Source organism: Epinephelus moara, chromosome 22 (assembly GCF_006386435.1).
Source record: "Epinephelus moara isolate mb chromosome 22, YSFRI_EMoa_1.0, whole genome shotgun sequence".
Classification (NCBI taxonomy): domain Eukaryota; kingdom Metazoa; phylum Chordata; class Actinopteri; order Perciformes; family Serranidae; genus Epinephelus; species Epinephelus moara.
Window position 1 is genome coordinate 12,627,764 of NC_065527.1, and position 144,179 is coordinate 12,771,942.

The window sequence follows — 144,179 nt, forward strand, 5'->3', positions numbered from 1 at the left end:
ATGGGATTTGTGGGGAGACTTGTTCAGATTGTTTTGAAAGAAAAACAAGTCCTCCTTTAAAGTAAAAATGTAAAGTTAGACCCTTGGGGCAAGACGCCCCCTTCGAAGGGGTCACAAGCCCCTGGGCGTGCTGCCTCCAAATATTATTTAGTTAGATTATCTGGTCATATGTGACTCTATATATCACAAAACGTCAATTAAAAGCCCAGTCCCCATTAAACACTTAGTTCCTTTTACTAGCCTGGTGTGGCTACACATTTTGACAAATAAAGGCCTGTCTCAGTTAGAGGCCTGGTCTGTTTGCCAAGCGTTCATTTTTATAGAAGTTATTCTAATGTATAAAACCAGTTTGTTGGTTACGTTTCCATTCCTTGATTACCCTGTACGTTATTCATATTCCTTTAGTCCGTAAGGGTCCTCAGATCAAGAGAATGAAAAGGGTTTTAATCCAAGTTGTGAGAATTGTTTTAACAGGATGAAGTGGTGTTGTGTTGGTATACTGGGTTCCATAGTACTCGAGTACGGAAACTCTCTCTCTTATGCTGAGCTGGATCAAATAAATGATTCATATTTTATACATTATCTGAAAGCCTTATTTTTAAACAAGTAATATTCATATTGGTTTAAACAAACAATTTATTTGTATTTCCAATATTTGCTGAGCAACAGTTTTGTGTAAAAAGAATTAAAGGCCTGTCCCAAATAAGCCTGTTGATTTCAATGATTTAAGCAAATAATAGCCTGGGATATTAACTGAAGTTTTACAGTAGTTCATATCTACATATAGTAATAGAGCAGTATTGTAGCTTCGTCAGCTTGCTAGCGTTTTTAGCTATAAAACAATACGCCTGATGGAAAGGATGAAAGGCTTCTTGATAATCCATTGATGGTTTGGGATTTGAGTTGGTTTTATTTGGTATGATAGCTTGTTTTGATTTTCATTTTCTGTGCTTTAACAAAAAAAATAATAATAATAATTGGCCACTCCACCTATTGATTCCTCCCAACAGTGTGTTGGTTTATGCATCATCGCCCTGCACTTACTAAAATCATATCCAAATGTTAAATTGACTATGCTCTTGAGGGGGGCATCTTAATCTTATTTTCCAGTCACACAGCCTTCATTATTTTGACTTGTCACAGCAGTAAAAGCACATTAGTAATAGTGATGATGGTTTAGTTATATTTACCCACTAAGCTGTGATAGTGGGCCAGCATGCAGAACACCAGGACCCTGACGCTGTCGCAGCTAAATGAAATGCAGCCGTCATTATTGCTATTAATTACGCTTCTGTGTTTCTTACTGACATGTCAAAATGTCTGCAGTGGGAAAAAAAGCTGCTGTCACCGTTTTAAATTAAATGTCATGTAACAAATAAGTGTACCATACGCCTTTGCATGGCAATTATACAAAACAGATTATGCGGTGTATTAATTCACCTTTATTGTATTGCATTATGTTATGTGATGATATTGACAGTGATGGTTGGCAGTGTTGCGTTTGTGCCCCCCGTGTCTTTGTGTGTGTCCCTCAGTCCAAGCTGCGAGCATCAAAGAGATGTGACCTGCTTCAAATCGGAGAAACATGATATTGTGCACAGCTGTGTTGGTTATGGTGCTTTATGGTATCCATAGCAACCATTACCAATCAGCCATGCAATTTCAGTGTTGGAAAATGTGACAGCATGGTTCCTGTAACTAATCTTTATACTTATATCTGCAAAATCAATCTAACTGAGAGTATTTTATCTAAGAAACTAAGACAGGAATTACTCTCAGCCTCCAGAATGAGGTTATACCCAGTCCAGTAGCCAAGTATTTGACAATCTGGGGAGACAATAATAGGGTGACAGTCTTCTTAACCTGTTCAGGGAAGAGACGCAGCTGCTTACAACCCATTGCACAACAGGTTTATGGCTTTGATCAGCGTCTAACCCAGCGATGATAACACACTGAGTCATCCATCTCCTGGGCTGGCATCGGTTACAGAACCACAAACATCCTGTTAGCTCTTGGTGACACCTGTTGGTGGGAAGCAAGGCACACAGTGACAGTCTACATCTACATCTCCTTGATTACCCAAAGACATGTTCGTGTCTCAGACTTAACTACCTCTATTCTGTAACATATCGTCGCTAGTTATGCAATCTGTTTCTCAGGAAGTCAAAAGATTGCAATCATAAACCAAAAGAAGTCAAGTGGAAAATTTAAGGTCAGTTGTATTCATTGTGGTTCGCTAGACTGCATAATATTGTAAGGTGGTGTCAGTACAAGGAAAACAGCCTCTCAAGTGGAACAATGAATACAAAGTTAGATTTAAATGAGGCTTTGCTTGTCAAACATTTCACTGTCGATGACATTCATATTATTCAACGCAGGCTATGCAGCGCTTAAGTGGTAAAACACAAGCTCATTTGTTTGTGGTTCTGCTGCATTATTGTCAGCAATGATAACAATTCAGCCAAAAGGCCAGACTGTGTCATGTCACATCATGAATTTAGTTAATCAGACAGTCCAAATGGGTGGATTGGTGACGTCATAAATTAGCTAAATAGCAGAACTCATTAGGTTTGACAGTGTGTTGTAAATGCACTTGCTATCTGGGGCCATGACAGGATGTGAGCAGCAGAGGGGGCCCTTTGTATTGGTTCAGGTATTGGCTGGTGTCGTGATTACCAGTTGTGGTTGTGAGTCATTTCTCAGTACCACGGTGTCCTGTGCCTTCCACGTGGTGCTGACTCACTCTGCTGGGGAAAGGACATGTCGGGGAGGCTTTGACTGACGTGCCTCATGAGCACACACTGTCTGGGACACACCAGGAGTGTTAATCACCACGTGCAAGGTGGCAGCTAGTTTTCAAAACAGGACAAAAAAAGAAAGAGGGCTGGTACAGACACTTCTTGCAATTTGAAATGTATGAAATTGGAACATTGATTTCTGAATAGGGAGACTGATATAAATATTGCTACTGGAATACAACAGAGCAGCTGGTGGCGTAGACAGAAGGTTTACAGCCATACATCCAGCAACTAATGATGTTTTGTCAATGCAGACTCATGACGAAGAGACTCCATCCACACCCACCACCCACCTCTTCATAAACTACAGAACTTAAAGGGACAGTTCGGCTATTTTTCTTCTTATCTGTAGTGCCATTTATCTAGCTTGTTTTGGTGTGAGTTGCAGAGTGTTGGAGATTCGTCCATAGAGATGTTTGCCTTCTCTTAAATATAATGGAACTAGATGGCACTTGGCTCGTAAAGTATACAATCACATATTATTTAAAAAAAGAGAGAGAAAGAAATACAACGGGGTGCAGAAATGAGACGTTTACTGACACGTTGTCTAGATTTAAGAAAAAGAAAATGCTTTTAATATACAGTAACATTTACAATCTACAAAACTCTTACGACAAACTAAGGTCCTGGTTATACGACAACGATTTCATCCGAAAACATAAAACTTAAGATGCGTTTTGGCTGATGGTTTACACGACAGCAGCATTTTGGGTGCCTGAAAATGCAACGTTTGTGCAAGTTTTTGGAAACAGCACCGTCTCCGTTGTCATGTAAACTTGCAATATGCATTACCTCGGAAAATGGAGACTTTTCACACATGCGCATTACGATTCCAGTCACTAGACATGCACGAAAAAGTCGACCATCACAACAATAATGGTGGACTCCCGAGCTCTGTTTGTGCTATCTCCCTACGCAGCAAAGTGTAGATTTACTGTAGCAACTCCACCTCGTCGTCCGTCCAGACAAACGTTCGTGCGGTCGACATTTTGTTTGTTTACACGTCACCGTTCTATAGAAGGAGGCGCATGTTGCTTCATTACAAAGTCACACCGCCAACTACTGGCCTGGCATGTGTACTACAGTGTTTTTGATAATTTTTGCAGATACATGTGCACGGCGATTGTTCTCAAAAGGTTGTCGTCTGAACGTGGAACTTTTTTCAAAGCGAAAATAAGGAACAATTTCGTTTTCAGCGGATCATTTTCGTGTAAACATCGCCTAAAAACCCTAAAAACTATACTGCCCTGATGCTAACTAGTAAATTGCCCTAAGATACTTGTTCCAACGGTCTAAACATTGGTTTCATAGGTAAGATACCATAAATAGAAGCATATGGCAAGTGCACATTTTAAAAACTCAACAGCGATGTCTCTTTCCAGAAACCATGACCTGGTTCCTCAAGATAATCCACAGACCTTGTGGTGAGCAGTTTCCTGTAGGAACTATTTTCTTCATACCAAACTAAACCTGCCAACCATATCATAGTGCAGAAGGAAACGTGCATCTACTCATGCTCATGACACACTTTGAGCACCACAAGCTGAGTGCCATCTTGTTCCACTGTATTCGAGAGAAGGCAGACATCTCTACGGCCAATATCTCCAACACTCAGCAACTCACACCAAAACAATCTAGACTGATAAATGGCGCTACAGGTAAAAGGGAAAATATGTATTTTTGATTTGGGGTGAACTGTCACTTTAAAAGCCAACATTCAAAGGTAGAAAAAATGACACATATATGCTTTTTATTTCAATTTATTTATCTTTAAAGAACCAATACGAATTGGGGATGTTTTCAAAATGGGTACAATGATAAAAAAACTGACCATTTCATTCTTCTCCACCTTGTCTTTCAGATTGAATCTTAGGCTCTGTGTGTGTGTTTAAATATACATATTTAGGGAAAGTCCTATTGCAGCCCCGTTAAGGAGAATGAATGAAAGCAGGAGAAGTACCTGTTGTAGCAGTTGTTGAGTTTATTTTCCTGTTAAACTGTCTAGACGAGGTGGTTTGAAGTGTAAGTGTGCGTGTGTGTCTGATGCTCAGCAGGGTTTGGTGGGCTTATTTGAGGTGGACTGATTATTGCACTCCAACGAGATTTAAAAAAAAGAAAAGAAAAAAAGACATGGCTCTCAAAGGATAAAAAAAAAACATCAACAAAACTATTGGATAACAAAGTGTCCTTGCCCCTGCCAAACTCATAACTGCCACACATATCATATCTTGTGAATAAATATTGCAGACATATTCAAACTGAGTGAACCCCTAAACTGAAAGTGACTTTAAGAAAGTGAAGGGAAAACATTACTGCATTTTCAGGTGAACCTTTTGAGTTTTTGTGCAAAAAAAAAAAAAAACAAGGGGAAAAAAAACACCCCAATACCAAAATGGACAGTCACAATATGTGTTCAAAGTTTAAAAATGTTTTTTAAAAAGGTACATTATTCTGGCCTAATCTTAATATCAATAGGTAGTGGAAATAAAAATCAGAATATCATTTTAACTTTTCATCACCATTGTTTGTGTAAAAATAAAAATTCACAAAATGGAAAATGTTATCCCATGATTACAACTGAAATGAAACAAAAAAAAAAAAAAAAAAAGAGAAAAGGAACAGGATGGACTCAAGTTGAAAAAATTCTGGCCCGTGGTTGAACAGTATAACCGGGAGGCGGGCCTATCTGTGTGCTTTGACCTTCCATTCATTGGTTCGGCTGGTGGATCCCCAGATCTGGTTTCATTCATTCGATTCACTCGCTAGCTCTCTGATCAATTAACCATGACTCAGTGTTAACAAATCATCACAATATTTACTGATAGCACTCTCTTCATTATTTTTTTTTTTTTTTAAATCTCCCCTTGTTGGAAGATTCCCCGCTAGATGCACGTAAGAAAGATGCACTGACAGGCAGCCTACTGCACACAGCAGTTGTGGCTGTTGGTATCCTTGAACCGCAGACGCATTTTGGGTCTGTATTTCTCGAGGTAAAGAAGCTGTTTGGAGTTGAAGGCTCCACGTCTCTTCCTGTGAAAAGTAGTGGAAAAAAGGAGATTAAAACACTGCGATCATTACTGTAGTGATCACAGAAACAGTTCCACATTTTGGCAAACACTTTGTGGCAGATTATCAGATGAGCAGATCAATCCCACTCTTATATCTGCCTTTTCAAAACAAGGCTACAGTGGGCAGCCTGTTAGCCTAGCTTAAAATAAAGAGGGAAGCAGCTAGCCAGGCTCTGCATAAAGGCGACAAAATCCACCTGCCAGCAACACTAAAGAGCAATAATTAACGCGTTATATCTTGTTTGTGTCAATCTGCTATTTTCAGAGAGTTTATGTGCCAGGCTGTTTCTTGGCTTGGAGCAGGAACTTCTTGGAGTCTAAAGCCCCGATCACACATGCACTGCAAACCTGACATTATCAAGACATTACCTGGAGGAGCTCTATGTGAGAACACAAATGTCTGAATCAGTTGGATCGGACATTAAATGGATTTTACCCTGCTAGCTCCCTAGTGCAATGTCTGTGTAATGTCCGATTGAGCACGTGTGAATAAAGCAGGTCATTTTCTGGAGATTTCATGGCAAGCAAGTCAACGTGTTGATGACGTTTCTGTCATGCAGAAAAAAACATCTGACGGTGAAGAAGAAGGGTCATTTACACTAAGACCGCAGCAAAAACGTCGAAGGCAGAATTTATACTTCTACGTCAAATCGACACCATAACCTACGATGTAGCCTGACATGCACCTCCCCAGAAATCTAACTACGCATTGTGATGACGCAGACCTCCTGTCTATTTTTGTAAGCTGACACCATTTCCCTCAGGACAAATTTACACATTATCTGGACACATTTCCCCCACAAATACAACATGCTAATGTTTTTAGCACAAGCCTATGGCATTTTACATTGTATAAATTAGCCTAGCAGCTAGCGATCTTTTTCTCTTCTCATATGAAACCAGGGACAAAGGTAACAGCACATAATTTGGCTCCATTACAACTCACAAGGTTCACTGCCAAAACAACTGTCTTATAATAAATTTCCAAACAAATACAACATGCTAACATTATTAGCACAAGCCTATGGCATTTTACATTGCATAAATTAGCCTAGCAACAAGCGGAGATTTCCTCTGCTTATATGAAGGCGGGATAATTCACACACAAGACTTAAAGTGCTATTTTTGTGGAGGCTTTATTGTCTTTATAATGTATTGTTTCTTGTCTGTGAAATTAAAGTAAATAAAAGTTTTGAGGTCTGCGTCCCCGCCATGTGTAGCCACTTATCTGTGGAGGTGCACGTCAAGCTACGGCGTAGGAACGGCATCCATTCAACGCAGAAGTATTAATTACGCCAAAGTCTCTTTCCCAAAAATGTTGAACTATTCCTTTAACACCAGACATCTTGCGGGTCCAGATTTGTTTTTAATGGTAATATCAGACACTAGCATTGTGGTTACCAATTTGCATTTGTACATTAAGTTTTTAACATCAACAAATAAAAGAAACAAACAAAAAAATATATTATTAATTTACCTCATTGACATCAGTCTTTATTTAAATGTTAATGTACAAAAATATGGAGGGTACTTACTGCCTTATGAACTGCACAGCATCCTCATACTTCATCCCACACTCAATGAGGGCTAAGGCCACCAAGACTGGAGCTCTGAGAGGTAAAGAAATCCAGTGGCGCAGTTCAAGGAGACAGTGAGAGAAGCAGAGGAGGAGAGAAGGAGAACAGGAGATTAAATGCCATGGTTCACATGGTTCCATAGTAATATGGTGGAGGGGAGGGGAGGGGGGGTTAAACCTGGGAAACAGGCCTGGGAAATCAACAGGGGTGCACAAGTTCACTGCTGCCCTGCTGGGGCACGGTGCTCACACCCTGAGCCACACACACACGCACACACACACACACACACACACACACGACTGTGATAAGTTACAGTAAGACAACGTTCTCCTTTCTCACCAGATGAGACAAAAATAAATAAATACAAAAACTTGGTCGGCCACTTGGCTGGTCAGATCTCAGTGCTGACAGAGCATTTCGTCGAGTGGCCTTTCTCTCACACAAAATTCACAAGGGGCAGTGTGTGAGCGAGGGATTGAAAGAAAATGAGAGGGAATTCAACAATGTGTGGAATGGATAGTGTGGAAGGAGGGATGCAAATATTGTTAAAGAAAGGACAAACAACAACAAGGCACAAAGCTGCAGCCTCCCACACTAAGGACCTTAAGAGAATTTTGGCTGGCGTGAAGCGGCTCAGACTGTAAGGCTGTGGAAAACCCAGATGACTGCAGTAAACACAGGTCAGAGAAGAAGAGGAGATGAATTCAGAAAATGCCAGTCTGACCAAAACTGGTAATTATACAACCTCTGGAATGCCGAGGCAATGAAAAATGCTGGAAGCCATTGAGAACTGATTGGCTTGTTGTGAGTTTGTGGTCAGGAAAGACATTTTCACACTCGCTCGCCCACGTCATGCGCTTCTGCCTTCTTTGTTTTCACACTTGTGTTGTTACTCGGCAGAAATTGTCTGTAATTCACTGTCACATTAGCGTGTGACTAAGATATCTGCACATCGCCCGTGCAACCTCATGACCAAGACAGATCACATGCAAATGTAATTGCCTTTTCTTTTTCAGGTCCGCAGAGGCAACAGGCTGTTGATGTTAATGACAGATAACTTAACCAGCTGATTGTCTATTTACAGAGCACTACCAGGAGCAGGAAGAGAGCACAACCACCATTCAGGAAACTGAATAATCTCCAGTGTATTTTCAATATGAGACACACAAGTAAATGCAGACACACAGGTCTCGTGCAGCACATTCAGTTTCACACCCAGCCAAGCCAGCCTAGGGCTTTGTGAACAGTACTGAAGACGCAACAAGTGTTAAAGGCAAGAGGGGGGTTGAAAAACAGACTTATTTGAACACGTTACATCTAAATAAATAATGCTTTCTGTGGTGCTGTGCATGTGCGGACTCTTACAGGTGGCCAAAATCAATCTGGAGCCCCTCTGATGCAGGGAAAATGAACTGATCTAAGCACAGCCTGTAGAAAGAAGTGGGTGTAGCTACTGTGATGTCACCCATTTCTTTGTGGACGACCATTCTGAAGCCTTGAATTTGGCATTGCGGCCATCGCCATCTTGGTTTACTGGAGCCAGAGGTAACCATATTTGGCAAGAGGATGCAGCTGACTGGCACACAGTCAATAACACATTGCTTGACCTCCTCTATCCAGCTTGACGGGTCACTGTGTAGGCAGCCACGCCCTAAAGCATACCCCGCTTTATCATGTATTTTACTCTAACTGGGACCATAATGTAATAAATGAACGTCATGCTGTGTTGAAGAAGGTTGGAAACTAATGACTGAGACAATAAACTCAGAACAAAAGTGTTTACTGAGGCAATAAATCAAGTGGGAAGTGGAGCCACTTTATCTTCTATACAATCAGTTTTTACAATAGCCATTACAAAGAATACAGGTTTAACACACTTCCTCACTGGCTTCACTTTTCAGACCAACAGGCTACATCCACTTATATATACAGTCAACACCCAAACAGTAGCATAACACTAAACTGAAAATATTAACAGGAAGGGGAAACACATTAGGTCAAATGGGTGGCGTTACACCAGGGATTTGTTTAAAACCAACACACCAACTCCCGTTACCCTCACAGCTCTGATCTTTGCTCCAGTGTATCCCGACTGTTTACATGTTTTCAGCCATTTTAACATTTACAGAGAGGGAAGCAATTCACTGCTGCGACCCGAAGTGGGGCTGCCCCCTAATAGTCGACCAATCGTTAGTCGACCAGAAAGATAATTAGTCGCCAAGATTTCATGAACATGAAACTCTATTAGGAGCTGCGCCTTGTCAAAATAAATCAAAACCTATATGACTGGACCATGTGGGAATTTAATTTGACAGGACAGACACAGGAAGTGGCCACGCTCAGCAGTCAGACAGGAGTCACAGCCGACAGATATCTTTCCCTTCTTCTGTAAATATTCAGTCTGATAAATACAGAAAAGTTGATCATGTTAGTGCAGGGCTACCCAGAGCTTTACATCTGTCCCATGGACGATAGGCCTACACACTTATAAACAGCTCCTGGAAGAAGATCAGCCCTGCACTCAGGACTTCAGGTTAATAGGCTGCAAGATGCTTGTTAAGGTTGCTTAGCAACCTCAGACGTAATATGCCCCAACCCTCTTGAAAGCTGGCACCAAAAAGACACAAAAGTAGCGCCCAGCACCCGATCTGGTGTTTTCCAGGCGGTTAAAGAAACGGCATATGTACGTCCCCTAATTTCCAGGGCTGGTACCTGCGGTTATTCCACAGGCTAGTTAATAACATGTCGGGCAGGAAATCCAAAGTGTGGGATCATTTTGAGAAGGTGAAGGACAAACCCAAGGTGATATGTAAACTCATCTTCATTGGTCGACTACAAACATGACGTATCATCTGAAACATGGAAGTAGCTACATGCCCATTAGCCCACAGCGTCATTAACAGGCGGCTCGCTCAGTGTGTGACGTGCACTTGTAGATAAAATATAGGCCTATATTAATGAAGGTTCATTAGTACGGTTTTGTATTTCTCTGTAATGTAGCACAGTGTTAACAATGTTACTGATACTATTCTTTCTCACACCTTAGACTCAAACCATTGTGTTGCCCCGCCCAAAATATATTATTTAATAATTATATTAATATCATAAACATGCAGATGGCTAGTGTAAATAGGTTCATTTTGTCTACTCAAATTAGATTCAGTGTAGCAAGTTTCTTTTTTTCAGACAATGAGTTTTTAAGGAGATGTAGTTTACTTTGACATGTTTCGACTGTCACTTCAGTCTTGACTGAATGCAGATGGCTAGTCGACTAATGGCCCTAAATGACGACTACTTGTCTACTTGGAAATCTTTTAGTCTGGGGCCGCCCGAACCTGAAGCAAAGTGATTTTTACTAACCTACATGGAAAGTAGCAACACAGACATGTCACGCTGCCCCATAGTTTGGGGGAAGGGTGTATCATCACAGTGTGATATTATCAGTACTTTTACTGCGGTAAAGGATCTAAATACTTCCTCCACCACTGTCCCCTTATCCAAGAAGCCTCACTCCTCAGTACATGTACTTCTAACTGAACTTTTACTGCACTGATCTAATTCAGCAATGTGCCACCTCAGACCGTCTTTGCAGCAAGCGTGAAATTTTCCTCTGTGGTACCGTACCAGTGCCACTAATAATCGAGCCGAGCCGCAAGCTAGAAAGAGCAAGCATAACCCTAGCAACAGTGGACAGCAAGAATTGCAATACAATTATTGTCTGTCATACATTGCACACTGCCATAAAGCACGCAGTTGATGCAAAACAAAATTTGATTAATATATTTATGTGTTGTAGTAAAGAGAGATAGGCTTATTTCGGCAGCCTGACCTGACCGACCTCATTCTCCCCATGATTTTGTCCTGGCAGACCCCTACCCCTCTCCATTTCAGAAATGATTACATCTACACAAATCACACAAATTACCTATTTGGATTCATAATGGTGGTTTTCGCTGACAAGTTTGCACCTCTGTATAGTCACATCGACCACACAACACAAACAGCCACTCACCGGCCAAGTCCTGCCACACAGTGCACAGCGATGCAGCAGCCAGGTTGCTCTCGAAACTTGGTGTTGAGCAGCTTGAGCCAGTCGTCCACAATCTGGGTGGGGGGAGGGGCACCATCATCGAAGGGCCAGTCCTAGAGGAGACGAAAGAGGAGAATGTGTGTGGGTTAAAAAGGATTAACGTATAACAAGACAGGGTGCAACATGTCTGTGTGTGTGTGTGTGTGTGTGTGTGTGTGTGTGTGTGTGTGTGTGTGTGTGTGTGTGTGTGTGTGTCAACTCTTACCAGGACCTGTATCCCCTCCTTTTCTACTGGAGTTTTATCGTAGGTGGCATCACAAACTCTCACCAGTGTGTTCACATCACACTTTTTCAGGTCCTGGCAGACATCAAGGATAAGAGGATTTTAGACACAGAATTCTCAAACAAATGGACACAGATACAAATAGAGAGAGAAGCAGACGTACCTCTGTGAACTTGTTGAGCGTGGCATTGGTGGGGTTGTGGGTGATGAGGAACCTCATGCAGTCGTAGGCAATCTCTACTGCAGCGGGGCGGTTCATGTTGGCGAGACGGCTTAAAAAACAATTACAATACAATACTCTTACAAAACAAAAGCGACTTTTGGCTCAGAAGTCAGCAAAAACTGCTAGGAGACTTATGTATTCAAAGGAGGGTAGAATAAATAAAAATGACAACACGTGGTGAAGGATGGGTCAGGAGGACAACAGGTGTTCAACTATGGGATGATGTACACAGAAAAGGGGAACGAAAAAGGATAAACTAGTCCACAGTACTCCGGGATGTAAAAAATGAATTAATACAAAACAAAAAAAATTAAAAAGAATTTAAAAAAGAAAAAAAAAAAAAAAAAAGAAAAAGATGGAGAAACTATCCGGGAGTCATCCAATCAGTTTACCCCATTCAGGAGAGCTGTTTGTGATTGGCTGTTCGAGGAGAAAGTGGCGAGCAAAGATTTGTCGTATCGGTTGGCGCAGGGCAGTCGGGCCAAGGACTACGCAGTATCCCAGGGGGCCTTTAGATGACACAGCAGTTCCTAGTGTGCTGACAGTCAGGGGGGTTTCTGGGTAGCGTAGTCCCTCGGGGGGCGGCCGATTCACTTCTTCACAGAGGTGAGGTGCTGTGCCTGGCAAAATTCTCCGCTCACACACGCCATATAGGTACGGCCCAAGTCAACACAGAAACCCTGTCAAGAGAGGACAAAGACAGGAGTGAGGTTACATGATAATAATGACAGCACACACTCCTATGGGGGGACTGAGCTGTGTCTTTTTGAATATAAGTGGAAACACTCTTGGTGATTGTTTCGTAAGAGTTTCAATAGGTGGCTTCGAGGCTGAGTTAATGACAGCTGGTTAGCAGAGCTGTATATCTTTCTGTTAAAAACATTTAAAGCCATCATTAGTGTCAGCTTAAGCAGTACAGTCTGGAGCATTCAACAGTAGTGTTTAGGTTCATCGGTCTAGTACCAGTGATGTTACTTGGTACATATCCTGTGTCCCGGAGCCATTAAAATCTGGGGGGTTAAACTATCTCCTCCTGTAATGCTACATTGAAAACTGTGGCACCAGGTATCTCTTATTTTTAAAGTATTTCTTATGTCACAGAAACCACTGAGAGTAAAACTTGTTTTGGCTGTTATATCACACTGTCAGTGATGTGTCTGTGTTTTTGGTCCAGTGCTCTGCACAGATTGGACACCTGCACAATGGCCCGCTCGTCCCTGGCTCTCTGAAGCTCAGTGCCCCACCGTTTCCTTGCAATGTCAGCGGGGCAGCACAGAAATCCTCAGGGATCACTGATGGACAATAACCTTACATTTTTAGGCACATAAAATGTACCAGAATTTACATATATGTATGATATTACTACAGACATTCCTGTAATCTTACAATGATGACCTGATGAAGTTTTACTGTCCTGCTAATGCACTCAGGGATGTATAAAGAGACCTGGATACAGAATTAAAGGTTGCTCAGTGGCGCATGAAACCAAAACAACTCTTTTTCCGTTATATAAAATTACCCAGATCTTCCGCATTATGGGGCCCATAGATCAAACGTGCTAGAGACTTGCAGCGGCCAAGCGCAGCCTAGCAACTAGCTTCTACCGGCTGAACAGCTAACTTATGGTTTAGCGCTCTGCTAACTCCACTGGGGATGAAATAATTTTATCTTGTAGCTCCTCCAGACTTTCAAAATGTTACTGTCAAATCCTGACAGTAAAACGAGTCATGACACTGAAAATAATTTCTCCACTGATTTACAGATGTCTCTTTCACAATGTAAGTCTATGGGGAAAGTCTTTCTGGGCCCCATGTTTGGGCCTGTTGGCATCATGTGACGGCCCCAGACAGTGTAATTCCCCTATTGGTCACTATTTAAAATTGGCCTCTAAGCGCAGCACTGTTCCTGGGGGCTTGGATGTGACATGTTAAAAAAATATTTTCACCGATGGCTGCCATTTTCATACCGTATATATCATATATATCGTGCAAAGACAAGATCCTGTTTTGCTCATAGCCTCAAAAAGTGAAAGTAAAACATTGAAACGCTTCTCAGAAGGAGTATAAGCACCTTAAGCACCCTAAGCACATTCCTGGGAACAGCACAGATGAGGTCGGGACTGTGTACAAAGGTAGCGAACAGGTGCCAAACCACGAGTAGCTCGCATCCATCCACATGTAACCAACAATTCCCGCATAGCACACCTTTAATTAGACCATCTCCTTCTGTATTTCTAAAATATCAGTTTTCTGCTCGTGTTATTTTTAAGTCCAAAAAGTCACAGAAGGTGACACCATGACCTTATTTACCTTCCAGCCTCAGTTTATGCATCTCCTGTGAACTGACTACACCTTTGGATTACATCGCCTTGTCGATTCGCCACCTGTCACTGAAATGGAAACTAATAATGTGCTCAGTATGTAACGAACACACACAGACACAGACACAGACACAGACACAGACACACACACGGTGTCTTCCAGAACAGGTAATGTCTGGTTTGTAACTAGCCTGGGAGCAGTAAGTCAAACTGTGCCAAGTCCTTGACAGTCTAAACCCAGCCGCCACAAACTGGCTGGAACCGTCTCAGAGCAACATACGAGGGAGGTAGGAAAGGAAGGGGGGGGGGGGGGGGGCAGGGGGAAAGTGGATGACGAGAGTTGGCTATCACTACGTGGCTACGTACACACACAAGTGGTGGGCGGGAAGCAGAGAGAAAGGGCTTGGACTTCAGCACCGTGTCACAGGCGGTAGTCACAAGGTGAGGATTGCAGGGTGGGCAAAGCTTCAAACAGCTCCGGCATTTCAGTCTCACGCTCCCTCTTTTCACCTCCTCAAGACTGACACAAGACTCCCTGTGCTCTTTCTGACTCTCTCTCCATTCTTATTACACTCAGTCACAAGTCATTCAGGTATTACACTAAGCCATAAGACACTACGTACCGTTTAATATTGCATCTCTTAACACCACCAGTTTTTAAAAAAATCCTGTTAGACATCAGTTTTTGCAACCCAAGGCCACTCTTCAGAACCACACTCCTCTTTTTCTCTTGCTCCCACCCACCACCCCAGTGTCACTTATCCTCTCCGTTAACTGCCAACCACAGAGCCACTGTCAAGGGGACGCATCATCCCACTCTCCTCCATAAATGTCTTTCCTCCCCACCGTCTTTTATACTTGGCAACAGCCACAAGGGCACTCAAAAACAGCCTTGATTTTTTATTTTTTTTGCATGATGGCCGAGAGCCTTCGTGACGCCTTTAATTACCGCCTCTGAGCAGTACTGAACACAATGTGGCACGGCTGCATGCAGACGCCTGAATGTTGGAAAAAAAAGGTAACCGGACTTTAAAGGCTTTCTGGCTTCTAATCCTCCAGGAATGAAAAAGATGGACAAGGAGAGAGAGGACAGTGTAAACATGTGTGTGCTTTTCACCTGTGAAACCCGACTGTGGAAAGGAGAGCAGGCAGTTGAGTGAGACTGAAACAAGGAGGAATCACTGAAGTACAAAAGAGCCAGCAGACACACCAAGTACACCACAATGACAGCTTATGCTAAAAGATGAAAAGCAGCTGGTTTGTGGACGGCTGCCCAGATGCACAAAGTGACTTCATACAGTCTGCATTTTAAATGCAGTCAATAGTAGGGTCACTAAGAGCAAAAAGACAGACCAGAAGACCATCTGAAAGTTCACACTGGTATACATGAAGCTAGATAGGAAGCAGGCGTCAAGAAACTATCATAACACTGCAGGCGATGCGGATAGAACCAACAACGCTATCTGCACAAGTTGCCATTTCCTCACCATGATTATCATGATTAAGTCCAACATACTTATCCTGCACTGATCTGATGAGACAGTGGAAACAATGCTGCCGAAAGGCATGTCTACCTTACTGAAAGTACGCAAGTTGCCCCCTCCTCTTCTCCTACTGTTGCATCGTGAATCTCACTTGAAAGATTACGTCTCAATGCAGGCACCCAGTTCTTGAAATTATGACCCCCTGCAACAATTTTCTGAGCTCCTTACAGTGACTGGATGGTGAAACGAAACAGGTGTGAACTTGTGCATTGTGTTTATGTTCTGAGCCAGGGCTACATCTGAGTTTTGGTGAGGACGGTGAGTGTGAGCACCCGCAGATGGATAAAATCCAACCAGCACCACCTGACTTAAAAGCTACATAATAAGAGATAATGGGAGTAATTTCCATGTTTCTTTTAACAATATATCTTACAAATATGCTCTGTTTAAACAGTTGGAAGTTGTCACAATGAGAAAAAATAAATCATGTATAGAAATCAAAAAGTCTGATGCATCAATGATCATTTTACAACCGCATCGTAGCCGTCTAAATGGGAATCCAATGGAATCGTGAGGTCCCTAAATAGTCCCACCCTGGGCCAAAGTCGCACACACGTAACAAACACCAGTGCGAGGGTAACTGGTCTCCCCACACCCAACCTCGCAGAGACTAAACACTCAGGCCACTGCACGCATTGCAACCTAAACAGGACAGGACATCACTCACCCACTCAGTCACCACCTTACCCCAGGGGCAGGTGCTGAACACTGAGGTGCAGAAGGGCTTGCTTTACGAAAAGCCTAACTCCCACAGCCACAGCTGCCTTAAACAAGACGCCTCATCGAACAGACCTGAGTGTGAACTTATTGTCTGTCACTGTATGTTGCTACTGAGTGCTGTTGTCTTATGTGTGCAGTGCAGAATAAAGGAATTCCCCCTGGGGAAAATACAGTTTAAAGTCTAAAGATTTTCAGTATTGTAATTTAGAAATGCACTGTAGAGAAATGGACCCCGGGCCTCAGTCTTGAATGAGCTTGTCAATAGAGAAGTGAGTAAACTGTGGTAATATTTGGCCCACGCTGCCGGGAACACATGCAAATCACTCTGAAATATGCAAACTGGTTCTGCAGTTACACACTGCACAGATGCAGGAAGAACAAAACAAACACACACACACATAGACACTCTATCTGTTTGTAGAAGCAAAGACATGATAAACCACACAGGAAACAAGACGCAGTGTTAACAGAAAAAAACTTAAACTGGAGACTAAACTACATTCAGCTGGGTCAAAGGATGGATGGGTGATATGCCATTATTGCACTGTTTTAACCTAACACCATCAATATCTATGTGAAATACTGTCATTAGCAGATGCAGATGCGGATTATTTTCTTAACAGATTAATCTGACAGTTATTTTAACGCCTGATCAGCTGGTGTTAAATGACTAAAACAGTGAGAATGCTGCACGGTTTCCCATTCTAACTTGCTTGTTTTGTACAAACCACCTGTCCATTACCTGGTTTATTACAACAAAATACTCAGAAACCCAAGAGATTCACATTTGAGAAGCAGTAACCACAAAATGTGTCACCAAAACTGTCATTAATCAACAAATCATTTCAGCTCTTCAGCCAATGTATTGATTATCTTGGCAAAGCTGCAGAGCATCTCAAAATTCAATGACCAATGCCACTCCCAGAAATCTCATACAGTGACTAAGGAGAAAGAGCAGAAGGAGAGAGGGAAAGATGGGAGGTGTGAGAGAGCAGGGAGTTGCAGTACTTGCTGATAAGGCCCGCAGTATCTCAGAACAGAAAAGGACACACAAACCTAAACTGGTGATAAAGTCGCAGAAGAATGGGAATCAGGGCATGGGTATCCTGCAACTGCTCACTCATCATTTCAGGATGACTCATCAGTGTGTCGGGAAAAGTAGAAAGCCCTGTCAGATTTATTAGCGAACTGAATAATAAATGTTAAGAACGAGGCAGCTATTTGTTATCGTGGTTATACAGTAGCAGGTTAGATGATAGAACATTTTCCATTGACGAAGCTCATAATATCAGCACAGATTGGAACATTGCCTGCGGAAGTTGTAAAGTTATCACAGCTAAAGTGCACGGAGACAACTGCTACAGTGGGAGTCCTAATTGAAAGCCTTCCACATTGTTAAGGCTTTTATTGCCATGAGACTCCATAATTGTAGAGCTAAAGCCGTGGGCAGCTCTTGCTGACACCTGATAGCTGTCAGGTGGCCAACCCTCATCACTCACACACCAGCACAGCTACATACATACTCTGTGTACACCATGTACACAGTGTAGATAGTCACAAGCTCGCTGAGGAAATACATTTACCACAAGTGCGAGAGGGATGATCTAAAATTAGCAGGAAAAACACACGCATGAATGTCTGGACATGGAATATACAGACTGGACAGACACGGTGGCACGACGTCAGATTTTTACACAAAATGTGGAATGTCTGAGTCCATCTTCTTCCCCCCTTGTGAAAGGTGTTAGCATTACATGCAACCCTGTCTGGTGGTCTGAGGTTGTGCCTGAGTCTCGCTGCTGTTTTGTCTGGAGCCAGACTGGGCACGACCAGACTGTACTGCCTTGAAGCAGCTGGAGGGCTACTTTGCTGTGTGGAAGCAGAGTCAAGAGGCAGGGGGGAGCGCCTGTCATCCATGGCAGGACGGACAGTGAGGGGAGGAGGGGGAAAGCCCCGCTCTCCTTGGGGTGACAGCGGCACGGATGGCACGAGATAGATAAAAGCACTGGCACCCTCGCCTCACATACCCACCTGCTTGCTCCTCTCAATGCACCCACTCCTCCTTTGTGTCTTACTGATATCATTTATACACAGTACACTCTTTCATAAACACAACACTGCATTCTCAGTTCAACTGTCCGATTTAGCTGAACTGAAACGCCGAAATGATAGTCGCTTAAACTCACACAAACTATCAATCAGTGGGAATAGAAATGGGGCCGAATGTCACAAGGGGCATGTCTTCATTCCTGTGGCATCTGCGAGTGCCAAATAAAAGATAACAGATATGCCTGGAAATGTCAAGGAGGATGGGGACAAAGGACTAGGAACATGAAAAAAGCTTATAAGATGTGAAGAAAAATCATCAGGAGGACACAACAATGGATAAGCTATATTAAACAAATGAGAAAGAAAGCCAAAAAAGTCAAGTCAGGAGCTTGGCAGTGACTACTGAGAGATAAAACAGAGGATCACACCTGCCCAATGGTCCAGCTGGTTCCTCGCAGTGACGACAACACTCATGATAGGCTGGGTGGGCGGATCTCACCTCAAATTGGAGCTGTTCTCAACCGAACTGTGCACTCACACCAACCCCGCCAAACAGAGATGGAGAAACCACTATTCATTCATTTCAAATGAGCAATGGGACACGAGGAGAAAAAGCAACAGCTGGCTGGGAGATCTCTGTGACTTGGCGACAGGGAAAAGTTGGGCAGGGGCCAGCTTAATAAAAACAGCCCCACTGACAGACATATGCCCACTTTAAGGGCCTTTTTCACACTTGGAGAGGAATTTCTGGACCCGAGGGCATTTTCACAGACCTTGGTACATTTGGTTAAGTGTGAAAGTTGGTGTCAAACTTGGGTGTGAGCCAGACAAGCAGTCTCTGATCCATCTTAAACCAGTAGTGGTGGTGGTGGGTGGTGGGGGCACCATCTTTAAACATCAAGGACAACCACTGCACACTGAAAGCTAATTAACATGACTGGTTGAGAGTGTCATACTACAGTCATCTGTCCTACAGTATAGATACAGCATCAAACTATAAGGGAAACCAATATTCTGAATTTGATACGGGTCATATAAACAGCATAGTTTAGGTCTATTTCCAATTGTAGCATTTTCTGATAAAGGGATGCCTGCCTGCATAAGGTCAGCTCTGTGCATTGTAAATAAACCAACAAGCCAACAGTTTGCAAGGCTGTAGGGTAGAGATGCAGCCCAAAATAAAAGCCCACATTTCTGATCAGAAGTAGAAACTCATCTACTTTTTGACATTATCAAAGACTTGGATATCAATAGGTTTTTGGATATGCAACAATACTACAACTAGGGATGTTCCTGGCGACTAATTCCCCTGTCCACTAAACGAAAATTTCAATTAAGACTAGTTAACTAGTCTAAAAAAGGAAGGTTATCATTTTGCGTCACGGTGTATTGAGGTTCAACATATTCCATGAACTTGCTGAAGCCTTTACCTTCAACAAAGTTAAGTGGAAGCATATCTTGCAAGGTCATTGCCGTGATGAGCTGCGTCATCTTCTCAGACCGGGCGGGATCACAGCGTCTCCGGGTGAACGATGTCAAATTGGTTTGAGTGTGACTAGCACCGCTAGCTGCAGCAGCCGTCGTTCCATGCATGTTAACATCCAAATGCTTGACTTGAGTGTGGTTGCGCATTGCTCCAGTCTACTTGAGCATTACCGCACTGCTGTCTGATGGCTCTGTGGCACCCACTAGTGGCGGGCGGCTGCATGACACTTAAGGGGCCTTGTACATGAATAAAACACTAACTGTTTAACCAACTAATGTTTCTGGTGCCGACAAACGAGGGGGCAGACGTTTGATCGTTTAGACGGCTAATCGCACTCATCCCTAATTACAATGCTGACCTTTTCAAGATGGCAGTTGAAGGAATGAAACAGGTAGGCTGTGTTCACAAGGTCGATTAAGTCCGCAACTGGTGAAAAAACTGCCGTTACTTGGAGTATGCATGGCTGCATGTAAACAGTTTAATATTGTCTCTTTCGAAGTAAAAGCAAAACCGGAATATTTACTGCATGTAAACGTAGTCCATGAGATTACGGTCAGTTTGATACAATGCCTCAAGACCAAAGCAAAAACAGCTTGAAATTAGTCTAGTGTGAAGGTGCAGCTGCATCATGACATGCTGCACACACGCAAGCATGATTGGTTTTCATCTCTTTTTTTGTAAGGAGGAACCAAGTAGAAGTATTAAAAGGAAAACCATCTTAAGTTTGGTTGGCACACTTTTTGCGATGAAAGATTGCTGCACAATCGATCCACAGGCCAGGACTCTCATGGATGAAAGCAAACAGTCAGTAACATCTCCCAAACAAATTTTGGTATAACCTCAATTATTTGGGTCTGAGAAGTCTGGAAACACTATTAATGTAAAATCAAAGCTGTTAGTGGGTCACAAGATAAGAGAATTCACTTCATGCTCAATAAAGACAAAAGCACGCCATGGACTCTCAGGACACAGTCCAAGAGTGAGGGGGCCTGTCAGTGTGGGGTATGGTGACAGGTCACCACACCATTGAGCAAACAGTACACACATAAAGGAAGTAGTGTGCGCTACCACCCCTTGCCATCAGTCATGCTCGAAAACACAGAAAGACAAACAGACAGGCAAGCAAAAAAGCAAACACACACACACACCACGACAATAAACTACACTAGTTAGGGTTCTAATCTGACTTTTTGAGCCTCACCAGTTTATCTAGTGTAACAAGCGAGACTGAAATCTCCAGGCATGCCGGGACAAGACGGCATTGAGAGATGGACTCCAACAGAGATCCTAAACTGTTGCTGTGCACACCCCTTGGGTTTGCAAACAGGAGTCTCAGGCTGAGAGTGATACTCCAAGTCTGTAGATTTGGTGTGGCCTCATGCTTTGTTGACTGAATTCTGATAACGTGCCTGCCCGTCGGTTTCCGAGAATGTAGTCGAGGAACTGGTACAAGTCCATTCAAAACTTTTCTGAGAACAGCACCTTTACTTTACCTGCCATGAGCTTAGGGAAGGGAAGGGTTGGCGTGACGAAGGTTAATAATAGCTGTATGAAAAGCACTGTCACCACTACCAGCATGGTAACCACACCAGGCTACCGTTTGTCTAGTGACAAACAGCTGGACTTTACAACACATAGCTTTTTTGTTTGTTTTTTGGCACTTCTTAAAGCTGCAACCTAGAGCTACAAATATGAATCACTTAGTTGTCAACTATTAAATTAATCACCAACTAATGTGATAATCGATTAATCAGTTTGAATGACTTTTTCTGGCTTCTTTCCTGCACTGACAGTAAACTGAATATCTTTGGGTTGTGGACGAAACAAGACATTTGAGGACATCATGCCAATATTTCACTATCTGTTGAGATTTTATAGACCAAACAACTTATAGGTCAATGGATTAAATCATGGGCAGATTGTTCGACATTGAAAACAATCATTAGTTGCAGCCCTGTTGCGACCCTGATGTAATGGACATTTATCTGTATCCCATCGCAAATTTGTTTTTACTACAAACGTCCTACAGTGCATTCTCATTATTTTACAAAACAAAATTGCTGTATTATAAGTTTTATAGTACTTTCTTTTTATAGTACTTTTTTGTTTATAATCACATGAAAATAAGAAGTGTGTACTATGTTTTTGTTACCTTAGAATGAACCGTTAATATCTATTTATGTAGTGGGTCCTCTTCCACTGAGTCAGCCATGTTTTTCTACAGTAGCCCAGAACGGACAACCCAAACTGGACGCTACAGCAAGTGGGCCACTTCAAAAAATGACTGAACCCAAATGAAAGGAGGCTGGAGCACTTGATAAAATTGCAGAGCTTTTAATAAGGTGCAAACAGACTGACATTTCGAAGAAGACGCAGTAGCGTCAGTCATTTTTTGAAGTGGCCCACTTGATGTAGCGTCTACTATTTTGTCCTGTGCTGTGAGCACCAATCCAGTTTTTTTAACACTGGCTCTACATAGGGCCATTTGTGTTTTCACATCGGCCTCTGTGGTTCTCCTACACGCCTGGCACATGGGAAAAGGTTCAATTCTGCAACCTTACAGCAAGATGCCACTTAGGGCACATTCACACCAGGACAGTCCGGGGGACTCGGTTTGATTTGGTGTTTGGGGGCAGTACTGCCCGAAACGACCACTGACCAGGAAGAATAAAAGCATGAGGAAGAAGAAAACTCGGCTGATTGATTGGCCAGAACCGAAAACGGAAATCCATCCCCTTCAGCCGGCTTGGTCACCACAAAAACAATGGAGCAACACCAAATTTGTATCAATAAGCACCTGCACCTCCTCACTACTCCACATCTGCCCATGAGATATTTTCCAATTTTTTCTTTTTTTACCTCTCTCAGGTCGTGCTGTTGGCTTTGTTTTTTTCTTCCCAAAATGCACTGTCACTTCCTTTCTTTGGTTCACTTCTTCTCTTTGGTTCGCTGGATAGTCTGTTTGCATTTACCACTGTAAGCGAACCGCACCAGGGTTCCTTTGCAAGTGAACCAAGACCCCAGTTTTCAAGCGGACCAGGGTTTGCTCATTTGGTCCGCACCAGAGTTCGAATGAGCGTTCACACCACTCCAAACGAACCGAACTATCCATGAAAGTGGAACAGGGTTCGTTTAAAGCAGACCAAATAGCGCCGGTGTGAATGCGTGCTAAATCCTACACAGTGGACCTTTAAAATTTAGACAGCTATTTGGGCTGTGATTGGACCATGAGTAAAATCTAAAGCTTTTTAAATAAAGACTAATTAAAAATAAAAGGATGACATTTACTATGTCATGTCTAGAAAAGGTCCTCTGTCTCTTACATTAAGTAATTTCTACCTTAAATGCTTAGTGGAGCAGTTACACGGAGCCTTTTTGTATATATGGTTGTGGATTAATTAATAAACTACAGAGCCAAATTCAGCAACTTCTTGTCAAGGTATAAACATGATGTGCAACACACAACTGTAAATGTGTGTATTATCATGGGAAAGTTTTAGTATGTTTGTACATGTATAAATGGATGGACAGGCAAAAAGCAGCACAGCAAAAAACAATCAGTGGATATGTGCAAAAAAAATAGGCTACCTGCCTTCGGACCCCTGTCACCTAATCAGAGCCTTATAATTGGGACATGAGTCATAGTTGGTCACGTCTGTGTTTACCTGTGTCAACGCGGAACCATGCACAGACGGTCTGACTCAGGCTTGCGGTCGTCTCGGTTAGAATTATAATAAACCCGTGTTTTTCACAGGGCGATTACCACAGACCCCGAAGATATACAGGCCTTCCACTCTGGGTAGCAGTACTTGAAAATGGACTCAAAAGAAAACCACAGGGTAAGAAGTCTCTGCGGTGTAAGACAGGATAGTACTCTCAGTCCAACATTCAGATGTGGTAACAGAGTCACACAAACATTTGACAGTGCGCTTGGGAAATATCTTTAAGCCAAAAGGTTTGATGTCACATTACCACAATTAATAACACAGATGCCTTGCATTGTTGACTAAATAAAAACGATGCCAACACTAAGAGTATATATAAAAACTCCATTTAGACTTTCCTTTTGCACTTGCCTGTATAGAAAAAAACACCCCTCCTGTTATAGCCTGTCTGTGGGTGGACTGTGTTTAATCAAGCCTAGAAATAGGTTTGGGACACAGAATGACTTTTCATGAATGCAACACTTCAACCCAACAGATGCACAAAAAACCTCTAGGCTGCCTCCAAGTTAGATTAATCCAGCCTGGGTTTATAGATTCACCACACCGTCTCACCTACCCTTGCTAACGCACCTTTAATCTGTTCAAAACAATAGTGAAAGTCTGAGGAGCAGACGTGCAATTAAGGAAACAGGAATCAAAGGTAGCTGTACTGACAAACTGCTTAGGACCAGTGAGCCCACTCACACAACAGGAGTGATTTACTGCAGTGTGAATGAATCTTAAATAAGAATACTGTTGTGGGGCAAAACTGATGGTTTATTTTCCACGTTTGTTAGCGCTCCCGTATCAATTTTTAAGTATTTCTTTTAACAGACAAAACTCCAAGGTAAGCAGAAGAAAATTAAAAAGCTAAATTAAAGCCAACTTAAAATGAAAGGTTAAAAGTAAACAAATGGCTGTAAATAAAGATAGCACAAGTTTTGATATAAAAGAACACCCTGACGAGAATAACTCTGAGGTCCTGATGCAGAGCTTTTACCCTGACAAGCTTAAAATATTGATAGGCTTTAAAGTTTACCGGCAGTTTAAATGCCAGATTGCTTTCCCAACAATGACACGACTTTTTTGGTCTGTGTGAACAATAAAAGACTGTCTACCACAGATGATGGGGGGTTCTTTCTCTAGAAACCATTTGGTCAAGCATAGATCAGTACAGACATGCTTTACAGACAGCACAGTCACTAGACACAAGTCAAGACTTCCTTCTGTCAATTTATGGAATTAATTTTCAATATCCTGCAGCAGATTACATTTGCAAGCAACTCCTTTAATCTCAATCAGAGAGACAATTGCCCATTAAAAATGACAACCCTGCATCTCTTTAACAACTTTAAGTTTTTGGGATATAACAGACAAAAGCGCACTGGTCACACAGTTTACGTTGAGCTCCATCACTGTTGGTATTATGTTGGTAACATCTTTGCAGCATTTCTTCTATGTCTAAAAACCTGGCATCTGCATGTTATACAAAGTCTTGTTCTGTGGTTTGTTAGAACAGAGACGGCAAAAACTATCAAGATGCACCCTGTGAAACATGGCTATGATGTACACTTGTTCTTGATTAGATCCACTTATCGCTGACGGCATTCTTCATCTACAGTAGCTCAGTACGTTATGTTTTTATAGATGGGTGTGCAACCTAACACCGCATATTATGTTTGCTCTGTTATTAAATTTAAATGCTACTGATGCTGTGCCAAGCCTCGAGAAAAACAAACTGAAAATGTCACAAATTTAGATTGATTAAAAAAATCATGATGAGTTGTTTTGCTGCCTGTCTAGCCTAAATGTTGGTAAATGGACTTTCTCATTCTGTCCCTTATTCAGCACAACAGGTTACCTCTCTGTGTTCCCAAAGGACAGGAGCTAATCTTCCCGCAAGAGTACTTGCTGTTCTGGCTTCTTGTGTCCGTGTAAACGGGGCTGGAGATGGGAGGTGAGAGGATATGTTACCCCCCTATTTCCATGAACAGACGAACGCACCATACGCACGTACTCGCACATGGCAAAGCCCACTTATCACACTGCTTTGCAGCCTCTGAGTGAGCACAGATAAACAGTGTGACGATCAAAGGCCTCTGATAGCGCTTAGGGGGAGGGCGAGGGGGGGCAAGGACTGATCCGTCTCTGGAAAGGACTGAAAGAGACCAGGGCTCAGTACCTTAGAAATGGGAATGAAAAGAGGAAAACATATCCAAACAAAGGCCCGTTCTGTCCTCGCTGTGGCCTAGCTGCACTTTTAATCACACTTTTCACAATATTAAACACCTGCATGATAGACGCTCATGACAATAAGCCAACAACTTCAAGAGATGGAGGAGAACAGAGCAAAACATTTGCACTGTGACATGGGCAACGCCATCTACTTTAATTTTCTGCCTACAGAGTTAATCTAGTGTGAAACTATTTGCTTCCGTTCAGGACTACATATTTAAAAGCACTCATCATTGGGAGATCCCTAGTTAGGGCCCAAAATGATTGAAACATTAACCAGTTTGAGGCTCAGTCGTCTGAACATTTTCCTAATGTTTTAATGGATCACTAAATGACTGTTAAAACTCATCCGTTCAGAACAACCATGGATATTATGTCGCAATGAAGTGTACAGTAAGTCAGAAGACGGGGGGAAGGTACTGCTCGTAAAGTATCACTAAAAGTACAACTTGTGCAAAAGTATAACTGTCTGTACTTTTACCAATGTGTTTTAATGTGCTACTAACACATAAATATGTATCACAATAATTCACTATTCTGCACTATGGAAGTTTTCATCTGGAATATGGGTCGAGGGACTATATCCAGCCACGTCTGAGCTCCTTTGATAAATCATAATCTCATGTCACAATCCTCAAATCGGCTCCAGGATGACATCTCCCAGCCAAGACAGACATTCATCATAGCAGTGAGCCACACCTCTACCTGTTTGCCAAGACATCAACGCATGGACCGTTAACCTTAACTGACATATCAAGAAATTAGCAGGTAGAGAAAAGACCTGCACAGCTAAAGGGCAGATCAGAATACAAGGTGCTTTTCCATCCCAGTTCACATCTTGACAAATAACTGACAGCCACTTCCTGTGGAGCTAAACTAGTTTCACAGAGACAAAAGGTTCTTCTGTGTGTGCGTTTCTGGATTGTGGGTTCATCTAAGCATTTGGATGTCAGAAATATAGACTCGAGTCAATGTAGGGCACAATTACTATGACTGAAATCATAGTAATTAGTAATTACTTTGACCGAAATGACAGTAATTTTCTAATCTGAAATAGAAATACGTTTCAGGACAGGACGACACTCAGCAACAGACGGACCCAGACAGGAGAATGCCTGCTCACATTTTTGCCGAGAGGTGCAGAGTCCCACTGAGACATCAATTCTTCTGACATTTGGAAACTAAGTTGGCCTTCTGACAGCAGCATCGGGGGATGCCTGTTGCCATACCAACGATTATCTCAGCAGTAGCAACAAGTGCCCCTGTAGGGAATTTTGGTGTCCCTTGTGAAGAGATCAGAGAAGAGCAATGGTGCTCCCTTTAAACATTCACAGAGCAAAGCAAAGGACGCAGTAGGGGGTGCAGCATTGAAGAGGGTTGGGGGGGCTCAGAGTAGATACATGTCTACATACACTAATCTAGGAACTTTTTAATCTATGGTATCCAACTTCCTTACCAGAGGCATCAAACACGCACTGTAATCGGCTCCAAGAAGCAAATCCATCTTTTTAAGATTATGGCCACAATGAACACATTAGTTTGAGCCACGTTGAGAGAGGTAGTCCCACTTTTCATGCGTGTAATAAGCTGCTTAAGGAAATGAAGAAAAAGCCAAGCTCCAGTGAGGAGCAAAACAGCACCCAGGCAAGAGGAAAACACAGCAAGCTTGTTTATGTGCAATAACCCAGCATTTTCTAGACTACAGTTGCTTCAAAACTCTTTGTGGATCAGTAAAGGTGAGCAGCTACATATGCCTACAAACAACAGCTCTAATAACAATAACAACACCCTTTACTATAGCATGTTTGGCAAAGGATAGTGTTTTCACCCTGCTAACAGCAGCTCTGGCAGCTGTAGCTAGACAAGGTAGCTGTAAACACAAATAACAAAGAAAGATCCTATTCCTACCTGTTGCTATAGTTTCAGTAGGCAGCCTTGCAGCAGCAGCATCTACAAGAGGTGTCAATCTGTCAGACACTGCCAGTGCTACAGAGCCAGTGCCTTCGCTTTATCCCAGCGCTGTGGCAACAACAGTAAACGAACGCCGTACCGAGGAGGGCATGATTCATTAACCAACATCACAGCGCAAAAAACACACAAGGTGCCCATGGCTACTATTGCATAATTATATATGGCGTTTCTCTAAACAACTGGAAATGAGGAGAAAAAAGTATGGGCATCTAATCCTAGCTTTCCACTCTGGGCTGATTTCAACACAATAAAACTGCTCTGGAGCCAAGGATCTTAGAGGGCTAACACATAGTAAAACCAAAGCTTGTGTTGCATTCTCACAACAATCCCGACACCCAGGGGCATAACTAGATTTTAAATTGTCCAAATCTGTTAAGCCAGTGACTGGAACAGACCTCTTCAACCGTACCTCTCAACACTCACAGCCACCCTTTGGCTCGATGGGCTGCATGCCAGCGGGCTACAACATAGGTGTTCTTCTCCCCGAGTAACCTCCTTGCTAAGTCGGTGTCGTGTTACTGTACACTGGGCTCGCCTTTCCCGGTTACGGTAACCAAGGCTGAGAACTTCCCTTCTTGTCACATTGCCTTTTTTAATGCCGCCTGACACAGGAACCACCCTACTGTTGGTGTGAAATGTCATGCATGCAACAAGCTAGATTTAGGCCTCCTACAACACACTTCAGTCTTAACATATCTGACATTTGTGAGCACTACAAGGCAATGCAAAATAAAGATTTTCACCCAAGCAGAACGAAGGCTTGCAGTTTCAGTTTACATATATGCGCAAAAACAAGGTTGTTTGACTTGAAGTGTGGTGTCTCATGAATGAGGACTTCCCACTGTTAAGGCCTGCCTTTAGCTGCAGGCTGTGCTCTAAGTGGACTGAGAGGAGCTAAGCTATTTCAAGACTGGGCTGTGCATTATGTGTCAATTAGCTATAACATAAAGCAGGTCACCAGTACAAGTGGCCTACTTCTGTGGAAAAAATGTGAATAGGGCAGAGGCTCATAACACAAAGAGTTGTGAAATCCCAGTCTTTTTATGAAACAAGTGTGTCGTTGTTGCTGATATAACCCATGGGGGTGCAATTATGAGATTTGCAAACAAAGTTAAGAATAATAACAGGAACATCTGGTTACTTCTACTATACATTACCATGCCCTCAGTTTGTTTTGATAAGGGATGGCACTGAACACATCTCATCTTCTACGCTCTCTGCAGACAAATTAGGTCACCTTGCAGTGACTCATAAGCAGGAATGTAATTAGCTTACCTGTTACACCAGTTACTCATTGACTCATCCACCCATGTTTGCAGGAGCATTCAGAGCTATTCGTTTGTATTAGCCACCCACTAGAATTTATTACAGAGAGGAGACTGAAACCATAGGAAGGTCATAAATTGAAAACTGAGAGGCATGGGAATGTGCTGCGGCCTTTAGTGTCACAGCTGCTCTAGTCAACTTCCTCCCCAAGAGCATTTCCTCATTTCACTTCATCCAACATGGCTTAATGGCTGGGTGCTTTCTGCTTTAAGAAACCAGACAAGACTAAATTATAGACCCGTGTAACCTCAGCGCAAGCTACATTTTTTACATGAAAGGCTGACGATATGAGTCAAACCGGCTGGTTAACAATAAAGTGAGCAGTTTGACGATACACACGAGCAGCCGAGACAACACGGTAACAACAGGCAGGAAATATCGGGTTTGCAGCCACTTGGTTTTGTTATTACAACGTTAGCTTCGCATGTGGCTTCAAATAAATGGGTCAACCATACTTTGGGTCAAGATTTGCCACAAAGGGCGGAAGGCAGCTAGCTCAGTCGCCATGTATACCTCTAGCCAAGCTCCTACCTTCTACAACTACCGACGTACAATAGAAAAAAGAAGCTGGGAACACTGGAAATCACAACCACTGGTTATATTTTAAACATTTAAATGGTGCTGCTGACGTGAACACCAAGACAACAGCTAAAACATTAACAATAGCATCGTTAACGTTGGGCTAACGTTAGATGTTGTCCAACAGAAATGCTACCTTTACTGACACACTGTACAGCTAACATTAGCCCTTATTTTATGAAATTGCGGACGACGTCCTGTTTGGGTAGTAACATGGCATTTACAATATTTAATGTGCTGTATTTCATAATAAAAAATAAAACCCAGCGACAGCATACTGATACGTTCAAGGTTTTTCATTACTATACAAGGAAATAGGCTTAGCCCCAATAGCAAGCTAACGTAGCTACATTAGCTAGCAAGCTAGCTCAGCTCCGTCACTTTGCCTTTCCCAGCAATGGTTGGCAACCGCTCCAGAGATACGCCAAGACTAGCTGTATCAGAGTTAGCTTGACTAACTTGAGGGCGGGTAATTCACAAAACTATGACGGTTGATATTAATACACGTTAGCATAATTTGGAGCAAATACGTAACCTATTTTGTAGCCGTCCAAGCTAACGTTAACGTGGCTACACACTGCTTCGCCTGCCTCTCATGTTAACTTACTTTAGCTGCCTTGTGTTGTGCTAATCATCTAACAATATGTAGCCCAACTTTTAATCAGGCTCTTGCGGATCCGCGTCGCTGCAATCGCGAGCGATCATGTCAGAGACCAGTTCAAAGGGGTCGGCTGCGATTAGTTGGGTTTTTAGGTACTTACAAAGAGCAGGCTGAACATTGAAATCCCGTGACTACCCCGGAGAAAGTGGAGGGAGTGTAGAAACCGCTGCCAGGTCGCCTTTTTGTTCCTCTTCAATGTGGCAGCTTGAATTCTCGTCGGAGGTCGGCAACTGTTGTTGGGGAGGAGCCTCCTCGGTCTGTGCGCACCTTCAAGGACCGTCGGAAATATGAGCTCAGCCCAGGCAGCACAAGTTGATCACAAGCTAACGCAGAGGGGTAAAATGGGCAACATGTCAATTTCTATGGAAGTCCACTGTAAATGTGCTTTGTAATTTTGATATGAGAGGTGCAGATTAGTAAACTGAAAATAAATGTAAAGATAAATATGTTTGATGCAATGCTATATAGTAGTTACGACTGGAAATAACGTATCTAGATAGATGACATGAGAATATAGAAATATAAAATATAGACAAAATTGAAATATACAAGAGAAATATACAGGAATAGAATAAAAATATAAAAATTGCAGCAATAATATATATGTATTTTTTATTTTGTTGGAAAATTCTATATCTATAAGAAAAAGTGGTCAATAACCAAATGAGTATAATATGATGCATATCTCTGGCACTGTAATATGTAAATGCAATTTATTTATTTTTATTTTTTGTAAGCTTTTGTCTGCTTATTTTGTGTTTTATTTTCTATTATCTATGCATTTGTATTTCTGTAAATTAATTTCTGCACAATGTGCGCATATCAAAATTGCAGGAATAAAATAAAAATAAAAATAAAAGATATACATCTCTTTAGTATTTTTTGGAAATGTCCACACCCATAATAAGAAGTGGTCAAAAACCAAACCGATTTTCCTGCATTTAATCAATGACTTTCAACAGTATAGCCCCATGTTATTTAATGTTAAGAACGATATAGCTAGTAAGACATTTAAGTTATTAAATTAGTATGATATGATGCATATCCCTGGCACTGTAAAATGTAAATGCAATTATTATTATTAGTATTTTTTATTTATTTATTTATTTTTGTTAGCTTTTGTCTTCTTATTTTGTGTTTTATTTTCTGTTATCAATGCATTTGTATTTCTGTAAATTAATTTGTGCACAATAATAAGATAATAATAGAACTTGTGTGATCTTTCATTCGTCTGAACTGGAATCATTTTTAAGTGACACACCCGGAAACATTTGCACCAAATTTGTTGTTGTGATTGTCCATTGCTTCCCTGCTGCATCACGTGCCACTTCATATATTCACCAAAACATCCAGTAAATCAAACCAGCGGCTTTCACTTATATCTACAGCAGCACGTGTGTAGGTCGGCTCGTAGTGCGAAGTACTCCGGCTGGATGTACGCGTTTACCGGTATCACATGAATGCAGCATGGCGGTCTGGCGTCAGTGCTACGTAAGAAGAATCCGGGTGCACGATGACAGCTCACCATGGTGACGACAGTTCCAGAAAATAACCGCACAATATGATATGCCAGGGCTTACGAGTTGTTTAGTAACATACATTTTATTTAATGCCTTTAACCAATCACATCTTGAGTGACTGTAACTGCCACTTGAGTCATGCTGTGGTTTATAGAGCCCACAGCAGGGTGGGTCCACCGTGGGCTACTTGTATTGATCATATTTGTATATATATTTACAGAAATATATGTGTTTAGATCATATTTCAGATGGATATCATAGCACAATATTGATTTGCCACTTCAAGTGTCTCTCTCAGGCATCTAAACACAAGGCAAACTCACGCAAAGATTGATATTGTTCATATATTTTCATTTTAATCAGACTTTCTTGTGTGTTATCTGCAGTAAATGGGCATTTCAAGGTACTGACCAGCATGCACTTGTTATCTAAGTGATCCTAACTGACAAGCAAAAGCCAATCGATGCAGCTCTGAGCTTACTGGCAGCTCAGACAAGGATCTTTCACATGTCGAGGCCTGGAATGCTGCTTTTAGTATAATTTTATATCTCCCTCTAGTGTTCATTCCTTTACCTTCAGCTGATTCCTATATACACCAAATGAGCCAACATGAAAATAACTTCTGTTACCTTCAGATAAGAGATTATGTTTGGAAGTTCATACCATCTTATAAGACAATAACTGACTCACTTTGATCCAGTGTCAAGCTCCTACCGTATACTTCCCACTTAATGTCTGCCCTTTATGCAGCCCTGCAGGATGAAAAGGTGGACACTTCTCATATAAGAGAGAATAAGTATCCATTGCAGAGGAACAATGGAAACATAGCTTAAAACAGATTAATGGATGTTCTATTAATGTCAGACATTGTCTTGTGCAATCTAAAACAGCACATAGGTTGCATATTTCTAAGATAAATAAAAGGTTCCCCTCTGTTTCTTCTCTGTCTATCTAACGAAGCCACTCTAATACACTATTATATAATGTGTCATAAGATTCAGAAGTCCTGGTGCAATATTTTCCATACTATTTCAGATTGACTCAAGAATTGAGCCTGAACCACAAACTATCTACTAACTATCCCTGATGTGAACATGTGGCTTGATGATGTTGTCAGTGCTCTTGAGTTGGAGTGGATCAGCTATGTAAGAAATGAGCAGGTGTATATATCAGAATGTTTTCACTTCATTGTCTTGTATAACTGAACATAATTATAAATGTATGCATATGACGATATATCCTAACTCGTCCTCTAAATGTCACAGATGTACAACACGTACAGGATCAGTCATTCATGTTTTCTAGGAGCGCAGAAAACTAGAACACTACTAGAACTAGAACTCTTTGGAAAGAGGTTTTCACGATCTGACTCTGAAGGTCTCAAGGATTCCATCTGACGTTTTGCCAGTACGGTACCTTTTTGGTTTGGAACTGAACAGAACGCTCGACCCCATGTCTGCAAAGAGGATTGGAATTATATCATATATAGCAAAGAAGTTGCTCAACTGGAACCAGGAAAGCCTCCCAACATTTAACTCGTTCAAACAGATATTGAATGATTCACTACAACTGGAACAACGCACTTACATATTTAAAAGTAAGGGGGAAGTCTTCCTGAGAACATGGAAACCTCTTATGGATCTCTGACCATCGACCTAGCTAGGAATTAACCATTTCTGCTTACCATTATCCTTTATATTTCTTGATATTATTATTTTTTTCTTAAATTTAACGTACGATCCTTCGACTTTGTTTTGGGTGTCTAGGTTGGTTGCTTTATCTTTTTCTTTTTTATCATTTTTTCTATTGTTTTTTCCTTATTTTTACATATTCTAAAAGAGGGCGGTGCCCGAATCAGTTTTGTAAATGCACTAATCATCTTTATAGTGCATGTGTATATTTACCACTAATTTCTTTATTTGTATATATTTACTTATGATCGTTGCAAACTGACACCACTCTTACTAAACTGCTTTAACTAAAGAAAATAACTCTGCAAATTCCACACAGAGTAATGCGGAGCTTGCATGTTCTCCCTAAGTCAGCGTTGGTTTACTCCGGTTACTCCGGTTTCCTCCCACAGTCCAAAGACATGCAGGTTAACTGTTGACTCTAAATTGTCCGTAGGTGTGAACCCCACCTCTTGCCTTATGTCAGCTGGCATAGGCGACCCCTAACAGGATAAGCAGTTACGGAAAATGAATGAATGAATAAAGAAAAAAACGTACTACACCCAGTCCAGGGCTGCTAATACTACAATTAATGATCCTGTGTGTTGCTGTGACTTAACATCATCTCCATAACGCCCACATACAGACACAGAACACAGAAGAAAGGACCTGACACCGATATACAAGAAGGTTTTTATTGATGTGGTATCAATACAATCAAGTACTGTAGATTTTGTATAAGCAGACAAACATTTTCAATCAAAAAGAGTGCATTTTATACCCAAATTCTATTGCATAGAGTGCACGCAATAGCCTTGTATGACAAAAATCCTATAGGTTGATACATTGTACATTACGCAAATAGAAAATAAAAGTCCACAAATAATCCTTCACAAACAACTCTAGAATGCTAACTACATGTTGTAAATGCTCTTAACTCATCAATGCTGTTAAATACCATTTATACGTTCTAGGCTTCGGTGGTCGGTTTTGGCATCCCTATTAAATTATCATAAATGTATAAATACATCTTCATTAATTCCATGTGCAAATGGGAATGGCCGTTTGTATTTATTGAAACTAAAACAAACAAATATCCCTTAAGAACCGAAGCGAGGCTTTTTTAAAAACAAAAAAATCTTTTTGTTATTTTTTTTTTTTTCCTTTAAAAGAAAACAGTTGAAAGCGATTTGTGATCGAGACGGTACATGGATCTTACTTGTTAAATGATTTGCACGCAGGGCAAACATAACAACATAAGGACAGAGAGTTATAGCCACGTGTAACTCTCACATCACCATTTCATATGTCCAAAAATAGAAGGCGACAAAACAAAACAAAAAAAGGCAACATACAGTACATAACGAGCCTCGGACTGCCTTGTAGACTCACATCACAATATTGATACGTAGCAGTTGTAGTTGTGTTCGTGTTATGAGGCGGCGAGGGCAGGAGCAAGTGCATTGTTTGCATTACATAGACGTAAAATACTGATTAGGCACTGCTTTTCCAGAAGAGTTACTGTAGATTATATATAGAAACTAGTGAAAATCAGTCAGATGGTTTACATTCATTCTGATTGCAAAGCTCAATATTTGGCACAATCTTCCTGTACATTGACAGTCCTATATCACGGTGTAAGGTAGTCCTCAATTCAGTGTAATGAAAGCATTTTGGCGGCATATTTTGGATCCTGTCTGAGCTGACTGAGGCGTGTAGAGGCACAGCGTTGGTAAGATAAGATTGCCCAAACCTCTGCAACCACTGATAAAAGATCTTCACCAGAATGTCTTCTGTTCATGACTTCTCAAAGGTTATTGCACACCATTATGCCACTCGTTGGACCAATATGCAACATATCAAAAGTTTTCAGTGTTAACCAGTAATTTATGTGTACTAAATGTTGTCCTCTTATCTCGTTATTCAATTTCTCTGTTTCCCATCTGTTCATCACAATCACCTATTCATAACTCATTCCCTTACTTTGCAAAGGCACTATCACGGCGTGGTCTTTAAAACCCCAAAGCAGGCCAAAGCCAAACTTTCGTGGAACATTAACACGACTGTAAGCCATTCCTAAAGTTTTGTAACTTCGTTCAAGTTTGTTATTATCCTCGCTGAAGTGTTCACGACCTGAACGCCAGGGGAACAATGTGACACAACCGCACGCACACATACACACACATACACTCACACACATGTTGACACAGTGACAGACAGAAGGGTACGCCTACCAGAGCACACGAGCACATGCATACACACGCGGCATGTATCTTTAATGCCTCATCCAACAGAAATGAGTAAATACACCCCTCTCACCTCTGGCCCACCACCTCTCCCAGAAATCTGGCAGGGGTTTGTTAAATGTTACACAACCTGTATTTCATAACCGGTGGGTCTCAGTCAGTCCCTTTACTTATTCATGGAGTAAATGCAGATTGATTCTCATTTCCGGCTTTGACATCCTTTGCTTTTGAAACGTCTCGGATGTTCCATTAAGTTAAACAATAAATCAGCTGTTTTAGACACATTGACTCGGGGATTAATAGAAACTATTTTCACTCACAAATGACTCAGAATTGCTCTCATTTGCCCGGCAACAAGTCACACACAAAATGGCACTAAAGGCAGAAATGGATGTACTATCCCTATTTTCCTTAACAGCCACAGCACCTTCACAGATGTTGCAATATGTGGTACGTATGAGGCTTTCACTTGGAATATTGATGTGATACTGATTTATTAATAGGTAGTACACCATTAGAAAGCAGTGATGTCATGGTCAGAGCGTCTGAAGAGGATTCCTGTGACACAGCGATGGGATTTGCAGTGCAAATGGGGGAAAAGAAAATCAGATCGATACAAGGAAACGGGCCATTGATCCAGCTGGAGTTGTGTCCTTACTGTCCATTTCGCAGTAGCTCTCAGTATCTATTCTATGACATGTAAACATTGACTGTATGCATACATAATGTCCTTGTTAATATTGTCCTGAAAATTAAAAGAAAAGAAGGCATTGTCCTTGCATTAGCCTCTTTAAAAGGGCAGTTAAACTTTACAATTCTAATACTGTGAGGTCGTATTTACTATTGGATTGCATTTCTGGACAGTTCAATAAATTATAAGAAAGATAAAGATCATTTTTAAATGGTCGCCTACTAAATTCAGAAAGAAGCAGAGAAATAAGCACCCTACAGATGCCGACTAATTGTCAAAATATATATCTCACTCTAAAAACAAAGATTTAATCCCATTAATAATTTTAACATAGCGACTGTTTAGAGTACCAAAAGGGTCGGACAGAAGAGACTTGAAAGGTAATGGTACTACAACACCAAATGCCTTGTTTTGCTGTTGTTTGTCTATATTTTCTATGTTGTGTCGTTGCTCTTTAGGTCAGTATTGCCATTCACTGTTTAAATAAGAACACAAGGGGGACGTGACTGCAGCCGGAGGAGCCAATCACCCCCCAGGGTCTGGTGAAGTCAGAGCATGTGGGCAGGATGTGCAGTCACACGGGAAGGTCTGTTACTAGCACATTACAAAGTAAGGCACTTAATAGTCTGAATCCGATAAACAACAACAACAATGATGACAAGGACCAAATAATAACAATAAAATTATGACAATATAATAATTAAAATAATATAAGCTAAAAAAAAAAACAAAAAAAAAAACACCAACATAAAATACAACCCAAAACACACATTTGAAGGACATCGAAACAAAGAACACAGTATGAAATCCCTTCCCCTGTCTTTTAAAACTTTCCATATTTCATTCACAAAGTTTTTTTTCTTTCGGTGACGTTGCTGAGGGTGAGACGGATAAAGGTGATGGCAATAATACGGAGGATCCTATGGGTTTTGTTTCTGTTGTGGCTGCAGGTATTTTGGGTTTAGGGCTGCTCTGAGGTGCCAATACAGGAACATGTTTGAGTGAGGGGACAGGGTTATGTGGGACAGAGCAGGAATCCTGAGAAGGAGGAGTGGATGTACTCGGTAGAATAGAGGCCATTTGCTTGATCCGAGGGCATCTGGACCCAGACCTGGTCACCCTCCTTCAGCTCTAGGACAGCACTACCAGACGCCTGGTCCATGTAGCCTTTCTTGTATTCATCATAGGTGTAAGTGGCTGGTACATTGTTCTTGTACAGCGCCACCCACAGGCTAGTTCCCTTTACATGCATGTGGTACGCAAAGTAGTAGACACCAGATAAAGGAGCAGTGAATATGCCGGTAGCAGAGCTGTAGGCATTTTGCCCGTTGTACAGGGTCCTGTCAAATTTGATTGGCATGGCAGAGGGAGGGAAAGGTGTGGTGAGGATGGCTGTGAAGGCTGGGGCCACAGAGGCAGAGAGTGGGACTTGACTGTATGCAGGCCCCTTCCTGTCCCCTGGTACTTCGTCCCCTTCCAACTCTGAATCTGTCGGCCCTGCAACAACTGTTTGGCCATTTCCTGGAGGACCGGGAGGCCCTGGAGGGCCAGGAGGGCCAGTGTTACCATTAAGCCCAGAGGGGCCTGGTTTCCCTGGAGGACCCTGGGGGCCAATAGCTCCCTTATCTCCAAACTTACCCAGTCCTGGAGGCCCTGGAAGTCCAATATCACCCTTTGGGCCAGGAACACCCTGTGGCCCCATGGGACCCATGGGCCCCTGTAGACCAGGAATTCCTGACTGACCCCTGGGGCCTGGAGTCCCTATAAACCCTGATTCACCTTTAGGCCCTGGAGCACCTGTCAGTCCTGGATTGCCAGGCAGACCAATATGCCCTGCCTCACCTTTGGGTCCAGGTTTTCCAATAGGACCATTGGGCCCAGGGATGCCTTTCTCCCCAGGGATGCCAGGTTTTCCAGATGGTCCATTGGGGCCTTGGTCACCTCTGAGGCCAGGCAGTCCTGGAGGGCCCTGGGGCCCCCCCTCTCCCTTTTGTCCTGGCATTCCATGCTTTCCAGGAAGTCCCATTGGGCCTTGAAGTCCTGGTGGTCCTGATTGTCCATCAAGGCCTGGTTCACCAATTGGGCCCACCATTCCTTGCTCTCCTTTGTCCCCTGGGAGACCAGGCAACCCAGCATGGCCCTTATCTCCTTTTGGCCCACTCAGACCAGGTTTTCCATAGCCAGGAGTCCCAGGAAATCCAGGAGAACCCCTAGGCCCTGGCTCACCTTTCGCACCCAATGGACCTGGTCCTCCGGGCAGTCCATCTAGCCCAGGCTTCCCCACCCCAACTGGCCCTGGCAGACCTTGCAGACCTGGAGCCCCAGACTCTCCTGGTTCTCCTCGATCCCCTGTGAGTCCTTGGTCACCTTTAAGACCAGGCAGTCCAGGCAAACCTTTTAAACCTGGTTTGCCGATGCCTGGAAGACCAGGTGGTCCTGGACTGCCTTTCAGCCCAGGAGGACCCCTTATACCTGTAGGCCCTGGCTTCCCATTTCCATTCTCGCCCTTAAGTCCACGTTCACCTGGTGGTCCAGAAAGACCCTTTAATCCTGGTTCACCCCGAGCCCCAGGGGGGCCTCTGATGCCTGGAAGTCCTGGTTTCCCATTCAGAGACAGGCCAGCTGGGCCAGGGAGGCCGGGCTGTCCTGGAGCGCCTCTGGGGCCAGGTTCACCACGTGGGCCAACCTCGCCATTTAGCCCTGGCATCCCCTTTTGCCCAAGCTTTCCTGGGAGACCTGGAAGTCCAGGTTTACCAATTCCTGGAAAACCAGAAGGCCCCTGAGGGCCTGGCTGGCCATTGAGACCTGGCTTGCCCAGTCCAGGTTTTCCTGGAAGTCCTGGTGGCCCAGGGGGGCCTCTTGGTCCAGGTTTCCCTTGGGGGCCTGGTTCCCCCTTCACTTCCATCATGGGTGGCATATCTAGAAAAAGAGAGGATCATGTTGTTAATATTATATTGTATTTAAAAAAGAAACCAAATCAACAAATTATAACATATAAATGTGTTTGTGTGTCGTGTACTGAAAACATTTTGAGCAAAACCAAAACAAATCAACTTCCTCTGGGTCAAACTGATTTAAAAAAAACTGGAGGATGTCGTTCTTACACACTGCAGCCAACTGCACCCCACAGCTGCTGCACCAATAGAGGTATAGTCCTGTAACCATCTGTTTGTCAGAAGGCAGCACTGCTTCTTGATTTCATCATCATGTAAGAATTAAAGAGGGTTGGAACACTGGACTTAACACATCACTGCCACCTAGTGGTGAGGATGTCAATCTGCACTAAATAAAGCTATAATGATCCATACTGTAAAAAAGAATCTGTCTTGGTCAAGCAGTGATGGATGGACTGAAAGATTAGATACTGAATATTACATTTTAGTGTCATTTTTGATGAGTCACAGAAGTTTTGAAATGTCATTGTCAATATAAAGACAGCAAATGTATCAGCCACCAAGGCACTAAAGAGAGAAGATACAAAAATACACCAGGGGGGATTCTGAGTACATGTCCACTGTCAAGGAAAACAACAATGCAGCACAAAAGAAATTAAGGATGAATTAAGCAGCTACATCGAAGAATCATCTAACGTTACAACAACATTACCTGGGAAATGAAAATTAAAGCTTGTTGGAGAGGGTCTTCTGAATTCACTTTTACATTTTTTGCGATCTAATGAACTTTTCCATCCACCTAAGGCACAGAAATTGTTCTGACTACTCTGGTTATTAATCAGTTCTTTTTCTAAAGTTACTTGTTCAGTCTTAAGAAGGTCTAAAGCCAATCCAAACTCAGACTGAGCAGAAGCCAGGGAACATCCTGGACAGGTCTCTAATCCATAGGCTCCTGAATTGTTACGTAATAGTACGCTCGGACAGGAATTCACTTTTATGTCTTCCAGCTGACTGATTTAAGGGTTTAATTGGGTTTGAGAGTGTCTGTAAAATGCTAATTTTTTGATTGTGTAACAAAGAGGAAACTAGACTAAAAAAGTGTGCCACATGTCATAAACTGTCTCGTTATTCTTTCCCAGCAGAGTAAAGCAGAACACAGCCAGGACACGAGGAGCAGAAACACAAGCTCGGTCTACAGAACACAATTACCCTTAGCCAATTTTAGCTGGTTTGCTGCCTCATTTCAGCAGCCCCTTGCCTGTGTGTTACTCGTCTTGGTAGGTCAGGCGGCCAGAGGGCAGTTCACCTGTGTTGTTTTTATAATAAAGCATAAAAAGCATATTTTTAAATGCATAGTGTCTGTCTAGATCCTGCAGTGTCTCAAGGAAACAACATGTGCTTCAGCCAGTGTACCCTCCTGAAAGTTAAGATTCAGTTGTAAAGATAATCCAAGCCAGTTTATTTCTTAAGCTGTATGAATAATTTCTCCTCATTTATGAAGAAAGCCTTATGTGATGCATGGCCTTCCAATCCTGGGATCTGTCAGTACACCTGCAGCTAAACAGCAATGAATGAGGTGGGTAAAAATCATTCATTTGTTCATTTTCTGACACATAGAGACCGACGACCACCCACACTCACATTCACACCTACGGACAATTAAAGTCACCAATTAACCTGCATGTCTTTGGACTGTGGGAGGAAGCTGGAGTACCTGGAGAAAACCACGCTCACATGGGGAGAACATGCAAACGTCACACAAAGGGGCTCCCCCACCCTGGGTTCAAACCAGGAACTCTTTCCAAATTCTTGTAACAAGCACGCAAGTAAATTTAAGTTGGAACGGACCCCCAACAGAGGTCTAGGCTAATCCCTGAACGTCCCCTAATCCTAGAAACGCCCCTGTGTACACCTGACCTGTGTGGGACTGCTGCAAGTGGCTGTGCAGGGCTGCTGTGACTAGATCTGCCTCTTAGCAAATGTGAGAGAGGAAAGCAAATATTGAAAGCAGGTAATTAATTTATTATATTGATAAATATTATTGATAGTATTAAAACTACTGGTGAGAGCACTTTCTGTTTTTATGACTTATCTTTTTAATCTAGCTTTTAATGTAGACATTACAGTCTTGATTTTTAAGTTTGAACCATTGGTTTTTACATTTTTAAAAAAAAAATCTCTCCTGATCAATTGTATTCTATTTTATTTATTTATTTACTCTCTTTTTAGTCTATTGAGTTTTAATTATCTTTTTGTTAGTTTGTTCTGTTTAGGTTGGGTTGCTTTTTTAATATTTTATTGTTTTGTGTCTGTGTCATTCTAATTTTGCCACGTGAAGAACTTTGGGCTGCATGTTTGTATGAAAGGTGCTATATAAATAAAGTTGAGCTGAGTTAATGTTTGTCATTTATTAACTGGCCCATGACCTCCAGTCAATTTTTAAAAGTGGCCCACAGGCAAAACAAGTCGAGTAGCTCTGCCCTAATGTCACCAAAGACCACTACCTCCCCCTGCTGGCAGTAAGTGAGAATGCAGCCATGTTAACCTCTGGATTTAAAAATCAAACACAGTGATGAGAAAAGGCTCAGTTATGCAGGTTACAGTAATGATGATCCCAGTTATGTGTGTATAATAACAGTCAGGTATGTGGTGGATGTGTCTATGTGCAGCATAAATGCAACAGGCCTGCATCATGTTGTTTAAAGCCTGAAAAATAGCACTAAAGTTCAAGAAGACAGACACATTTTATATGAGGTGATCCATGGCCCCCAAAATCATTACATCTGCAGTGGTTTAAATATTAATACATTTAGGACCATTACATTTAGACTGAGGAAGAAATGGCTGCAAAACTGCAATCAATATAAAGCAAAATGCCAGTTTTAACAATGAAGGTGTTTTTTTGTGTGGCTGTGGCCATTTTATCCTGCTGTTTCTGCTGACATTGAAACTTTAAACGGTAGTTAACAATGACTTTTAATGAGTATTACAATTTCTAAAAAATAACACCCAGTCTGTGCATTGTAAATGTGATGATTTTGGCTGCTTCCAGGTTTAACTTTGACCTATTTACCACACTGTGCAGGTTTTGTACATCAGTGAGATTTTGGGTGTGCTCACTTCAGGTTTCACCCCTGAATAAAATGTCTAGCTAATAAATCTCGACTGGAGGTTTGTCAGTATCAGTGAGGGTGCCACGCGGAACATTGTGCTCAGGTGTGTAATGAGCATTACAGCCTCAGCTTTGTTTGTTCAGCTCCGACGTAGACCGCCTTAATACATCACCCAGAGAGAGGAAATAAGGTGCGTCACACTTCAGAGGATATAATGGCTTCTTCATTACTCGTCGCAAAGCTCTCCAGGAGTCAAAGACTTAAATTGTGCTTTCGAATACATTTGAACTGACAGAGTCAAGAGATTTATTGAACTCTGCTCTTGTAAGAGAAAAACTTACAAGAGTACCCAAGCGAGCTTGAGGGCAGCGCTGACTCCTGTCCAGCTGAGACTGATACATCACCCACGGCTCATGAAGGCACCAGAAAATCTAGATACACAACAGACAGCCTTTCTGCATATACATGTCTTGCACTGAAACATTTTAGAAGTTTGTTAATTATATAGTCATTAACCTTTGTTTTTAACTGAACATCTAATCAAATGACCACAGAAAGGAGGTGCCCTGGGTGAATAGGGTACAAATGTTAATATATAGATATCACTATTAAACTTCCCCAGTTGATTACTTACATTTTGCATCACCAGTTTTCTTAAATCTTATGTGTAAATATGCAAATGAGGTATTATCTGATTAAATATCTGCTGTTTTACACACATTTCTAGAACAGAAATCTGAACACTGGATAAAGCCAGGTTCAAAATTTTTGTTTCATTTTGTTGACACATTACCAGAGGGAATCTTGGACATGTATATTCATTTTTTTTTTTTATCTTTGATTTATTTTATTTTTTTAATTTCTATTTCTATTTTTTTATTTTATTATCATTTTTTTTAAATTTACTCAGTAAATCAGAAAATAATGGCAACAGCATAAAAATATATTACTGCCATGTTTTTAGGAATAAAATGTGGCATTGATCAGGTTATATGAACAAACCCCTCTGTAAAAACCTTCAGAATATAGTTAGGAAGAAAACTGGAAATTTTAGTGTATGTGAGCGCTACTGAAGCAGATTTTTTTTGCTCAGTGTATGAGAAAGCACTCTTTAAGAAAAGGGCCTCTAAAGATACATATTGTAAAATGCCATACATATTCAGACAAAAAATAAGGCAATACAGGTGCATGGGGTAGACTAATAGATCACCATGAAACTCTCCCAGTTGCTTACTTTAATTATTTTTTAATTTTATTTTTTGTATTGCAAGTTTTCTGAAATGATTTCTGAAAATTCCAGAACAGAAATCTGAACTAAAATAATCCTAAATGTGTAATTTGGATGTTTTTATTTCCACTAGTCTGAAAGGAGACGTGTTATGGAAGCAAAACAGGCCAAAATCTCAAAATTGACTGGTGCATGAAAAGTTGCTCAGTTGTAAGATTTTGTAGCTGTGGTCTGTTTGTTTGGCATGCTTTACACCTTTGTGTAACAGCATGGAAATTATTCTCTACAGTTGTTGGAAGTTGGCTGTAATTGCAAATTCTAACACAACAAATGTTGCAGTAGATCTAATGATGATTACAATACATGGTTAATTAGGAATAGCTAGAATGTTCTGGTGGTGATGCAATGTTGAGACACGGCCACTAAGTGGCAGTAGAGGCATTGCACTCACGCCAGCCACAGGGCACATTCGTCTCACTCCTCCAAAATCTAAATCTTGTTTCTACCACATTTTGAAATCCCATTTATAGAAAGCATAACTTCTTTGAGCAAATCTTTGATGTTACTGTGAAGGATTTAAACGCAACATTTCAACACTTAATGTTCCCTGAATGCAGCTTCTGGACTCTGTCTTTGTCGAACATCACATTATGGCACTGAAATGAAAATGTGCCCCTCGTTTGCTTTGAAATTTGCTTTGAAGAAGGGGCCTCTGTGAACGCCAGGCACGTCTCACATGATCCAGAACGTGTATTGGTAGTTTGAGTCAAATTTGATAATGAAAGCAATGACAGCATGCGCATTTTTTCAGGATGATTATCACCCCCCTCCCTTTCCCAGTTCCCCTTGCCTGAGCCTTTTATATAATCTATTTTTATTTCCTTCACACTCTCTCCTCATCCCACAGCTGAGGAATATGTGATAAACACTGGGGTAACAGCATCCAGATGGCAGGAGGAACAACTGGCCCACTGGAGCTCAGCAAACAGTGGGCAATCAGGCCTCCATTAGGCCCTAACTGAGGACCTGCCAAATGCTGCAGGACCCACTGGGCAACAACACACACAGTTCAGTGAGCCCTTTAACTGCCTGAAGACAGACACTAAACCAGTGGCTTTGGTGTACAAGCCTGTCCTGAGAGGGGTGGCACCTTACGTCCTGCTTCACACACAGTTTTCAGTGCCTGATGTGCAGTCTCATCAGCTCGTGTTGGGTCATCTTGTCATTTTTTTTATCAACTTCATCTTTGCATAATGTGTGCAGTAATTATGGTTACACCTTCATACTTGACATGCATCAAACAAACTTAGCTAATGTTGTATGTGTATTATTCAGTCTAGTTTGCAGAATTTTCCAAGTTTTAGACATTAGACAAGCCCGTACTTTGCCTCTCAGTCCAACTTTTCATTTTCATCGAATCAAGATAATTCAGGATTTTTGCTCTGCATTCTTACAAAGGTGCAAGCAGGTTATCATATTAATGAACGTGCCCTGAGGGGCTGAGACGGTCACGTAGCTCGCTGAAGCCCATACTCCTGTCCATCCAGGTAAATTACCAACCGGGGCAATACATTCTCGTGTTCAATATGTTCTGTCATGGACCTTCCACGTCCAGATACAACGTGAAAGTACCCTGGGTGCGTTGGTTGTTGACGTTCTGGGACGCTGTGTCAAGTTCTGCCTGTTACATGCATTGTCTTCTTTCAAAATACTCTTCTGTTTTCACAGGAAATTTACCGTTTATATACAGTCTCTTTCAAAATAAAAGCACTACATCAGCACAACAATGCAAATTGACGTTTTTTTCCTCTCTAACAACCAATGCGTGTGGCTGGGTTTAGGCAACAAAAGCATGTAGTTAGGTTTAGGAAAAATTAAATAAAGTTTGGCTTTATGATCTTACGGGACGCAAGCACTGATCTCCCGGGGGGAAGGTTGGTGTTTGTCGGACCTATCTGCCTTACACGGACTTTCGCCACAGAAACTTGTGTTCTTGTCCCGCCGTGTTTCCGCCTGACCAACCGGCCGCAAATCATGCCGATGTTAATGGCCGTTTTTTTCGTCAGTAGGTGACGCTGCAAGTCACTGCCCAAGCACCATATTTCAATGAGTGAGACCAGATTGACCTGGGAGGATCTCCATATCAATCATAACTTTAAATGTGATTTTGGAGACTTCTTTCTTTTGTTCATAGAAAGCTCTGATTTTGGACATTTACATATGATCCCCATCAAGCTTACTTTGGTTTAGATAGGTGGAAAAAGTCCTCATTATGAAGCTTCTGCCAAGAAGACTGACTTCTGTTGCTACTTTGCAGTTTCTCGTATTTTAAATGGACTGACTGAGGAGTGTATTTCTGTAATATGAGGTTGAATCATATTGAATCAGCTCACATTGACCCAGTGGACTGTAAAGTGTGAGTGGACCTGAGGGCTGCAGAGCTGGTAACATTTTATGCAGGGCAGAGTTAGACATAAAAGTAAAGGAGACACACAGAGTATGTACTTCACCTATGGGTATTACTCACCAACATAATGTCCCTTGCCCTCTCTGAATGGGGGTCCAATAGGCCCTTTCATCATGGGCTGCATGTACTTCATGTGGGGCATGGGGGGATAGCCTCCAGCGAGAGCACGCGCCCCCAGCGTCAGTAGCACACAGACAGGAGCCAACAGCATGGTCACCAGCATCCCCGGCTTCAGATGTCACACACAAAGAACTGGAAACAGAAGAAGAGAGAGAACAGAGTTCACAAATATTCCAGGAGAAACAGCAGAGTAATCATTTTTAAAGTCAACGACAAGCATCATCACAACAGTGTGATGGAATACAGCAAGTTGCAGGGTGATAATGAGTTAAGGAACCATACTGGTGTAAGTTTCCATCGTGCTTTCGTGCATCTCTGCTTGATTTGCACAACACCACACATCTGTGGAAAAATACCTCATTTAAAATGCTGGAAAGTTGCAATGCACGCGGTCATTTACCCGTGTGAAACATGCATTTACTGTTAATTGGCTGGAATCTGTGAGTTCATCTACTACGAGCAATTTGAAGTAATGCACCAACATTAAATCTTTTCTGCTGTGAGGATTAGTTTTAAGTTTTATTAGTTTGTCTGTCTACAAGCGTGGTGTGTCCTCGCCAAGCCAGCCACAGACATTTTGGCCCAAGGAAACCAAGGAAACATGTTTCTTGCTTAGAAGTAGGGAAAGCAGATGACATTAATGCCAAAATGTAATGGCTGACATCTACTAAAGCACACATTACTTTATATGCAGCTATATATTAAAGACAGGCACTACCTCCAGCACTGGTAAAAGATTAGTTACACTGGTCCCAAACATTGTATAAGTCCAAACATGAGGCGTAAACACGTACACATATAACCTGTGAGCATATCTCTGATGCACGTCCCTGCTCTCAGCTGCTACACTGTATGTGGTAAGTACTTGGCTGGGTTAATGTTTAGCCTCGATGGTCCTCAGAACCTGTGACAGACAGATCTGTTGACTTTAATTTACTTCAGGAAGAAATGACCACATCGCCCTCTGCCAAATATTTTCACAACCACGGTCAGGTGCGAACAGGAAACCACCAGAGGATGGTTAGTGTGTTTGTGTATCGTAAGTGAGCGACCGGAGGCATCCAGGACTGGATTTAACTGGTGAAACGATGTGTGAAAATGGCATAAATTTCCACTCCAGCTCTCCCCTGAGCTGTTTTCGTCGGCTGTCGGTGGACTGATGACTGTCAGGAGTCATTTCGTGATAATGTGGGATGCGAAATGTGATCTCAGGTTCAGCCTGCTCCTGTTTGGATGCCAAAAATGTCACGCTTATATTAGGCATAGAAATTGTGAGAGGATGACAAATAATGTTGCATAGCTGTGAAGAACAACATACTGCAAGCTTCTCTCCATTAACTAAACCTTACGAATCAGCCTGACATGTCCTCAACCATCTCCTGAACAATGATTACAGACTGTTACCATCAAATCAGAGATCCCACCTTTTAATAAGGTCAGACTGAAGCACTTTTTTGTGCCAGTCAATCCTTAAATTAAATGTACATTGAAGAGTCTTGAATATATTATGTTCAGTTATTGTATATTCATTCATTCATTTTCTGTAACCGCTTATCCTGTTATAGGTCGTGGTCGGGCTGGAGCCTATCCCAGCTGACATTGGGCGAGAGGTGTGGTACACCCTGGACAGGTCACCAGACTATCACAGGGCTGACACATAGAGATCCACACTCACATTCACACCTACGGACAATTTAGAGTCACCAATTAACCTGCATGTCTTTGGACTGTGGGAGGAAGCTGGAGTACTTGGAGAAAACCCTCACTGACACAGGGAGAACATGCAAACTCCGAGTTATATAGCTGAGTTTCTGACTACCTATGCTTCAAGTCGTGACTGAGATCCTCAAGCCCACCCTCACTAGTCGTTCCTAGATCAAGGCAGGTAGCTAAAAGTGACTGGGCTTTTGCCATCAAGGCCCTGAAGCTCTGGATTCTTTGTCTGAGGAGATTAGGCTTTAAAACATTGCTTGAAACATATTTTTATAGGAGATCTTAATGTTACTATCATTTATTATTATATTACATCATTGTCTTTGTTGATCTTGCAAATGGAGCTGCTATGATGCAAGAAAAAAATCAGACTTGATCTGATATAAAAGCATCATCATCATCATCAACTGACATGTATTTCCTGATTTACTGACATACAGTTTAATACACTCACAGGACTGTCCAGCAAAGTCACACCATTAACAGTCAGAGGTGACATTTGGCAAACCAGACGAGGCACAAGAGAGGTACACTTCATCACTCTGGAAAATTCAATTTCTAATTATCACCTTGGACTTATTTCAGGTCATAAATACAATGAAGTTAAAAGTGTCACTCTGCAGTGCCAAAGCAGCAGAGAAGGCTGCTGTAGTATAGTCACCAGCTCCTCATCCCTCTCCTACTTCATTTATATGCTCAGGGGTGCACAGTCAGGAGACAAACCAGGGCTGTATTCAGCAACAAATACGAAATGTAACAAATCTTTTATTTGAAGAGAAATGGTGGTGTGTTGAACAGCTTGCTGTGTTACGAGGTGCACGTCCTTTTAAGATGGCTGGGTTTAATTCAGTTAAAAGGGGCTTTGTTGGGATGGGAAACATGTGTTTACACACTGCTAAAGCAATCCATCCATCCATCCATTTTTATCCGCTTATCCGGGGCCAGGCCGGGGGGCAGCAGACCAAGCAAAGCACCCCAGACGTCCCTCTCCCCAGCCAGCTCCTTCTGGGGTGCCCCAAGGTGTTCCCAGGCCAGATGAGATATGTAATCCCTCCAGTGTGTTCTGGGTCTGCCCCGGGGCCTCCTACCAGTGGGACGTGCCTGAAACACCTCCAGAGGAGGCGCCCAGGAGGCATTCTGATCAGATGCCCGAACCACCTCAACTGACCCCTTTTGATGCGAAGGAGCAGCGGCTCCCTTCGGATGTCCGATCTCCTCACCCTATCTCTAAGGCTGAGCCCAGCCACCCCATGAAGGAAACTCATTTCGGCCACTTGTATCCATGATCTCATTCTTTCGGCCACTACCCAGAGCTCATGACCATAGGTGAGGGTTGGGACGTAGACCAGTAAATCGAAAGCTTCGCCTTCTGACTCAGCTCCATCTTCACGGCGACGGTCCGGTGCAGCGCCAAAATCACTGCAGAAGCCGCACCAAACCGCAGATCCATCTCACACTTCATTCTACCCTCACTCGTGAACAAGATGCCGAGATACTTGAACTCCCTCGCTTGAGGCAGTGACTCTCTCCCAACCCAGACGTATAAAGCAAGTGTGAAGTAAAAACAAAATATGTATGTACAATAAGTAAAGATCTACCAGAATTTAATTTATATACATGGTGCTGCTGATTGGGTCACACCTCTGACACGCCAACCTGATGAGAGAAAATGTGCCTCTGAGCAGCTGAACATTGTTTCACACCAAGGAAACAAGTCATTCAACTTGGAAACTGTAACAAAATGGTGCATAAAATTTTCAGATTGAACATGCCAGAGGCCAATGTTCAAGGGAAAAGGGTCCCTGATGGCCATTCATATTGGCACATTTTGTAATGACAACTATAAACCCCCTTAAACCTCATATAAAGGCAGCATACAACGAACATCCACTGCCCCTAAAAAACCTTCTGTCAGGCGCCTTCTAGCTACAGTATGACAGCTGGATACTGTTAGTGAGGACAATCAGCTGGCTACCTGTAACTGTCATACATACAGTGTTATGTATGACAGGCACAGGTAGCTATAGGGCCCCCAGGCTTCTTTGCTTGGACCCCCCAAGAGTCTCGGATCACCACTGCTCATGCTTCATATAATACGGCAGATATGGACTCAGTCAAATTGCGACAGCCAAGAAAGTTCACTCTCAAAGTTTACAATGAGGCACATCCGTTCCCGAAACATGAGTTGACATTTTCTAATTTGAAAATGATCTGACATTTTCTAATTTGAAAATTACATCAAATTATACACTGCAGTTAATTGGAAGCAGGGACTCAGGAGTAATCTGGGAGTTCACCGCAGACTTCAACTCACACGTACTTAGAAAAAGGTGTGTTCATTGCCACCATGTGTGTGCAGAGATGAGGTCTGTTTTACAGCTTTGCTTTCACCGGCGTCTGTGATTGTTTAGCAACCACATAGCTAGGTAGTCAAATTCCTGTTTTACAGTCATTTACCAAAGTGTTTCTTTGGGTTTTTGAGGGAGTTTTGTGTCATTAGTCACAAGTGTGTGTGTGTGTCTGCGGCGTCTGTTTATGCTTGTTTATGTCTTTGCCGGGAAGAATCAAAGATCACCTCTGAAATGTTCACACCAAAGCTTAATCTATGAGAAATGAAGAAAGCAAAGATGTTAAAAGAAACAAACAGGAGGAAAGGAGAGCAGTATTGGTAGGGCAGTGTTTGGTCGTTGGCCGACTTGCTGGCTGGCTGGCAGGGAAGCGTGTCTGGTATGGGGGTCTGTGGTTTTGGTGCAGATGTAATTTAACAGGCGGCTCTGGATGCCCACCATTCTGCAGGCGTCAAACTCTCTCAAGAACCGGAGGGACACACACTCAAACCCAGGAGCCGTGCATGAGCAGGGATCAGACGCAGACAGGCGGCTCGCAGACCTCCACAATTTGTTTATCAAATGTTTTTGTTCAAAAAGCTCTGTAGACGTTAAAAAATCTCACGCAATCCTCCCTGGCTGGCCACCACCGAGCCACTGCTGGACCGAGACTCGTACATGCTTTCGCACACAAGAACACCCACGTAACAAAACACACTCTCGGTATGCATGGGAACACAATATAGCTCTGGTAAGGTGGTTACGCGGGGTGTCTTGAAAATGCTCGTTAACTTTCCCCCATTTTCACGTAAAATCAGTCCACTCAAAACAAACCATAACAAAACCCCGGGACTGAGAGGAGAGGGTAGCTAATGGCGAATCAAAGCCTCCCTCAGTCATTAAACATGAGCAGTATCCAGAGTTACAGTGAAAAAAGCCTCGTCTGGCAGGCCGAGTGACACTTTATATAAAACAGATTTAGCTGAAAAGAGAAATTGCCACACACATTATGGTATCAGATCCAAAAATACACAAAGAGAGAAGGAAAGAGCAGAACAGAGAAGTAGCATTAACGAGGAAATAAAGGAGAGTCTCACCCTCGGGTGTAAAAGGGCACCGCCAACTCCATCATGACACAATAGTCATCACTCTGCTGTTCCCACGTCCAGACAGCTGTTAAATAACTGCTTTGTCTGACATTTACATCCATGCACAGATCATGAGGAAGTGGAGCCCTGGACAAAGACACGTGAAAGGCCCCACGAGACGGCCAGACTGAAAGAGAGGCTCTTTTTGGTTGTTTTGCATCTCTGTAGTTGTTTTGTAGCTCATCATAAGCATTTTGCATCTCTATGTTGTAGTTTTGCGTCTCTCTGTGGTCATTCTGCATGTTGTTGGAGTTCTTTGCTTCTCTTTATGATCGTTTTGTGCAACTTGTGGCCATTTGATGTCTCTTGTTTTGTGTCTTTTTCAGGCAATTTCGTCTTTTTGAAGTTGTTTTGCATCTTTTTTGATCATCTTCTGTCTCTTTGTAGTTGTTTTGTATTTCTTTTTGGTTGTTTTGCGTCTCTTTTTGCTTGTTTTCCATCTCTTTCTAGTTGTTTTACGTACCCTTTTGGTTGTTTTGCATCTTGTTGTAGTTGTTTGCATCCCTGTAGTCGTTTTGTTTCTCATTGTAATCATTTTGCATCTCGATGTTGTCGTTTTGCGTCTCACTGTGGCCATTTTGCATGTCTTTTTGCTTCTCTTTTTGGTTGTTTTGTGCCACTTGTGGCCATTTGATGTCTCTTGTTTTGTGTCTTTTTTCTGCAATTTCATCTTTTTGAAGTTGTTTTGCATCTTTTGTTTTATCATTTTCTTTCTATTTGTAGTTGTTTTGTATTTGTTTGGATGTTTTCTGTCTCTTTGTAGTTGTTTTACGTCTCTTTTTGGTTATTTTGTGTCTCTTTTTCATTGTTATCCATCTCTTTGTAATTGTTTTGTGTCATTTTTTGCTATTCTTTGTCTTTGTATTTGCTTTAAATCTCTTTGTGGTTGTTTTGTGTCTCTTTTTGGTTGCTTTGTTGTTTTTTGCATCTCACTGTAATCATTTTGAATCTTTTAGTGGTCACTTTGTGTCTCACCGTGGTCATTTTTTTGTGTAGTTGTTTTGCATCTTTTTTGATCATTTTCTGTCTTTTTGTAGTTGTTTTGTATTTCTTTTTTGGTTGTTTTCCATCTCTTTGTAGTTGTTCCGCATCTCTGTATTCGTTTTGTATCTCATTGTGATCATTTTGCATCTCTATGTTGTAGTTTTTTTTGCTCGCTTTTTGGTTGTTTTGTGCCACTTGTAGCCATTTGATGTCTCTTTTTTGTGTCTATTTTAGGCAATTTCATCTCTTTGGAGCTGTTTTGTTTTTCTTTTTGGTTGTTATTTGTCTCTTTGTAGTTGTTTTGTGTGCCTTTTTGAATGTTTTCCATAATTTTGTAGTTTCTTTGCATCTCTTATTGGTTGTTTGTCTCTTTGTGTCTCTTTTTGCTTGTTTTCTTTCTCTTCGTAGTTGTCTTACGACTCTTTTTGGTCATTTGTGTCTCTTTGTAGTTGTTTTGTGTCGGTTTCTCTCTGTAGTTGCTTTCCATCTCTCTGGTTGTTTTGTGTCTCCTCTTGGTCATTTTCTGTCTCTTAGTAGTTGTTTTGCATCTCTATGCTCATTTTGCATGTCACTGTAATCATTTTGAATCTTTTTATAGTTACTTTGTGTCTTACTGAGGTCATTTTGCATTCTTTGTCTCTGTTGTTTTTGGTGTTTCCTTCCTGCAGGTGAACTATACTCTCATGAGCTGTTGGCTCAAAAACTGAACATGAACATCAGTATTTTAATTTTCACACAGACTTCTGTTCAAAGAGTCCTGCCACAGCAGATTCACAATGGCATTTCTCTACACAGATATGATACAAAACTCTCCAGCACTCTAAACAAAATATTATAGGAAACCTATAGAGCTTGAGATTCATTCATTCATTGCATTTTTTCAAGCAGAGCTGTTCATCTGTCAAACTGATTAAAATTACTTTACCAGTGACACTGTATTTAGTGGAATGTTACTGTGGACTCATGAATGCTGTGCAGCTTTAATATAAAGAGAAAAAAAACCAAATATTGGATTGTACGTGGTTTGCAGATACTCTGACTATGATAAAGATCAGGAGCAAAAAGGCCTACTGGGTCTGTTCAGAACTCTGTCCATACCCACATCAAAAACAAAGACACATGTTGGCAAGTGCACATCATGAACATAGACAGACATCCCACATACAGTACACCTCACAGATCTGTCTCCAAACCACCTGGTAATCTGAGTCAGGGACACAAACCATACCCGAAGCTTGCTGTCTTTCTCGAACATGTGTTGGATGGCATTTCAACGGAGCCGAAATGCTAATCTGCAAAGGCTTCAGGGCGCCAAAGCAGACTCAACAGCCTCCAAACCCAAACTCAGCGGCATCTCAAGTGGCCCGCTCAGACAGGCAGAAGAGACACAGACACCGCGGCTGAGTGCAAGCCAAGCACACACTTCCCTAACTGCTCCGTCTACCCGCTAATGAAATCAACAGCGCTGGGGAGGTGAGGTTGAAGGTGCTCTGCCTCCACTTCCCTTGAGCGGTACATGTGTGGACCCAGACTGCCAGGCATTTCCTAAACCACGTGCCACAGAGAGATTATAGGTATACCAAGTTTGAGGATTCAGTGTCATGGAGGGGAAGAGGAGGCGGTTGTTTTTGCGGTGAACATCTGAGCCGCTCCTTGAGTGGAGGAATCATCACCTGAACATCATGTACCAGCTTTTAAAAAAAACACCAAATGGTTCAACAATAACCCAGGCTCATAGTCGTTAGATAGTTTGGTTACAACCACAGGTCTTGCAGAGAACTGCACTTAAAACCCTGACCACACATTTTAGCTGATTCATCCAATTCTGACAAACCTTGGCCACAACCACGACCATAACCATTCCTGATGGTTACCATGAACCCACATGGGTGGCCAGCTGCTCTTAAACCACAGCCATCTTTCTTTACCAAACTCTCTTCTTGTAAATTCAGTGAGTAAATGTTGGAAACTTCCCTTTTACAGCAAGAATGGATTTCCAGAACTAGAGAGGGATACTAAAAATAAACTAAATTTATACATCTGTGGTTTATTATTCAATCTGAAGTCTAGACATTTGAGCATTAACGGATTTCACAGATCTGCAGTAAAAACACGTGCACCTGCAAACATTAGGCAAACTCTTAAAACATACACAAACAGGCCAAAACATTGCTAAGGTATCACTTCCAGACAACACAGAGCTCCATTGACCACTGACCAGTGTGAACGCCTTGTTCTAGACCTACGGAAGAGATGGCGGGAAAGACAGAGGAGGGAGAGAGTGAGCACAGCAGTTATACTGAGGGTGTGTGTGTGTTTGTGTGTGAGGGGCAGAGGAAATTGAGCATGTGGGGTTTTATTTTGAGAATCACCTTCTTTTGAATGAGGTAATCCCCCCTTCAGCCTGAGTGGCACTTGGACCATTACGCCTTTCCGGTGTCAGCTCACTGTGTAATATTTGAGCCGTGGTCACGGTTTAAGGTGGCTTTGAACGCACCCTGTATTACTCAGCACCAGGGAAACAGTATGGCTGTTCATATGTGTGTGTGTAAAAAAAGTGGCCACAAATCTAATGCATATATGATGAGACGTTAACATCTGTTGCCACAAGCTGGAAAGTGTGAGGTGAAGGTTTTGTTTGGTTGCTTCTCAGGAAAATATTGCCACAATAAAAGCTCCTATGTTCCCTCAGTAGTGTTTACACTGAATCATTAGTCAATTACAGTCATTATGAACGCTGTAAATTATTACGCTGAGTGCCGAGACATGATGCACACTGTTTACACTGCTACTGTGCCATGCTGATGCACACATGTTTGTGAAATTCACTCACATACAAATACACTATAGAAGAGTATAATCACACACTATGTTTCCATCCTTTATTCAACCTCAAATGGGCTCTTACACATTACGACCAAAAGTATGTGGACTCCTTTGGGAAATCCCAAGACTAGAGCTTGTGCTGCAACTCATTATTTTCATTATCCATTATAAGACTTAATTGTTGGGTCTATGAAATGACAGAAAATAGTGACAGTGTGTCAGCAGCTTCTAAAGCCGAGAGTGACATGTTAAAAGTGCTTGTTTCATTTGACTAACACACAAAAACCCAAAGATATTTAGTTTATTATTACATAAGACGAAAAAAAAAGCAGCAAATTCTCACAATTCAGAAGCTGAATCTAAGAAATTAACTGCATTTTTTAGATTAATTACTTAAACAATTAATCAATTATCAAAATAAATGCTGATGAATTTTCTGTTGATCAACTACCTGATCAATTGTTTCAGCTCCAACTGCAGCGTAAAATGATATTTCACTCCGTTTGACTGTTATCACTCTATAAACTAGGCATTAGTAGTGGTTATCAGCATTACAGATGTAGGTTAGAAGACTCCTTCTACACGAACTGGGTTTCCATCCAAATGTATCACAAATTTTAAGCGATTTTTGTGAAAATGTGGAAAAGAAAATGCGAATTTATGCACATTTCCATTCATTATTGTTTTGCGAATACTGGGAGTCAACAGGTCGAGCAGTAGGTGGTGCTTCTCGTGAAAAATAAAAATAAAAATGCAAAAGAACACCCGTAGGGCGCCGTGAGACGACGTCATTAAGAGCGTCTCATGTCCACAACTGATGTTAACATCTACCGGCACATCCATGACTACGACAAGATGGAGTGATTCCTTGGGAACTTCTTGGCTATTGCGACAGCTCTCATCACACTCATATCAGCGTTGTCAGCTGATATGTCCTGAAAAAGAAACGAGAAAGACTACACTCACTGACCAGAGTACTACTGTTAGAAATTGGGAGAAGGGGACCACCGCGTCATTGTCTGTGTGTATAGGAACGTAGGCGCATAAAGGACTAGGTAGGTAGCCTACGTCATCGTTTATTCGCTAAATAAAGTCGCACTTTCCTAATATCGATACGCTGACTTTTCCACCCCCTCCAAGCATAAAAACTTTTTTTGCGATATTTCAGGCTTTGTTTTCGAATTTCTGGCGTTTCCATTCAAGTTTTTTTTTTTCGCAATTGTTGAAAATGCGAATAAAAATAGGTGGATGGAAACCTAACTACTGACTAGTATGTTTAGGATGCTGTTATCAGCTATTAAATGGCTTTATCATTGGAAAGTGGAGGGGAAGGTGGATGTTGTGACATCTCGATAAGACAGCTGTCATTAGTGAGACATCAAGGTGTTTCCATTGGACCCTCGAACTTGAGTGTTTTACAGCGACACATTGCCACTTTTCTAGTCGTGTTTGAGCCATCAAATGTGTTTTTAGCTGCACTTCCAGAAGCTTAGATGCGTTTTGCAAATGAATGTTAAATAAGGTGATAACGGCACTCTGAACCTACTAGTCGGTGTGGCAGGAGCCCTCAAACCTGTATCTATGATGCCGCTACAAACACCTATTAAATAGTGATAACATTTGAAATGGGTGGATATTTCAGACAACAGGAAGATCCGTTGTCATCATGACGAAAGCCAGGTCAGTGTTTCAGAGTATGAAAGAACTTGGCTGGCCTTACACGGAGCCCTGACCTCAACTCCATCCACCACGTTTAGGATAAAACGAATCAGCAGACCTTATCACCTTGCATCAGTACCTGACTTCACTAATGTTCTTGTGGCTTTAGAGGTCATTTTAGCAGCGTATGTGACATGTTCATCAATTATAAATTTGTGCAGTGTGTCCACATACTACTGGCCACACAGTTTATTTTACTGTGAGGTGTAGGTCTGTATGTGGCCAGACAGTTAACCAGGGATATCTGTTGAAATTGATCAGACTAGAGACAGAAGATGATCGAGAATCAACGAGTCTTCATCCGGTCCAGCGCACAGACACATAGACTCATCCATCTTTCCCTCTCTGGGTAGCTGTAATGATGATATATATCTGCACTGCAGGTGACACAAAGGGTACTCTTTATTTTACACACGCAATGCTCGCCTGCTCAGGTGCAGGTGCTCGCAATCACGTCCTAGTTTTTTTGTGAATCTGTCAAACCCGCTGATGTCTGTCATCTGTCTTGCTTGTTGTCAACCTGAGGATTCCCTTATAACTGCGTGACTTTTCAAATGTATCTGTCTCAGTGTTTATGGGAGGAAGCAATATGGAAAATTTACCACAGGTGAAGTACAGATAGAACTGAAAAAGGCCTCGCTTCGCTTCAGGAGAGACAAGGAAGCCTCATAAAACACTGAGGAGATGAAGTAAAAGAGTCCCATCAATCCAGGAAATGGCTCCCGTGGAGCAGGGCTGTGTTTTCCTAACATCCCTGACGGTTAAACAGGGCGAGAAAAGGCCCGCGGGACGGTCGGAGAGGGATGAGTTTATGCTGATGGAGTGCCTTAAGAGTGAGAGTACAAAAGGAAATGGAGGGTGTAGGTGGTGTAAAGTGTGTGTTGGGGGAGTGAGACAGGTTGGGAAGAAAACATGGGGAGGGGAAATGAGTGAGGAGGTCAGACGGAGGGTTTCCATTTCTTGATGACTTCATTCAGAAGAACATGTCTAATACCCCAGGGCACTTATCTGAGTGCAGAAGCAGACGTGCTAATCATAAGATGGGGGGTGATGTATAGTGCATATGAACGCATATGTGTGCGTGTGTAGGGACAAAGGGTAAAGCAGCCAAAGTGAGGTTAATTAGTCGCAGGACTATTAACCTGTAGGATCTCACACATGTACAGTTGCGTGCAAGTTTCAAAAGGGGACCCTAACTTGGTCCTGAGCCCCTCGCAGAAACAGTTTCAGGCCAGTGAAAAGGCATTGATTACAATATATTAACCAGTCTGGCTCCCCTGCTGCTTTACAGATTCGTGCTCTATCACCTCATCTCTCTGTGAAGGATATAGTCGAGGGAGATGGATTGAAAATCTGCAAAACATCCAGACTCACTCCCGACCTGCCAAGACGCTAGTTACAGCATGGGGGGGGGGGCGGACAAAGCAGTAGTCTGTAGGCAGACAGACGCAGCTATACCTTTCCAGCTGACCTGTCGGTGCACCTCAACTCAATATGTGTGGCTGATTAGGTAATCGAAAAAAGAAATCTCATAAAGGGCGATCTGCTTCCACATTTCTAAAGCCATAAATGTTCAGGACAGATCATTGAAGGCCACATCACCCCTTTAACAAACTGACGTTACTGGCATCATCATGTAAAAATGGAGAACTTAATATAAAAATGTAGATTAGTGTATTGGAGTATATACCCATAAAGGGAACTGTGTGTTAGAGGGCACTGCGGAGATGACCTCACCTCAGAAGGAAAACTTCGAGGACACCCAGTAATACAATCTCCTGCGAATCAGAACGATCGCTCTGTCTCTCCTCGCCTTGTAGGTCTCAACTGGCAACCTCAGCTCATCTCTCTCCCTCTCCTCTTCCTCTTCTTCTCTCCTCCTTAAGCCTCCCGCTCTCCACGCCGCACCGCTCATTGCTGGTGTGAATACTTTTATTGTGTGCTGCCAAGGCCTGACCAAGCAAGGCGTTTCTTTTTTCCCTTGTAAGTCCACTGGTACTGACATATACTCAAGTCTCTGTTATTCTTAATTAACATAACAGCAAATGTCTAGGGAGGAGAGCAGAGAGGAGAAAATGGGAGAAAGAGGGAGCGAGCGGAGACGGCAAAGGCAACGGGAGGTAGAACTCACGCTTCGGTTTCCACTCTTGCACAGCGCACATGCAGTTTACGGTTATAACGTGATTTACAGTAACATTTATAACAATTAGATTTTGATTTTAAACAGAAATAAGCAAAAGCAGCCTCGTATTTCTAGATGGCGACCGGCGACTCCTCCTCCTGCAACTCCACCTCCCTCCAAAGGCCTACTCCCCCCTCCTCCATTACGTCCTCATTACGTCTATGATAGATGTAGGCGTTGGCAAGGTAACGTTAGATACACGGAAGAGGAGAGCGAGTGTAACGTTACAAACGCAACAGTCAGTGATGACTGATGAGTTTCAGAATAAGGTTACAGTGCTAAGGTTAGTAGGGTTAACGTTACTAGTAAGTGGAAATGCACAAGGAAGATAACGTTAATGTTTCAGAGGCTACGCTACAGTAGGCTAACGTTAGCCATTAGCAACTGGATGCTATGTTGTCATACATAACGTTATATGTTATGTCAGAAGCAAACTAAACATAATGTCACCTGTCCTGCACAGTCAAACTCAACCCCGGAGTTCTGAAACTTATCCAGGGTCAGTGATGACTGATGAGTTTTATAATTTAACGGAAATGCTAACGTTAGATAGTACTGATGACTGGCAACAAACAAGACAGTGGGCTAACCGTTAGCAACTGGACAGACAGGACGCTCGGCCAATCATTGCATTCGGTTGGAGTTTTTATCTCTGGTGGAATTCACTTACATTTAAGTGTGCCATCAGCTTATTAATAGCATTTTAACCTGAACAAAGAAAAGCGTAAAAGTATCGCTTTAAAGTATGAACTGTTGCAGATTTTATCAGTGAGCTGGATAGTTTACTGTAGGCTCATGTTGAGGTGTTTTGAAAAATTATGACTTTTGCAAAAGGAAGAATGACGAATCATAACGTAAATGAAGCATAGCCACATCTTTAACAAGTTTGGCTGGGATTACTTAAGTAGAGTGTTATGCACATTCACACGAGCTCACTCTTCTAGTTCAGTTCACACACATTAATGCTGCATTCATGTGGTATCTGAATAATCAGAAATATTAGTTCCCAACTGGGAAAATCAATGTCAACACCCCATTAAGTCAGAGCAAGAGGTCAGACAGTTGCCAAAATGTTGGAACATGACTTGCTGAGTTGATGTCATATTATGCAGAAAGATAAAGGACAAAACTTTTCATCAATTAACATATTGAATATCAAATTTTTGCCCACATGTAGTTTGTAATATGGTGTTAAGTTGTAATCATTAGTTGCTGTCCATGTAAAGTGACCAAGATTAGTTAGAAAACGTATTCATTAGCATTAACCCTGATGACAAGTCAGGTAAAGCAATGTTTCAGTGGTTTTGGGAAATGCACTGGTGCAGAAACAAGTCTGGGACAAAATCAACAATATAAAGTTTCAAGCTGTTATCAATGTGTTGTTTTTGTTTTAAAACGCCTTGAGCAATAAAATACAACACAGCATCCATGCTGTTTCCGCATTATGACGGACAAGCTCACAAACACACTGGAGTTGGAAGAGCAACATCCTTACTTGGAAAATGGGACCATCCGAGGAATGAAAGCAGCATAACATCAACTAGTTCACATTCATAGTTCATCATCATTCACATGCAGATATTCCCCAAGAATGGTTGGATGCTTCCGCTCGATGTGATTCAGATTCATTGTCAATGTAACTGGACTTGTTTTCTCAGACCCAGTGGGCACAAGTTCCATAAAAATGTGAGATTTTTTTCCTAGGGATCTGAGCTGCTTTGTTCATAAAGCTCCATCAAATACCCATATGAACTGGCTTCAGCAGGAGCGGTACCTGCGTTTTCTAATATGCCAGGTGCACTATAGCCATGCAGGTGTTGTGTTGAAGTCTGTTCGCCCTTCAAATAGTGTTTCCCTAGTGTTAAAATGCATAGCACCAACCTTTGTGGATAGGTAAAGGAATGGGTTTGATTCAGATTTAAGCAGGGGAGATGCATATCGAAGGTAAACAATTTTCAACACAATTCCTCAGGTGCTACAAAACGCACTGAGCGAGCATTGTTCACTGTTGCATGAGTGAATGACACGCACGTTTACAAGCATTAGTTGAAAACGGATATGTTCAGTCCACCAACAACACGCGCATGTTCAATGAATGTGCTCTGTTACTGCTTTCATACACAACACAGCTTAAGTGTATACTTCCGTAAACCAAAGAAGACGTTATACCTAAAACTCTTGTCTTAGATTAGAGTCCATGCATTTCAGCATCTGGACATATCCAAAGCTTGACAGGCCTGATGTGCCTGGATACAGAGTTACGAATGGTCAGTTGTTCAGTAGCTGGACAGGATGGTGTTGTGCCGGATCAGGGATTGGACTCAGGTCTCTGTAGGGCTCTAATGTACTGGGTTGGGCTTGGTCTGTGTAATGTCTTGTGTTTCTGTGCCATGTCTCCAAGTAGCTGTTACCTTTCTCCCTTCACTGGGTGGGTGGCTTTGCTTCTGCCAGAATGGGGCCTCAGAAATGTGCAGTAGCCATACAGGCCAGGGATCACACAGAAAACTGACAAAAAGCGAGACAAAGGAAAAGAGCTCAAAACAAGCCACCGCGCGAATGAATCAGGATTTTCCTCATAACGAGTTTCACAGCGAGCTTTATCGCAACATAGCTTAGTTATTTCCTGAGTGTGTGTCAAAATATTCATGGTGGCAGTTCATCCAAAGGCAAAGCTGGCTGTGGCGAGGAGTCAAGCCCATGTGGAGAGTGTGTGCACGGGTCTATTTACGACTCAGTGCTCTGAAGGTGAGAAATGTTCCAGGGCGCTTAAATAAGGACTAAACCCAGAACAATCGCACACCATCAATTGTTCCATTCTTTTTTGCCAGGACTGGAAAAAATCCCAAGCTGCACGTAGCTGGGGCGAACTTCCAGGAGGGAAAAGCCCAGAAAAGTCCTCTCGTAGTCTGTTTCTATCAAAGGATTCCACAGTTTGACACTCCATGAAAACAGCTAATACAGATCACATTGTCAAAGGCTGCCACTGGTGGAGAAGGAGGGAGATGGAAACTTGTGTCGAGGGACAACGGAGAAGAGGAAGAAAAAGAGGAAAGCGCCTTATTGACCGTAAACGAAATTGAAGCAACAGAAGGGGAAGAGAAAGCAAGAAGCCATGAAGGAGACGTGAAGTCATTACGACAGGCAAAAAAGAAAAGACGGGGAGATGGAGGAGAAAAAATGAAAGGGGAGCAGAAAGTAAAAGCTTTAGCTCTTGATCTCCCTGTTGACCCACTTCAGATGCGTGCCCCGCCAATCATCTCACACACTCCTTCCGCTGGCAGCCGAAACAGCTTCACACGTACATGCACGCGTTGCGCACGCACAAACACACACATCAGCTGGCAGCGAAACAGAGAGGGAGGCCTATTTTTCTGTCCGAAATGGAGAGAAGGGGAGAAAGAAAGAGAGGTAGAAGGGAGATTATAATTTAATAAGGGGCAGGAAATCTTGGTCAAATCCCCCTGAAGGAGCTGAAATGCCTCCGTGCTGCAGGCTACTGAACTATAGACTGACTGGGCTCCATCTGAATGGGCTTCTCTGGCACAGGCAGCAGGGCAGACAACCAAGAAAGCAGACAATAGACCAGGAAGAAAGAAATCCCACGATGCTACAGTGTGGAATCATATTCCTCGATAAAATATTGAACCAACAATGTAAAAATCCATCGTATCAGCTGCGTGAGTTCTGCTGGATCCACACTGATGAGTTTTGTGGTGAGCATGTAAGTGAATAAGATTCAACGGCCAAACAAGATCAAAAATCAAAGAGTACTCCTCCAGATATTTATACATCAGTTTGGTTTCTCTCTATAGCTGATTTATGTTACACAGTTTATTTTATGTCTTGTCTAGGGTTGCGTTTTGTTTAAATATTCTGATACTGGTGTCAAATGTATTTAAGCAGCCAATAAGCTTGCCAACATTATGACTTTAATTGAGAAATATTTGCGTGATGCTAACTCGCAGATTTTAAAAGTGAAGTTCTGAAAGCCCTAACCTTATACATGAAAACTTTCCCCATCAGGAAAGACCTTGAAAGAACAGGAGGTGACACTTTTGAGAGTTTTTTTTTTGTTATATATAAACTGTAGTTATCATTAGAAGCATTTAACATCATAACTAAAGACAGCAGCACACAAAAGAGAAATGACGTCACAACACTGGCCCAATGTTGGCTTGACAGAACTGTAGTAACCACTTAAAGGGGACCGACTATGCTCTTTCATATTTGTGTCTTACATTGAAGGGAAATTTCGGTTTATTTCAACCCGTTTCCTATCGTCCTAAATTTGATTCAAGTGACTAGTGACATACAGATAATAGTTAGCATGTTAGCCGTTAGCCTAGATACAGCCATAGCGTCAGACCTGTTAAAACGTAAGTGAACAGGCATCCCTTCAAGTGCAAAGTTAGTCACTAAACAAGCTTTTTTTCCACAAAGACCGCCTCATATTGTTAGGATAAATGTCAGAGAACATATAGAAAACGACATGTAAATGTGTTGTCTTACCTTACCGGTGTGGTGCCATGTTTGTTTATCCCTCTAGCTCTGCTTTCCAAAGCGCGGCCGAAATATATCTGGCGAGCTCTAGATAAAGCCCAGCTGGATACTACTCCAGGTGGAGGTGTCTCGTCCTCGGTCACATCCAGACCTTGAAAATAAGGCTGCAACCGGTCCCATTCCTTGCAACAGAGGCATTCCTCTTCTGTGGGCACTGGGGCACAGCATTCACAGGTACACCACCAATCTCCAGAGCTACGCAGCCTTGCAGCAGCCATTCCTCCTCTCTCGTCCTCTACCTGTTGCGCCTCTCTCTCTCTCCTCCTCCGTTCTTCAATTTCACGAAGCTCTTCGTCAGTGTATTCTGGCTCAAATAAATAAGGGCGGCCATCAAACTCTGCAAAATCAAATTCCTCCTCCACAAAGTCGAAGTCTGGCAAAAAGTCAGCCATTATTCTATAAATCTTTCATAAAATAAATGAATGAACTTTTCAGGCTACTGTCCGGTTCTGCCTTCCAGCTGTTGCTGCTTGTTCTCGCGAGATTTCAGGCACGGTATGAGATCGCTGCTTGTTCTCGCAATATTTCGGCCGCGCTTTGGAAAGCAGAGCTAAATGGTAAACAAACATGGCAGCACACCGGTAAGGTAAGACAACACGTTTACATGTCGTTTTCTATATGTTCTCTGACATTTATCCTAACGATATGAGGCGGTCTTTGTGTAAAAAAAAGCTTGTTTAGTGGACGAACTTTGCACTTGAAGGGATGCCCGTTCACTTACGTTTTAACAGGTCTGACGCTACGGCTGTATCTAGGCTAGCGGCTAACATGCTAACTATTATCTGTATGTCACTAGTCACTTGAAACAAATTTAGGACGATAGGAGACAGGTTGAAATAAACCGAAATTTCCCTTTAAGTGTTACAGTAAAGGATGTTCATATCAAACATTTCTAGTTTTAAAGGTTTCCCGTATACTGTTCTGAATACTCTGTTTTTCGACTCTGACTACAGTATGATGTCATAGTGTGCTGCATTTCTTTATATGGTAATTTCCTCCAGGGACGTTACTGCAAGTGTTTACATTATGTAGCCTACATTGCTAAATGACATAGACATGCTGACATCCAAAAACTTATAATCTTGGTTGCTGGTGTTGTTCATTTCTCCCTGATTTCGGATCATATTCCTGCTGGAACACGTCCGGTTGTGTTTACAAAATTTTATTGGTGATTTTTCAAGGTAAAATGTGCCACTGTTCTCTGTTGTAGTCATTCCCCTGGCTACAGTGACGGTGCAGAGATGCTGAGATATGGTAGACGTGAAAATGTTGACTGTTGTTAAACATGTTCTTGTATAAACCTTAAATACAAGTGCGAACCTGAAAATGATCATAAAATGCCCTCTTTAACATGAAGGATGGGCCATCCATCCATCCATCCATCCATCCATCCATCCATCTACTTATCCTTGGCCAGGTCACAAGGGCAGCAGGCCGAGCAAAGCACCCCAGACGTCCCACTCCCCAGCAATGCTTTCCAGCTCCTCCTGGGGGACCCCAAGGCGTTCCCAGTCCAGATGAGATGTAATCCCTCCAGCGTGTTCTGGGTCTGCCCCGGGGCCTCCTACCAGTGGGATGTGCCTGGAAGACCTCTGGCGGGATGCGCCCAGGAGGCATCCTGATCAGATGCCCGAACCACCTCAACTGACCCCTTTCGACGCGAAGGAGCAGCGGCTCTACTCTGAGCTCTCTCTGGATGTCCGAACTCCTTACTGTATCTCTAAGGCTGAGCCCAGCCACCCCACTCCTCCGAGAATCACCACCTTATCGTGGTGGAGGGCTATGTCCCTGTGAACCTTAGCTGTGTTGTGTTGCTAATAACGTCTGGTAGGGACTCCTAAGGCAAAGTGGTACCGGTATCGATTCAAGAAGACCTTGACGAAACAGTGTATATTTGAGGACCTTGCCTGGTATGGGGTCAGCGGGGCCTTACAGCCTCTTGAATGTATCCATATGACAAAGCGTGCATCCTCTTATACGTCTGACTTCTCCCTCTCATTTTTAGGAAAATTGTTTTTTTTTTCATCTTTCAAATGTTACATAACACAAGCAGAACAGAAATAAATAAACAAATACACAACAGGGAAATTACTCAGTAAATGACACAAGAAAACCACTAACTGCAATTACACAGACCGATGTGTGGCCCGGAGCTCCCTCTTGACAGTCTACAATAAAAGGGATCGACTGGATGCATCGTGGGCTTAAAAAAAAAGCAACTTTGAGGAAATGAGCTAGCGAGTGAACTGTTGTTGCTCGAGGACTCAGACAGCGTGACGCAGGGCCATCAGAGGATTAAGATGTGGGATGGGATGACATAAAGAGATATGCAGCAAGCTCTGGGGCAACGTCGCAATTATGTTGCTGTCTTTCCAATAGTGTGTGAAGGACGGGGTTAGTGCAGAGTGTGTATGTGCACTTGGGAGTCTTTATATAACACCTAACATAGTTGAGGATATCAGGTCACACAGGCAGTGCACGTTCCTCCATCATTCTTCCACCTCTCTTTTCTCTGCTCTTGAGGGCTGAAGGAAATTTGCAGAATCCCTCTCTGCTCAGAAATCACTTGCCCCCCTCCTCTTCAACCTCACACTATGTCTTAAATGGAAATTCATTGGATGGATTGAATCCCATCGAGGACCATTAACTGCTCACTGGACCTTGTTTGATTGATCACTCACTTAAAATGCCGCTGACCCCAAAAGGGTGTTTCAGTCTCCAGACCCAGCCAGCTGAAAGGAGCCCACAAAGCACCTCAAACACACACACACACACATGCATATTAACCAGACCACCAGCATACAGTGCATAGCCCCCTCTGACTGTGGTCCTCGCTGAAGCCCACCCCACCCATCAGGATCAATGCAAGTCTTTATTAGCTGCTGGTTAAGAGAGCTGGCTGTGTAAGAGGACCCTGCCAGTTCTGGCCTCACACCTCCCAAAATCCACCGCTGGGCTGTATAAACATGGCTCTGTGAGTGAGTGTGTGTGTATGTGTGTGTGTAAAATCTATATAGTTGTAAAGATGGTGTTAAGCTGTATGAGTCAGAGAAACAAGAAAGAGATAAACTTAAAAGTAAAGCGTAAAAATTCAGAGTAACTTCTCGCACGGTTGTTGAAACAACGGTGTGGTGTCAGCGTAGCAAGCATGTGATAAGTGGGACTTTTACGGGTGCTACATCTGCGCAGTCATAATCAGTCTGCTTTTCTTGTATGAAACACATAAAAGAAGCTATTTGGCTGCTGACGCACACCCATGGGGCCGTGTAAAAGCTGTGAGAAAACCAAGTGAATATGTCCCGTTGGAGTAGTGTGCAGTGGGCCCGCGCCAGGCCTTATGAAGGCTATAAGAGCCACCAGAGAGCAGCACCGGTCAGACCAGACAGAAGCTCTGGGAAGTGTCAGATAGTCGGAAGGGGAGGATGACAAATGAAGGGCTGGGATCATGCCCAGTCCTTTTTCACATTACTGCATGTTTTGGGATGTCGGTTTTAGTATGATACAGTCTAAACTAAATGTGCGCCCTGCAAGTCATGCTCACATACTGTACTGTACACTGAACAACACATGAAAGCAGACATTGCTTATATATAAAATCATATGAAGACACATACTGTCAGTAGTAGTGTATACAGTAGTGCTGTAATTGCCATGATGCATTAAAATATTAATTCTACTGCTTTGATCTGCTAAAGTAAAAATCTAATTTTAATCATACTGCCTTACTCATGTATCAAAAGCTTATGCCCTTTTCCCACCCAAATTAGAGGGTGTATGCAGGTTTTTTAGACATGGGAAACCCATCACCAGTTACAGAGCTCTGTAGTAGATGGGTATGCCTTACTGTTTTTTATTTGTATCATTTTTTTCTAGTGTGTCATGTTCAATGTCACAGACAGGCCCGAAAACAGGTTAGTAAAGAGTAGAAAGCAGCATGGAGGCCAGTGAAAATGTTATAGTGGTTATTGCTTTTTATATCCCTTACTTATTCAGTCTCTGTGTAACTCAGCGCTGAATTTCAAACAATATTCCAGCTTGGATGGAGTATTGGATGGTATTTTGTAGCGGGCCGACAAATACCCATGATTACTGCAGAGCCATTTGTCCCTGGAGTGATTGCTGATTGTAACTTTTCCCATTAAATACAAAAGCCAGATGATGGTCGGTGTAATGCCTCATTTACACCGCAAGCGATGCATTTGACGCGTTGTGCAGCGACCGCTGCTGTTCTGTCAATAATATAAACCACACCTGAACAGTTGGTGGTGGTAGCGCACCGTGTTTGCAAATCTCAAATAAACCCCAAATATGAAGAAGTGAGTTTGGACCCAAAGCCCAGGTTGGACAGGTTCACGTGCCAATGAGAAATAATATTTAGCACAACAAATGGGTAAGTAGTCTTTGTCTGCTTTGTATTACTACTTAACACGAGTTTGCATGTGTTGTGACCTCTCTTGGCCACCGTAAGGAATACGTAGATGTTGATTTTTTGTTGAATACAGCGACCATTCGCTCGCGACTTGTGCAAAAAAACTCTTCTATTTTCGAGCTTGCCCGCGAAAGCAGTGCAACTCGAGCAGCGAGTAGAACGGATGCAGTGTAAATGCTCTAACGTGCTCGCCGAAATGAAAACGCGAGTAAACAGCGACCGTTCGCAAGCGCTACACCAACCCATCTCTTGCGGTGTAAATGAGGCCTTAGTGTTATTTTGTCCAGTGGAAAGGGGAACACAGTCTCATTCCGAAGTCATCAAAATCCAACGCTTGGGCAGTGACTTGTGGCGTCAGAAACCAATGAAAAAAAGGCATCCTTTAATTTCAGCATGACACGCGGCTGGCTGCCAATATAGTTTAACGGTGCCTGGCAAGCAAACTTCGACTTTAACCTGAGAGAGCAGTGTTTGACTCTAAAGCCAAACCCTGTTCTTTTTTCCTAACCACTTCCTTTTCTTGCCTAAACCTAACTGTGTTTTTGTTGCCTAAACAAACCATTTGTTGTTGAAGGAAAAAAAACTTAAATTTCCTGTGGAAATGGAAGTGTATCTTGAAAGAAGAGAACTTGACATGGCGTCCCAAAACGTCAACAGATGACTCGCCCAGGGTACCTTGCATGTCATATGTGGATGTGGAAAGTCCATGACTAAATGTTGGCATGTGACGAGGTCGAATTGAGAATGTGTTGGAAAAGGGGCTTCACTGACACTGTGTTAGACTAATTAAACCATATAATGCCATAGATTTACCTTTAACACCCACTTTTAGTTGTTGTTCACTTAAGTATTACAATATGCTTAGTCATTAGGCTCCTGTGATGAATTTGAATGTAAAATTTTCCAGACTTTATGACACTGCTTTGAAGGCAAGGAGACACAATACACTGCAGACTGTATTATTCTTAACAACAGGGTGTTGTGCTTGAAAATGTCCACAATGACCAAAAACATGACGATCTTATCAATCAATACATATATTACATGGTCATATTATTAACTTTACTTTTTCTAGTACTAACAATCCATTAGTATTGGCATTTGTTCCTGAAGAAATCTTTAAAAACAGGTCACAAATATGTACTTTCATTTTTAAAAAGGCTAAAAAATGTAATAAAAAGGTGATCGCTGTAGTTTTCACCAAATGTCACTCAAACTGGAATAAACTGTGCATTTGTGAGGAACTATTTTCTGGTGTGGATTAACACACATTTGGCGCACTAGGGTGGTGTATGTGGTACTGACTCAAAATAAACATGTTACCCAGAGCAACAGTTCAATGATAAGTACAATTAGAAAAATGCAGTCTTAAAAAAAGGATAAATAATAACCACACAAAGGCTCTTGATGTTTTTGGCTTATTCAATAACCCATGAACATTAAAAATGGCACCAGTAGACATTTACTTGTGGAAGTACACTGTGTTCTGCAGGTCAGTCAATTAGAAACAGGCCAACACGTTAACTTGGCAATATTATGACAATAAAAAGAAAAAACGCTAGCAACAGCCAACACATTCATTAAAGTATCTGAAATCATATTTGGATTATTTATAATCATTAGCTGAGATACTCTTGATTTTAGACAGAAGACAAATTGGGCGTGCTGTTTGCTCATTTGCTTGTGATCCAGTGCGGCTCTGCAGGCGCGTTTGTTAAATATCAAGGAAGGAAAGAGGAGACAGAAACATGTTGGTTTGCCAGAAGCGCAGCGTCTTGTTTCAATAATCACACTTTGTACACGGAAGAGGAGGAAACAAAAAAGTGGCTGAATGAGACGCTGCAGATCTGCAGCCGGGCCAAGACGACTGGAAGGCCGTCGCCAATATAATGAACTCACTGTTTTGGAAATAAAGGCAGCGATACAATTCACATCAAACACAGGATGTAATAATAAAAATTGCCTGCTCGTTTTTTACCACAGAATATATGTTATATCAATCGCACAATGGCGTTAAGTAACTAACTGCAGCAACTGTCTTGGCCGTCCCTCTAACCTGTCATGTCTCATGCACTATCTGGTTTGTTAAACCAAACCCAGGTGAATGAGACAGTGAATTGTGGGAGCTGAGACGGAGAAAGAGTGGAGGAATAAATCAGTCGGGGCTTGGAGCAGGACAGGGGAAGCGTGCCTCACAGATACAGCGATTAACTCTATATTTCCTCCCTAAAAACTTATCTCTCTTGCGCTCCCTCTCTGACACCGTATCTCCCTCTGGCCTTCCCTCCCGTCCTGTCAACAATCCCTGCACTCTCTTGACACTAATCGCGTTCGGGGTGACTCCCTGTTCAGTTCCCTTGTGTGTGATTGATTTCATCGGGGCTCCTTTTCATATTAAAACCAGATCTCCTCGTTCCCTGCCTCTTATCTCCATAGCGCAGTCATCAGGAGGTGATCAGAGACACACGATGGAATGTTCCAGTTGCTACGAGACAAGATATAACGGCAATGATAAAAGGCGGCGAGAGTCGATATTGTCAGTCTGGGACAGTTTAGGGGGACCAAAAGCCGGCTGCATGACGATAACAGCACACTTATATAATCTGGATATGACTTTTAAAGTTCTCCGAAATGCCTGCATGCTATACGAGCGACTGTATATCCCACGTATGATTCAATTTAGTAAAAAGGAGTTATTTGCACATCTGCTGCTGCTGTAAACACCAAAAAATCAGGACAAATTTATGGTTAATGGTCTGTAAAAGTGTCTGGTCTGCTCCCCAGAATGTTGGGTTTGAGCGCTGTTCATCAGGAAGGAGGGAAAAAAAGAGAGAGAGCTTTTAATGACAACAAACATTCAGATAATTGTGTAGTGTTGAATGAACTCCATTTCCTTGTTCACCTGCCTCATGGAATTCTTGCAGCGCTGCCAAGAGCCAATAAAACAGCACATTCAGCCTTTGCGAGGCTAGACGCAATAATAACCTCCTCATTATGCATTATGTGGCGAATGGTTGAAATTAAATGGAAATAAAAAAGCTTTTTTTCCTGTTTTTGAATGGTGGGATCTGTGCTCGACGCTTTACCCATATCATATCGGTCTATCTAGCATGACGGAGCGGCAGTTTGGGAGGTTATGATAAGGCTGACGGAGGCTACATCAGTCTGCAAGCATCTAATGGTTCATTAAGGGCTGATTCTCAAGATCTGATATGTGTTTATCTCCAACCTGGCAGCCAGAAGAAGAGGACATTCTTGAGAGTCTGGAGTTAGTTTAGATTGATGGGCCCTCGCTTAGATAATCACCAGACCAAAGGAGGGCTGAAGCAGCTTCTTTGTCTCCGCTTGGCAGCTGCAGGGGACGGGAGGATCGGTGGGAGGAATATGAGAGTTAGAGAGGAATAAAACTTACACCACAGACATGAGAATAAGACACATCCTTGGACAGTGGAGGAGCTGCGGGGGAGGATTGGAGCAGCGCTGAGAGGCGGTGGAGGCCAGGCTTCTTTAACTAGAGACCTATTCAGAGCAAATAAATCAAAACAGACACAGAGACTGGTGCTGTTGTCTTTACTGGCACAAGGTGCACGAGTTCTTCGAAAACAGCGAGGACCTCAGAAACATGTGGATGACGCAGCTGTTGTTCTAACTCAAAAATATTTTTATATCAGTGATAGATCACATCACTTGAAAGGGGTTGTTCATAGTGATGCACCCAAAGACAATCATCACCCAATACTGGAGTTTTTTTTAATGTCTTTCAGCTAATTGTTTGGGTTTTCCAGCCCGTAGCAGGCGGCTAAAAACGCTACCTGTACACTACCTGCTCAGCAGCAAACAGCAGACACACACAGTTGGCAACTTGCTGGTTATCATAGTGGAGCATTTAACAGCTTAAGAGACAGAAATGTCCCTCGGCAGTTGGTGGAGACCAAATACAAAGCTAAAAGGATAACAACATGCCATGTGCAGCATACAATCAGATCACAGTTGCTCACAGAATGACTGGCTAATAGAGTGGTGCCAGAAGTTAGCATCGCCCTGGTTCTCTTGACAAAAAAACAAAAGAGAATTCTCCATTGGATTTTGGAGTACCGCAGAAAATAAGCTCTGTGGCTGAGGTTTCTGAGACTTACAAATTTTGCCCAGCATGATCATCTTTACAAATGAACACCACTTTTATGATTTTTTAAGTGCAAATGAAATAACCAGAAGTAAAAAAAACTAACGTTAGGCTATAAACGAACCACACCACAGTTGGATAACCACAACAATATTTGGCGTAATGAGGCTGTTTAGTCTCATTTAGCCACTTGTTAGCAACCGAATTTTTTTAAGACACTTAAAAGCTTCAGAATTCATGAGTGGGTTATTTACTTGCATATTTTATGTCATTAAACAAAAGCATTTGTTAACCACAGACTTTATTTCAGGCCCCTAAACAAAACCTCATTGAAAAAACCCATTGACTTTGAATCAGGGAACTGGAATTGCAAAAAAAGCCAGCCTTCCTGCACCACTCCATTACTGCCTTACTTCTTTATTAAAACAATAGTTTGTTTTGTTGCCCCCAGTACTCTCTAGATCTTTAGTATTAACCTGCATTCGCTTTTACCACCAGTAACATCAGGTGTCACCAAATCAACCAGAGCAAAAATCTTCAATATTGCCACTTTCAACATAAAGTTATATGTCAGTCTTGTATTAACAGCTTTTTTCCGCTGCCCCCAAGTGGCCAAAAAAATCCGTCACAGGCTCAAGACATTCCTTAAAGCTTAATTACCATACATTCATTCCAGCACAAGAAAACTTCTGTGCAGTGTGACACATAAAGGGTCCAATACGGGACGTTAATAAAGAGTGAAAGGTATACCTCCATGAAGTCATATTCAGTCCTTCCAGTGAACTAAACCTCTCCAGGGGTGGGAGTCTCTGCTGTGTTATTACTCCAAACAAACCTAAATGACCGACACGCCAAAATAAGGAATGACAGGGATGAAGAGGGGATTTGAGGGAGAAGTGGGTGTTGAACGACCTCTTTCATCGAGTTTGTTTACAAGTTGTCAGCTGGCAAATGAGCGCAAAGTGAAGCGAGGGGGCATCAGGCCAAGTGCGGTCAGGACACTGCCGGTCGGGAACGCTGACTCAGATCAGGTTGACCGTGTAATGTTGCCCGGCCCAGGCAGATGCCTCCGATCTAAGTGCAAATGTGCGAGTGAGATCATCGATGAGAAAATGTGTCATTTCCTCTGGGATACACCCTTGTTAATGATCTGTCAAATTTTACACACAGCAGACTTTATGTTCTGTTAAACACCTGATGCTTTAACAGCCACAGAATACGACTCAGTCCTTCAGTGATTTATGTGAAGCCTCCTCCTGGCACTCTATTTATTTTACTCTGAAATATAAGGTACAGACCTACATGGCAGAGAGGTTTAACAGTCTGCCGTTTTAACTGTCACAGCACCAGATATCATCTGCAGACTGATTAAGGGACTTGAACGGTTTCCACTGAACCAAAGTGAAGTCCAGACCGACTTCCATCAACGTATGCAGCGGCTTGACGGCAAGAACAGGAGAGACAGTCGAGAGAAAGAGGCAAACAGAGGCAGACAGAGAGAGGGAAAGCTGTTCGAGTTCCTCGGGTGACACAGAGCAGGCCGCTGCGGGAAACCTCAGCTCCTTCATTCACTGTGGTCTGAGAACATAAAAAGCACCACACTGTTTGATCTCCAGACTTGAATACGTCTCTCAGCTTCATAAAAAAAATAACACAGCTTTGGAAACCATATTCCCCAATTATTCCCCTGTTACCCCACGCCCCCCTCTCTCTACCTCTCTACCCTCCTCCCTTCCATTCCTCCCACATTAGCGATTCTGTCTTTGATATCAAAGTGGGATGAAGATTAAAGTCTGGGTGAGGGGAAGAGTTGCGTGGTATGGGGCAGCTCGGCACTTTGCCACAGCTTTAGACGGGGCTTGATCCACGGAGTTATTCGCCCTCTGTCTGCCCACCGTCAGCTCTGTTCCAGTGACCGAAGATGGCTGGGAAATGAAGGAGGGCTTTTGTTTGCTCTCATCCGAGCTGACATACTCGACACCTACGCGACATACTCCGTTATCCAGTCACACCTCGCGCTCTAACATCTCCAGAAGGATTTAGAAGTCTGTGTCTGAGAGGAATGTGACTTTATAGCACTGTAGAAGGAATGCAAAGGCTAAGCTTCCCTTTGAGCCTCCAGTCTGCTCTCCAGTTTTACATTTATCAACCAGCATCAGCCCAGCAGCTAAGCACCTGTACGTCAAATCCCACCAGATACATCATCACCTTCTCGCCTCCTCCTGAGCACGCACTGTGACCCCCCCATGACCTGGGAAATGTCACCAATTATGAAGCAGTTGGAGAGGTCAGAGGTCAAACTCCATGTCAGTCACTTTTAAGAATCATGTTTGTTATCTTTGTCACTCAACATGCAAAGACAGCAGTATGCATTAAGATCTGTCGGCTACTACATACTTAGTTTTGTGTGACTATGAGGGAGACTGTGGTGCTTTCATGTCTTAGTTTTTAAGTGTATTTCAAAATACAAGTGAAGTAACAATAAATAAATCATCATCATCCTTGTTGAGTCTCTTCAGGTCACAAGATTGCCAGATTGAAACATCACGCTTTTGTTTTTTGGACTGAAGGTTGCATGTTTGGTAAGTGATGCAGCTTTTTCTTTGCCATGTGGTTTTAAGGATTTCTGTCACGAAAAACTGACACAGCATTCCCATTTCCATGTATGGTATGTTTTCAGTGGTCTTACCCTAATTGGGGACAAGAATTTGGAGGCATTTTAACTAACATACCATCACTCCTTAAAGCTGACAACTAGAAAGTACACTGACAAACCCTCAGGGTTGGTCATTATGGTAGGCAATCTGTTAATGTTTTATTTCTTCACACAGTAAGCAAATTCTTCCCTTTCCAGGAACAGGATGCAAAAGAAGTTCCAGAAGATCCATTTAAACTGAGAAAAGCTCCAGAACTGCAACAAAGTTTCAGCCTTTATATTCTCATGCACAACTATAGAGACTAATTTTCCACATGTAACAAAAATCACAAGTTGGTGTGATGATTCTACTGAATGCAGCTTCATGATTTGGTGAGAAAAGCATGAAATGTTCATACATATAACCACGAAAAGTAATGCATCAGAATTCATATATGACCCGAGTAATTGTGTCAGTAATATGTGAATAACCCATGTATTCGGGAGGGCTGCAATCACGTGACCAATACGCTGACAGGATTAAAGATGGAAGTAGTATAAAGAGCAAAAGTCTGCATAAAGCCGTGTTTCCACCAAGCAGTACGGTACAGTTCATTTCGGTACGCTTTTTTTTCAGTTTCCACTATGAAAAGTTGTGGATGGTACCAATGGAAACGTTCTATACTGTCCCCATTTTAGGTCCCCCCCCTCTGTTGGGGTACCTAGCACACAGATCTGGTACTAGAAGGTGGAGCTGTGAACACTGTAGTCTGTTGATTGGTCAATAGAGGACGGTCACTCTGCTCAGGGCTGAGTTGTAACTGGTTTTGAGGCTCATGTAACCACTGTTCATACCGTGGAGAGTTTTAGTAGTAAACTATAACTATAAAATGAAAGGATGTTTTTCTGCCTCTTGTCAGAGAAAAGATAACTTAATTCACTGGACCGACTGCCCATTCTGTGGACAATAAACGAGGTGCAGACTTCCATCTGTGTCACCAGTAATGAGGAAATACAGTGAGTGCTGGACGGAGCAGTGAGTGACCCCGCCCACATGAAAGAGTACTGTTTGCGGTGGAAACGCTAGGGTCTAGGTACCATGTCTGAAGGGTTACTTTTGGCTCCAAAGGTACCATACCGAAAGTGTTTGGTGGAAACAAGGCTTAAGAAAGCAGATTAAGGGTGATGGATGGGTCAAATAACACAGGACTTTCCCCAAGGAGACGGTGTTCAGAAACGTGTGAAACCAAGTGAACTTTGAGTTATTTTAAGGTACGTCACAATGTTTCTTTACCTAAACCTGACCAAAGTAACTTTACATGCCAAAACTTAACCTACGTTCAGTATGTAACTTTACGTTCAATAAGTAACATTGCTTGTGAGGCGCTAATTCGTTAGATATCATACAAACCGTTGTCTGAGGATACGTTGGAAAAAAGACAGAATTTCTAACACCACTGGCTTCACTTGAAAAAGACTATAAACGTCTACAGCCAGATGAGGGTTGACAGATCCCTACAATTTATCCTGAGGGGGACATGAATGTGTGTCAAGACATTTCACAAATGTCACAACCCCCATACTGAATCTCATTATGGTGCTAGAGGAAAAGGTCAGCAGAGCACCAAAGTCATTAAGATACATCGTCTAGATAACGTGGATATCTGTATCCAACAGTTGATGATTTATTACAGTCTGGACCAAAGTGGTGGACTGACGCACCACCAGACACTGTCGTCCTCGAGCCAGTGTCACCAGCATGGCTTAAAAAGCAGATTATCCAACTCCACTGGCTTCAATAAAATGACATGTGATCAAAGAATTTTCTTCAAAACAAGAGGAACTGCACATGAAACAATATCTCATCCCTTTGGCAGATACTTGGAAAAAATCAATAATAGAACACATACTTTGCACTGTGAAAGACCCAGCCCCGGGGTAACCACTAAAACTCGTTCCCCACTTGCAAAAGAGACTTGGGAACATCATCACTTGTGATAACTACTGCCATCGCCGACTTCAAAGAAAGAACAAGGCAGCAACAGAGGGAGTGTATGCATCAGTGGAAACCCTCAACCAATCCTCTAATGCTACCAGGACCATTTCCATACCGCATTCTGGCTTCCTATCCTCACTGACCTCATAAAACCTTTGCAAGCACATCACAGTTGTCGGGTGAAAACAAAAAGAAAAAAAAAAAGTGTTTTTAGCTTGAGAGGCATGCATTTTTATAAGAAATTTAACTGGCTATAAAAAGTGTCCACACAGCCTGGGGTCAAATGTTGCTCAATCAAGTGCTTTGAACTTCAAATATGCAAATGTTCATTGGAGTATTGACAATATTGTCCAACAGTGGCATCTAAACGACTAGTGGCATGGTTTCCACAAACACGCATATATTGTAGCAGAACAATATCCGAAGATTTTGCATTTTCAGAACATCAACAGCATGCATACACACTGTGTTTTTCTTTAAGATATTCTGCAGCACATGGGCTAGAGAGTGTCTATGAGAAACAGGGATAGAGGAGGCGATGGAGTTCAGGCTGGAGACTCTGCTAGAGCAATTATCTTGTTCCTCAAACCTGCCGTTTAATGGAAATCCTAGGCGAAAGCCAAACTACACGCCTGCCTTTAGGTATGAGCCTTCCAACTGATCCACGCCCCCTTCTCCCCCTTCTCTCATTCCACCAAATATTTTCATAGGACATCTGACTTCAGTGGCTCGCTATTAGTTCCACAGGTGTGGAGAGACAAACTCCATTAAAACACCCCAGGACATTCCACCACTGCACTTGCCATGGGCCCGATACATGTCATACTTTCTCCCCCTCCGTCTCATCATACACTTCATAATTTTAACGTCTTTCCAGTACCTGTCCATTCTGACATTCCCCTGAATGTAATCAGTCACCGCATTTCAGAATTATATCAATTTAATAGTTACTCACTTGGGTTTCTCTGTGTATGAACGTGTGTGAGTGTGTTTATTGCTACAGTAGCTGGAAATATGCAACCAGCCTTCTCGACTGCGAGCTGTTGTTGTTTTAAGCCCCTTGGAGGTCTCTGTGTAACTCCCAATCAAACTGGCACGGGATACAAACTGCAACCAGATGGAGGACTTCTGCCATTGTTTTCCAGTTGAGCAACACCATGCTAGCGGGCAACACAAAGGAGGAGGGAGGTGGGTGAGGGCATCATCGACCAAATCTGAAATCTGTGCTCAGAGGGCATGAAGTGCATCATGGAAAAGGATTGTTCGTCTAGCCTTTCCATCTCTCTTTGAATCTCCTTTTCTCTCCCACTGGAAATGCAACCACCTTTCTCTCATTCACCCTCTTGAAGTGTGAAACTATGCTAGAAAATTACCAAAAGAACATGTGCGAACGAAGGTCATCAAACAGAGATATGATGGTCAGTCTAGAGCAGAAGGCACGGCTGCCCACAGCCCACAAACGACCCCAAAACGACACAAAGTCCAGCGTACGTAAATTGCCCACAAAACCTCTCCTTCCTTTCAAATCACTCATCTGCTGCTGAGAAAGCATAACCCCTGGCCCCGTCTGACGCGTCTCTTCAGCGCGACGCTGTATGGTTTGGAAGCCGTCGTGTTGACTTAGGTTTTGAGAGGTAGGAGTGAAAACCCCAACACTTCTTTTTTTCTATGCAAAACAAAACGAGATGGGGACAGGAGACATCAACTCATGCTCAAACCATGGGTTTATAAAAACTTCACGTGTGCTGGAGGTGGAGGTGGAGGTGGTGCGTGTTGAGAGTGGGGTTTGTGGTAGGCGGGTATAAAGGAGAACAAGCTAAACGTGTCCTGTAAATCAGAGGTAATGGCTTTTGAATGGTCTGTAAAAATGTTCTGAGGTCTGAGCTGCGGTGGGAGGGTGAGGGTGGGTGTGCATACGGGCATGTAGGCATATGTCTATGCACATGTGTGTGTGGGTGGGTATGTGTTTCCGCAAACCACAAATATGCTACATTTGTACATTTCATACATATCATATAATTTTTAAAGTAACGTAGCTCTGCTTACATGTGCATAAGCTGAATTTGTCATCTGAAGGTGGAGGGGATGGTGGATGTTGTGACACCTAGACGAGACAGCTGCCAAACTGCGGTCCACTTTTCAAGCCCAACAAAAAACAAAACAGGTTTTTTCTCAATACATTGGCAGCATTTCCAGCAGCAAATGGTATTTTGAGCCAAAATAGTATCTTTCACCGATCATAACAAAGAGTTTTTGGTGCCTTAACATAACCACACATTGACCACAGCATTGTTAAATTGTAAAGAAACCTAATGTCTCAACATATGTGTGACATAATAATGTACAAATGTTACATATCTATGGTTTGCATAAACGTACAGTCCAACAGTTATTCTGGCGATTGGTCTGTGAGATGCGCAGATATCTATGAGAATAAATCTAGGTAATGTGCACAATTGTTGCTCCAGGGTGCATAGAGCAAAGGGAAGTCCAACACATTCTCACTCCCAACTCGTCAAATACTGAAGCTTGCTCTGGTCCTATAAATATATGGAGCTCTAGCTACCACTCCTGTGAAAGTTTTGGACGCTCAGGGACAGCATGTCAATTTAGGCTCATTACATGCACTGTGTCTTTTCAAAATAAACTTCCATTTTCACGGGAAATGTAAAGTGTCTGCTTGTTAAATGCATAGTCTGTTTTTAAGATATACCAAGAACATGGGTTCTTCAGGTTTAGGCAACAAAAGTACGTGGCTAGGGTTAGAAGAAAACATCATGGTTTGGTCAAAAATAAGTATCTCTCCCACCCAGCCCTGTGTGGACTATCTTGCTTCTTATACCAAGGCAGTTGCCCTGCCCCTGTCTGTTGCGTCTCATACTGCAGCTAAAGGGTGTCAGTATCTGACGGTTAGGGCCACTGGCCAAGTGTCGGTATTTGCTGGGTTGAGAGTGAGACATGGTTGGTTGGGTAGTCCATTGTAAAAAAGTACAGTATCAATAGGGAATGGTTGTTTGAAGGGTAAGTTCACCAGCGGATTTTAGCTATGTAGATACTTCTGTGCGGTGGATTGTTGCTGTGAACACCACAAATAAAATTCGACTCACCAGCACTGTAATAGAGAGGAGGCAAAAATGTCAGAGATGGACGTCTCAAAACTTGGACAAGTAAAACCAAAACTCTCTGCAGGGTTTGATACCACCAGAGGTAAGTAAGAAAATGTAATTTGGGTGAAGAGGAATGAGGATTTGCGTGCTTCAGAGGCTGACTAAGACACAGAAAGAAGAGGAACACACGCCATGGAGTGAAGGAGCAGCGATTATCCGACATCTCCATCGTCCTGCTCCATATTTGCACTCGCTCGGCTTTGCTAACACTGGCTAGGATTGCGTGGTATGAGAGAGCTGTGTTTAGACGGCTTTTCACAGCCCTTCAGTTGAGAACAGAGCAAATAGACATAATGCCGAAATAACAGTCGTCGGAATGCAACGCTGCATATGTGGTTGTTGGCCTTGGATGGAGATTTAAGGTCGCGAGGCAGACAGATAAACTCTACCCCCCCTTTCTTGTTAGATGTCGGTCTGGGCTGTCACGTTTTCAGAGGAGGTTGTTGTCTGAGGGTCTGGTGGGAAGGGTCGCTGAGTGAGTGAGTCAAACAACAGTGGCATATAGATGATGGGTGACACATGAGGTCAGTACCAGTGCTAGGAAAAGGTGGCATGGTGCATCACAGGGGTCAAACATATGAAATGTGTCATGGCGACAAGCTGCCAACATGTGGTCAGTATCAGTCACAATCACTGCCCTCAAGCCTGCAGAGGGAGGGTGGGAAATATCACACGTTCAGCTGCAGGGATGAGCTGATTATTGATCAGACTGGCAGGATTGTAAACCCTTTGCACCCTTCTGCTGTCATTAAACCATTTTCCCAGACTGGAGAGCTGGCCTCCCTCTCACAGAGAAAAGCAAAGAGGGAGAATGACATGAAAAAGATTGCAGACTTAAAAACAAACATTGTCTGCTTTACTTTCCCTTCACTTTCTTTCTGCTACCCCTTACCCCGAGATTACCCATGCCATAACTTTCTTTCCCCTCCGTCTACCCCTGGACAGCGTATTATAACGGCTGCAGTTTTTATTGGAATGACTTAAATGGCTCTTAAAATGCCGTTTGAATGATGGTTGCTGGTGTCTGTCCTCTGCGTGTGTGTATGTATGTGTTTATGCGCAAAGTGTGTGCCGGCTCCAGACCCCGTTTCCATCAGCGATGCCAAATTTCTTTCACCCACCCAACCAACCCCTCCTTTCCCAGCCCTCCATCTCCACCCCCACTTCTTGATGTTCACCACATCTCCCACAGTGGTCACACTCATTTTTGCTTGTGTGCGTCCCCCCCACCTCCCCCTCCCTGCCTCCTTCCTCCACACTGTGGGGAAAAAAACACAATTGCCCTCTCACACTCATAAGGTAATAGCTACAATTTGCTTATCGCAGAAGCACAGATGTGAAAATAAATGGAGTCTAGACTGACAGTGGAGACAAAACCCTTCCATCTGGGTTTAAATGTGGCTTTCCCAAAGCATCATACGTCAACAGAACAAAGATGTTTTTTGTTCTAAGACACTTTTGAGAAAGCGGGCCAGTCCTGGCCAGTCTTGATTTCTCTATCTGTAGATCAGATGATTTTCTCAGCCAACAAACATCACCATCCATTACTTTGTCTGCCTGTCTGCATCTCTGCATATACTCCCTCCCACTGTAGACACTCTGCGTTACTGTCTGAGCTCCGCTCTTGTTGCAGAAAAATGCAGTGAAAGTGATTACAGACACATTCCAGACGCCCTCTATGGAGCGAATGATGGACCACTGGTGAAACGTAGAGAGGAGATGTAGGGAGGACATAGGATGAAGTGCATCTGAGGTTACAGATGAGGCATTACAACACTCCTTGCTCCCTGGAGCTTGGGATATGCAGAGGAGAGAGGAGACGCAACATTTCAGCTCCTGCACACAGAAAGCAGCGCTTCTATGTGTTTTGCAGATGACGGACGAGGACAACAGCGCTGTCATGCCGTCACTATATCGACAATAGACAGAAAAGACATGTAGGCAGTATCTTAGCAAAATGCCAGAGCTGCTAAAGGACACAACAGAAGACGGGATCAAAATGAATTGAATCCACAGACAGGCTGAGACTGTGAATGTGCTGTTGTGTCTGGCAGGGCTGAGAACTATTTGGACAATTTTGGACCCTGGCAGCATTACAACTAATGCTTTTCTTTTCCCCCGTCGTCTCTGTATAATCGTATTGAGAGCAGTGTAATGGGCAGGGAGGAGGCAGGAGGAGCGTCACATGGAGGAGATTTGCAGATTAATCGATGCACACTCCATGCAGGGCCTTCTTAATGTTGCTCTACCATTTGTTTGAATTTGTATCACTGATCAAGATGGAAAACAGCAGAGAGAAACCCCACAGCTCACAGTTTAGGTCCCCATAATTCTTTAACACGTGTACACATTTGTATGTGTGTGTGTGTGTGTTCTAACAAATCTGCCACTCAGATTTTTTCAATATAATTCCCATTGTCTTTCCAACCCTATCACCACACAAGATCGTTGATATTCAGGCTGTTTCTGTTCACTGCTTGTACTCATACCAATGAATAGTAGTGTTTTATAATTCATATATGACCCATGTGATCACGAGCCACAAGGCTGTGATCATGTGACCTATGTGCTGCAGGCATAATTATGGATCCCCAGCCTATTCTCGTTCCCAAGTCGTCAAATAACATGGTTTTGTCAGTGATTCTGGCGTCAGACACCAATGCAAAAAGGCATCTACGCCAACAGGGGGTGTCAGTGTATAATGCCACCGGACAGCACCAGTTAGAAATGCTGACGGTAACAACGTCAGTGTGACATCCGCCGGGCCACGTCAGCTTGTAACGCTGCCGGAATCAAGGTAATATAAGGGGCTGAGGGGTCCCTGAGGGGTGGATGGATCCAACAAACCCTGGACTTTCACCATGGAGCCCACTGTTTGCTTCCTGTATGAATGTTGAGCCAAACCATAATGTTTTTTTTCTAAAACTAACCACATGCTTTTGTTGCAGAAGTAAATAAACATAAATACAATTTGTTTTACTAATGTTATAAGTTTATTTTAAGAAAGACTGTATACATCTAATGAGCAGCAACTGCCCATGTCCTTTATTTTGAAAAGACACAATGCATGAAACAAGTGTAAATTAACATGGTGTCCTGGAACGTCAAAAACAGATGCAGGAGGGTACCTTGCAAGTCATATACAGATGTGAAAGTCCACTGAGAAAACAGCGATATTTGACGAGTTGGGATGAGAACGCATTTGGATACTACTTCTTTTCATGGCAAATTCTGCCCATCTGTCCTGTGATTGGCCAATACTAGCCCTAACCATGATCTCTCTCCCTAGCCCGAACTGTCTTTAACCTTGACACATGGACGTGAAGACTACCAGCCAATCACAGCACATTAGAGGGGGATTTGCCAGGAAAAGCAGTGGATCCATTATAGCACGCTGCAGGGCGTTGTCTGTCACATGATGGGTCACGTTAGAGCGACAAAGTCCGCTAATGGAGGAGGTCAGGGTGTCTTCCATGTGAAACCAAAAGACAATGCAAAAAAAGTTATTTCAAGGCATGTCACTATGATTCTTTCCTAAGCCTAACCCAACCAATATGTGGCGCTAATTCATAAGGTATCATACGAACCATTGTATGAAGATACCTCCCGATATTGGATGATTCAGCAAAAACCATGCACCCTCGACCTCACTACATAAAGAGCACACTGCCTCCTACTTCGGCAATATATGTTGGCAATGGATGTAAATTGTGAGGTATGGCATTGTCCGATATGGACGTAATTCCTGGGGATATTGGGCCGTTTCTTTCTCAACATTGTTGCTATGATCCTACGAGAACCTTTAAAAAGTATTCTGGCAAATGACAATACCAATCTAAATTGGCAGGTCTGATGTTAGGCAATGAAAAATATAATGCATTTCTCTCATTTTAGACTCTTTACTATGGACCACCTTCTGTTGGGGTTTACAAAATCTCTGCAGGTATTTAGACTTTAGATTGTTTCTGTGGTCCTGATCTTAAGATACTTTAGATGCTACTGCTATTTGAATGGTAAAAATCAGGTCAGTGACTTTTCTGCCTTACTATCAGGAGCATCTGGATCACAGTAGTACCGTGTTGTGCAACAGGAGCATTATCTGTCTTTTGGAAGAGCTCTGCATTGAGGCGATCTGACTATCATCACTCTCAGCTTGCTGGGAGATACCTTTCGACAAGCAAAACTCAAGAGGAAACAGCAAGACATTTGTGATCAACAGAATTATGCATGGGAACAGAAAGAGACATAAGACAGAGAGAAATGTCAGCGAACCTGGTTTTCGGATCACACACGTATACAGCCCACCAGGGATAGGCCCTCAATTCATTAGGGCGCTGTTAGCGTGTACTGTGCTGGCTTGGAGGGGGTCTCCGTACATTCCCCACAAGTGTTGATGGGGTCTGGATTTGTCATTGTCTCCACGTGAGAGTGGATGGCTGCTTGCGTGTTTCCCTGCTGCGTTACGCCTGGCTTGTCTGAGCCGGCCTTCCCCATCATCCTTCAAGACGAAATGTCCTGGCTGATCCACTCCCAGAGAGGGATTAAGTATACAGATCTATGATTCTCCTTATGTTTCTGATATTCTGACCATTTCCATACAGCGCAGATGTCTATTTTTATACTGCAAATGAAGACAAGGCTCAAATTTTCTGCATGGCTGCAGTATTAAAGAGTCTTCAAGTTTGGGGATTTGCAAAAGTCCAACTAAAAAAAGAAAAGTCAAAATCAGTGCAGCAGAATAAAGACAAAGCGGCATCCTCCAGGGCTGAAAAATAAAGCCAATGTGGAAGTGCCAAAAACAGCAGTTACTCAAATGGCCACTTGAGGTTGAGGCTTCAGGTGCGAGCCAATCCCCATGAACATCTATGTTGAAATGCACAACTTAACTGCAGAAATAAATATGTTTACAGCCTGGTACAAAAAAATCAACTGTAAGGGGGGTGAATTTTTAATATAAGTCACCCTTTTACATTTTATCATGGCTTAAAGTTACATATATATAAGGTCGTGGCTGCTTGAGTGACAGGATGTCTGTGAGGTGTCACTATGACCTGTGGGTCAGCTCTAACCTCTTGTCAAAATATGGTCACTTCTGGCTCCAAAAAACCAAGATGGTGACAACTGAAATGCTAAACTAGAGGCTCCAGAGTGGCAGTCTACAAACCAGTGAGTAACATCGTGATAGCTACGTCTATTATCACACAGTCTACGGTAAAAACTGTCTTTTAGTTCCTGACTCAAGCTTTAAAAAAAGGAATGGCTAAAAGCAGGGCTTGGTGATAACTCTATGAATGACCCCTTTCTCATTACTCTGAGTCATTTGACCCATTGTTCATGTTAATATCGATAAGTGGAGCCTTAAAGGGATACTTTGCCAATTTTCATCTAGCTTTGTGTCACAACAATGGGGGTAGTATGGGTAAATGAACTATTGCAAACTTCCCTCCATCCTACCAATGCCAACACATTCTCTCTCGGACCTTGCTACATATTGACGTTTGGTCATGACTTTCAATGTCCATGTACGATGTGAAAGGTACCCTGGATGCATTGGTTGTTGACGTTCTGGGATGCCATGCCAAGTTACGCCTGTGTTATTTTAAAAAAAAGTTCCATTTTCACATGAAATGTACCGTTTACATACAGTCTCTTTCCAAATAAATGCGCTACGTCGGTACAACAACACAAATTGACGTGGTTAGGTTCAGGAAAAAAGAACAGGGTTTGGCTTTAGAATCTTACAGGACGCAAACACCGCTCTCTCGGATGAAAGTCCGTATTTGTTGGACCCATCCACCACCCCTCCTGCTCACCCCAGGTGGATTTTCACCGCCTTAACTTTCGTCCTTGTCCCACCACGTTTCCCCCTGACGCTGCCGATTGCCATTAACCTATAAAGGCAACCAGCTGCACATCATGCCAATGTTAAAGGGCACCTTTTTTCATTGGTTTCTGACGCCTAAAGTCACTGCCCAAGCACTGACTTCTGATCGAGACCGGGCTTCCAATGCTGGCTGAAAGGCTGTTTCTCGAACTACAGCTTGTACTTCCATTTTGGTATGACTGCCACCACAGACACAAAGAGTATAAAGCAGATCAAGAGAAAAACTGCTGATAAAATATGAGCCAAAATTCTGTTACTGTGCCTAATTATTGCCTAAAATTTCTTCAGAAATATGTTTTAGCCATCGTATTGTTTCCTGTGTCAAAACAGACTAGCTTGCATTAAGTCCCCCACCAGCAGGAGTGTTAATTGGACTGGTGTGGCGCAGTGCATTCTGGTAGTTGTAGGTTTCCCACCTCTTGAGCAAACGCAAATGCCACAGCCCTTTTTATCAGTATCTGTGGTCATGTAGCACCAATGTCAAAAGAATTTGCACCTTTCACAGCATAGACAGCCCAATTTTATTAAAAGACCATCTTTCTAGCTGTGAAATACTTATTCAAGATTAACAAGACGTCTTGATGCTACTGAAGCTCTTTTGAGGATGGACGTTATTTCCAGTCTAACCATGAACGAGCCTCTAACTCCACTGTCTTTTTACTGTCTCTCTACTCCCAACATGAGGTTTGAATAAGCAAGCTGTCATATGGCAGGGCCACAGCATTCAGGACACATCCTCTCACTGTAACGATCTGGCGGACATGTCTGCATCCTCGTCTTCCTCCTCCGCCTCCTTGTTATCCCTCCCTCTTCCTTCCAGACTACGAGGGATACAGAACATGCCTCGGCCCTGTGGTGGCAGACAGCGACTGGAGTAGAATGAATGGATTATAGGACTAAATGAGAAATGACTCTGTTACTGAATAAACTGCGGAGTATAAAGGCAGCACTGTTTGACTCAAATGTATCTTTTAAATCTTCAAAACGACCCAGATTTCTGCTTCCCTCTAGAGATTAACGGCATAGAAAGTTTAGCTGATTGCAGGAGTTCTGGGGTATTACTGAGCTTGTTGCTCAACTTGAGGAATGGGCCGGGTGTTCCCGACAGGGTAAACAAACATTGGAGTAGTAAAGAGGTTGCGGCGAACTGAGGCAGAGTAATTCATGGAGGAATGATCTGTGTCTGGGAGCAAACAGACGGCCCCTGCATGTTTCTGTTGACACTGGTTCAAGTCCTCGGCCAGATCAAAGACGCCACATGGTTGCTACAAACTGAGTGCTCCTCAGACCAAGCTTATTTTCTCTTTTCTGCTTCTTCTACCTTCAAATCTTTTCCTGTGCTTTCACCTCTCCTTGCCTCTTTCCCGCAAATACCGCCCCCTCCACTTTCTCCTATCCCCATTTTCATCATGTCCCACTTCGATCTTTCTTTCCCTTCGAAACAGAGCCGTCGCCATCCCTCTTTCCTAACCCTCCCCGATGTTTCCCATATCCCTATCACACTTTCACCACATGTCAGGAAGACTTGGGTTTGTGTGGTTTCTGCCCTGCTTTGGGAGCGGTCCAACTCAGGCTCCATTGGGCTGGTTGTCGGTTCGGCTTGCGGAGCAGGCCGGGGCCCACTGTTAGGAAATGACCACTTCTCTGGTTCAAATTAGCAATGAGGCAACGCAGCAGGCCTTTTTTGCTGGCGGCTCGCAGAAGAAAGAGCAGGAAAAGTGGGGAGAGAGAGAGCGTGTAGCCATCTGCAAACCACATGAAAGTGAGTGGTAATTGATTCAAAGCCCTGCCTAATTAAGTATTTTGTTAGTTGGCCAAAGAACATCCTCCCAGAAATGGTTTGTACTCCTGTAGCTTTCGCTGTCCAAACAATCACAGACTTGCATGGTTAGCGTCAGGTAGAAGATGTTTTATTTCCGTCAGCTCATTCTGCAATCTATCATTTATCCAGGTTTTAACTCAGGTCATGTAAGTCTTCAGACCTCTTAGCAAGACAGTTCACTACTGTGTTGCTTTATGCAGCTACAGCTGTGTTCCTGCAGCCAGCAGCAGCTTCCTAATCTCTCTGATCTTGTTCTCATACATGGGAAAAGGTGACAACATTGCATCCATATATTGTGTTTGAGCTGCAGAAATACACTTCATATCACCACTGTACAGAAAATGTCTCATGATGGGGCACACTAACTGAAATGCCAGATTTTATAATGAAAATCTTTCCGTACTCGCTTGCATGCTTACTTATGTTACCCACTTAAATTCATGTTGACAGACAAAACCGAGTAAATGTGTGATGAAGAGGCAAACAGCGAGGCTGTCATCCAATTAGTCTTGTGTTTGTTTATCTTAGTCTTCACTGTACAGCATCTCAAATGTTCTCCATGAAACTCTACTCCGCTTGTATCCCTCCTAAATAGTTCGGCAAAGCTGCAACCCTTCCTGTCTTGTGAGCATGAAATAATTCTTCTTCAACAGCTTCTTTAAGCACTTAGGAATGCTGCCAAACTGCATTGCCTCTCCTGTCTAACTCCAGGAAGTATTACATATATTGTACGGATAAACAGAAACAAGAGAACTGTAGTTAAGACCGTGTACACACACACACACACACACGCACTGGTAAGGCAATGCTCGCACAGCGTTCACCTCAAACAAGCTGGAATGAGCACAAAGTCGCTTTTTCTTTTATCGTTTCACTGCTTTGCTGCTGATTACGAAAATGAAAAGCTTTGAAGGGCTGGTTGTGTTGTACGCTGCCTAATGCCTCTGAGTGTTGCATTATGAAACACATGTTGCTCAATGGGCTCAAAGTCTGTACAGAAAGGATTAAGTCTGTAAGCCACGGCCATTTAAACATAAAGTGTGAGAGAACCAGCACCCTGCTTCAAACAATCATGGGATACTGTCACAGCTCAAGTAAAATGTGTTTTGTCTGATTAGGTTTATTTATCTGTTGTCTTTACATGGAAACGGAGGCATCAGTGTACACAAACATTGTGTGAACCACTGGAGGCGTAATTTGTGCTCTTGAGATGCACAATATGGTGTGACATAGAAACATTTTGGTCCACTGCAGGGGATAAGTCCTCTTAAATCCATCTCTTTGAGAAACACTGAGAGCTGAGCTAAATTTGAGGTGTTTATCTGGGCAGAAAGAGGCAACCTGTGCCAGTTGGTTTAAGGCTGGAAGAAAGAGGACTCACATTTGTGGCAACATGGTGGGAACCAGTGGTCACCAGCTAAAGACAGACTGCAGAGTGATTTATATATGAAAGGAAAGCAGAAACACTGACAGTGTTGTGAGATAACATTTCATATGATGCTCAGCAACATTTACATTATCATGTCCTTAAATGTCAAAACTCTCTGGTGGTATGAAAATAATTATCATTTTCTGAGCTGTTTCATAACCTTCTGTTGAATCGACGTATCCTCATACAACACCTTGTATCTCACAAAAATGAACATACAAGGATTTGTATGACATCTTACAAATTAGCAACCCTTTGTCATGTTACGTACCTAACGTAAAGTTACGTACTTAGCGTAAAGTAACATAGGTTAGGTTTAAGGGGAAAAAATGGTTGGGCATCGTTACGTTACGTACCTAACATAAAGTTACCTATTTACCATAAAGTCACTAAGATTAGGTTTAAGAATCTAAAGTTAAGTAGGTTAGGTTTAGGGGAAAATTAATGGTTGGGCATCGTCACGTTACATACCTAACAAAGTTACCTACTAACCATAAAGTTACGTAAATTACGTTTAGGGGAAAAAATGGTTAGGCATTGTTACGTTACATACTTAACAAAGTTACCTACTTACCATAAAGTTATAAAGATTAGGTTTAAGAATCTAAAGTTAAGTAGTTTAGGTTTAAGAATCTAAAGTTTCGTAGGTTAGGTTTAGGAGAAAAAATGGTTGGGCATCATAACGTTACCTACCTAACAAAGTTATGTACTAACCATAAAGTTACGCAGGTTAGGTTTTGGAAAAGAAACATGGTTGGGCGTTGTCACATTACGTACTTAACGTAAAGTTATGTACTTAATGTAATGTGAAGAAGTGATGATGTACCTTAAAATAACTCAAAGTTTACTTGGTTTCATACAGGATACAAACACTAGTCTCCTGGGGGAAAGTTGTCTGTTTGCTCAACCCATCCATCACCCCAACCTGCTTCCTTCTGCAGACTTTCGCTCTTTATGACTTCCTCCTCTGCTTTGGTAATTGCATTCAGGGCATGATTGCAGCCTTCATGAGTACATGGGTTAGATCTGAATAACTAGCTTATGATTATGTGTGTTATACATGAAGTTTTATACTTTTTGTAGGTATACAAATACGAACAGTGCACGAGAACAGCCTGGTTGCCTGGTTTGACATTAGGTTCTTGTGACTGCACCGCCACCATTTAGCAGCTAAAGAGCCTCAAATTTCCCCAGGAGTTGGCGGAGACCAAAACAGAGCTAAAAGGAGAATATTGGGCTAACATTCAAAAGGTGGACAGAGATTTGATTTTATATACTTTATTAATCCCCCTGAGGGGAAATTCAATTTTTTCACTTCGTTGTCATTAACACACAGGTCCAAAATACACACACATGCACATACAGGATCTATACATGCACAAAGTGGAGAGATGTCAGAGTGAGGGGTTCAGTGCCTTGCTCAAGAAGGTGAACTGGCACCTCTCCAGCCACCAGTCCACGCTCTGCATTTGGTCCGGACGGGGACTTGAACTGGCGACCCTCCGGTTCCCAACCCAAGTCCCTATGGACTGAGCTACTGCCGCCCGAACAAAGGAAGATACGAACGAATGAATGCACGTGTTGTGCTGTGTTTACTGGATGTGTGAATAAGCAACTGTTGTACATGTGTGCCACATCAACTAAGGTGATAATATGTCAATATTGAGATTGTAGCTTATCTGCTGCCCCCAAGTGGCCAAAAATTTTTTTTTAATACTGCTTTAGAATATGCCATAAATCAAATATGGTTGAAGTTCACTTTTTATAATGACCGACTTTTGTTTCCTGCAATAATATTATTAGCATCAAAAATCATTGACAAGAGGCTTCTGCTTGTGACAGCGCAAGATGTAAACATTAATGGCGTCTTCCTCATCTGAGCTGTGATATTAGCTTGCTCAGTGGTGCTAGTTGAGCTAGCAGTAGATCCACACTTTGTTCTGTGCAGTGGTATGGGATGTAGTTCAGTTGAAAGAAAATAGTTTCTACATGAAACTGCTCACAACAAGGTCTGTGGATTATCTTGAGTAACCAGGTCATGATTCCTGGAAGGAGACATTGCTGTTGACCGATTGCCATCTAGTTCCATTACATTGGAGAGAAGTCAGACATCTCCTCAGCCAATAATTCCAACACTCCACAACTCACACCAAAAGATTCTAGACTGATAAATAACACTACACGTAGGAGGAAAAATATGTATTTGATTCTGGGTTGAAGTGTCCCTTTAACTATGAGGTAACTGGTGGAACAAAACTTGTTGAGATGGAAGATATCAGGCTGCTGTCTGCTACTGAAGACTTGGAGGGGGGGACTGTGTGTGCGAGCATACAGCACAATACATGTGTCACTTAGTAAGCATCCATTTCCTACTCCAGAAAATCTGGCCCCTTGAAATAAAATGCTTTTTATTATCCTGCTCCGAGGGAACCATAACGCCACAATAACCCCAGTCTCTTTTCTCTTTTCACGAACACCTACGCACACGTCTAAATCAAGCTCAGACTGAACAATAACAAAGTCTGGAGCTTTTCAAATGGTCTCAGAAGAGCTGTTTCCAATCTCTTACTCAATATTGACCCATCAGAGAAAGATATATCCATCCTGCATCTGAAGCGAAATAATAAAAAATAAACAGTTGGCTCAGGAAGCATGTCTGTAACTAGATGAAAAGAGGGATAATGTGAGTTTTATACTGAGGAGTTGACCCTTGTTAGGAGTTGGCCCAAACGTCCTGCTTTTGGAAGCCCCAAACAAAAGTCTTGCCAGACGGTGAACTGAGGGGCAATGAGTGAGAGGAAGCAGAGAAAAAACCCAAAAGGCAAATAAACCCACATGTACTGTACACTCACGCTCATTTGTACAGCTACCTGAACCAACCAAACATCAAACAACCTTTATTTGGCTTTGCTCAGTGTTTTGGATTCAACTTTTTTTTCTTCCCAACACTGAGGTCACACACATCCTCAGGAGACAGGGGAAACTCTCGCTTCCTCGTATCCAGGGAAAACTCAGCCTCAGTGGCAGAGAACGAGATGTCACATCCCATTAACTGGGAACAGCACTGTTGCTGGATGAGCACTGAGGCTCTGATTCCTGTTTGTTCCTGTTGGATTCTCCTTGAAAACACGAGCTCCGGCACACCATTGGAAAAATATAGATTTGACTCCAGGAAGCATTGCTCAATACGTGTTTTGTCCGTGGCTTGGTCGCTGGGCCTTGTTCAGGCCTCACTGACTGAAAGACTGAAAGCAATGGCTGACGATGGAGGTTGCTTTACCACAGTGATTGAATGTAACCAAGTACATTTACTCGAGTACTCTATTTTACTTAAGTATTGCCATTTTACACAACCTTATTCTTCGACTCCATTACATCTCAGAGAGAAATATTGTACTTTTTACTCCACCACATTTGTCTGACTGATTTAGTTAGTTACTTTTCAGATTCCTTCTCTTCCTGTCCAGTGAAAACCACGTATCTCATAATTAGGAGATTTGATTTTTTTCTGATAAACTGAGGGATGAAGTGTTTCTTTATGTGCTGGAAAAATTCTCCTACTTTTGTGTAAAAGTGAAAATGTACCCTTGCAAAGTGGAAAAACAGGGCTGTTTTTCTGACACCATGAAAAGTTGACTTTTTTAGAGATTCGTGGTTCTCACAGGCAAGGGCGTAGGTTTTGTTTCAACTTTGTGGGGGGCGGGGTTCAGCGGTCTTCAACTTATTTTAGTGTACTGTTTAGCTGTATAAAGAGAACTTTTGTGATCCACGTTGAAAATAGCGCGACGAAACAAAGCACCACCCACCGACCACAACAAACTTTCTCATTTTACAGCTAAACAGTACACTGATGTTTCTGAAAACATTAAAGGTAAGAAAAATACAATGCAGTAACAAAATCTGTATTCATATTTGATCAGTGCTGCCTGCTTTGACTGCAATTCACAAGCAGTGACTGCCATGATTGACAGCTTTTATTAAGAGCACAGTCTCACTCCAAGGTCGTCGAAATCCTGTGTTTGGGCAGTGACTTGCGGCGTCAGAAACCATCGAAAAAAGGCACCCTTGATGAGTGGCCAGTTGCCGTTATAGTTTAACGGCACCCGGTGGCGTCAAAGGGAAACGCGGTAGGACAAGGACAAAGTGCGAGTAGGGCAGGCAGGACTTTCACCTGAGAGAGCAGTTTTCATGTCTCGTAAGATTCTAAAGCCAACCCCTGTTCTTTTTTCCTAAACCTAATTACATGTGCGTCATGTTGTTGAAGGGAAAGAAACGTCAATTTGCGGTGTTGGACTGACGTAGTACGTTTATTTTGAAAGAGACTGTATGTAAACGTTAAATTTCCTGTGAAAACGGAAGTGTATCCTGAAAGAAGAGAACTTGACTTGAACTTGTCCCAGAACGTCAACAGCTAACATACTCAGGGTACCCTGCACGTCGTATGTAGACGTGGAAAGTCCATGACCAAAACGTCAATATGTGACGAGGTCAGAGTGAGAATGTGTTGGTGATACGGATTCATCAACTCTGATTGGTTCTTCCTGTGATTCTTGCAAATGCCAATACTACAATGCAGATGCCATACTTTAGTCAAGGATCTTAGTAGTTCTTCCACCACTGGTGAGCCCAGTGAAGAGAGTTAGGGTATGGTTCAAAAGGGCTTGTAGTCTGTAACAGTATTAAATAAATGATGGATAGAAGGGGACAAACTGGGACAACTGGAACAAAGTCAAGAAGAAAGTGGCACGTTAAAAGGGGAAAAAGTGGCAATGATGAAAGTGCTCCTGTCTCCAAAGCGTGCCTGTGATAAGTTCCCTCTGATAGCTGAAGAGGGCATGCTGTCAAGCCCCCTGGGCTCAGAGGCCCTGCTAAGACTGAGCCACTGCTGACAGAGTCAATGGGAGGCGGAGGAAAAATAACAAGGGTCGTCTGCCAAGCCTCCCCACTGCCTTCTCCCCCATGTCTCCCTTTCTCTGTCCCCCCTGTCGCTGCCAGCCCAGTGGAAAAACTCCCTCTGGTCCAGACACAGTTTTCAGACAATGGCAAAGCAAGTGGGAGACAGATAAAGGGAGACAGACAAATGATTTAGACAGACAAAGGGAACAAAATAAAAACATTTGGTTGCCAAAATGTGAAAACAGAATTAGAATAATTGACAGCTTTCTACTGTTTGTTGTTTTCCTCCTCCCCCTTCTGTCCTCTGATCTGCTCATACACAGCGGAGAGCCAGAACAATGTCCTTCAATACAAGAGCCTGATTAATAACGTGCTGCTCCATCCACTCTGGAGGGCTGTATGTTTGTGCAGATTCACTATCTGCCATATAGCTGACTGGCCTCCACATATATCAGCTGCATGTCCAGGCCAAGATGGCTACTGGTGATGTGCAGACAAGCTCAGAGAGTATACACACACATGAGACAAAGAGGAAATAAAGGGAGACAAGATGCAAATCTCCATGCATCTGCACACAGCAATATATTCCTGTGTTTTACTGTCTCTGTCTCTTATCCCCCTTTTAGCTGAAAAACAAATCCAGCCTATTCATCTTGAATGTTATAGTCCAGGCTCTGATTAAGACCAGGGCCTGTATTCTGTTTCCACTGCCCTTCACTGCAATTCTTCATTCAGTATATCAGCAGCACCCGTTAGCATGCCTTATAATGCAGGCTGAAGAGTGTGTGCAAGTACAGTATGTGTGTGTGTGTGTGTGTGTGTGTGGCTGGAAATACAGACACAGGCTTCCGGCTGAAATGAAAACACGCTCTTTGTTGGTGAAGTCATTAAAGTGGTGCCCTGTTTTTTACAGGGTTTCCTTTTAATACTAAAGTACCTATGAAACAAAAGGGTAGAGTTTTGTGTGTGTATGTGTGTGTGTGTGTGTGTGTGTGTGTTCTGAAGGTGTTTGGGTTCCAGGGAAGTAAAGGAATAAGTGGGCGTTTACTTTCCTTGAGAATGAGTGGCATTTTCCTTCATTTCCTGCTCGCACGGGCATAAGACTGAGGGTAATAGAAGCACATGTGCACTCTAATACACACACACCACACACATACATGCAAAGGCATATACAAACAAGCATTAAAAGACTATTAGGGAGCACAATTGAGGGAAGTATGACACACATGCAAGTGAGGGATGAATGTTTTGAGAGAAAGTATTTTTGCTTTATTAAAGAAGACTACAGACTCAGATCTTTGGCGAAGTTTACTAAATCTCTAAATCATGATGTTCGAGGAGTAAAAGAGAAATCAGGGACTACCTTGAATATAATCTGTGTTATTAGATAATTTGCCATACAGTTAAGATTTGTGAGATGTAATAACACTCAAAATGATTTACTGAAGCAGTCAGATATACAGGAACAGGTTTTCTCTTCACTACAAGATGCCATGTGTTTGTGTCTGTGTGTGCGACCGTGAACTGCCTGGTATTCTGCCCCCTTGTGGCAGCAAAGTGTCGACTGTTTTACAAGCCAAAGAGAGGTGAGAAACAGAGGAAGCAGCTCCTAAAACTTCAGTTAAATTCCATTCACTTCTTAAAATCTCTCTCCTTAGAAAAAACTCCCCCAAATCTCTGGTGAGATGATGAATCCACTCTACCTGCGCCTCTTTGATGAAGCCAGAGTGAGAGATTTTAAGCAGAGACTGATCTAAGAATCAGATTTCACTCTGTCCCTCTGTTGTGCTGAGGATGAAATCTCACCAAAAAAGCGTCACAGATCCACAAAGAAGACCTTGTTTTTTCCAGCTTACATCAGAACACAAGTCATCCCCGAGGAGTTTCAGAAAAGGAAGGAGCTGATGTTGAGTTTAGAGTCTTAAAAGTTCCAACTTCAACATGTTCTGGCCTATAAAGTAACTGCAGTGGGGCGCGAGAGTCTCAGTGCTACATGAGCAGGCGGTTTGGCACAGGATGATGTGAACGTGTTCATCTGTTCAGAATGTGTGTGTGTGTTAAATCCATGTAGGTGTTTGTCTTGCACAGGGCATAAAGTGTGCTGTGTGTGCCGCTGTGCATTCAGTGTGACAGTTGTTTGTGTACGCTCGGTCGCGCTTCGGCACTTTGCAGCAAAAGCCTGAATGGGCAGCGGGTTGGATGCTGTTAGTTGTGGTTAAATAATGTACCGCACACACGAAAACACACTTGTAACCACCGGTGACAAAGTAAGTGACCAGTTGCCACCCACTGGAGAACAAGAGAGTCCCAGTCAGTGGCATGGGGTTGTTGTGGTTACGGCACAGTGTTGCCATCGTGCATGTGCCAGGCGTGGAAATACATGCCAAAAAAAAGGCAAGTGATGCAGAGAGGGACATAAATCTCCTGACCTATGGGTACCTTAATAGAAACGAGGAGAGGGGAGGAAAGCTGACTGGAAACCACTAAATCTCCATGAGAGGCCCCGAACTTTATGAGCAAATACGACTTTGAACAGTAAAGCAGAAGCTGCTGCTGCTGCTGCTGCTGTGCACCAGCAGCTTTGCAGACCTGTTGTACCTCACTGCCAGGGGGGAGAGTTCACGCTTTAGTGTGTATCCATTCACCCGCTCCTCCTTGAGGGATTGTGTAACACACTTCGATACTCACACACATTCGGTCACCTAGGAGCACGCATATGTGGCTGCACGTGCACCAACACACACGCAGGTACATATCCAGTTGACTTTTCTTGCCGTAAGCCAGCGAAATAGACGGATGCTGCCAAATGTTTTTGGATTTCAGAGCTGTCTTTTCCAGACTTGCTCCCCCCCTCCTCTTTCTCTTACTCTCACTCTCTATACCCTTCTTTCTCTCTCTCTCTCTCTCTCGCTGTGTCTCCCTCCTTCCATTGCTAAGAAAGTCTGCTGTTGGTGCACTGAAACACATGTGATTGAAAAATGTATCTCCTCGGGAAAGCATGCGTTTTGGAACCTTCACTTTATTTCTGCTCATGTTCACCAGTGTGCTCCTCTCTTCTTGGTCTTTTTTTTCCCTCTTCACTTCTCTCCTCTCTTTCTGTCTCTGTTAGTTTGTCATGTGGGATACCTGGGGACTCAGAGTCACAGCTATCTGTCCTCTTTCTGTTTGCAACGGAGGGATGTCGTTACACTGGAATGCAGCGTGGCCTGCCAGAGGCGTCACAGTGGATGGACAGAGTGAAGCAACAGGGGGACGAGGAGAAGGGAGGAGGAAAAATGATAGGACCATGTGTCCATTTGCACCACTCCTTCACCTTAATACATTCCACTCACAATATGAACTTTAATAAACTCTCAGATCAACAAATCTGTCCCAAAACCATCAAACAAGCTGTAGTCCATGCCAACAGAATGTGGGATATGAGTAGCAGTTACGTTCCCATACACAAGATCTGTCCACATGGAGGACACTCCTCTTAAGACGATAATCAGAATGTCTGTTATTGAGCCAAACCCACTGTGCATATCCCACTACCACACTGCCCCACCCCTATACACACTCCGAATACACACCACGCCCACTCCAACATCATCAGCAGAAGATGTATGTAGGTATGGGTGCATCAACAATGTCTTAGCTCTACACTTGAATCAGTCATCACTGTCACTAATCAGGGCAAAAACACACAGTAAATTAACACAGTGACTAAAGAAAAGGTCAGGATATTCAAAGTAGAGTGATTTTAATATCACAATCAGTGCCCTTTCACTTGTATGTCTGCAGCTTGGTGAACAAACTGCACTCTCTTTAATCTGAAAGTTGTTACTCTGCGCACTAGCTTAGGACTGAGAAGAATTATGTAAGTCCCATGACTAAGATATTGCACCGTCTGTTTTTTATTTTTATTTTTTCCCCCTTTCCTGTTCTCTCCTCCTGTTTCTTTTGGCCTCGGCCAGTGCAGCCACATGTAATAAAAGTGAAAAGGCAAAAGACAGCAGGACACCAGGATGCTTACGGAGCCCACACAGAAACGTGAGGGCAGGTAGGGCTTACCTTTCTCTCCTCAGAGCGTTGAGGAGCAGGGGGGGGGAGGGGGAGCACTGGGTAAGGGCAGTGGTAGGTGTCAGCTTCAGGTGGGTCTCTCTTCTACCTCCCTCCTTTGCCTCAGCCACGCGTGTCTCCCATGGGATGCGATGGCATCAGATTTTCAATGAAGCCAAAAAAGAGGAATGGTGTCCTCCTGGGCAAAGAGCTTGCACCCTGAATTGGTCCAGTGCTGCTCACAAGTGCAGGGTAAAAAAAAAACAACCACAAAAAGTTAGAAGTTGGATATTTTCAGCTGCAGGTGGAACAAATTGTTTAACTTTTATTTTTCTGCCTCCGGCATGAAACAAAAAAGTCCATCCATGTGCTTTTTGGCAGCAATGGTGAAATCGAGGATGAAAGAGCAAGTGAGAGAAGAGTGAAAAATCCTCTCTGTGCCGTCTTCAAGCTGTCCAGACGCAGGTCTGAGGAGCACCTTCCCCAATCTGTGCGCTCTCGCTCTCCAGGGTGGAAAGTAGGAGGGAATGAGCGAGGGAGCAGGACAGGAGAGGGAGAGAGAGTGAGTAACAGTGGAGTGAAACTCCAGTCAGTCAGTCAAGTCAGTCAGGCAGGCAGGCCAGGCAGCCAGGCAGGGTATATTGAGCTAAAGGCTGTGGGTCCAAGCAGCACTCCCAGGACTTATAACCAGGGGCAGTGCACCTCGCTGCTCCAATCTCCCTGGCTTATTCTGCGATCCCTCTCCCACTGGCTTATTTTGGGAAAGACAGACAGGATTGTTCATTGGGTTAAACCCCTTCATACAAAAAGCAAGTGTCTGTGGCTGGCTGCACTGAGGAAGGAGGGGAGTGAGCAGGATGGGGTGGGGTGGCGGCCACAGTCGAGAGGGGTGGGGTAGGATGAAGAGGAGGGAAGGGAACGAAAAGGAGACGAGAAGAGGGGGAATTCGGAGGCGTCTCTTGCTCATGTTCTGCCTCCCTCCACTCTCCTCCCAAACTTACCTTCCAAGAAATCACCCTGCCCTTTATCCTTCTGCTATTAAACCAAATCACTCTCAACATGTATATATTGGCATTAAACACCCCAGAGATTTTTATCTTGAATTCCCCCCACAAAAACATCTCTCTTTACATACCTTGTAGCTCCAACGTCCGATTAATAATCTCCATGCAGGACATAACGCTGGATAATACATAAAGGGGCATTGTGCCGTCGCCTAAAACCTGCTGCCGTTCATGTACAATCGTTACATGATAGCACTCTCTTGGGGTTAATCACCAAAGCACAGCAGTAAATGACATCGGTTCACATTTCGGGACTACAGCCCCGGCTATTCATGGCTACAAGAAGTATTACAAGTATCAAATAGACCCTTACATTTAAGACGTGCCAAGCATCTGCAGGCATAAATTCTCATCAACATGGGTAATTGGAAATCGTGCTTTTGGATGTTAGCTAACAACCTGGATGAACTACAGTGGTTCCTTATCGTTCACCAGGTGACTTCCAACAGGGGTTTAGTAAGGCCAGTACAGGCTTAGCATTCAGTGTTTAATTGGCACCGTGTTCCTGGCCCTGTGCTTTGGTAGCGGACCTTGAAGAGAAGGAGCTGCTCCGTGCCTGTGATTGGACGAGCCAGAGGAAAGCTGGCCTAGCCTTTTCCTGAAAGACCTACTGGGACTAAGCCATTGGCTGAGTTAGAGATCAGATAGAGGCCACAATTCCAAGTCGATCTTGAAGCACTGCAGCGAGAGGAGAGAGAGGTAGAGAGGTAGAGAGTTTCCAACATTTGTCCAAGCTTTTTTTTTTTTTTTTTGGTGGTTTTCTTCATCATCATGTTGTGCCAGTTGGGATTGATTTATTAAAAGGCCTGTCATTTCAGCAGCATCCCCTCATTCATTACTTCAATCAGTGTTTAAATTCCATCTATTTACCAAAGGCTGGCAGTCCAGCTGCACTTTTCTCATTCATGTTTTGCTCATGAAGAGTAATAAACGTCCCCAGACTGTGTAATCTCCCAGCCATTAGAACCAGAGGCAGCCTTTCCTTGCATGAGAACTATAGGCAACGTCTCAACAAGGGCATATTTGGATAAAGTCTATTACATTAAATTGGGCCCACCATTTAAAGAGTGTTATTATGGCAAAAATTTACGATGCAGATGGAGTTTTATGTGTTTCTTTCGCCCTCTTTTGGCAAATTCCACCAATATCAAGATAGGAAAGTGATTAAACATGCACTGGAGGAATTGATATAAATTCTTTCTATTCAGAGACGTCTGTGCTGCGCTGATTGAGGGGCATAAACCAGCCAATTGTTGATTGAGCCATCAGAAAAGTATTTTGCTCATGATGGAGCCGGCTAAATTGAATAATCACTAGAAAATAAGCAATAGGCGTCATGTCTGTGAAAGAGCCATGGTGCAGTTGAAGCCGTCTGAATGGCTCTCTGAAACATGGAGAGGGTGGAGTGACCAGATGCCCAGCAATGATGTCATCAATAGGAGCCCTGTGTGGTAGTCAGGGCCTGCCATTCATTCATCACCCAGGTGTGTGTTCAGCGTGAGCATGCCTGTTTGTGTGTGTGTGTGTGTGTGTGTGTGTGTGTGTGTTGTTGTTGATCACACCCTACCACTAAAGCTACAGCTTTCTGTAGCTCAATGAGGCAAAAAATTGCTCGGTGGAGGCTCACACACAAACACGGGAGAGCCCCCGCCTCTTCCAGTCATGGCTATGCTACAGTTCCACTGAAGAATTCTGCCTCCGGCTCCCCAGAAAATCTCAGCTCACCCTCTGATACTCTCACACAACACACATTCATTCTCACTCGTACGCTTTGGTCAGCACACACCCCTTGAAAAATCCCCCAAACCATTCACTTCAGCCGCGGTACACAAGTCCCCTCCCACTCGCTTGCTTTTACAAGGTGAAACATTCCCAAGAAGAGGGAAAAAACACCTGGTCATCATAAGTTTCTCTTTTTTCCGCTCCACTTTTCCCCTTCGCTCCGTTCCATTAGTAAGAGTAAAAACAAACAGTGGCCGTTAAGTGACTGGAAAACCGTTGCATTGCATCACACAGACCCGCTTTGCCCTTGACGTTCGTCAAAAGCCCAAAAATAAGCCACGAAGGGCAGGTTGGCGTCACCGATACACTCCACCCTACACCACACCCAGCATCACCAAACATAAACCCACTATGTGTTAAACGTATGGGGGTCTGTTCTCCTCAAAGGTGGTGTGTTTGGGGTGGGGTGAGTTCATTCAGCATGTGTGTTTCTTGAGTGGGTCGTGTGAATGGTCGGAGTGTGTCGAAAGGGTGGAGTTGTTTGTGTTTGTGAGCTTGATTGGAATTAACTTTTGGGCCGCGATATGACCTTGTTTATTCCAGTCAGTGGTCGCTCTCTGAGTCACGTATTGTATGGAGGTAACTGAGTCGATAGCATGAGCTAATATGGTTTTGACAGTGTTTAATCTCATTACTCTGAGGCACAAAAACCCTTTAAAAGCTCACACTCTTCAGGTTTGCACCAACGCCTAATGCACTTTCCCTCAGCTAAGCCCCTTTTATTCAAACAAGGCATCCCTATCAAGTAACAAAGGTCAGAGTTGAAGGTTCACGCGAGGACAGCGAGGGACAGGTGTTCCTCTCTTCCATCTCCTCCGCTTTTATGCTCCCTCTTTTCTTCGCTATCAGCCTCTCTTTCCCTCGGGCGACGATTCAAAAGGGCCGTTTTCTCTTCAGGTGATGTGGTCCACCTTTGTGTGTTCTAACCTTACAAAGGAATGCCTGGCATTCACCAGGCTGTGCCTACACGAGGCCGTTAAGGAGAGCGAAAAAAAGGTGGTGAGGGAAGAAGGTGAAGGAGAGGGGACGGGGCAAAAAGGAAAGTGAATTTAAAGAGATAAATAATAGAGGGGAAGGTTGTGGAGAGGACAGTCGGAGAGAGGGGAAGAAAGAAGCATTTAAAGAAGAAGAGGAAGGAATGGAAAGTGAACTCTAGAGGGAGAGGGGAGTTTTCACACGCTGCGGATAAAACTTCAGGCCTCTGAAATTGATATAAATTTCAACAGGGAAATTCCTCCGAGATGGTCTTGGGGCTCTGCCACCGCCCTCAGCTGGCACTGAGGTGGAGAGTGTGGGTGGGGTGATGCGAGGGCATGAGAGGGGAGGGGAGCTAGATGGACGGATGGATGGATGGAGCAGGTAGAGGAGGAGATGTTTTTGGCCGGACTCCCCCTGGCTAACCTGACGCATATTGTTGCCGAGCTCAGTTTCCCCTCGGGTAATCATTTGACACTGATAAAAGGGGGAAGGGGGTTGGGGGGGCGACAGTGGAGAGAAAAAGGATGGCAGTGTTTCCACCCTGGGAAAAAAGCTCTCCGGAGAGATTAGAGGACAGCCGGGGTAATTCTTCCGTCTGTTGGACCGGGGCAGGAGAAGATTGGGGAAAAGAGAAAGGAAGAAAATGAAGAAGAGCTGCAGGAAAGAATAACAGGAGGGCGGTTGTACATTTTTAAAAGGTGTTAGCACAGTAATTCCCTCCGCTTTCTTCACACACACATGCACAAATGATTGAAGACAGGAGGAGGGGGGGTGCGCACATTTTTTAAGTGTTTCCACAGTAACTCGTCCACCTTTTCTTGCTCTGGCACATACACACACACCTTCGTGCACGTACACACACCGCAGCATGTGTAAATAGAAGAGTGGCGACTGAATGGTATTTTACTGCTTCTGTATTTGTGGCAGGTTATTTTGACCCTGGGTGGTCCCTGCTGAAAGACTCCGAGGGTCATTAATCATCAGTCGGGAATCAGATGTCAGGTGTGTGTGTGTGTGTGTGTGTGTGAGAGAAAAGAGGGTTGGTCAGTAACCAAAGAGGGAGCGAGGGCACCTACTGTACTGTACGATGTGTATGCACAAGTGTGTTTGAGCGTGTTTGAGGTTAGCCTTGCGTACCAGTGGATATCCTAATCAGCTGAGCTGGTGGTGGGATGAAAGAATGTGAAGATTATTGCCTGGTAATTGTTTCCAGAGTGCTGCTATATCTCAAACACGAGAACTTTCACTGTAGTGTGTGTGTGTACGTGAATACACATCTTTTACTGTACCACAAGTCAGGGTTGAAGGATACGTGCAGGGGTGGGAATCCAAAAGGAGCGTTGAGCTAAAGCCAAGCTTCCAGGTTATGACGCTAATGCGAGTGCTGATTGCCAGAGACAACTTCCTCTTTGTCTTTCATTTATGATCTTCGAGGTGCAAAGACAAACACACTTTGCAACTGTAATTTCCCTGGCCACTAGCTTATAACCGATATCCTGCAATCTTCTGTCCACAAACAGTAAAAACGACTGCACTGCACTGATAAGCTCATCACTCTACCAGTCCGTCCTCGATTCACACTTTGTTTTGTTTCTCCTTCTCGTTGGCAGACTCGTCTCGGTTAGCCGGCCCTGACTGGGCGATGAGAACGCCGATCTTCAGCAAACACAGAGAAACGTTTAGGTTTGTTTTGTTATAGTTTTTAAAAAACATTTTCCGTTTCAGAACCAGCAGGCAAGAGAGCAATTTCCTTCACAGCAGGAGCAACAGAATCCCCAAACCCAAACAATCAGGTTAGAATAAATAAAGCCAACTGCCGGAGTTTAGAGATCTCAGCGGCACATCCAAAAACTCCACCCCAGTTAGATATGAGGGGCTGGCACTGTGGACCAAGGATGGGCAGAGTTCATTCATGGGTGTCTTAACCCTTAAGAATTAAGTACTGAAACTTCTGAACCTTGTCAGCACAACTCAGGAGGTTCAATATTTAACATCCTATGCGTTGACGTCCAGAGGCTCTCAATGGGTTTAGGACCTTTATCTCAAGATCACATCTTAATTATCTCATTCATCCTCAACACTGCAACAGTTTTCTCATGGTCATTGCTCATTTATCTCAATATCTTGATATAAGACATAGCAATGTTGTGGTGCCAACAGTTAAGTCCATACGGGATAAGATTTTAATCATATTGTTAATAATGAGATGTGAAACATGTTGCAATGTTTTCTCATGAAGACTTACATAATTCACTGTGACTTCAGTGTTTTATCACCTTGAAAAAAATTAATTTATTGCATTTTGCATTTTGATATTTGACAGAAAGACACTGTGACATTTCTACTGATCTAAGATCTCAGTTAAGATCTGAAATGAAACATCAGTCATGGCCTCTCCCTGTGAGAGTCTGTCGGTCTGATGGCTTCACTTCATGAAGGCAAGTAAGATCTTGAGAAATATAATTATATAAACAATGTTTAATACATCTGAATGACAATATAAAGTGTTTTCTCAGAATAACTGGCAGCACTATATACATATTTGTTGTCCCTGGATAATGACATAATTAGCTGTTGCCATTTCTATTGAGATCATGAGATAATTCAGTTGTGATTTTTAGATAACGGGCAAAACAAAATATACTGAGCAACTATGGCCGACTGAAAACAAAAGCAGGGTAACTACAGTGTGACAACCCTGTCTTCTAGATATTATGTTTGTATGTTACAAAATTATTTTCATAGTTATGCTGGGCTGAAAACATAATCACTGCCATGATTATTTTCAGAGATAATGTTTCTTTGAGTTAAATTACACACTTAATTTACGTACAGCGCTGGTGGTCACGGTAGATGACGGACTGTGGCACCAGAACTCGAACTCGTTCACATCCAGACTCCTGTCTGTGGTTGGGTTTAGGCAACAAAAGCACTTTGTGAGAGAGAGAGAGTTGATTGCAACATTGCCCGTGTTGGTGGAAAACAAATGAAATTATTCAGTATTAAAATTTTTGTGTTTGATTATTAGCAACATGTCCTCATTACATAAATAGAAAAAACATAATTCACTCAGCATTATAGTTCCCTTAAAACATATTTTCTGTTTCAAGGTGGTTGTGTGTTAACATAATTTCTAAGACTCAGGGTTAAGTTAGAAAATGTTACAACAGACTGAGTTTTAAGTTCATGCAGGGAGAAGGGTTCTCAACCAGCCCAGTCGTCAGGAGAAAATGTTTGTATTGTACATTTCTGCAAACCATGGATATGTTACTCCGGAAATGTCATGTGTATCATATAAACATTTCTAAAGTGACCTAGATCAGATTACATGTATATGAGCTGATTTTGCCATCACGAGGTAGAGGGGATGACATCTAGGCAAGATGGCTGCTAACCTACAGACCAGTGTTCAAGAGCAATAAACAACATTGATTGTTTTTTGGCGATGCTTTGTGGTGTTTCCACTAGCTTTTATGGCACCGAACCTGTTGCCATAAGCAACACATCGCAGCATTTACCAGCTACGTTTGAGCCACCAAACCTGGGTGGTATTTCACTGACCACTGTCTACTTTTTTTAGCAGATTTATATTTGCAGTATTATATTTGGCAGTATGGCTGTTCTAGGGCCTCTCTGCCTTTCCTAGGACTATACAGAAAGCCCAAGGCAGAAAGGGCACACCTGTCTGCCCTTCCACGTGCAAACAAGGAAAGGCTGAGGCAGAGTGGTACACCTCCCTGCCCTTCCATGCACCCACATGGAAAGCCTAAGGCAGGGAGAGCAGCAGGAAAGACCCTCGGGAACAGAGCAGAGCAGCATCAATAACAAACAGAAATGACACTGACAAGTCAGACACAGCATAAAAAGGAGGAGCTGGAGTGGAGGCGGGTTGCAAAGCAGCTTGCAGAGGAAACAGCAACAGTAGGCAGGCCAGAGCAGTTTAAATAGGGCGCCCTGAATGAGATTTGCCAAGTAGTTGCATAGAGAGGAATCATGTGATCTATCAGCTGACTCCCTTCCATCAGTCAGCTGCTCCATCAGTTGATTGGGCTGTTTGAGATCAGTTGATGTAGCTGGAGTGTGAGCTGAGCTTGACATCGTGTCCTGCCTGAACTAACGCTATGCTCAATTTAACTGAATAGAGCAGGAAATTACTTGTGATTTCAGTGTGTTCACTATATTTATTCAGCATTTCTTATCTTATGCTGCTGATCTTATTTAAGTTGTTCAAGTTACAGACCTTGGCGACGTTCTGAAATCAATCAAGTTGCATATTCACATCACGTTATGTTAAATTACGTAACAAACTTATTTATTTTAACCCAAGACATGATCATTTTTCTAAACCTAATCAAGCAGTTTTGTTGCCTAAACATAATCGGACTCGTTTCACAACGTTACCCATGTGTTGCAATGTGTTTCAGTTGTGCATCAATGCTGGGAATGAGAACTGATTGGCTTGTCTCAGCTAAACAAAAAGATTTTAGCTGAATTTATAACTTCTTGTAACTACTGTAGATTAAAAGCTGTTAAAACCTACAAGCTTCCCAGCGATATTATGTTTGCAGGTCTCGCTCTCTGAGGCACTCCAACAACCCGGGTTGTGACCTCTTGAGTGGCAGCAATCCTCTCACTGACCTTTACCCTCTGTGTTCACACTAAGTAGCTTCTGTGTTCCCACTGAAAATGCCTCACTGCGCTCCTCTCAAACCTGCTGTTGTAAGTTTAGTCCCATTATAACAAACTCGTTTACTCACTTGACCCCTTGCTGACCTCAGAGAACCTTCTAGTATTGTTTGTTTTGTGTTACAGCCAAACATCCCCAAGCTTTTCTCTGCGAGTGCTGTCTGTAAAAAAAGACACGTGCACGTACACACACGCATCCTGCTGATGCCGCATGCGCTCACACTCATATACAGTATATTGGTGCCCTGTCCCACCTGGCTTCCTGTCTAGCTTTGTGAATGTGTCCTGACCTTGATGCTCACAGGAACCTCCTCCCTAAACAGCTGTTTCCAAGTGGCCGCTACCCACCCTCCTCCAAAGACAAGGAAACAGAGAAATTAAGCTGTAGTCACCGTCTCAGAGCTCAGCTCACACACAATTTGTGGATATCACATCATGAATTTCAAATTCTGAATGGGTAATGGGTCCCAAAAAATGCATCTGGGAAAAGAGTTTGAATAACACAAAATTGGTTCTCAGCGAGACGTTTAGAAATATTAACTGTCGGAAGGGATCATTTTTCGCCTTTGATCAGTCTGGGAGTATAAATAGGGAACAATATGACCTTGTTCAGAGTGGGGGGAATTAGCCTTAAAGTGCTGGTGACTGAGTGACTGTTTGATCCGCAACACACCCTTTGGGAGAACACTGTTTTTTCATACAAAATTCATTAAGTTGACTTATTCCTGTGAAACTGAGAAGACAGGGCGGCGCGAGGATGGAAATACGTGTGTGTATATTACACAAAACAAGCTGTCAAAATGGAGTATAAATAATGAGGCTGTCAACATGTGTGCCAGGCCTTTGCCAACAAACCACAGTTTATGTCAGAGGAGCTGGGGCTAACACTCACTCTCACACACACCTACGGGGGAGAAAGTGGCAACGTGAAGGCAGAGCGTTCGTGTTTCTTCCTGCTCCTCCACCCTCCTTCTATTTTTCTGCTTTTTGCCCAGTTTTCTCCTCGAAAGCCTGCAGATGTGTAGCTATGCGAAAGAAAACAGGCAGCAGGCCTCCGGCTTTGGTTAGCATGGAGAGACATGCCAGAAAAACAAAGACCTCTGAACTGTACAAACACCACAGCAGAAGAGCTGCAGCGAGGACCACCCATGGAGGTGTGCAAGGGAGCAACCAAGACCGAAACCAGCTTCTTGGATCAGGGTGCTACCAGATAAAGAGCACAACATGCATGGATGGGTAAAGAGTCAGAGACAGATGTGCAGCATAAACAGTTATGTATGAGGAACGAAGAGGACAGAAAAGGGATTGAGCAGAGTTGGGGCCATGTCTTTACGCTGCCCAGGATTCCCTGTGAATCATGTTCACCCACTTCCAATAGTAATGTTGAGAGTGACAGTCGAAGTGTGCTCTTTATGTAGCGAAGTGGGACGTATACGTGCGTGCAGTGCTGGACCTAGCGCATTTGACGCCCTGGTTCCCCCACACCCCCTAAATTATTATCATTATTGTATTTTTTTATGAACAAGAACAAGACAACAACTTAGTTAACAAACAATAATAAAAACAAACAAACATTAAAATAATACAGTCGTGCAAAATTTGCTAATTTTGTTTTCTTTTTTCTCATTTTTACTGAGCGCTATTTTTTTTTCTTTTTTGCCTCTTCTATTTCTCTTACTCAAATGCAGTGGTCCCCAACTGGTCCAACCACAGGGTCCAGATTTCTCCTTAGTCTTTAGATCAAGGTCCACACAGTTTAATATATTTAGTGTAATACTTTCGTCTTGCCATGTCGTTGAATTAGTTTGCTGTCTCTGTCAAGTAGCTGTCTATTATACATTCACTGTATGGCAGGAAACGGCACTTCAAAATAGAAGCTGTGTGCCAGAAATTCACTGTTCTTCAAAATAAAGTGTGTTTTTTACAACTTGACACGTTTGCGAGTCACTTGCGGTCCATTCAGAATCGACACACGACCCACAACCTACTTTTGGACCGCAACCCACCAGTTGGGATCCACTACATACACTCCATTTTAGGATGGACGTGTAGTGCATCCAAGCTTCTTGCCGAAGACCGAACTTTGCGTCCTGTCAGAGACCCGCAATTACTGTTATTGTACCATGACCACGACCTAACCTAACCCTCACCAACTGTTTTAGTTGACTAACCTAAACCAATACCATAATCATAATTTATTGACCATACCCACAACCTCTGCCTAACCTCAGCCATACCGCAGCTGCCATGTGAGGACACTGCAGAAAGAAAGACTTTGGCACTGGACGCTAAAAACCTTGAATGTAATCCCGGGTTTTGCAGAATTGTCCAACCTCAACATTTGTGTCTGGTGATAGGGTTGCATACTGAAGCTGAGACCTGAAAAAAAACCAGTCTTCATCCTTTTCTGTCCACTGCAACTCACCAACACTTAACCAATTAGCACCTTCCTCAATTACATCTCGCTCCTGCTGCAGGCCCGAGGCAACGGCCTGTCCCTCTGCACGTCCGTGTCTGCCTGTTTGCACACCTATGGGTGTTTATGCGCGAGAGATGTAAGCTTGGACATGTGCAGGACATGGACATTTTCTCTCATACATTTCCTGCTTTGACTAGCTGCTGGCGGAAGGCGTGTCTTTTCTTTCCTGAGACAGACGGATAAACATTATTGTTGGAACTACGGCCAGTGGCTTGTATAGGACAAGGTCGTGACTTCTGTCAGTTGTGCATCTGTGTGTGTGTGTGTGTGTGTGCGTGTTCAGGAAAGACACAAGAGGGTAGGCTGTCAAAATGCATGGAATAACAAAAAAGAGAAAATAAGCAGGAGGAAATTTAAGACACAGGTTAAAAACATTAGACATTACCAGTGCCTCTAAAGTTACGCGTGAGGCTGTGCATTTGTTTTTTATAGCAAATAAGTGTTCATTAAAGTTGCCTTATAAATGCTCTTTACAACCGTTTTTCCCCCTGTTGCTAACCGCCGCCTTTCCTCGCACAGCATGCTCCGAAACTACAGCTGATCCAAACAAAAACCACTGTTATCATTTTGTTACACGTGGCCAAAATCACCAGGAGACTCATCCAGTCCAGTTTAAATTCCAGGACAAACAAACGTTCACACTTAGCATCCAACATTGTGCTACTCTTGGGCCATAAAATGCAAATAACAAGCGGAGAGACTGGAGTCGGGGCTTGTGTTCTCGTCCAGGCCAATTTCTCGTGGGAAGAGAGGCAGAATGTGAATTGCAGAGTGCTTTTGAGAAGCATATTAATGATTTGTTAGTGTTGCAATTACAGTCCAATTGTGTAAAATTGTCACAGATGCAGCCGGTGGAATTTATGAAGTCTCAGATTGAAACACAAGGCAGTGTGCTGGGCTTTTTATGATGTAGTTTAATGTCTGAGTATGTTTCAATGTCTAGATGTCGATGTGATAGAGGGCCATAATGATGCATGATCAAACAAAATAACTGCGTTTGCACTGTGTGACCTCTGGATCTGATTTATATAGATGCTGCGGAATATCCGATGATTTCATCAATAAAAAGCCAACACATTTTATATAAATACGCTCTCTTTCTTTGCTTGGGGCTAATCTCCCTTTTTCCTCCGCTTTTTGCCTTATAAAGCTGAAGTCATGCAATCCTGGAAAAGATATTAGCCTGTGTTTTGTATGAAACCTAAAGCCACATCACTAACTTTATTTGAATCCCCACCGCCACTTAATATCGTGTAACTCTACGTTCCACGTTAATTTATGTTCATGGCAGCTGAAGTGGATAGAAGTTTGGGAGAAAAAGCCAGGAACAAATTGGACTGAACTCTGTACATATGTACATGTATGGTATACACTTTTCTGACCTTTTGTTCATCATCTTTGTCCCTCTTGTTCTCCCTCCTCTCCAGGCTCCTGCCCTCCATCCTCATATTTCTCCCTTGGTGTGTGTTTTAAAAGGCTGAGCCCTCAACCCAACCAGCGGGCTGTGGTTCCCTCCTAAACCATTCACATGGAACTGGTTAGGAAGACATTCCTTCCATGGAGGGAATGTCTGGCACCAAGCGGCTGTAATACAGAAATCATAAACGGGAGGTCCAGCCTAATCACATCCCGTGGCACTCTCACCCTCTCTGAGCTCCCTCTTCCTCCTTCCTCTTCCTCTCGTCCTCTGAGGAGCTATTAAGAAGGGGAAGGGGAGACCGAGAGCATTAGCTGATCCTATCTTTTCCTTTCCTGTGTAATATAAGGGTGTAAATCACTTGTGGAAATCGAGCAGATCAGGTTCTGGTGGTTGGCAAATATTCCTGCTTATCTGATCCGCTGAATCCAAACCCTGAGAAGAAGTGTTTTATATTTCCATAAATAAATAAAGACATAAAACATTATGGATTTGGTGCACAGAAGGGCTGTTGTGTTGTTTTGTTTTGCAGTTGCTATAACACACGCCCTAAATTTCTCTCAACAACGCGGTTGCGATGCCATGTTCAACAGGCTATGGTTAAAGTTTGATTAATCAGAGTTGGCCGACTGTCTGCAATGCATTACATATGGCAGAGAAAGCTGTTCCTGCGCTGAAAACGCACTGAACATAAAAATCCACAAGTACTACATAAAATGAAAACACACCATCCTTTAAAACAAGTGCATATGTGATATTTCTAACACGAGTCAGGTGTTGGAAAAATCACTTTTGTCCCTGTAAGTGTTCGTTTTTAATTCAATTAATTTAAAGCTGCACTATTGATTATTTTCATATTACCAATGGATCAAATGATGAAGTGTAACATGAGAGCAGGCACTTGTGGTGATGAACCAGCAGGTAATTATCACCTGACTCTGCAGTTTCTCAGCTTTAGGGAGCATTTTAGCTTCTGTCAGCTCTTTGTTTTGGTTTATAGCCCACAACTTTACTCTTTTGGTTTACTCTCAACCATGTTTCAAGCCACAGCAGACAGCTGATAAACCCACCTGCCCAGCTCTAACCTACAGACAAAGTTAACGACTAGCTGATGAACATCGTGAAGCGTTTAGCAGCCAAAGAGGCGGAGCTGCAATGATGACTATTGGACTTACATTAGTGGGGTGGCCAGAAACACATGCCCATATGAATGATAATGTCGTTACTGCCTATTGGACGTGTAAATGGAAAATTGTCAGCAACATATTAACCATAACGACATTGATGACATGTCAGTGTTCAGTTTACGGCTTGTTTTATTGCCCCCAAGTGGCCAAAAATCAATTAATGCTGCTTTGAAGGGAAGATATTTAGCTAGGAGCCGAGATTGGAGGCGCCTGCTCGACTGTGGCGGCTGTGGCTCAGGAGTTGGGTTGTCCACTAATCAGAAGATTGGCGGTTCAATCCCAGGCTCCTCCAGTTCTCATTCAGTCCCACATATCCTTGGGCAAGATACTAAACCCCAAATTGCAATTGTTTGTGAGTGTATGTGAATGTTTCACTGAGTAGCAGGTGGCATCTTGTACGGTAGCCTCGGTATGACATGGGTGTGACATGTCATGTTTAAGTGCTTTGATTATTCAGAAGATTAGAAAGGTGCTACACAAATGCAAGTCCATTTACCATTTAATGATAAGCAACACTAGGGTATGGTCAGTGACATATGTTGGGTCTCCATCCAAATTAAGATTGAAATCTTAGAAAATTAGCAAAAGAAAACACATCCAGAACTGTTACATAATTGTGAATGTGGACTCTTGGAAGATTAGCCAATGGGTTAAAACAGATCCAAGTAAAAATCAAATCAAATCAATGTGAGTATTTGAAGTTGGTTCATCAAAATGAGCAGCAGGGGGCGCCAATTCTCAAGTGCAGAAAAAGAGGGCATAATGAGACGACAGAATTAAAAGAGTGCCAGTCAAACCTCAAAGGAAGGAAAGGAATGGCCGTGTGTTAACGAAGAGACCACTGGTCAAGGGAAAGAGAAAGTTTTGATACACTAATATTAGGTGTGAATGTGAGTGTGAATGGTTGTCTGTCTCTATGTGTCAGCCCTGTGATAGCCTGGCGACCTGTCCAGGGTGTACCCCGCCTCTTGTCCAATGTCAGCTGGGATAGGCTCCAGCCCCCCCGCGACCCCTAACAGTAAAAATGAATTAATGAATGAATGAATAACGTTACAGCTATGTGCCCTTGGAAGAGTTCTGGTAACTGCCCTGTGTGCATACATTAGCGTATTTAAAAGCCACCCAGAGACGACGAAGAGAGCATGCAGTGGCTAAGGCAATGACAGTGCATCATCTTTTAGTCCAATTGATTATGGCATCTAGGCTAGAGTTTTCCCCCCGCAAAAATATGCGCAGTTTGCAGTATGTGTTGTAGGGAATTTGGTTAGCTTTGTGCATGGCTGTTTGCCGAGGTATTTTTTTGGATGCTACCACTGTAAGTCACCAAAGTGAGACATTTTCCGATTCTACACACAATAGCAACAAAGGAAAAACTATGTGACAGTTATGTAGGGATTTGTCTCTTAATGGGTTGTATTAATAAGGAAACATACATGCACATAATCAGAGGTAACAGCTGCAGCTTTAGATGCTTTTATACAGCTACATTACAAATGAACAACCTCCTAAAAAACAGTTTTAAAAATCTTTCAATACTACTTTCCCAAAGGATGAATGGGTGGTTGGCCCTTGCCATGCTCTCCTCTACACCCTTTCCCCTGTCTCATCTCCATCTTTCTGGCCTCAGTTTGGAGAACCTACAGATGTCCCTGCCTCTGTTTCCTCCTCCTGTTTCTCCACCGCTGCACTTGGCCCCGATTCGTCCTCTTGGATAGAGGCGATGAGAAACGGGGCAGCAGAGGATTGCCTCTGTCCCAGTGCCTCATCCGTGAGGACAAACCAGCGCCAAGTAGAAGCAGTGGGTTTTCCACTTAACGTTCCCTCTCCTGACCTTTGGTAGCTGAAATCCTACAATAGAGAAAAATCTGGCCCGGGCTCATTCTTCTCTGGCTGACATGATGGTAATTAACATTAATTACGTAAGCTTTCGTGACAGTCTTTGGAAGTAGCATATTCGAGATCCCATTATTCTCCATTGATTAATTAGCCCATTGACCTTCTCATCTAATTTGCAGCAAGACAGCAAACAAGGGGATTTCCCAAAATGCTGAAATATTCCCTCTAAGCAGGGCTGTAATTTAGGCTCAAAGTGTTTCTGACATTGGTTTTGCACAGAAGGGGGCAAAAACAGCAATGATTAACTTGTTAACTTGCACAGAAAGACTTGGTACATCCATGCCGTCATATAGAACACACATGCCGTCAAAGCTTGTATGGAGGAGGTATGTCGAAGGCAGCTGATAATTGTTTTAATTTCAAAGTGTTCACCTTTCCTGTCTCACCCTCTCCCTCCTGTCTTTCTGATTCTAGGTCTCTTTCTTCATTTCGCTGAAACACTGTAAGTGGCACCTCTACATCTCTCGTGGTTTGGGTTTCTAAAGGAAACACTCCATCATTGGAACCCCTGAAAAACCGGCCGAGGAGAAACAATGGTGCCCTTGAATTTCTCCTGCTCATTTTGCATGTAATGATATCTAGATTAAACACAATATTATTGTTGGCCCATGCAGGCCAATCACGATTTTCTCTCACCCATGCATCAGAGTATGGTGCATGTGGAAATAGTCCTTATTTCAAAAACACCAGTTTTACTTACAGCTTCCTGATGGTAGTCTTCGGGAGAAGGGTGCGGAGGAGGGAGAGGGTAACCACAGTGTAGGGAGGAATATTGAAGCTGTGAGGGAACAAAAAAAAAAGACATGTCCAAAATCAACTGTTGCTCTGCAGAGGGAAATAAAAAGCCAAGAGTTTTTGATGACAGGGGCACAGTTTGTGGCTAAATAAATAGTTTAGGAAATACAGCGTCTCTTCTAACTGTTGGCAAGAAAGATGATAAGCAAAATATTGAACTGTTCATTTAAGTTCATTTGAATCCAGTCAGACATTGGACGATGTTGATGAGCTGCAGGTAATCAGCACGTGAAGAAACAAATCTCAACCTGAGCTAGTTTTTCTGAAATGTAAGTGTCAAAGACCAAATCAGTAGCTATTAGCATTTGAGCACCCATAACTAGTCACCACTGCCAGCTCATGTCAGCAGTGACATGCAGTATGTGACTGTTTGTGCCTTTTCACATTTCCAAACCAAGGTTTATGTTTTTGTTGCATTTGATCCAGTTGGTTCTGGTTTCACATTGCAGTTATACAAGGGAACTAAAGAACTATACCAACCTGTTCTCATTCCCACTATGTCAATTATAGCAGCTTGGTCGGTGGCCCTCAGCATCGGATATCAATGCACAAGGCACCCTTTAGTGTCTGTATGAGACTCACCGTGCTTTTCTAATCAACTACAACATAAACTTGACTTGATGTTCTATAAAATGCCAGAAACTCTACGTTGGTAGGAGGTTGATGTGGTGGGCAGGTCAAACAAACAGAGGACTTTCACACAAGAGATGGCTATCACATTACATATTGACATTTGGTCGTGGACTTTCCACGTCCACATATGTCGTGCAAGGTACCTTGGGTGCGTTGGTTATTGACATTCTGGGACACCGTGTTCTCTTCTTTCAAGATACACTTCTGTTTTCACAGGAAATTTACTGTTTACATACAGTCTCTTTCAAAATGAACCCACAACGTAGGTACACCACCACTCCCGCCCATCCTACTCGGACTTTCGCTAATTTAACTTTCGTCCTTGTCGCGTTTCCCCCTGACGCCACCGGGTGCCGTTTAACTATAACGGCAACCGGCCGCGTATCATGCGAACATTAAAGGATGCCTTTATGTTGGTTTCTGATGCCGCAAGTCACTGCCCAAGCGTCGGATTTCGACAACTTCGAAGTGAGACCGGGCTCCCCAACCAAAAGTTGACATTGAGATTTTTTCATGATGTTAGTTAACATAATGTGACACACGTGGCGTGACACAGTAGTACAGTAGTTGACTTACGGACATAAATTAAGTTACGCAACGTAGGTTTGTTGCCCAAGCCTAAAGTAGTTGCCAAAAAATGTTAAAAGTTTATTTTGATTAGACAGTATGTATGTAACCAGTGAAAACTGACAAGGAAGCTGACATGTCCAAAACTGATGCTAGAGGGGTACCTAGAATGTCATAGATTGAAGTGTAGGTCCACTGACAAGGTGCCATGTTTGATGGGTTGGAAGTGAGAGTGTTTTGACTACACATAACACCCCTATGTCATCATCACCTACGTGAGCTGTGTCTCCCGATACTTGACTTTGATTGGTCTGTATACAGGCTCTCTCATCCTCTTGTACCCTCTCTCTCATCCTGTCAGAAATCTTTTCTGAGATTTTTCAAACTGACTCTTGATAAAGTCATCAAACATGTGGTCTTCTCTTCTCCCCATGTGCCACTACGGCTGTTTTCACACTGGAAATGAACCGGACCTTGGTTCAATTTGATCTGGACTGAGACCACCTCTTTTCCAGAGACTAAACCAAAATTAAGTGTAATTTTGGTTTGGAAGAAACTAAAAGGTCAGAAAGTCCGGAACAGACGAGGTAGCTGTGAAAGGGCCGTAAAACTTGCAAATAAACAATGAATGCAACAGTTAATGATGCAATAACTGTTGCATTCTGAACAGCTTATATCTCTGTCCTGAACTGAACTGAAATCATTTGAATCAGCCAAGTGATTCATAATTTTATGTCTCAGTTGAGACATGGTCAGACCATGAATCAGCTCCAGTGCAACAGAAATTTTGGAGTCAGCAGAATCACCTGCACTTCTAAGAGAAAAGCACAGCATCATCATCTTCAGACAAACCACTTCAACACAATAAGCATCTGAACTTTCACTCTGTCTCTCTACCACTTCCGAGCTACCAACATTCTTCCCCTTAATTTCTCCCCTCTCATCTATCTCTTCACCTCAGTCCCCTCAATAACAGGAGCACGCAGGAACGTGGGGTAATCTGTCTGGGCCAGTGTGCTGGGCTATGCGTGGGCTCATGTTGAGGCCAGCCTAATCACCTTTCGGATCAGCATGGAGAACAGAGGAGGCTGTACCTTTTATCCCAAACCAAAGTCAACAAGGCAGGATTCCTGGGAAGCATTGCAGACATTCTTGAGAGCAGAAAAGAGGGGTAAAAAAAATTGCCATTGACCCCTCTCTCTCAACTTTAAGAGGAGTAGAAAGTGAAGAAGGAGGGAGTGAAAAGACTTGCTAGGGTGTGTGTTGTTGTCAAATAAGATAAGGTGCTCCAAATGCCCCATTTAAGTTTACAACTTACTTTCTTGTATGAGTAAAATAACTGACCAAGTTCTAGTAATTCCACTTTTCATACATTTTAAAGACAAATCTTTGCAGCTGCTACTTCTTTTCCTCAGCCCTGCTTCTTTCCTCTATCCCTTTGTTATCTAACGTCACCTCTCCCCCTTTCTGGGCTCCTGTGCAGGCCCAGAAGTTTGGCCAATGACCCGGGGTAATTAATAACTCCCTAAACTAGGTGCTGTTTGCACAGATGGACCTCCTCCTTCAGAACTGGCCACCCTTTTTGTCAATGCTATTTCCTCCCTCCCGTTAGCCTGAGCTATCACATGCTGTGTAAACACTGACGCTCGCTGAACATGCCAAGCACAGCAGTGCTCCTGTACAAGTTTAAAAGTGTGAGCCAGTTTGCCTACGTGTTGCCCATGTATGATTCGTGCCCTTATATTCTCCACTGGTGTGTCTCATGCCCTTGTTAATGGAAGAGTATGCATTCTCTGAGTCATAACAACAACTTCAACCACATTTAAGCAGAGGAAAAGAATAAGAAAAATGTAGAGAGAAAGAACAGAAAGAGAAAGATGAGTGGTAGGGAGAAAGTCAAGAGCGGTGGCAGAAGGAGGATGGGATTGGAGACATTTTGGCCGGGGATGTCAGAGAGGAATCAGTGAATAACTTGGCTTGTTTCTTTGTGGTGAGAACAGCATGGGCTGGAGGCTTGAGCCAGAGCCCACAATGTCTAGCCTGGAAGGTTCTCTCATTAGAGAGATTGGAGCGCGCAACCTCCTGGGAACCGCAGCGCCAGAGCGCAGCACTCATCAGAGCCCTGGGAATGCTCACTCTCAAGGCCATCTCAGGTATAAAGCCATGGAGATTGGAGATTTGAGTGTTTTATTTTTCCCCCGTAATGGCTTGCCACTCTCGTCTTTTGTCTCCGGGTTCCATGTGTCTTAAGTTTGTGCCGTTGCTTGGAATTGCCATGCGAATATCCCGCCCCTCTATGTTTGTCGATTGAGAGTGTGTCTGAGAATATCCAATAAGACATGAGCGCAGTCTCTGTACTGTCTCCAGCGCCAGAAAAGTCCCCTTTGAAGGAGCGCAAAGGCATGCCAGTGTTTTTTGTTAAAACACTCGTTTTATGGCTTTCAGGGAGCGAAGCTTTGCTGGTTGGCAGGAGAAATGACAAAATACAGAGAAGGACCGAGAGAGGGAAGAGGGAGAAAAAAGGCAAAGGGTACAAATATTCCAGTGTGGGGTCCTCTGTGTATAGATCATCAGACCATCTGCGGCAAGGCCTCCAAGGCGGCCTTTAATGTTCCCCCTTAAATGAGGAGAAAAAATATTTGAACCTGTGTACTCAGCCGGAAACCATAAACAGTCAGGAGCTTTAACAAGAGCCATGCACATGTAATTATAACAATCAAAAAGTCATAGGGGTACACATGTAGAAGTGTGCTCTCTCCTAAATTACCCCTGGCATGTGGATCCAATAGCAGACCGTAAAATACATGTATATTTGACTTTACAGAATCTCACTGAACGTTTTTTGCAGGGATGCCTGTTTGCTTTAGGGATAATGGGAATACTTTTTAAAGGTCATTATTGAGTTAGCTAGTGAGTTTAACTTAGGGAATACTATGTGTGTGTGTGTACATATGTGTGTACTTGTGATTACTTGAATGAGTGGCTGCCTGACCGCATGATTGCTCTGACACCCTCTGTCTTCTTTTTTTGTGTGCATAAGCATGAGTGTGGCTTGTGAGTGGCTATATTCAAGTACTGTTCAGGATTTATTCATATGACTAGTGTATGACTATGACCTCAGCAAAACAGCTGGTTCAAGCTAAATTATCGTTTTTTCTGCATCAAGACATGATCTTTCAAGAGGGAATCGCAATGCATCGAAGAGTTGATTTTGTCCCTAACTCCTGCTGGGTACTAATGTTGCCAGTACTTTGACAACTATACTATCCATCTATGATCTTGTTTGTGCATCCAAGTAGAACGCACTGTATCTTCATGGTGCTGTTCAACCTGGTCTCACTCCGAAGTTGTCGAAATCTGGTGCTCAGTCAGTGACTTCCAGAGTCAGACACAAACAACAAAAGCTTGCATGATATTTCAAGTGCAGAGAGACACGTAAGTGTTTGGGCTGAATAGGACCAAAGCTGTTTTGTTTGAGGACAACTTCAAGAGAAGTTAATGAATACATATGTTTTTTCTCAAACACAAAGCAATGTTCTCAAATGTGCCAATTTAATCAGCATGACCAAAAAAGGCTCGAGTATGTGAATTGATACATCTTGACATTTCAACACAAGACCTTGCTGTTTTTACATATTTTTTATATATTGAACACATAAATAATAACATTCAAAGCAATACTTTAGTTTTACTTTACAGCCACTTAAAAGTGCAAAAAGCACCACCTGAATGAGCACTAAAAGGCCTCAGAGGAACACTCTCTCCAGAAAGCCGCAGGTGTTTCAGGACTGGCTCCAGTACTCAGCAAAATCAGCAGGCAGCTATACATCTGGGGCTTTTAAAGCAGGTTCACTCTTTATTTTAACAAACTTTTGTGGCTTAGTGTGTGCTTTCAGACATGTGGTTGTGATTGAGTAAAAGTGCTAGGTTTGGGACCTGGGTACCACAGGTGAGTGAGTGATTTTTACAGATTCAGCCACCTTGAAGCCATGACTCAGCACTCCTACTCCTACATGGCTTTCACTCTGGAGGCAGAAAAACAACACCAACCATGATGAAACCGCCGAATAGGGCATGTGCTCAACAAGTCAAAACTGTCATTGACATTAAGAGCAAACACAAGCAAAGTTGGCAGAACACCACTCCTGACTCTGTGCTCCAGCCACTTCTCTCTAATGTTACTGTTTTTCAAAATAACAGCTCGGCAAAGCGCACAGTTGCTACCCTCATCATTTACGTCAATCCTCAAAGGTTAAGAGCTTGCTCTTTCCTAAAATACCCAGCCAGAACCTTTTCGACATTTACCTCATGACGTGTATGAATGAAAAGGCTTCCTGTACGGAAAACTCGGTGATTAATTTTGCCCCCAGCATCATAACTGTGTTGATTGTATTCACCCTGCAGGGACACATATTCAAGCTGGTCCAGGTCTAAATGAATGGTTTGACATTCCCACGGCAAAGACAGCTCTCTGAAAACTGACATGCCCTCCTCAGCAAATTGCCAAGACAATACTGAAAGCGTTTCTTTTCAATTAAATGGTTTTGACTTGGGAGAGGCCTGGCGCTGTACTCGGGACACGTGCTAAATTGGGGGTTCCTGTATCCTTTGGTTGCAATGCTTTTTTAAAGAGCTTCAACTTAAATCTCCAATTCACAACCTCTAAATTCTATCCATGACATCTCTCTCTGTCAGAGCTTAATTTCCCAAACACTCTTTCATGTTTTCAAATGATACATAGTCCTCTGATATAAAACAGAATAACACACGATACCATTTAAACTAATCTTCACATGGTCAGTCTTTCAGTTTGAAACTGCCCCGTGAACAACATCATTAGTTGGGCGATCTTGGCACCAAACGTGCCGCTATTCCCTAACTCTGGATCGAGTCTTTAAATATACATCTCAAAGCAAGCATGCTTCTGGAAGCACTTAACTCAAATTAACTGCATCTGGCAAAACTAATCTAAAGAAATAATCAGCTAAAATCACATTTCATTACCCTGAATATACAGTATGTTTATGAATCGATCTATAGGAGAGGGTAATATGGCCAGTCAAAGGCCTTCAGTCATGGTTATTTTTTATCAGTATTTTCTAACATATTTACCCTCATGCAGATTATAACCAAAATGACTGGCTTATGTACTCTTTTTTCGGGTGGACCAGTGCTTAGGCCTGAACAAGATCCTACTGTAAAGTGTCACATGAATAAAAACACTGCAAGGTTGTCAGGAAACAAGGCAGGAAGACTTCCTATAGGGAGCTGCCTCATTGCAGGAGTGGAGGGATAGACCATGAACTTATGTGTTAAACAGTAGGAGACTACGACAGTTATGAAAGACACTCATGGCAGATTATACCTAATGCACAGATACCTCCAAACACACCTGGTGTTATTTTGCTTTTGATAGCCTGACATCCATTAGTATGCGGAAACATAAGCCCCGTTTCCACCAAACACTTTTGGTAAAATACCTTTAGAACCAAAAGTCAGACATGGTACCTAGACCCTTGGTCCACCTTGTGTCTCCACCGCAACCAGTACCCTTAAATGTTGGTGGGGTTGCTGTCACTCACTGCTTCATCCAGCACTCACTGTATTTCCTCCTTTATCAGTCTGCACCTCATTTATCGTCCACAGAACGAGGCTGCACGCCGTCATTTTTAGAACAAAATAGAACAGGCTGCAGTGAGAGTCTCTCTCCATGGGATATTTAAAAATAAAGGGTTTGTCTATTTAGTCTTTCCAAGGCAAGCACAGCCGGTCGGAGCCCACAGGAACAGCGATCCGCAATGCTTTTACTTTCTCCGAGGGAGGATTGGCATAAACGCAGTTGACATAATCCGGTCGAACTTAGTATATATTTCAAATGCTTGAAGATCCACTCATTACTTCAAGTGTATGTCATCCAAGAGAGACAATAAAAACCAAAGTGATGGTCACAGTGAAATTTAAGGTGTGTTGATGGATTCACATCTTCAGCTCGTGCATTGAGTAACAATACAAGTTAACGTTCCACCTTAAAAATTGCCGGCAGTCAGCCCAGTGAATTAATTTGTTTTTTCTCCGACTCCAGCTGCTGCAAGAGGCAGCAAAACATCATTTAATTTTATGTTACAGTAATAACACTCTCCACAGTATGAACAGTGGTTACATGAGCCTCAAAACCAGCCACAACTCAGCCCTGAGCAGAGTGACCATCTGATATTGACCAATCAACAGACTGCAGTGTTCACAGCTCCACCTTTTAGTACCAGATCTGTGTGCTAGGTACCCCAACAGAGGGGGGACCAAAAATGGGGACGGTACAGAACGGTTCAATTGGTACCATCCACAACTTTTTGCAGTGGAAACAAAGCGTACCGAACTGAACTGAACCGTACTGCACTGCAGGGTGGAAACAGGGCTATAGTGTCCACTGCCCACCCTCTGGTGTCCCCCAGTTGGCCTTGGCTGCTCTGCACTGAGCACCACTCAGTTCGGGTGGGAACTAGCTAGTGGTGCCACTCATTCTCAATTACTGCTGGTATTGCGGCATTGCTGTGAAAATATGGTGCCCACCCTCCGGTCCCCCACAGGTAGCCCTAGTGAGTAAGCTGCTTCATTATGAGCCGCAAAACCCCTTTAGCATTGTTTACTATGTTAGCACCACTACTGTGCTGACAGTGCTAACAGTGTCAAAAGAGCTAACAGTGATAATGTAACCATGCTAGAGGGGTTTTTACAGCTCAAAATTGAGTCACTTACCCACTATGGTGGTCTGGAGGAGGAACAGACGGTGGGTACAACCACCAGACCCAGGTGGTGGTGTGCAGTGCAGTAAACTGAAGAGTAGCAAAGTTAACATATAGAGCGACATGCATAATCGGTCAAAAATACTTGGTTAATTGTTGACTTTCCTACAATATATCACATCTCTCCAACACCATGTAGGAGGTCTGTTTAGGCCTGTGTTAAGAGAATGCAAAGAGCCACAGTACATTTGTGGGAGTGTGTTTTTTTTAGGTAGGATCGAGACATGGATCTAGAAAGTCCAGTTTGACTAATAGATCCATAAGTTAGAAGACTTATTAGATGCCAAAACACTGCACACTGGTTTATAGTCCTCAAAGGAGGAATGTGACATCTCTGTGAAGTTATCAAGGCAGCAATTATTTTACTTAGTAGTAGCAAAACAACTTTTATTACCTAACCCTATGATGCCTTTCATGTCCAGCATCTTAACCACAAAAGCCATGGAGGTGATCTGAGTCTATTGCTTGCTTACAGCAGAGGTCTCTCCTCATTATATCTGTGTACAGCACACTGGAGGTGTGCACATACAAATAGTGACCACAGTGGTGCCAGAAAGCCCTGTTTCTGACACTTCCTGAAATCAGTGACTTTGCTCTATTGATTCACACTTGTGTAAAATAGCTTCACTTGGTTGTGTGTGTGCAGGTGTGTGTGCACTGTTATCTGAGTTTCCCCTACCATGCACACACCTTACAGAGAGAACATCCTGATAAATCAAGGCCTCTGATCTCCTTGCCAGGAATTCCAGACTGCCTGGGCCACACCATTCAGATCCGTGAAATACGGAAACAGCGGCTCCGCGCACCAAGAATTCAAAGAATGCCATTAGACTCCATTTGTTTTCTGCTGAGGTGACAAGGAGAGGGAGGGTCGGAGGATGAAGACATTTTCTGATTTTTTTAAACAATTGAAATAATCCACTTTTAACCACGGCCACATGTTGTGCTTTGGGTAGACCACACAAGAACACCAAGACATGCATAAATTAGTGCTAAGCCACACGCAAAAGAACCCATAGAGTACATAACAGACAGCCAAAAAAGATGAATGAATCACACACGTACGCACAGCCAAAAGTGCACATACATATACTTTATATCATGTGAATCAAAATGGGGAATGCCCCAGTTAAGTTTATGCGGATTCACAAGTGATTTTTCTCCAGCAGCTTCCATCCCATCATGCTGTCTTCAGCCAGCTCATTAGTGGGATTGGTGTATGGTTACATGTGGAAAGACAAGGTGGGTGGAACACGAGGAACTGCGCAGTATCTCAGCAGGAGAAACAGCATGTAGCTGCGGCCTCAACTCTTACCTCCTCCTTCATGTCTTCTGTGTATGCGTGGTTTCTAAAGGCAACTTCCAGGTGGAATCACAAAGAAGATGTCAAGTGTTCCTGATGAAAATCTGATTTGGGTTTGTGCGGATGTGGCCACCAAAGCTGCACGAGCTGTAGGAGTGGAGCATCATTTTACACCAAAGTGGCAAGACTTTCCTCTCTGTGTGATTTATGCATCAGTTCTGATTAGCAGTAAAACGAACAAAAGAAGCACTAAACTGATGAAAATACAAAGCCAAACATGTCCAAATACATGCCGGTGTTTCTTTAATTGCCTGTGTGTGTTCCACAGAAAGTGTGTGTGTGTGTGCATGTATGTGTGGCAATATTAAAGGAGACACCGTGGGCAGAGTCACACAATTGGAATTTGCAATAAGAGGAGCTGAAAGTATAACCTTATGCCCCTGATCAAAAGCCAAAAAGAGGACACTTGACATCATAATTTGAGTTAGAAACCAACAGTTTTGGGTTTGGTTCTTTGCTGTGGCGTGGGCTTTAAGGGATAAAACAACACCATTTACACATGACAAACTGCAAAGCATTCCCACTCTCAGGCTCTGCGACGTGAGAAAAAGCCTTATCATTGATTTGAAATGTAACAGGAAACAGTCTGAGTGCCAAAGACGCACTGGTTAAGGTGTTATGCTGCATGTTGGGCGAGTTCCCATTCTCAGACGAAAATAAAAGTCATATGTGCGACTTCCATGACTGACAGTTGGGCTTGTCGTGATCAGCCAGCAGCCGACTTGAACTTGATAAAATGCACAAGACTCTAAAAGCAGCTTTGTTGATCTTTTGGAAGCCAAGTCCCAATGAAGGAAAATGGGAGTCTTATCATACATCCTCCTTACTATTTCCGAACATGTCTTTCATTACAAAAGTGGAACAACAAAAAATCTTGAAATTGCATTTAAAAATCAGAGTCCCAAAGTAAAACTTCCAATCCTTATCCTCATTTTCATGCTTGTCAGGTCGCTGCAAAAGGCCAGCGTTGAATAAAAACATTCACCATTGCAGTGTATCATTGTCTCAGAACATGAGAAGGAGCTGGAAGCTTATCAAGCTGCAGCTCCTGGGAAAGGGAGAGAAAACATTTCCAAGCATGTCAGATTTTACTGACACACATTTCACCACCTCGACCTCAGAAACAGGTAATCTCTGTAGGAGATAGGAAAATGTTTTGGATCGACCTGATAGCTTTGGGAGTCAAAAGTTAGTAGGTCATTTAGAGGGCTGTTTAAAGTGGACTGCAAGCATAGACTGCATAAAAGAAGTGGGTGTAACCTACAGGTCTGAAAAGTGAAGCCAATGTTGAAGTGCCTTAAACCTGCGCTCCTTCTAATGGCCAGCAGGGGGCGACTCCACCGGTTGAAAAAAGAAGTGCAATTGTATAAAAAACTATGACCCTACTTCCCACTTGATTTATTACCTCAGTAAACATTTTCCTAGTGAGATTATGGGTATCTAGATATGGTTTAAGCTGATTACATTTACGTCTGGTATTTATACGTGTCTCCGGTATCATATTGAGATCCCATCACAACATACCATCTAATCATCATCACTTCTACTTCCACTGAGTGAGTCCAAGCAAATGTTGGCAAAACGGGGGTCAATCACTCAGCACTGTATTTAGGTCATTAAAAAAAGAGACCGTTACCCTGCCCCTGCCTCTTTTATTGTCACTATCCTTAGCTTTTCTGTATGCCAGTTTCATGTGTTTAACTTTTCGTTGACATTGCAGCCAGCACCACTTCTAGCCAATCTCCACCATTTGCTTAGTGATTGCTTCATTAATGGTGTGACTGTGATATTAATTGTCAAGTTTCACAAAACATAAAACTTCCATTAATAGACTGCCTATTATTTGCTTCAATCACTGAACTCAATCGGCATATATTTGGGACAGGCCTTTAATTTCTTTGACACAAAACTCTTGCTCAGCAAAGATGGGAAATAGGCTACTATCAAATGGTTTATTAAACCAATAAGAATATTACTTGTATGAAAGTAAGGGGGTGATCACACAGAAATGAGACGCTAGAGACGCAGACGCTTCAAAGACGCTTGAAACACTGGAAGCGCTTATTCAATGCGTGCTAGCTACTGGCATCTGATGCTCAAAAAAGTTGAAAATATTTTAACTTTTCAGCGTCTAAAAAGAAGCGTCTACAAAAGCGCCCGTCTAAAAAGATGCTTGAACACCAGTCAGACGCGCCGTATCATAGGAAAACAATGGTTTTACTGGCGTCGCGTTTCTAGCGTTTCATCTCGGTGTGATCGCTCCCTTAGGGTATCTAATAACATATCAATTAAGAATAATTAATTTGATCTAACTAAAAAGATTCGGGGCGGCACGGTGGTGTGGTGGTTAGCACTGTCGCCTCACAGCAAGAGGGTTGCCGGTTCGATCCCGGGTGTGGGAGCCCTTCTGTGCGGAGTTTGCATGTTCTCCCCGTGTCAGCGTGGGTTTTCTCCGGGCACTCCGGCTTCCTCCCACAGTCCAAAGACATGCAGATTGGGGACTAGGTTAATTGATAACTCTAAATTGTCCGTAGGTGTGAATGTGAGTGTGAATGGTTGTCTGTCTCTACATATCAGCCCTGCGATAGTCTGGCGACCTGTCCAGGGTGTACCCTGCCTCTCACCCAATGTCAGCTGGGATAGGCTCCAGCCCCCCTGCGACCCTCAAGAGGATAAGCGGTTAGAAGATGAATGAATGAATGAATTAATAAAAAGATTTGTTCAAAAGATTTGTTTACCGAATCATTCAGTGCTTGGCGGGAGGAGCCCTGACTGTGTACTGCATAGTCCGACTCACTTAACTGAAACATGGCTGAGCTGCTGCTGCTGCTGCCTCTGCCCTGCACTGGTGAGTCTCATTACTGGCCAGCCTAACGTTTTAAGTTTGTTTATCTGGAAACTAAATCTGTTAAAACAATGGGGAGGTGTGTGATTGTGTTCATGTGGCTTGACTCCTGGCTACATTAGCCGTTAGCTTGGAGAAAATGGTGCCTATGAAAGTGTATCGCTGAGAAGAAATGGTTTGAATCACTCAGGAATCGGGGTTATGTTGTTCACCGAGTGATTCGTTCACCGAGTGATTCGTCACTGTAGTCCCTCCCTGCCCCCTTGCCGCCTGGCGACTCGCGAGTGATTCATCGTTCGCACAGACCGAATCGGCAGTTCCAATCCCAGCCTGCACGCTCGCTGCTGAGCTCAACTGAACTGAGAAATGAATTAATCAGTTCCGGAAGTGATTCAGTTCAGTACGTTCACTCAACAGATTAGTTCTTTTGAGCAATTCGTTCGCGAACGACACAACACTATAAGACAGAGACGGACGACGGACCTTTTACAGTACCTGAGGATTACAACACAAGGCATACTGACACAACACCTCTAAATCCTGTTAAAACAATATTCACAACTTGGATTTATTTTTAGGAAAAAGCCCTATGATTCTCTTGATCATTGGACCCTGACACAGTAATGGAATATATATGAGTTAATCTAGGAATGGACACATATTCGGAGGTAAGTAGTCGCCATCTTTTTTATGTCTGTTCTTTGGTGCTTACGGTTTCAGTAAAATTAACTGAGTGATTGAATAGTGGAGAATCTAATTGTGCTATCGATGTGTAGCATCTCCATATTGACAAAAGTTTAAGCATTTATATTTGTATGCACAATCAGCCGCTAACCAACATTAGCTCAAGTGGGTATACCAGGTAGGCTTAAATTGCTTAATATCCAGAGAACTTCGACAAAAATGAGTTTAACTGTCAAACATGTAGCCACACCCGGCTAGTTAAAGGAACTTGGTGTTTAATTGGGACTCAGCTGTTAATTGAAGTTTTATGTTATATACTTTCAACAGACCAGATACTTGGTCTCCTCTTGACTCAACCATCTAGGATTGTTTTGAATATCCTTAGGCTTTCTTGCTAGTAGCTTAGCTTGCTAACTGGCCAATGGCTGCTACCTTGGTGGTTTGGAACAGTCATGTGGAATTACATATTTCCACCCACGTAGTAGTAGTGTATGCAGATTTCAAATTAAGTTTCATTTACATTTGTTTTTCATGCATCACAAGCATCCCTAAACACCTGCGGAGGCGGTTTGGCCGATTGGATCACAATTTGCCCTCAGTGTGTTTTGGGTGCATTTACTGTACTGTCATGTGGTCAAGCACTATCTGGTGACAATACAATAACCCAAAATGCATTTTAATGCAAGGTGTGAAGGGGTCTGTGATTACATGGTCAGCATGTTAAACCCCTCGGCCACCAGGCTGCCCCATTTCCCATTTTTTAGATATTGTGTAATGTATCTCTGTCAGTATTGCAGCTGTTTTGTCTATGGCCGTGACAGGAAAAAATAACTTAGAACATTTGGGGTTTTTTTCTTATGTGCAATTGTATGGCTTTAAGTGAAATGTTTGGAAATGTTTGGAAGAGATCTGACATTTTATCCGTTTGAAGCTCATAACATTGCTCAATCGGAAAGGTTGAGTTTAAACTACAGTGTCCTGTGAACTTCAGCTGAGTTTTGACTAGCTATTGCCATAATGCTCTTTTAATGAAGCGTGGCCACGAGCCTGGTCTCAGTAAGAGGTGATTAGTTTTAATGCCAAAATGTCAAACCTGAGACTAAACTGACATCAAATCTTGATTTAGACGTACAACCAGCAGCTCAAACACAACCAAAATGAAGAAATTCAAAAAGTACATTGACTGCGCTATGCAGACATACACACTGGCATGCACACATGCAAATGGTCAGCCAGGTGTATCCACTCAGGAGGTATCATACACCTCAGGCCACATTTTATAGGCCCTTGTAGCTAATATAAGCTGTGAACCTTTCTATGGCAAATACCTGCCTGCTCAGAGGCAGAAAATTACACGCTAGGCATTAGATCATTTTAAAACAATGTCCATATTTTTGTGCTTTTTATTTGAGGTCTGTGGCCTATACGTCTGAGCTCGTGTATCAAGGGTCTCGTATAAGTTGCATTTAAACATGCCAATATGTTGTAATATTCAGACGCCCTGCTCCTGTTGAATATCATGCTGTTCTTCCCGACTTTGGGTGACCGCTCTTTGGCTTTTCCCCTCGCTGTCTGCGTCAAAGGGACAAGTTTCACGAGGTATGCCAATGTGGGCAAAGAATGCTGAAAATGTGGAGGAATTGCTAAGATTGGATCGGAGAGTGCAGGGGGTGAGGCTGGAATTTGTTGCCATTGATAGCATCTTGCTCGAAGCACAGTGGAGGATTACACTTAATGTAACACAGATAGGAAGGACATCTACAGTACGTACAGTATGTCAGCAAAAGGGTGAACTTGGCATCTTTATTTGTTCAACTGTAGAACTGGATTTTTCTTTTTCGCTTTCACAGTTGAGCAGTCTAACTCACCCTCTCCGTCTCCCCCTCTTGTCACCATCTGCGTGTCCTCTGGACTGCCTATGAGTCCCGGATTGATGGCTGCAGGTCAAACATTTTGGCCAAGGATCCAGCGATGAAAGATCACTGAGGGTGCTGTTACACCCTGCTCAAACTTTCTCTTCTTCTCTCACTTTAGTGATAACAGCCTGAGGCTACACAAATACATCTGACCCTTGCCCTGTATTTGACCTGGCAGTTAAAACAAATACAAACATTGCTCCCTGGACAGCTTTCCTTTTCTTCCTCCCCGTCTCCTCTGCCTGAGCTAAATGAATGAGATAGCATACACGAGAATCCTCTTCACCTTTATGTCCTCTCCTGAACTCTTGCCTTGTTTCATTTTCTGCATTTCTAATCCTTGATTTCTTTTTTTAAAGATTACGTTTTTGGGCTCTTTGCCTTTATTGGATAGCACAGTCAAATATAGACAGGGAAGACGGAGAGATAGAGAGGGAACGTCATGCAGCAAAGGATCACGAGTCGTAACTGAACCACGTCGCTGACCAGGACTAAGCCTTAGAACTCTACCAGGTGAGCTACTGGGGTACCCTAATCTTATTCTCTCCTTAACACGGAAACAGATTTTGCCCCTGATGTTTCCAAGCAGTATTTTTATTGGAGCATAACAACAACAACACAGGACACACTGCATTTGTTGTACCGCCCACTACTGGGGATGGTAACTGCAAAGAACTTACATCAGCAGTTTTCTCATATGAATTCCTGACAATGTCCGAAGTTTCTCTTCCACACATGTAGCGCACAACAGGAGAGTGTTGGTGTCACAAGCGTTCTCACCTAATGGAGATTCTGCTTGGTTTAAGTGAGAGGTGGTGCCTGGGTAGAGCATGCAGAAGGCAGGACATGACACGGATTACACCATAGTCACGTTGCCGGTTTGTAATTTGGTCACTAACAACCGAGTCTCTTGTGGTTCCTATAGTTTTTCTGACGATTTCAACTTCGGCCCGTACTGACAGAAGTTCCTGAATCTTGTCATTTCTCAGTTAGACTTTTTTTCCGTCTTCATGTTAATAACCCTTTCTCTTCTCTTCTGGTTTCACACTGGCCCCATGATAGAAACAACATCAACACGCCCACTCGCTTGCTATGAATTGTCTGCCCTATTCAAACATGGGCTCAATCGAACACTACATGGACTTTGTACTTGGGAGCTGGCAGGGTAAAGTCCATTAAATGTCCGATCCAAGTAATTTGCATTTTCACAAACAGCTGTTCCAGATAAGGTTTAGATAATTTCAGGTTTTCAGTGCATGTATGAAGGGGACTTTTGGTCCTCTTTGGTAACTGGGAATAGCTGCCGATAGCTACCGGAGAAAACAGAAGGGCTATCCACTTCCTGGTTAGGTCTAGCAATGGTTGACGCACTTCCTCTGTGCCATAAAGTGAGCCTTCATTTTTCCGGGAGATTGTACCCAGTGGCATACAGAATTGCATTATGAAAGCGAGGCTTATAGGGAACCAATCTAAAGCCCTGTTTCCACCAAACACTTTCGGTATGGTATCTTTGGAACCAAAAGTAACCCTTGGAGGAAACGGGGCTTAAATGTCCATGGTGCCATTATTCTGTAGCCATTAGATTGTGCAATCAACATGTACTTCATAATGATAAGTTAAAGCAAAATAAAAAAAAAAAGTGTCTATTTCCACTTAAAGCAGCTAAGGTCACTGTTTTCCATTGGCTTGATGAGACACAGGGAAAACAAAGAAATCTATCAGACACCATTGTTTAACAAGTCTAGTCATGGGGAATGACAGGTCCAGTTTAGATGACGACATTACGTGCTGGAGAAAAAGCAAACAGATGAATGACTGAGGGATTTATTTTATCGTCCCAGAATCCCATGAGGTCTAGCCATGCTGTCCCAACAATGCCAACAATTCACCCTCTGCCCATTCCTTTCACAACAGAGCAATTCATAGTCAATCAGCAGTGTACCTTTCCACTTCGTCTAGTCCAGTGCATCTCCCCTGGATTTATTTTGACTACTATCTCAAAAGTCTAGACATTCACTGCTGATTCTTTTGTAAATGAACGCCGGTGGAAAAAAAAGAGAGAATGACGGGAGCATTCCTTCCAGTTCCTAAAAAGGGAACACACAGATGCATTTTTGCCATAGCTCAGAATGGAGGAAAGAAACCTGAAAGACTTTGATGGATATTTTTTGTAAAAGATAGGATTATGAGGTGGATGTGCGATGGCTCGTGAACAGACGAGACAGAAGAATGCAGTGTTTGTCTGATGAAATAAACATATTCATCAGCCTTCATTTGGCTGCTGTCAAGTAGTCTATGACCAGAGGGGAGAGGGGTTTTGCTTCAGTGATGTCTCGTTCCATGATGGAGCTGTCCTCAGAGAGCAATACGCAGCTTATCACTGCAGTAATGTCATTCCAGTTTCCTTAATGAAACTACTGCTGCATGCTGGGAGTGAGACAGTAAGACGGAGAATATGTTTCCATGTTTGTGAGAATGAACATACAGTCAATCTCAGTGAGTGTAACAGCTTTAAGAGTATAGCTTATTTATGCTTTAAGCATCAGTTAAAGGGTTACGTCACCCAAATTACAATAAGGCATCTTGTCCTGTTTACCTCTTGTGGTATCCAGTTTATGCAGATACTGTAAAACTTCAGTTAGTAGCTTGGGCTATTATTTGCTTAACTCAATGAACTCAACATGCTTACATACAGTATGGGACAGGCCTTTAATTCCTTTTCCACAAAAACTGTAAATCTGGGAAATACGTTCAAATTGTTTATTTGAACCAGTATGCATATTACTTAACATAACATATCAATTATGTGTTACATTATGACACTTGCTTCATCGCACCCAGCATACCAAACAACACTACTTTATCCTGTTAAAACAATACTCATAACTGGGGTTAATTTGACTCTTTTAATTGGCCAATCCTTACAGACTAAAGGAATATAAATAACTTACCAGGTAATCAAGGAATGGACACATATGCTGACTTTATGAGGTAGGGAGTCTCTACTTATTTTTTAATCACGACGGTAAATCTGAATGAATTACGGTCTTCTCTGGTGTTCTCCATATTGACGAAAGTTCAAACATTTATGTTTGTATGTGCGATCTAAACAGCTAACTAACATTAGCTCAAGTGGGTAGTCAACAATCCGGGTTTATATATTCAAAGAACTTCTATAAAAATTAACTGCTTGGCAACAAGACCAGGCTTCTAATTGAGACAGGCCTTTATTTGTGAAAACATGTAGTCACACCAGGCTAGTAATAGAGACTGGGCTTTTAATTGAAGTTTTACAGTAATTTCAGTTTTGCATGCCCAGGTTTTGAGTTACCTGCCTCTGCAAATTCCGCCACCATCTTAAAGGCATAGTGCAGCCAAAAATGAAAATTCAGCCATTATCTACTCACCCATATACCGAGGGAGGCTCTGGTGAAGTTTTAGAGTCCTCACAACACTTACAGAAATCTGAGGGAGAAGTGGCTAGCAGCACAACTGCACACCTAATGGCTGACGACGACCCAGATTAAAACACCCAAGAACACAGAATTGAAACCATAAAATATCTCCATACTGCTCATCCATAGTGATCCAAGTGTCCTGAAGCCCCTGTTTGGAAAAACGTCATTCGAACTCTGTTTTTTAGCCTCATTGTAGCCTGTAGCTCTAACTGTCTCTGTGTAAACTGCGCTGACGTGTGTGCGCTTGCGTGAGACCAGCGAAAGCACGTGAACACACATGAAGGCGGTGCCGATGTCTCACGGTCTCGCGCAAGCGCACACACGTCAGCGCAGTGTACACAGAGGCAGTTAGAGCTACAGGCTACAGTGAGGCTAAAAACAGAGTTTAAATGACATTTTTCCAAACAACTTCTTAAGTTGGGGCTTCAGGACACTTGGATCACTACGGACGAGCAGTATGGAGATATTTTGTGGTTTCAATTATGTGTTCTTGGACGTTTTAATTTGGGTTGCCGTCAGCCATTAGGTGTGCAGTTGTGCTACTAGCCACTTCGCCCTCGGATTTCGTAAGTGTTGTGAGAACTTCACCAGGGCCTCCCTCGGCATGAGGGTGAGTAGATAATGGCTGAATTTTTATTTTTGGGTGCACTATCCCTTTAATACAATAGTGCCAACTGAAACTCAAGCATCTGAAAAATCCAGCAACTTCCAAAAATAACGCATCGTTGCCCTATATGCATTAAGCAGTGGCACTGTTCCACTAAATGATTAGCACTGCTACTATATAAAAATATTCCCATACACAATAAACTTGCTGTCTGTACTTTAAGCAGCCAGAGTCAAGGACAAGCAAGGACTATAAATCAGACACCCCCAGATAAGGGTGGTCCAATTGATTGTTCACCAATTGTTATTGGCTGTTCTAAACAGTTTGAAGGCCGACCAGAGGACATGATCAGATGGTATGGGCGCAGGTGGTAGGTAGGTAGGTTTTATGTGGGTAACTTGTATCTGTACTCTACTTGTTAACAGTCAAAAATTGGTTTTACAAGCAATGTTAGAGTCAAAATATTGATTGAAACACTAGATGTCAAATGTTATATCTGCCCCCAGGTGCAGGAGAGAATGTAACAGTATGGAAAGCATTTCGTTAATCGTAATTTGACATCTACAACAAATATGTGTGTAAAGCCCTCGTGTCAGCAGACGTGCCAAATATCTTCTGGTGGTGTAAATTAAAAATCATTTAAACACTGCTGCTGGATAAAATGCAAGGGAAAACAATTGTAAATGTCCAGTTGGTGTTGAACAGCTCAAAACCTCAATGCATAAAACCAATTCTATCTCAACACAAAGATAAGGGTAAAAGAGATAATATATCCTTATATGTGATTTGGGTGAATTGACGCTTCGAAGAAACATTTTGGTTGATTATGATCTGAGTCTCACTGCTGTAGTTTTAGTCATTGTTTCTATTGGTTATGAAAATACTGACCTCATATATGTACTGTAACTGTAGTACTGTGAAAACAAGAGGACATTGGTACCAACACTAAGCACACCGTAAATGTTTGAATAAACCGTAATTGCGGAGAAAAACTATGGCCACACAACAATGTCAAGTCAGTCTATTTACTGTGGAGAAACCTGGCTGATCGTCTGACAGCTCGACTCTTACTTCATCAGATTTTTTTTTACTTTGCCCCAATTTGTTTCTAGAACCCAGCGATCAACTTGTTGAGTATAACGCTATTAACATGGACAGAAATAAGGCCCAAACCTGGAAAATAAAGTCCAGTCTGTATGAAACCCAAATGTCCCTTTAAGGCTGTCACACCTTTCTCAGACAAATTCAGTTTTACACTTTCTCCTTTGCCGTGCCAGTTCTAACACTCCATGCCAACCTTTTTTCACTTGGGCCAGTCAAAACATATACGGTCAGCCCCGCTCCTGTCCTTTCCCAGCAGGCCTGATCAAAGCCTTGCTGAGGAGCGTTTCACCAGACCCTTTGCAACCCATCAACGGATAATTCCAAAATCCTGTGCAATCCCAGACCGTGGCATCGCTCCGAGCTTCTTCCGGATATATCGATCAAACCTCGTAGAGGAAAAACGTTTCCAAAGCGCCGCTACACACCTGTGACCACTTGCAGGGGAAAAAAGCATGTGATACAGTGGGACATCAACTTGGAACAGGGAAATACTAAATATTTATCCAAGCTCCCCAGAGAGGAGGTGGAAAAAAACTTGCTTTGTGAGGTAGAAGAAAAGATTATTAAGGAGGTATAAGAGAAAGAGCAATGGAGGCAGAAGGAAAACGTGAGCTTGTCCTTGAACGACAGAAGGAGAGGGAACATTTATTTCATATTTGCAATCATTGCACAACTGAAGTGTGCAACCGAATTCACTGTTTGTTTTCTCACTTTCATTTTCCCTCCTCTATTTTGGCTTAAACGAATTTTCTCATCCTTACCCAAATACACAACTGTCACTTCTCCAAATATTCAATGTCTCAGGGAGAAGAAATGTTGATGATCTGCCCAAGAGTTCTCCAACAGCAGCAACCCTGTCTCTTTCATCCGTCATTTCCCATTTATACAGGAATCCACAGCTAGGGGTTTAACAGGGCCTGTTCAAACACATTGGGGAAAGTTCTATTGTGCAATTCCTTTAAGTAAAATAAACACATTTGGTCACTTTTTCAATCAGAAATTATCAACAACAAAAAGGCCACTGCAGAAATGTTTAAAGAGGCTGCGTAGAGGTAATCTATAATCGTGTTTCCATCCAGCTGTGTCGGCAACCTTACATAAACATGTAACAAAACAATGTAATGTGAGTTAGGTGTGCTTTGACTGGCAAAGAAAATAGCAATGATATAAAGGACCTAGCTGCATCAGGAAACACTTTGCTATAAATGGTGTGTGATTACTTATTCATGAAATATGTTTCCATTGTTATTTAATGCAGAAACTCACATGACGTTTCTTTCAAGGACAAACAAAGCCCAATATTTTCCTACCGCAATGGTTTTAGCAAAAGGACATACTGAATAATACTGTTAAACTCTAAGATAAAGTACAATTGAGACTGTAGCAACTATACTGTCAAACTCCTTGTGAGGTGTTAGTATAAAATGACGTTAAAAAAAGAGTCTAATTTCGTCAGAACATGTATTTCGTTTAATTTCCATCCATCATTTTTGCAAGTTGGTGGATTCAAACTCAAAACCCTCTTGCTGTGAGGAGACTGTGCTAACCCTTTCATTTTATTTCATAAAATGTAAACAAAAATAAACAAAGTGTTATAGGGGCTCTATTAAAATAAGAAGCACTACAGCATTCAATTAATCTTTGTTAAGGCCCGCCCCTTTTTGGTTAATGTTGGCAAGCTTTTTCACCCAACATATAGTGATGTCAGTGATAGCAAAGTATCCACAATAGTAATTTCTGGAATATTAGTTCACAGAAAGTTCATTTGAAAGATACATTTACGGTATGATTTGTTGGTGGAGTATTGCAAATGAAGATGACATTAAAATCAAGTGTAAAGGCCCAGACACACTGAACTAACATCAGAGAACTAGCGGCTCAAAGAGCCCCCTGCTGCTCTGTTGCATGCAGCCATGTCTCGGCCAAAAAGTTGCACATGAACACACCAAACTGACAGTCAACAAGATGTGCCTGCATGAGAGGACAAGTCACTCCATACCAACAGACAGTGGCCATCTGTAATTGTCATTCAAAAAGGGAAACCAGTAGACCGTCTCTAATGCTAGTTAGCCAGTTAGCATATTAACAACACAACAGAATATTGAAAGAACAGAGCATATTTACCGTTTGCCAGTGAACAATGACACGAACTATCAGGAAACATTTCTGCTGAGGAGCTCAGTGGCTAAAGAAAAACAATCATACCTCATATAACAAGTTTGTTTCGACCTCACTCCCTCTTCACTTTGGCTTTTTGTTTACATTCCTCACTTCCGCTTCTCTTCTCATGTGCTGAGCTGTATTGCAAATCAAAGTGATGTCATTCGCCAGTGGGCTCTATTGTCATTGATGCCATTGAACATGCTGAGTCAGCAGAAAAAAAGCTGACTAGCGCCGATGAGGGCCAACGGAGCTGGACACACGGCATCGACTTGGTGTGTCAGGATCCTAAAGCTCACTACAAGCGTCATGCACCCCACGTCTTGGGAATTCACATGAAGGACAAAGATACACAGGAAAAAACAATGTTGTTTTGACCATGTTATGACCAAGCAGCAACCATCGGGGTTGAAAATGGTTTACATTTGATTGAGGCTTAAAGTTACGCATATTTAAGGGAGTGGCTGCTTGAGTGACAGGCTGTCTGTGAGGTGTCGCCACAGTCTTTGAGTCAGATCCATTCCTCCACAGCTCCTATCCATATCTGACAACTCTCCTGTTGTTTTTTTAACTGCTTTGGAGAGGCAAAAAATATAACACCACCATGTAAATTTTAAAAACATTTGCTGTCGGATATGCCGGTTCTCTATGTGCACCTTTTCGCCACTTTTCCCAGTTCTGAAATGTTGACAAGCCTCCCTACGGTTGCTAACGCAGGAATGGACAGTGGCCCTTCTAGGGTGGGGATTAGTGGAGGGTCAAGAAAGGTTAAAACTAATTAAGGGTTGATAAAGCTTCTAAGAGTGTTTTTACAGCTAACCTCCTACTTAGCACCAGATAATCAGGGTATTAAATCAGCTGCTTTGTTTTTTAACGTAGCTTTCAAGCCAGGCCAGTACGTTACTTCACACTGTTTTTTCCCACTGTAAGTAACACTGAGTTTAAGACAAGAATGGCTAATCCTGTGGGCTGAGCTAGCTTCTTCTCTGTCAGCTACGAGCAGTGGAAACTCAGAGGGACCTCGAAAGGGGATGTGCGAGGCAAAGATCACATGACAACAGCAACAGAAACTTGGCCCGCATGCTCGCCACACTCACACATGACCCCATGTAGTCCAAGACCCGCCCGTTGGGAACCACTGGAGTTGACAATAAATAAATAAATAAACACCCTTCAACACCGCAGCGATGCAGAGTTACCCCTGGGTGCAGCACATTGCTATCCGAGAAGGTCATCCTGTTTGGTTGATATATATGTGGGATGTTAGTTATTGTTTGTGTCCACGTATACAGTATCAGTCTGTTTAATGGCCTCACTAAGCTTTAACACTTACAGTATGTGACCATTCACATGCTGCCCTGTGCTATATTGGAAAATATGAGGCGGACTTTATTGCTCTGCAGGCTTCGGGGACATACAGTGAGGCCTCCTGCGGTGTAACTGGACAGTGATTGATTGCGGGGCTGATGGGATAGCGGCTGGACCACGGAGACCTCCAGGTGCTCCGGAGTCTGGGGGCCAGCTGATCTACAGTCTGCTCCACTGCATGTGGCGGCATTAAATCTCTCACACCCTAACTTTATATTACGCAGCCACACACACAAACACATAAACACAAGCACACAAACACCGCCAGCAGATGTGAGAAGTTATATGCTGCAGACACAAACACACGCTCCCACATGCACCAGGCCGCGGCACTAGCAGAGGTCTAAGTCGGTAATCCAGCGGCACTTCATTCTTATGGGCTGCATGTACTTTGGCCCGGCGCTCCAACTCCCCTTTGGTGAAGAATTGTCAACAGAGAAAAGTGAAGTGGACGTTTTCTAAACGACTGGAGCCAGTTCTTTTCACACAGCTAAGCATGGCTGCTGTTGGAGCTGTGTGCGAATACGCTTGGCACAGCCGCTCTCGTGTTCTCTGCCTGTCTTTTTCCTCTCTTACGTTGCACTGCTTTCCCAACATAAGAGCAAGGATCTTACGTACCCTGTGGCAACACTGTCAGGGACAGCCTGGGCACCTTCGTGTTGAGCACTTTCCATGACTATTTAAAGGTAGCAGTGAGAATTTAAAAGACATTTCTCTGTGTGTTTGGAGTTTCTGTGTAAACTTGAGACTTGACTGCTGAGTTTCGGAGGCATTCTTGCAACTTTTTCTACTGTTTTTGTTTTAAAGAGCAACATTTAAACTCAAACTCTCACTGTCTTTCTCGCAGGCTCGGTCCGTGGGCAGCAGGGAGAAGCAGTGGGCCAGCTAATCATTTGCGGAATGTGGCGTGGATATAAGATAGGCCCAGATTGGGAATGCACGGAGCCAGAGGAATGGTAATTACTGTGGAAATCAAACACCATCAATTGTGAGGTTTTTCAACATTTCACAGTGTCCCTCTCTCCCTCTCCCCTCCCAAAGCCCCTTCTCCTCTCGCTCCAACTCAAACGACCCTCGCTGCCACTCCCTCAGGCCCTCAGCCCTCCCTCCTGCCCTCCTTATTTTTTCCACTATTTTCCACCCTATTCCGCTCCTCCACTTCTACTTGCCTCTCTACCCTCCCATTTATTTTCCTTTAATTTTTTCCGCCTCACTCCACCCTCTCACTTTATCTATCTTCACTTTGTTTTTCCTGTCTCTCGCAGTACACCCATTTATACCTAATCCCTTGGTCAGAAGCGCTTCGTTTCCCACCCTATGTGCTCCGCCCACGCTCGTTTGCACACACAGGCACACTCACAAATGACCACATAAGACAAATGACCCTCATCACTGTATGTCTGGAATGTAAAAACACTGAAAAACGGCGCCCGAAACATTTGTTATACATTCCAAATGCTCTTAGAGACTCACTTACTTTGCACTCCGCTGTCTAGCAAGAAATTATAAGCTAATACTAATTCTCTCTATGCGTGTCTTGCACTTTAAGTGATTAATTAGTTTCAGTTTTTCTTTCCTCCCATGTGTCTGTCTGCCTCTGACTAAAAACCACACACATGCTCGCGTGACCTCTGAGGTAGTTAGAGGATTGTGGGGTGACAGGTGATTACAGGTTGGTTATAAAGTCTCTGTTCCCCAGCGGGTAGTTTAGGCTGTCGACCTCACATTAGACCCACTGGGGTACATGACACTGGCCAGCCTCGCTGCAATCAAAGGCACTTTTTGACAGTCGGCTGTGTGTGTTCTTGAGCATGCCTACTACTTTGTGTTAGGCTCATGGGTGCAGATATCAAAGTGCTGTCTCACACTCACGTACACAGCCTCTGTCCCGTCCCTTATTCCATCATTCGTTTCATTTCTGACAAAGAGCAAATGTGAATTAGACAAATAGAGCTTCTGTCAGGGGTGACTTCCAGGGATAAGGAGACGCTGCTGGGAAGGAAGGGGGGGGCGGATGTCAGGGCCCACACCTTATCCATCTTCCCTGGGATGCCATAACCTCCACAGCAGCCTCCTAAACTCCAGTCAAATGTGTAAAGGAATACTTCACCTACAAAATGACTTGTATACCAATCGCTCACCATGTGTTACATTGAATTTATAAAGAAAACTTTGTTTGTCTCACATGATTCCAGTAAGGTGTTAGAGAAAATGGAAAGTACAGAGTATACGCCTGAATAAATGAGAGGTGGAGCTTGTTTACACATGATGTTAACGTGCGTTTTGGGTGATTGGATCACAAGTGGAAAGCTCTATGCCTGTTTGTTCACACCTAGCAGTAGAACAGTGGCCCTAGCACAAATTGGATCCTAGGCGAGCAACCCCTGGAAGAGGAAACATAACCTTCTTTCACATGAAAAACATCTTTATAAAAAAATAGGCAAAAAGCCTTTTTACTATATGTGACACATAATTCCCTCTCAAATATCTATTTTATAGTGCTGTGAAAACATCAACACATTTCTCCTTCAAACAGCTGGATTTATTCAAGCTTCTTGCGAAAAGCTACATTTTACAAGATTACACTGAACACATCATGAAAACGTTATAATTTACTGTCGCCCAATACTAATTTTTACTGAATAGAGCTTGAACGCCTCACAATGTAAATCAATGCAACCTCTGTGAGCTCTTCCTTGCAGCCAGCAGGTGCTTAGAGGGAATGATAACTAGCTCTCCTCTTGTCAATTTTATGTTCTTTCTCTCCACACACACTCGAATAAGTGGTATAGTGGTAGTTGAGTGAGCACCAGAGAGCTTTTGTTGTGCTGACATGATAATGATACAGCATGTTTCTGGGTTCAAATGATGTCAGATAACTTGCACATCTCCCCGAGACAGCAGGTAAAGTGTTAGGAGCTGGGGAGGGAGCTTGGGGGGCGGCAGGAACCCAGGAAAAAAGGCCTCTCAATTATTTAGTTGGCTTTGCTATGTAATTATGTTGTTGTGGCCTTATGTCATATTTCAAAATAATAGTAGTAATAGTATTAGTAAAAATAGTAAAACACAAACATTGTGTTTTTTTCCTTCCCCGATTTGTGGCGCCCCCTATGCATGACGGCGCCCTTAGCATTCACCTGTACTGCCTATGTACTGGGCCGGCGCTGCATTAGAATGCGTCTCCACATGCGTCTCGACAGACCACTTGTGACCTGATCTCACCAAACATCTGAATAATTTCCATTTGCAAAGACAAAGTGTGTTGTCGTTTTTAACTGTCGGGGAGTTTGTCTCGCTTTTGGCAAACTTACGGCCTTTACATAAAATTACCTAGATCTCATTTAGCTGCTGCTCCTCGCCCTCTCTCTGTCTCTCTGTTTATTGTGAGAGTCCTATTAGCATGAACTATTAGCATCACATGGCTAACGTGAGCAGAGTCGAGCTGCTTCACCATCGGTGTGAGTTTGTTGCAACCATCTAACCGCTGCTGCTGCTGCTGTGTTAGCTCGTGCTAACTGGGCAGACCTTGAACTAACCATTTGCCAGGAGAAAAGTGGCTCCAGATTTGGTCCTTTGGTTCTGCCTCTGTGTAACGCCACTAACAAAAGTTTTCTTTACAGCAGGGCATCTGATAAGCAAGGATGTCAGCTGAGGAGGTGGTTGTCAGTGTGGCCCAGGACACATTTGTGTTCACACTGCTGACAGAATGTGGCCACATTTAGCCAAGACCACCTCTGAAAGTGGTTTGCATGATTGGATCTCAAGACGTATTGAGGACGCATTACTTCTGGCTGTCCACTCAGCTGTTGATCAGCAAGAACACATGTTAATACCAGGTGTAAACAAGGTCTTAGATTACACTACACAAGTTGTGTAAGAGTTTGGAAACAAGTGTTTTGATGCTGTGTTAACCACGTCCCTGCTTGTTCCCAAATTCGTCAAGAATTTTTTCTGGTATTGAATTCTTTGTTTACTGAAAGATATTTTCATGAACTCAAGGTACAGATGATAATTTTGTCGGTGGATTATTCCTTTAATGCTATAAGGCTGCTCTTTAGGCACCATTACTGATGCTTCTCCGAGCCAGAGATGTGTTAAACTTTAGTTATTCATGACATTTATCTCATATCCATTTACATTTTTTCACTAGAGTGAGTGATATTTGGTGATGTAGAGGTCCAGAGAGGCTTTGAAAACATCTGAGCTGGATGAACTGGTCAACAAGGAGAGTGTTTTATGAGCGCTCTGCGACCTCTGAAGCTTATCTCCCATTAGCCCCCTGTGCAAAGTCAGACACCCGTCTGTGAGAAGACAAATAGATGGAGGAAGGGACGCATTAAGGGAGCAGGAAAACTCGCACAGACGCGGACACACGCACACGCGTCTGCGCATTCGCCGGGTGGTCCAGACAGCAACAACTCTCTCTGCCAAGTGTCACTGGGTAGTGTTTGTCAGAACATAACGTTCACGCTACACCATGGCAACAAGCACTTCCTGCTTCCTGCTCTCGTCATGTAATGAGACAATCTGAGGAAATCAATTTTGCCACAAAGCAGAGCAGAAACACAAACATGAACATGCACAAAATGCTTGAGTTTAATAGCATGAATTGAAGTAATTAGGGAATCTCATTAAAAAAAAGTCACTTTTATGCATGTGAATTTTCGTATTTTATGGGAGCGAATTCTGTTCAAGGATTGTTTTTCAGCAGCAAACTTTACTGCACCACAGCTGACGATTTGATATAAAAGTACCATCACAATATCACATTTTAAATACATGTTTTTATGAGATTAAACCACAGCCAACAGTCCTCATTACACTCTTGCTCGGCTTGATTGACAAGGCAAAACAATTTTCAGAAAAACCCAAACACGGTCTGATAAAGAAACTGAAAAAGAAGAGCTTTCACCACATTAAATGGATCCATGCATCCATGTTTCATCACTTGGAGGAGCAAGCAAGCGTATCAAAATAAATCATGCATTTGCATACAATACTGTTGGGGGAAATGTTGTGGAGGTCTAAACAAACCCTAATCAAAATAAACTGCGCTGTCGCTTGGGTTAAAATGCTTCCTGTTTGTGAAAGTGGGCCTATCATAATATCCTGTCTGCACTCAGGCGCAAACAGCAGATTGGACGTTTAGTTATACAAACATCTCAGAGGCGAAACCGCTCTGGAGGCAAAAGTGATCTCATTAGTTGGGATATAACTCAACAGGTGGTGGCAAAGTGTCTTAGCTGTTTAATGCAAACGTGCTAACTGGAAAATCCAACAGGAGAAGTAGAAAATAAAAATATATCCAAGAAAACAGAAAAAGAAGAAAGTAAATAAATGGAAAAAATGTTCTGCTTTCGTTTATCACCATATAATTCAGAATCTTGGAAACAGCCTCGCTCGTGCGGCTAGCCTCGCCTAAACTAATTAAGTAAACTACATAACCGTGGTCATATTTTTACTGTAACAGCAACATTTTTAGACTTCTTCGTATTTGCTAACACCTCCTCGGAGCTTCAGTCTTCGCTTTTTCCCAAACTCATCTGGCAGTGTCTGGTGTTTGACAGATACAGTAGATAGCTGCATTCAGTTAAAGTCTAAATTAAAATGACTCTGTGGTGTGGACGCCTTCCCTGTCTTAGTCTGATGACAAATCTCATTTTTGTTGTCCACCCAGTTGGCAGGTAGCCAAGGCCACAGCCAATGACGGAAGAATGTGCATATCTGAATGATGTAATTGACATATTTCATGGTGAAGGCCGTGAATGTTGACTGTGAAAACATTTGGAAACTGAGGGTTTGATTGCCGCTGTCGTTAAAATCTGATTTTGTACTTAATCTTGTGCTGACTGTGACATCGCTTTGAGCTGCAAGCTTCCTTATAATTCATATTAGAAGCTTCTGTATCACAGTATGCTTTAATAAATTGATGGTTAACCCTGGAAAGACCTTTCATCACAATACTTTGAAGGGATACATTTCACAG

The 144,179-nt window shown here is 42.8% G+C and overlaps 2 protein-coding genes across 4 annotated transcripts; both read right to left on the reverse strand.

The window, feature by feature from the left end:
• Positions 1 to 4,542: 4,542 nt before the first annotated feature.
• Positions 4,543 to 30,954, reverse strand: ptp4a2b (protein tyrosine phosphatase 4A2b). Of its 3 annotated transcripts, none has more exons than XM_050034095.1 (7): positions 30,675 to 30,954; positions 12,372 to 12,659; positions 11,920 to 12,028; positions 11,739 to 11,831; positions 11,456 to 11,586; positions 7,402 to 7,476; positions 4,543 to 5,828 (listed from the first exon to the last, which is right to left on the reverse strand). In XM_050034095.1, the coding sequence occupies exons 2-7, from the start codon at positions 12,374 to 12,376 to the stop codon at positions 5,717 to 5,719; spliced, it is 525 nt and encodes a 174-aa protein (XP_049890052.1). In that variant the 5' UTR covers positions 12,377 to 12,659; positions 30,675 to 30,954; the 3' UTR covers positions 4,543 to 5,716. The 3 variants fall into 3 exon arrangements, with proteins under 3 accessions (XP_049890052.1, XP_049890054.1, XP_049890053.1); XM_050034097.1 differs by lacking the exon at positions 30,675 to 30,954 and adding an exon at positions 27,946 to 27,964; XM_050034096.1 differs by lacking the exon at positions 30,675 to 30,954 and adding an exon at positions 25,664 to 25,813.
• A 3,507-nt stretch (positions 30,955 to 34,461) lies between these two features.
• col8a2 (collagen, type VIII, alpha 2) lies at positions 34,462 to 99,181 on the reverse strand. The gene is made up of 3 exons (XM_050035291.1): positions 98,417 to 99,181; positions 46,464 to 46,655; positions 34,462 to 39,620 (listed from the first exon to the last, which is right to left on the reverse strand). Exons 2-3 carry the CDS (start codon positions 46,624 to 46,626, stop codon positions 37,717 to 37,719), a joined length of 2,067 nt encoding a protein of 688 aa, XP_049891248.1. The 5' UTR covers positions 46,627 to 46,655; positions 98,417 to 99,181; the 3' UTR covers positions 34,462 to 37,716.
• Positions 99,182 to 144,179: the final 44,998 nt, after the last annotated feature.

What these genes read in the sequence shown, in the direction of transcription:
- ptp4a2b (XM_050034095.1), bottom strand. An exon ending in CGCTCAACAAGTTCACAGAG is followed by an intron (nt 11,832 to 11,919) that starts GTACGTCTGCTT and finishes GATGTCTGCCAG; the next exon opens with GACCTGAAAAAGTGTGATGT. An exon ending in AGGAGGGGATACAGGTCCTG is followed by an intron (nt 11,587 to 11,738) that starts GTAAGAGTTGAC and finishes CGTCTCCTCTAG; the next exon opens with GACTGGCCCTTCGATGATGG.
- col8a2 (XM_050035291.1), bottom strand. Translation starts at nt 46,626, where the DNA reads ATGCTGGTGACCATGCTGTTGGCTCCTGTCTGTGTGCTACTGACGCTG. An exon ending in GGGCAAGGGACATTATGTTG is followed by an intron (nt 39,621 to 46,463) that starts GTGAGTAATACC and finishes CTCTTTTTCTAG; the next exon opens with ATATGCCACCCATGATGGAA.